Source organism: Miscanthus floridulus, chromosome 7, assembly GCF_019320115.1.
Source record: "Miscanthus floridulus cultivar M001 chromosome 7, ASM1932011v1, whole genome shotgun sequence".
NCBI lineage: Eukaryota > Viridiplantae > Streptophyta > Magnoliopsida > Poales > Poaceae > Miscanthus > Miscanthus floridulus.
The window spans coordinates 3393575-3509632 of NC_089586.1; the positions used below are offsets into that span (position 1 = coordinate 3393575).

The 116058-nt window shown below is 46.9% G+C and overlaps 5 protein-coding genes and 3 pseudogenes across 5 annotated transcripts; 3 read left to right on the forward strand and 5 right to left on the reverse strand.

The window, feature by feature from the left end:
* Positions 1–11832: 11832 nt before the first annotated feature.
* LOC136466402 (large ribosomal subunit protein uL3c-like) lies at positions 11833–13238 on the forward strand. The gene is made up of 2 exons (XM_066464787.1): positions 11833–12448; positions 12818–13238. The coding sequence occupies exons 1-2, from the start codon at positions 11932–11934 to the stop codon at positions 13105–13107; spliced, it is 807 nt and encodes a 268-aa protein (XP_066320884.1). The 5' UTR covers positions 11833–11931; the 3' UTR covers positions 13108–13238.
* A 195-nt stretch (positions 13239–13433) lies between these two features.
* LOC136466401 (uncharacterized) lies at positions 13434–20057 on the reverse strand. The gene is made up of 8 exons (XM_066464786.1): positions 19824–20057; positions 19558–19660; positions 15829–15934; positions 14916–15104; positions 14320–14790; positions 14121–14204; positions 13943–14035; positions 13434–13768 (listed from the first exon to the last, which is right to left on the reverse strand). Exons 2-7 carry the CDS (start codon positions 19606–19608, stop codon positions 13968–13970), a joined length of 969 nt encoding a protein of 322 aa, XP_066320883.1. The 5' UTR covers positions 19609–19660; positions 19824–20057; the 3' UTR covers positions 13434–13768; positions 13943–13967.
* A 4852-nt stretch (positions 20058–24909) lies between these two features.
* LOC136466403 (uncharacterized) lies at positions 24910–36509 on the reverse strand. The gene is made up of 21 exons (XM_066464788.1): positions 35309–36509; positions 34453–34751; positions 34285–34352; positions 33806–33893; positions 33534–33715; positions 33128–33264; positions 32980–33046; positions 32501–32615; positions 32229–32340; positions 31397–31472; positions 31096–31278; positions 30579–30739; positions 29756–29858; positions 29197–29401; positions 28837–29123; positions 28606–28727; positions 28371–28515; positions 27585–27677; positions 26454–26527; positions 25978–26031; positions 24910–25886 (listed from the first exon to the last, which is right to left on the reverse strand). Exons 1-21 carry the CDS (start codon positions 36319–36321, stop codon positions 25577–25579), a joined length of 3894 nt encoding a protein of 1297 aa, XP_066320885.1. The 5' UTR covers positions 36322–36509; the 3' UTR covers positions 24910–25576.
* A 307-nt stretch (positions 36510–36816) lies between these two features.
* Positions 36817–68587, reverse strand: LOC136462787 (uncharacterized). The gene is made up of 2 exons (XM_066461840.1): positions 68463–68587; positions 36817–37408 (listed from the first exon to the last, which is right to left on the reverse strand). Exons 1-2 carry the CDS (start codon positions 68585–68587, stop codon positions 36817–36819), a joined length of 717 nt encoding a protein of 238 aa, XP_066317937.1.
* An 18357-nt stretch (positions 68588–86944) lies between these two features.
* On the forward strand, positions 86945–92343 carry LOC136462796 (DEMETER-like protein 3; annotated as a pseudogene).
* A 1170-nt stretch (positions 92344–93513) lies between these two features.
* LOC136462805 (protein STRUBBELIG-RECEPTOR FAMILY 1-like) lies at positions 93514–97447 on the reverse strand (annotated as a pseudogene).
* A 5637-nt stretch (positions 97448–103084) lies between these two features.
* On the forward strand, positions 103085–106564 carry LOC136466404 (protein NLP3-like; annotated as a pseudogene).
* Positions 106565–106663: 99 nt separating this feature from the next.
* LOC136466405 (protein PTST, chloroplastic-like) lies at positions 106664–111044 on the reverse strand. Its single transcript, XM_066464789.1, has 9 exons — positions 110740–111044; positions 110097–110131; positions 109587–109911; positions 108908–108997; positions 108011–108079; positions 107425–107530; positions 107251–107339; positions 106979–107091; positions 106664–106899 (listed from the first exon to the last, which is right to left on the reverse strand). Exons 2-9 carry the CDS (start codon positions 110123–110125, stop codon positions 106797–106799), a joined length of 924 nt encoding a protein of 307 aa, XP_066320886.1. The 5' UTR covers positions 110126–110131; positions 110740–111044; the 3' UTR covers positions 106664–106796.
* Between the last annotated feature and the right edge of the window lie 5014 nt (positions 111045–116058).

Below are 116058 nucleotides of genomic sequence, written 5' to 3' on the forward strand. Positions count from 1 at the left end.
ACATGGTCGACCTAGGAGAGCCGTTGGGCTCCCCTTTATAGAGGCCCTATCGTCGGATCGTTCCGTGGTCCTACATGGGGAGGCGAAGGGTTGTCTACCCATGTGGGCGCCTTAATTGCCGTGCCCGGAGCGGGTCAGTGGTGGGCCCCACCCAGGCAGTGTCCAGTTTGACCGAGGGGGGACGCCTCGTCGACCGAGGCACGTCCCGTCAGTTCCGGCGCGTCCCCTTAGGTGTCTATCAGCATTGATTCCGTATTTAAGGAGGGGAAGGGAGAGGGTTTTTCGTCCAACCTTTCGCCTTTCCTTAGCTGCAGTGTCTCCTCTTTAAATAGGGAGGGGGAGGGGAGTTCTCATCCCACCTCTTCTTCTGCCTCTGAGCCGCTACCTCTCCTTCTCCCTTTCCACCGAATGCATCCGTGCGTCGCGACGGTTCCTGAGTGAGGAAGAGTAATGCCAGAGAGATAAAAAACTCACAAATCCGCTCGTGAATCTGGAGCCTGATGTTGAGCCGGAGGTCATCCAATGTAGATGAGATGGTGCGTGCTGCCCTTGCTGAGGAGTCGCTGCTACCGAAAAAGGAGCGCTGGCGGGCGCCGTACGTTGTCGACTTTGCCATCGTTTGCTGTGTTCCTCCCTTGGTGGGAGGCAGTTTTTGCTCTGACGTCGTTGTCAGGGTTGTGGCTGGAGATGATGGCATAGTCCCCGGACGCCCTGGCGGAGGCATCGCTGTCGGGGTTGTGGCTGACGACGATGGCATAGTCCCCGGATGCCCCGGCGGAGGCATTGCAGATGACAACGCCTTCGAGGATCCCGCGAAGCGGCGGGATGTCGCCGATGGAAAGTGTGGTGCGGTGGCCACAGTAGACGAGCTGGCCTGTGTACACGCCCCGGGCATCGCCGATGGAGAGCGTGGCGCGGCGGCCGCAGTAGACGAGCTGGCCCATGTACATGCCCTGGGCGTCATCGATGGAGAGCGTGGCGCGGCAGCCACGGTAGATGAGCTAGCCTGTGTACACGCCCTGGGCGTCGCCGATGGAGAGCGTGGCACGGCAACCGCAGCAGCACTTTAGTAAAGCTAAGCAGAGACTGTAATTGAATAATTTTGTGGGGAAGCCCTCGAGTAAAGTCCTCTGAATTTATAAGTATATTAGTCCTTTTTGTAATGAAATCACTTTGTAAGTGGCAAATTTGTGCAAAAAATGAGCAAATTTTTATCTTTTGCTTATGGCAAGCAATCTTTTTATCTTTCTCTTTTTTGTAGAAATAGTTTTAGTGCCCTCCGACCCTTCTCACGGTCTAAGTTGTAAGAAACTAGGAACGTGGGTGAACTAATTCTGATTGAGCTAGTGAGCAAAGAGGTTGCAGCCACTAGGGCATGGGTCTCCCGTAGTCCTACCAGTTGTATTCAGAATTTGTTCCCAAAATCTTAACCCTTAGGACTTGTTTATGAGAAGAATGGAAAAATTAGAGAATGTTTGCAAATATATAACACAGGAGGTTTTTGCAAGCATAATATTTGTATTACTCATTTCAGCCCCCGAGTGAGGTCTGACCCCTCGCAATTTGCTGGGGTCGGAAGTCACTAAGGATCGAGGTTTTGTAATGACAAAAACTGATAAGGAAGAGTATATGCTTATTTTAAGGGTAAAAGCGACGTAGCTGCTCAATGTTCCAGACATTGGTGAAGACCTCACCGTTGATGGTTTTCAACCTGTAGGTGCCCGGGCGAAGTACTTCTGTGACGACGTAGGGCCCTTCCCAGGGCGGGGAGAGTTTGTGGCGGTCCTTATTGCTCTGCACAAGGCGGAGGACGAGGTCCCCGACGTTGAAGGCTCGACCCCATACCCGTCGGCTGTGGTACCATCGCAACACCTATTGGTACTTAGCTAAATGGAGGAGGGCGATGTCGCGGGTTTCGTCTAGCTGGTCCATGGCATCTTGGTGAGATGCTTTGGCCCCCTGTTCATCGTATGCTCGGATTCTTGGTGCTCCATAGTCGAGGTCTGTCGGGAGAACGGCCTCGGAACCGTAGACCATGAAGAAAGGTGTGTAGCCAGTGGCCCGGCTAGGAGTTGTCCTTAGGCTCCAGAGCACAGCCGGGAGCTCAGCGAGCCAGCGTGTGCCGAACTTGTTCAACCGGTTGAAAATTCTAGGTTTGAGGCCTTGAAGGAGCATGTCGTTTGCACACTCGACCTGCCCGTTCATCCGGGGGTGTGCGACGGCTGCGCAATCGATCTGGATGTGTTGTTCATCACAAAATCGAACGAATTTCCTACCGGTGAACTGAGTGTCGTTGTCTGTGATGATGGAGTTTGGTACTCTAAAGCGATGGATGATGTCGAGGAAGAATAGCACAGCCTGCTCGGATTTGATCGTGGATATTGGTCGAGCTTCAATCCATTTTGTAAACTTGTCTATGGTGACAAGTAGGTGGGGTGAAGCCCCTGGGTGCCTTTTTGAGTGGCCCAACCAGGTCGAGCCCCCAGACCATGAAGGGCCACGTGATGGAGATCATCTGGAGTGCCTGGACCGGGAGGTGTGTTTACCGAGCATAGTACTGACACCCTTCGCAGGTGCGTACAATTTGCTCGGCATCGGCTACTGCGGTGGGCCAGTAAAAGCCTTGTCGGAATGCATTTCCAACCAAGGTTCTTGGTGCAGCATGATGACCGCAGATTCCACCATGGATGACGCCCAGCAGGAGCCTCCCCTGTTCGCCAGGGATACAGAGTTGCAGAATACCGATGTGACTCCGTTTGTAGAGTTCACCCTCTACATGAATGAAGGACTTGGCGCATCGCGTGAGCTATCGAGCTTCCGTCTTGTCTGCCGGTAGTATGTCGTGGAGGAGGTAGTCGAGGTAAAGCGTTCTCCAGTCATCGGGAGAGTCGGACTCCGCTGCTGGGTCCTCTTCAAGCTCCATAACCTCGGGGTCGAGTAGAGCAGTTGGCGGATCGGCCCCTGGGGTCGGACTAGATAGGCCATCGTTGGCTTGTTCTGACCCCATGTAGCGTACCGAGGGTTTGTGTTGATCGCTGGCAAAGACGCCTGTCGGGACTGGCTCTCGGCCAGACGCTGCTTTCGCGAGTGTGTCGGCTGCTTCGTTGAGGCGCCTTGGGATGTGATTGAGTTTGAGGCCATCGAATCTATCCTCCAACCGCTAGACTTCTTGATAGTACGCCTCCATCTTGGCGTCATGGCAGCATGACTCCTTCATGACCTGGTTGACGACCAGCTGAGAGTCGCCCCTAACATCGAGGCGTCGAATGCCCAGCTCGATGGCGATTCATAGGCCGTTGATGAGTGCTTCATATTCTGCAGTATTGTTTGATGAGGGGAAATGAAGCCAAACCATGTACCTCATGTGGACCCTGAGGGGGGATACAAAAACTAGTTCTACTCCGGCGCCCTTCTTCATTAGCGATCCATCGAAGTACATTGTCTAGTACTCTTGATCGACAACTGCTGGTGGCATCTGGACCTCGGTCCACTCCGCGATGAAGTCAGCCAGCACTTGAGATTTGATCACTGTTCGGGGGGCATAAGAAATGCCCTAATCCATCAGCTCGAGCGCCCACTTTGCGGTTCTTCCCATAGCGTCATGGCTACGGACGACCTCGCTGAGGGGGAATGATGTCACTACTGTTATAGGGTGTGATTCGAAGTAGTGGCGTAGCTTCCTCTTGGTGATGAGGACGGTGTAGAGGAGTTTCTGGATTTGGGAGTAGCGGGCTTTGGAGTCGGATAACACCTCGCTAATGAAATACACAGGGCGCTGCACCTTGAAGGCGTGCCCCTCTTCCTCTCGCTCTACCACCAAGGCGGAGCTAACCACTTGGGTGGTGGCCGATATATACAGTAGGAGGGATTCTCCGTTGCATGGAGGAACTAGGACCGAAGGTTTAGTTAAAAATCGCTTAACCATGTCAAGCGCCTCCTAAGCCTTGGCTGTCCACTCGAAGCGGTCAGATTTCTTCAGGAGTCGATAAAGGGGGAGTCCTCGTTCACCGAGGCACGAAATGAATCGGCTAAGGGCGGCCAGGCACCCTGTGATCCGCTGAACCCCTTTATGCTTTGGATCGGGCCCATCCTTGTGATGGCTGATATCTTCTCTGGGTTGGCTTCGATGCCATGCTCGGAGACGATGAAACCGAGCAGCATGCCCCTCGGGACCCCAAAAACGCATTTTTTGGGATTGAGTTTGATGTCGTTTGCCTAGAGTTTCACAAAGGTTTGTTCAAGGTCGGTGACAAGGTGGTCAGTTCGCTTGGATTTGACTACGATGTCATCGACATAGGCCTCAACGGTTCGCCCGATGAGGTCTCCGAAGCAATTGAGCATACAGCGCTGGTAAGTTGCCCCAGCATTCTTCAGACTGAATGGCATTGAAATGTAGCAAAACGATCCGAAGGGGGTGATAAAAGATGTCGTGAGCTGGTCGGACTCTTTCATCGCGATTTGGTGGTAGCCGGAGTATGCGTCAAGGAAGCAGAGGGTTTCACACCCTGAGGTGGAATCGACTATTTGGTCTATTCGTGGCAAAGGAAACAGATCCTTTGGACACGCTTTGTTGAGGCCGGTGTAATTGACACACATTCTCCATTTCCTGCTCTTTTTTCGCACAAGAACAGGATTTACTAACCACTCTGGGTGGTATACTTCCTTAATGAATCCTGCGGCCAGTAGTTTGGCTATCTCCTCGCCGATGGCCCTGTGTTTCTCCTCGTCGAAGCGGCGCAGGCGTTGCTTCACCGGCTTGGAGCTCGGGTGAATTTTTAAGGCATGCTTGGCGACCTCCCTCGGGATGCCCGGCATATCCGAGGGTTTCCACATAAAGATGTCTTTGTTATCGCGGAGGAAGTAGACGAGCGTGCTTTCCTATTCAGAGGAGAGCGCGGTCCCGATACGGACTTTTTTGCCCTCGGAGTTGCTGGGGTCCAAGAGGACCTCCTTGGGTCCTTCCACTGATTCGAACGACCCAGACGACCTCTTCGCGTCGGGTGCCCCTTCAACAACCTCCTCCCTAAGGGTGGCGAGCTCTTCAGAGGCGATGACTATGGATGCGTGTCCGCAGCATTCGACTTCGCACTCGTAAGCGCACTGGAAGGAGGTGCCGATGGTGATGACCCCGTAGGGGCCTGGCATCTTCAGCTTAAGGTACGTATAATTGGGAACGGCCATGAACTTCGTGTAGCATGGTCGTCCCAGGATGGCGTGGAAAAGTCCCCGGGAACCCCACTACGTCGAAGGTGAGGGTCTCAGTCCGGTAATTGGACCGATCCCCGAAAGTGACGGGCAGATCGATCTGCCCTAGTGGCACGGCTTGCCTACTAGGCACAACACCATGGAAAGGTGCTCGGATGGGATGGAGGTTCGTTCGGTCGATGCCCATCTCATCGAGCGTCTTGGCATACATGATGTTGAGGCCGCTGCCTCTGTCCATCAGTACTTTGGTGAGCCGCTTTGGACCGACGATCGGATCGACGACAAGCGGGTACCTTCTCGGGTGTGGGACGGCATCCGGATGGTCGGTCCGGTCGAAGGTTATGGCGGATTCCGACCACCGGAGGAAGGCTGGCGTGGCCGGTCCGGCTATATAGACCTCGTGACGCGCGACCTTCTGGCGGCGCTTGGAGTCGTAGGCCGCTGATCCTCCGAAGATCATGAGGGCACCGGTCGGCGTTGGGAAGGCATTGTCCTTCTCCTCTGCGTTGTCTATGGCGGGAATAGGCTCCTTCCCCTGCTCCCCTTTGTTAAGGCCCCCGAACAAGTATTTACGCATGTGGCCGCAATCCTTGTATAGATGCTTGGCCGGGAAGGCGTGGTTTGGGCATGGCCCCTCGAGCATTTTCTCGAAGTGGTTCGGAGTGCCCTCCATGGGCTTCTGGCCACCTTTGCGGTCAGCAGCGGCCACAAGCGAGTTGTTGCGCTGTTGCTTCTTATTTTTCCTTTTGGCGGGACGGTTGGAGGCGCCTTCGCCGGTGTCCTCGTCCCACCTCGTCTTCCCGTCGGAGCGATCAAAGATGGCTCCGACCGCCTCCTCTCCAGAGGCGTGACTGGTGGCGATGTCCAGGAGTTCCTTGGTAGTCCGCGGGCCCCTGCGTCCTAGCTTGTGGACCAGGGATTCGCAGGTTGTCCCGGATAGGAAGGCTCCTATCACGTCAGTGTCGGCGATGTTAGGGAGCTCGTTGCACTGCCGAGAGAAGCGCCGAATGTACCCGCGGAGGGTTTTATTAGCCTTCTAGCGGCAGTTCTTGAGGTCCCATGGGTTTCTAGGGGTTTTGTACGTGCCCTAGAAGTTGCCCACGAAGATCTCCATTAGATCCGCCCAACTCTGAACGGCATTAGACGGTAGGTGCTCCGGCCATGCTCGCGTCGAATTAGCCAAGAACAGCGAGAGATTGCGAATAATGAAATCGTCATCACTCGCACCACCGGCCTGACATGTAAGCCGATAGTCTTCGAGCCAAAGCCCGGGATTTGTTTCGCCAAAATATTTAGGGATGTTGGTAGGCGGTCGATACCTTAGGGGGAACGCAGCGTTGAGGATGTGTCGACCGAAGGCCTGAGGACCTGGTAGGCCGAGGCTCGGGCTTCGGTCCTCGTTGCTGTCGTAGCGTCCGCCACGTCGAGGATGGTAGCCGCGGTGTGCTGCTTCTCCATCGTCGCCGTGGGCGCGTTTCCAAGCGTCAATGATGCTGCGTACATCGCGGCCATGGCCGAGGCATTGATGCACTGGGACGGCAGAGGGCTACCTGCCGCCTGGCGGTGTTTGGTGAACGGACGCATCCCTGGTGGGATGCACTGAGGGCGTGCACTGGCTGGTGTCGGGTTCGCATCGTCGAGACAACGAACTTTCCGCCTACTACGCCGCCGCACGCTTAAGCAACGTGCGAATCTCCTTGTGGGCCCAGCGATCTTCAGACGTCGCGGCCTTTGAGAGGCCATGAAGCAAGGCCATTGCGGCGGCGATGTTCTGGCTTGCCCGAGCGAAGTGAGGGAGAGTCCCATCATCGGTGAGGATCCTCCGATGCACATCACGGGCCAAGGCGCGTGCATGCCCACCGTCTCCGCGACGGTTGATCTCCTCCTCGATGTTTCGGTACTCCTAGACAAGCTGTTGTCCGGTGTCATCGATCTCCAGCTTTCGTGCTCTTAGTTGCTCCATCCTTACGTGAGATGGAGCCACCGTCTCCGCCTCGATCCTGTCGTCGGGGTTGCCAGTTGGGGTTGTCTCCTCTCTAGAGACGCTTTGGACGTGCCCCTCGGGGGTTTGCGTTATGAAGCATTCTCGGGAAGGGTGATGGCTCCCCTTGCTAGAGTCAGAGCTGGAGGACGACTCTGGTTCCTCCGTGAGGAGCCCGTAGAGTGTCTCCGGATCATGTTCGATTACCCCCACGAACTCGCTGTCCGTAGGCGGCTGAACCATGCGTAGAGCCAGAAGGTGGCCAGCGGTCGCCGCGGCGTTGTGGAGACCGAATGGAAACGCTGTCGGGGCGCTTCGTACAGGGCCTTCCGGAAAAAGGGGGATGCTGCGTGGGGGCTCCCTGGATAACTGGGGTCCAAGGGAGTCGCCCCACGGGCCCTCAAGCCTCAGATGGCTGAGGTTGATGGAAGGGAGAGACTGTGCGGCCATGTGGGTCAGCGCCAGTTCTCCTCCTAGTGTGACGATAAAATCTAGGTCGCCGAAATGCAGGTGTGTGCCTGGGGCCCAGCTGATTGCGTGGGTGGCCATCCGAGGCCTGATTTGGAACGTGCAAGTCTCCTACCTGGCGCGCCAACTGTCGGTGTTTCGTACAAGCACCGGCAAGTAAATTTATAGTAATGCGCGTTAGGCTCGGATGGTGCGCTAAAGGACACAAGATTTATACTGGTTCGGGCCGAATGTCCCTACGTCCAGTTTATTGCTGCTCATGTTATTAGCACTGAAAACGGTTCGTGGTAGGGGGAACAAACGATCGAGAGAGGGACTGGTCCCAAGTCTCTGATGGAAGGGTTGAAAGGAGGCCAAGAGCTTTGTAGCAGCTTGACTGTGTGTGTGAGTGTCTTGTGTTGTTCCGTCAAAGATCCGTCCCCTTGGTGGAGGAAGCGCATCCCCTTTTATAGATGAAGGGGCTGGCTTTACAAAGGTGAGGGCTTTCGGATGTGTATTCTACCTAGTCTTGTGGCTCACGTCTACCCGGCCTGGTTCTTCATTCTGATGAGTGCGAAGGAAGATAAGCGCATACAATACTGTCGATGCCTCTATAGAATGTCAGGTTGGTTACAGAATGTTGCCCTGCGTAGGGTATGGGCTGCAGTACAGTGGTTTTGACTTATGAGTCTCCCTCAGCCTTGCTCCGCATGCCCTCTGGTTCCTATGAGTCTTCGTTGGAGGGACGAGGGGTCGGGGTCCGGAGTAGCGCCGTGGCCAAGGTCTTCTGACTTGGTGGACCTGAGGGGTCAAAAAGCGGGCACAGCTCCCTTAGGTCCATAGCGTGGTGACGGAATATCCGTCGTTCGTGGAGATAGCAAATCATTTTCTGGAGCATAGCGGTTGTCGTATATCTTCGTCGGGTTCCATGTCCCAGAGCTGAAGGCGGCGCCTACAACTCTACAGGGCGAGGGGCACGCACCTGAAATACCTTTCGGGCTCTGCGGTGCCCGGAAGGGTCTAAAGCACCTGTTCCGTCGTTCCCTGGCAGTACTTTTCCTGCCAGGGCGTAGGGTATGGTCCTTGGAGCCATGGTTGACCCGAACGTCTTGTCTTGCCCTGTACCCATCACCATGAGGGAACGGGGAGAAGTTGTTATGTAAGATGAAATCAGTCTTTAGATACCGAGCAGGGCGAGGCTCGTTCCTGGCCGTCGGGTGAAGCGGAGGCCAGTCCTTATCTCTTGGTTGAGACCGAGCCCGCCCCTCCAGGGTCGGGCGAGGCGTAGTCTATCCCTCAGCCCTCAGGCGAAACCGAGCCCGCCCCAAAGGCGTCGGGCGAGACGGAGACTAGCCCTGAGCCCTCGGGCGAGACAGAGCTATCTCAAAGGCGTCGGGCAAGGCGGAGTCTATCCCTCAGCCCTCGGGCGAGACCGAGCTTGCCCCAAAGGCGTCAGGCGAGGCGGAACCAAACTCCTGTCATTCGAGTAAGAGACGTTACGGCGCCCTTATCCGTCCAGAAGTTTTTAACGCTCGGTGGTTATTGGTTCCACCTTCTGGGGTACCCCGGTATTAGGTCCCCGACAATAATAGAGAGGGCACTGAGTAATTTAACAGGTCTACATAGAACCTAAATTGAGTTGGTAACACATCCAAATGCTAAACTATTAGTAGTAATCAAACACGATGCGTGCACGAACAGTAAAGAGGAAGAACACATAGTGTCAGCCGCCGCCGGTATAATCTAGCTGATGACCACAGGGACAGATACGTGGGAGTACAGCATGGAATAAAGCCTGAATCAAAACGCAAGATGAGAAGCGTGGGGAAATTACCAGGGGTCGGCAATGAGGAACACGAGGCAGGGGCGATGCTGGATCAGAGAACCTTCGAAGATGGACCAGCAGACCAAAACGGAGCAAACGCAGGTCCTGGCCCCGGCGCGTGGAGCTGGCAAAGGATCCCACCTTCGGCACGAACTCAGGAAGGCCACAGGTGAGGGGACCCTGAGCATGGCGGCCGCGATACCTAGGGTTTTGGCGGATTGTGCGCTGGGTCCTGCACGGGGACAGCGAGGCCCCGGGTGGCGCCTCGCGCCGCCGGTGATGCTGCGAGGCGAGGAGGAAAACAGAGAGGGAGGAAGGGGCAGCGGCGTTCGTCGCGTCGGAGACGGCGCGACGCGAGACGCGAAGGAGAGAGCGATGGGGAGAGAGGATTCAGGAAACAGAAGCGGAAGCTGAGTACTCCACGGGTCCTGCACGGGGAGTATATATTTGCTTTTGTGGATTCGGTGGAGAAGCCGGAGAATCCGAGAAGAAATGATGAAAAAGCCGGATAAGGTAAGGAGAAGCACGAGGAGCCGCTTCAGACGAAATCTGATTCAAGAGATCTGGATCGTAGGACCCAAGATCGAACGGACGAGGAAATTCGGGGCGACGTGGACATCCTAAGAGACGGCCAAAGTAACTTGCTTTGATATATTAGATTTGGTATGGTTTTTGAGTTTCAAGAAGTGCATCCGTCTTATGCTTATGTAAAAAAGTTGGATCGGGAAAACTTTTGTTAAGTAGTAGAACTGTAGAAGATCAGTGCTGGATAGAGAGGTAAGCCTTTTACATTTAGACTAGCAAGTGTTCAAGACAAGGAGCGTTAGGTGTAGGGTGAGTGTGCTTCCTTTTCATCTAACCCTTAACCCTTGTTAGCTAAGAGTAGACGTAGACCAACTTTTTCTGATATATAAATTTTCTACCAACTCATATTTAAATGTGATGTTCGCTTGGTTGATAGGCCATGGCTGAAAGTACTGTTGGTTGATTTATTGTGAGAGAAAAATATTGTTCGTTGGCTGAAAAGTATGACTTATAAGCCAAGTGAACAGGGCGAAACTCTTTCTAATCCTAATGATAACACTTTTAACTGTCTTTGTGATCTACCAAAGTGACAGTGCAACAAGGGATCATAATTCTTCAGACTATATACGGAAATACTGTGGGTAGGGCGTCCGTTTCTTCCAGCCGTGCGTTTTTGGCCTCGACACCTGCCCGAACGGCCAACACTGCCATCCGCATGGACGCACCCATCTCGTGTTGCTCAAAATAAAAATCTCCGTCACTTTCCTCTCGAATCGTCGTCGCGTCCGCATCCATTTACTCGAACCCACTCTCGAATCGCTGTCATGCCCGCACCGCCACGGCGTGCTCCACCGCGACACACGCTGCCGGCAGCTAAAACACGGCGACGTGCTGCACCGCGCCCAAGCGCCGTCGCCTGCCTTCCTATCTCCTGATCGCCACTCACCACTCGCCGCCGAGTTCTTCGAGCGACGCAGTGTAGTCCACGACAACTGCTCCGCGTGCGGCGTTCTTCACCATGCCCAGCCGCTTGCCTACCACCATCCTCCCTCTCCACTGCACCCGAGCGCCGCTTGCTAGCTACCGCAGTTCCCCACCAGGTAGGCTGTGGCCGCCATCGATGTCGTGTTTCAAGTGTTTTCAGGTGTTTTATAAGTATGTTTTCAAGTGTTTCATCTAGATATTGTCTATGTTGCAATGGCTATGTACACATATTGCAAGTATATGTTTCAAGTGTTTTCAGTTGTTTTAGACGTATGTTTCAAGTGTTTTATTTGGACATTGCAGAAGTATATGTGGATGAAGCATAACATGCATGCTTCAAAGCGTATGTTTCAAGAGTCTCAGGTGTTTCATAGGTATGTTGCAAGTGTTTTATCTGTATATTACAAAAGTAGATCTGGATGTTGCATGCGTTTGCAATGTCTTTCAAGTGTTTTCGAGTGTTCTGCAATTAGACGTATGTTGCAAGTGTTTCAACTGTTTCGGACGTATGTTGCAAGTGTTTTATTTGGATATTGTAAAAATAGATATGTTGCGATGGAACCAACTGCCGTAGCCGGCTACTGCACTTGCTGCGCCGCCGCCGAGTGGGTGCAGAATGTCCCTGCCTACATGCACGTGTTGTACGGGTGGACGGTGCGAGCCCCACGTGGGCGCACCAGGGTGCAAGCGCTGGAAACAGGGTGACAGACGCATCCGGACGTCCGGGCGCTGGCAATTTTCAACTGTATATGCCCGCTGGAGGTCTAGCCGTACAATTTCTAAGCAAATACATATACGCTTTCTTTGTATGATGGCGTATTGGTGAAGTCGCCTCCGAGGAGACGACGTCATTAGGATAAGGGGACCTAGCCGCAAGCGAGAGCGCCCTATCCGCATCCGCATAAATCCCAGTCAAATTGAACAAGAGCGCCACTCCCCTCTGCTAATCCCTCCCGAAGCAAGCATGGCCATGGCGGCCGTGGGCGTCGGCGGCGCAGTGGCCTCCCTCCTCCCGCAGCGCCGCCGCGGTGGCACTGTCACCTGGAGCGGCGCGGCGGCCTGCAGCGGGCGGCGGCGGGCATCCGTGGCGGTGCGCGCGTCGTACGAGGCCGGGGTGGGCGTGATGGCGACCAAGGTGGGGATGATGACCTACTTCGAGCCGGAGACGGGGAAGCCGGTGCCGGTGACCGTCGTCGGGTTCCGGGAGGGCGGCAACGTGGTGACGCAGGTGAAGACGGCCGCCACGGACGGGTACGACGCCGTCCAGGTCGGGTACCACGGCGTGCGTGAGGACAAGCTCACCCGCCCGGAGCTGGGACACCTGGGCAAGGCCGGCGCCACGCCGCTGAAGCACCTGCAGGAATTCAGGCTCACCGCCGTCGACAGCTTCGAGCCCGGCCAGCCGCTCGACTTCGCCGACCTCTTCAAAGAGGGCGACCTCATCGACGTCTCCGGCAACACCATCGGCAAGGGCTTCCAAGGTACACCAATTCTCGCACCATCCGTTACTGCATTTGCAATGCCAGCAACAGCAATTGTCCACATTTCTGCTAATTGTATCCACAATCCTCCGGCTTTATGTATCATTCCGTTTCTTGGAGAAAGAAGTTAGCAGCATTTGCAATTCCATTTGCAGCCCTTGGCTTCGCTGCGCCGATTCCATTGATCTGTCTTGCTCGCCAGCACTGTAATGAGCTGAGAACTGTTTGCCTGGCAGTTCTTGTCAAACCTTGGCTGTAGGTGTAGTTTCAAGGGTTTGCATTTGCAATTGCAATGCCACTTGTGCAATCCCCTGTCCTACAATGTTCTTGATCCGTTCCCGGGCGGTTGCTTGGGACATTGATCGGCAGGTGGCATCAAGAGGCACAACTTCAAGCGCGGGCTGATGACGCACGGTTCTAAGAGCCACAGGCAGCTGGGTTCCATCGGAGCCGGGACGACGCCAGGGCGCGTGTACAAGGGGAAGAAGATGCCCGGGAGGATGGGAGGGACCAAGACCAAGATCAGGAAACTCAAGATCGTCAAGATCGACAACGACCTCCGGGTGCTCATGATCAAGGGCGCCGTACCAGGGAAGCCCGGGAACCTCCTCCGCATCACGCCGGCCAAGATCGTCGGCAAGAACATCCCCAAGAACTAGACTTCTTTTTTTGAGGGGGTGAACGTTGAGTGTTTCCTACCCTGCTGCAAACTGGATGTAATTCTTTTCCAATCGCCAGTCTTTGTACACATGCAACTTCAGATTAGTAAAACTGATCTTCAGATGACTGTCATTCTTTTGCAAACTTCAGTTTTAGTACGGGCCACCATGATGCTTGGGTGGGCGATAAACTTGCAAGCGGATTAGAGTATGACCGTAGATCATTCAAATAGTTAATTAATGTGATAGTAGATCATGCAAATATGTAATGATCTGAAGCAGGAAATGCAACCAAAACGGAACCATGAAATGCGAGAAACAAGAAATACTGCAGATATAACCTTGTGCAACAGGAGCAAAAAGGAGAACTTTGACGTAATCGTAAAGCTTCCACCATAGCTAATCATAACTCAACTGAACAAATGCATTTGCTACCACATTACCCTCAGAGAAGATACAAAGATGGATTTTTTGGGGCATCCTTCAATACGGATTATTTGATCTAATAAGCTTTCGAAGAAGCCATCCATGCTTCTACTCTAAGAGCACAAAACCTAACACAGAAGCAGCAGCAGTTGCCACCAAATCAGCTAGTTCCACGATCACAATTGTAGATATTTTTCTGCCCAAAATAGTATGTACAAATGGATCACCGCTCAACCTGCACATAAAGAACAAACGACCAAACAAGTTAGGAACAGTAGGGAAACTGCTATGACCTGCCACAACCTCAACCAAATCGAAGCCAAGCTCAGGAAAATAAACAAGCAAATTGAAGCAAACAACATCTACTTCCTTGTAATTGCAAAAACTATGAAGTTGTTTACGAAATTACCATGTGCAGTGCCATCAAAGGTTTATTAATCACTTCCAAAATCTTCAAAATGAACACCCTCAGATATTGTATCTAGCCGCCTATTTCCTATTTCTGTTGATAACAAGGAAACCATTAGATAAATTGAGCATTTCAGTACTGCATCAAGAGCAATGTCGAGGGAAGGGCAATGGTTAACCTGTATGTTCTCCAGTGGTAGACTCGGGGAAGTTATTTGCATCGGAAGGGATGAAAGGGGATCGACCATAGTTCTCTAATATTTCTGCACATGAAAGACAGAAGATGCTTTATGTATGCAATATAAATATATAAAGTAGCAGCAATGTTGAAAGGAAAAAACCAAAAATATATAGATCAGCAATATTGCATAGAAGTACCTGCGCTGTGGCTGAAATCCTCTGTCAAATCCGAAAAGCTGAAATTACGAGGAATCTGGCTCAAGAAACCATACGAAGATGAATCCATGTCCAAAATTGGATCGCCTAGCGGTTGTCCATTCAACTCAGAGCTGCTAAAGGATCCACCTGATACATCTCCAACTGACTGCTCTAGGAACACGTTCTCATTGCCGAATCCAAAATCTGAGTTGCTCGAGTAGCCAGACTCTGTCTTTATTGTTGTTCCATTGTGTCCATTAAACTGCCCAACAGTCGAATTATGTGCTGCTAGAAGGCTTGATGAAGCATCCATGCCACCAGGAAGGCCATGAACAACTTTACCAGCATAGATAAATTGGTCATTGGATGGAGCACCATTTACTATACTACTAGAACCTCGATTATGCAACAAGTTATCTTGCATTGCAGTACTGGGGATAGTGTCTGGCAGAAAGGGCACGTTTTGGTTCACTGAGACAGGCAACAATGGACAATATTAGAACTTATTCCTTCCATGGTTACATTTTAGCTGAAAGAGATTATTGTAACTATGTCAGTTAGTACAGATGTATAGCTGCTGAAGAAAAGAAGCTTACATGTGTTAGAGTTTGAGCCATTAGGAGCAGTAGGAGGCATAGAAGGCATCCCAGAAGGATGATCTTTAGTCATAATCTGATACTGCTGCTCAAGGAGCTTATTGAAGGCCACTATTTGATTCATAAGCATCAGCCTCACATAGTATGCCTTAAAAAAATCACGATTCTCTTCCTCGAGTTTCTGCCAGACTGGAGAAAAAGAATGACAGTCAAGTAAATAAACCCAAACGGCCAAACCAAAGAGACCATCTAGTTATTATCTTATAATGACGGGACGAAATTCATGTCTTTGAAAAGTTCCACCAATCAGAAAGGCATTCACACCATCCCATTTCCAAACAAAAAAAGTTAGAGCACAGTGCAAAGCCACACGTTGATGAATTGATTATAGATCAGAAATTGGCTGAGTGGTGGTCTCAATTTTGCTGATGCTGAGTCATTGATTCTAAGGTCCATGACAGAGGACATACAAAATCATCGTTTTGTTTCTGGTTTATAGATCATGCATAATTGCCCAAGAAAGACTGGGGGTGATAAATAGATGGTCTAATAAAAATGGGAAAACAATGCATTCTGAGATTTCATCAACAAAAAATAAAAATATATGAACTAAGCAAGTTAAGTTTTTGTCCCAATAAACAGTATTATTTAGGACAAAAAAGGGTTTCCTGTGTGACATCATCATGGCAATCAAGATTTAACAAAAAAACATATACACCACTCTAATGCAATAAACCATTGTTCCTCCAATTTCAAGGGAAGTTTATGCTAAGTGAATTTACAATAGCAGAGCTCACAGTGTTGTGATCATGATGTGTTATCATTTAAAAAATCGAAATCTTGTATCAACTTGTGAAATAAGCTAAGTGCTGATTGAACAGGGAAGTCACTTATGGTAATAGAAGAGAATTACCAAGCTCAGTGAAACTAGGTTCTATTTTTGCCTGGAAGGATAGGGTGTCCACCACTTCTTTCTGGTTCATATATAGCTGAAGGCAACGTTCAATGAGATTCTGGACCTGTAAAACAGTTTTTCCATGAGGCCTTATTGCTTTAAGTACACACTGCAAAAGAAAACTAGCACAAAATCCTACCATAACGAACAAACAATTCAATCAAAGATGAGAGAACAAAAAACATATACAGTGGGCTTTGTTGATTGTGCACAGAATGTGATAAACGGATGCAGGCACATTTCAGGAACCATAAGCCAGATATCTGTATGTGATAATGCCAGAGGCAAAATGAGAGTGAAAGCAGAAGTTAGACATAGGACACTGACAACGAGTCAATTTGGTCAACAGGATTGTGCAGTCACAGCTACATGTTCCCCACCAGGAATTAATTTCTTACTCCCTCTGTCCTATTATATAGTGCATTCTAGGAATTTTAAAACAAATTAAGAAAGAACATAAAAGACACATGTACCCTCATTTTATTTTCTAATCAGACGCTATCATCAACATAATTAATGGTGATTGGTTGATAAATAGAAAGTATTTAACATACAACAACAACAACAACAAAGCCTTTAAGTCCCAAACAAGTTGGGGTAGGTTAGAGTTAAAACCCAATAGAAGCAATCAAGATTCAGGCACGTGAATAGCTGTTTTTCAAGCACTCCTATCTAAGGCTAAGTCTTTGGGTATATTCCATCCTTTCAAGTCTCCTTTTATTGCCTCTACCCAAGTCAACTTTGGTCTTCCTCGGCCTCTCTTCACGTTACTATCCTGGCTTAGGATTCCACTACGCACCGGTGCCTCTGGAGGTCTCTGTTGTACATGTCCAAACCATGTCAACCGGTGTTGGACAAGCTTTTCTTCAATTGGTGCTACCCCTAATCTATCACGTATATCATCGTCCCGAACTCGATTTCTTCTTGTATGACCACAAATCCAACGCAACATACGCATTTCCGCGACATTTATCTGTTGAACATGTCGTCTTTTCGTAGGCCAATATTCTGTACCATACAACATAGCAGGTCTCATCGCCGTCCTATAAAACTTGCCTTTTAGCTTCTGTGGTACCCTTTTATCACATAGGACACCGGATGCTTGGCGCCACTTTATCCACCCTGCTTTGATTCTATGGCTAACATCTTCATCAATATCCCCGTCTCTCTGTAGCATTGATCCTAAATATCGAAAGGTATCTTTTCTAGGCACTATTTGACCTTCCAAACTAATATCTTCCTCCTTCCGAGTAGTAGTGCTGAAGTCACATCTCATATACTCAGTTTTAGTTCTACTTTGTCTAAAACCTTTGGACTCCAAAGTCTCCCGCCATAACTCCAGTTTCTGATTCACTACCGTCCGACTTTCATCAACTAGCACTACATCGTCCGCGAAAAGCATACACAAGGGATGTCCCCTTGTACGTCGATTGTGACCTCATCCATCACTAAGGCAAACAGATAAGGGCTCAAAGCTGACCCTTAATGTAGTCCTATCCTAATCGGGAAGTCATCCGTGTCTCCATCACTTGTTCGAACACTAGTCACAACATTGTTGTACATGTCCTTAATGAGCCCGACGTACTTCGTTGGGACTTTATGTTTGTCCAAAGCCCACCACATAATATTCCTTGGTATTTTATCATAAGCCTTCTCCAAGTCAATAAAAACCATGTGTAGGTCCTTCTTCTTTTCCCTATACCACTCCATAACTTGTCTTATTAAGAAAATGGCTTCCAAGGTTGACCTTCCGGACATGAAACCAAATTGGTTCATAGAGACCCACGTTATTGCTCTCAAGCGATGCTCGATAACTCTCTCCCATAGCTTCATAGTATGGCTCATCAACTTAATTTCTCGGTAATTAGTACAACTTTGAATATCCCCTTTATTCTTCTTGATCGGTACCAATATACTTCTCCTTCACTCGTCAGGCATTTTGTTCGATCGAAAAATATGGTTACACAGCTTGGTTAGCCATACTATAGCTATGTCCCCAAGGCATCTCCACACCTCGATTGGGATACCATCCGGTCCCATCGCCTTACCTTCTTTCATCCTTTTCAACGCCTCTCTGATCTTAGATTCTTGGATTCTCCGCACAAAGCGCCTATTGGTGTCATTAAAAGAGTCATCCAACTGGAAGGTTGTGTCCGTATTCTCACCATTGAACAATTTGTCAAAATACTCTTGCCATCGATGTCGGATCTCATCCTTCTTCACCAAGAGATGCTCCCTTTCATCCTTAATGCACTTAACTTGGTTGAAGTCCCTTGTTTTTCTCTCACGAACCCTAGCCATCCTATAAATATCCTTCTCTCCTTCCTTCGTACTCAAATGTTGGTAAAGATCGTCGTACGCTTTACTCTTTGCCACACTTACAGCTCGTTTTGCAGTCTTCTTTGCCACCTTGTACTTCTCTATGTTGTCCACACTCTTGTCATGGTACAAGCGTCTATAGCATTCCTTCTTCTCCTTAATAGCCCTTTGGACTTTCACGTTCCACCACCAAGTATCTTTAGCCTCGCCTCCACTTCTTTTGGTTACTCCACACACCTCTGAGGTCACCTTCCGAATGTTTGTTGCCATCTTCTCCCACATGTTGTTTATGTCATCTTCTTTCTTCCAAGAGCCCTCTTTGATAACCATTTCCCTAAATACCCCTTTCAGCTTCCACCACTTTGTTCTTTCAATCTTAGCTTGTTTATCTCTACGGGCACACACCTGAAAACAAAAGTTTGCCACCAAAAGCTTATGTTGAGAAACAACACACTCCCCTGGTATCACCTTGCAACCCAAGCATGCTTGTTTGTCCTTTCTTCTTGCGAGAACAAAGTCAATCTGGCTAGAATGTTGTCCGCTACCGAAGGTCACTAGATGAGATTCTCTCTTTCTAAAGAAAGTGTTGGCTATCATCAGGTCAAAAGCTACCCCGAAGTCCAGAACTTCCTCCCCCTCCTGATTCCTACTTCCATACCCAAAACCTTCATGAACTGCCTCGAAAGTTTTTGTCTTATAGAATGAATTATATTTGAGGACAAACTTTTAAATGCTAGAATGTACTGTATTACAGGACAGAGAGAGTAGGTGAAAACTGAAAGTTCAACTGAAAGATCCGACATCCAAAAAAGGCAAACGGGCATGTGAAAACAGGACAACTACAGTGAAAATTCAGTAGATGACATAACTCAACTTCATCGAACTTCCAGGTAGACATTCTGCTTTTGCATAAGACAACACAGAAGCGCACAGTTTCTCCTTTAACACACATCATTATTACAGATACCAAACAGTAGCAGCATCCATAAATTCCCCACTCATTTCTTACCCATGCAAGCCCCTTTCCCCTTCATCCACCTTTGCCTCTTCCTCCCCCTGTTTCTGTCCCATACAAATACACCCCCCCTGCTCATGCTCTGATGCTCCTCCCCTCCGGCTCCGTGTTTATGAATCATGACCAGACAGGACTGGGACAGCACTAGCACATGACCTAGTATGCAAGCAGAGCCCAAACGAGGGCATGCACTGTTGCAACAACACAACCATCTGTAACCCTAATCGAGCCCATTTACTTCTCATCAAGCCTATCAGGTAACCAAATATACATATAGCAAAAAAACCCCGGAAAGCAAGTACTAAAAAACAAGATGGAAGAGGAGGGCGGGAGGGATCACGGGGGGCGCTCACAAGCTGTATGTCCTGGCGCGAGACCTTGCGGACGTCCTCCCCTCCCGGCATGCCTGACGCCCGTCTCCTTCGTGCTCTGCCCGGCTGCTCTAACCAAATCTCCCTGCGAGCGACGCCAAGCCAAGGTTATCAACAGAACAAAGTAAAAAAAACAAAACGGCACAGCCGCGGACGGCGATTGACCCCAACGGGATAACCAACGACGAAACGGAGCAGCAGGAATCGTTCGATCCAGCTGGCACGGGCGGGCGCGGGGAATCTCTCACCTTGAGGCTTGAGCCGAGGGAAAGGGGAAGCGGAAGCGGAAGCGGAGCGGAACACGAGAGAGAGGAAGGGGCCGCGCGTTGCGCGCGCGAGTTTGACGGGGTCTCTCTGATGAGGGCTGAGGCGGCGGGGAGGAGGAAGGCGACGGCTCCGGCGATCAGGTGGGGGCGCCGCGCAGTGTGGCGAAGCAAGGGCCAAAAGGGGAAGGAAGCAAACGGGGGAAACAGCCAAGTTGTCGTTGGTGGGATGCTAATCCGTCGGCTTATCTAGGTGTTATCCGGTTTAACAAAACGGGGAAGTGGAGTCCTAGTGGGACGGGACGGACACCAGATTCCGTGCTCCTCTCCTCTCCTCTCCTCTCCGTGTCTATCTCTTCACCTCAGTTGACAGCTGGGACATCCGATCTTTTCCCCCTCTGTTTTCAGTGTACTCTCCCCATTCTAAAATATGATGTTTAATTATGAATCTTTCTCTTATCCAGAAACAACTTTGACCAAATATAAAAATTATTAATATTTATGATACAAAATTATCGGTGTTTTTGATCATCGACAAGTAAATTTGTATTTGCACGTCTAGCTTGGATGATGTGCTCGGAGTACACAAGGATTTATACTGGTTCGGACGAAACGTCCCTACGTCCAGTTCGCTGCTGCTTGTGTTACCGGCACTTGGTTTGCATTAGGGTTACAAACAGGCGACAGAGGGAAATGATCCCAAGTCTTTGGTGGAAGGAGTGAACGGGTGCTGAGAGCTCGATTGCCGCTCAGCTGTGTGCTCGTATCGTGCTCTTGTGTTCCGATTCGTTCGTTGTTCGGTCCCCCGGTAGGGGCGTCCTGCTTTTTTATAGGCGAAGGAAAAAGCGCGGGTTACAGTGGAGGAAAAAGGAGAAGAACGAGAGAGAAAAAGACTTCTAGGATCGTTGGGTCCTTCTCCTTCATGCGGATCCCGCAGAACCTATAGATGTCAATAGGGACGGCTCCACGTCGTGACCCTGTTCGTCACTGGCGCCATGTGCAGGCGTCATCTGCTGGTCATGGCGTTCCATTCCGTTCAGACGAACGTCGTGGTGAACTGACGTGCCTGTCAACGTTCGTACAAGGGTTAGGCAGAACAGCACCGGCACGTCTGAAAGCTCTAGCTTGATTTTGGTAAATTGATAAAACCCTAAGTGCTAACCTAGTTTATCAAAAGTGATTATGAGATAGGTAGCACTACTCCAAGTGGTGGAGCAAATGAAGATCATGACATGATGATGGTGATGCCATAGTAATGATAAAGTGCTTGGACTTGAAAAGGAGAAAGAGAAAAATAAAAGGCTCAAGGCAAATGTATAAATGATAGAAGCCATTTTATTTTGTTAATCGAGACACTTAGTGAGTGTGATCACATTTAGGATCGATAGCCGTACTATTAAGAGGGGTGAAACTCGTATCGAAATGCGGTTATCAAAGTGTCACTAGATGCTCTAACTCATTGCATATGCATTTATGATCCAGTGGAGTGCTAACACCCTTGAAAATACTTGTGAAAATATGCTAACATATGTGCACTAGGTGATACACTTGGTGGTTGACACATTTAAGCAAGGGTTAGAAACTTCACCGGCGGAGTGTCCGCTCGTAGAGTGCGGACAATCCGACGGTGCCACCGACGCCCTATACAAAAAAGACAAGGGTTCACAGAGTGACCGGGCGCTAGTGCTGCAGTGATCGGACGCTGGGTTCAGAGTCCGATCAGTGACAGCAGTAAGCACACGGTCTCGGTCTTGTGACTGGACGCTGGCGTGTAAACTGACCGGATGCTCATGGTCTGAGTCCGGTCAGTGCTGACGTACGCTGACGTGAGGCGCACAGAGGAAACGTTGAGTGATCGGACGCCAGGTAAGTCCGATCGAGCATGACCGAACGCGTCCGGTCGTGAAATTTCACGTTTGGAACCTTACTGGAAATGACCGGACGCTGGGATCCTACGTCCAGTCACTTTCTAACTGACGCGTCCGGTCATCACTTGACCGTTGAGATCGGACGATCGGCGTTTGAAGCCGATGACACGTGGCAAGCATCGGACGACTGGACGCTGGGGTCCTGCGTCCGGTCAAACTGTTTGGACCGTCCGGTCACCCCGAGTTGTGTCCAGTGAAGGGGTACAACGGCTCTATTTCGTGGGGGCTTCTATTTAAACTCCATGGCTGGCTCAAGCTCACTCTCTCGGGCATTTACATTGATATAGCAACCTTATGAGCTTAGCCAAAGCCCTTCCACTCATCTCCATCATTGTTTCATCATCATTGTGAGATTGGGAGAGAATCCAAGTGCATTGCTTGAGTGATTGCATCTAGAGGCACTTGGTGTTCATGTTTTGCTGCGGGATTCACTTGTTGCTCTTGGTGGTTGCCACCACCTAGACGGCTTGGTGCAGCGAAGGAGGATTGGCACGAGTCGGTGATTGTTCGTGGCCATCTCCGGTGATTGTGAGGAGATTTATACCTTCCCCAGCGGAGCGCCGAAAGGTAACTCTAGTGAATTGCTCGTGTCATTGAGTTACCTCACTTGTGGGTAGATTCTTACGGTGTCCAAATTGTGTGGACGAGATTTGTGCAACACCTCTTAGCCCCCGAACCACCAAGTGTTGGTCGACACAACGGGAACGTAGCGTGTTGGCAAGCACGTGAACCTCGGGAGAAAATTGGTTGTCTTTTGCCATTTGGTATTATCCCGGTGATTGATTTAATATTCACCTTGTGATTAGTTCACTCCTCTATACGGTAGTATAATCACCCTACTCACTCATTTATATTCTTGCAAACTAGTTGTGACAAGCTCTTTAGTGTAATTAGAATTGGGAGCTTGCTTTGTTATTTTAAGTTCATCTAGTGGAGCTCTTTAGAGTAGCAAGATTGAGAGCTCTTAGTGAGTAGTAACATTGCAAGTTGTGTGCCTAGTAATCATTGCAACTAGAATTATTGGATAGGTGGCTTGCAACCCTTGTAGAGCTAGATCAAGTTTGTATTTCGCTATTTGTCGTACTAATCAAATTGCTCTAATTGATTTGTAGATTTTTAAATAGGCTATTCACCCCCTCTAGCCATATTAGGACCTTTCAACGTCCGACACTGTTCTTGATGTGAATCATCATGTATGGCCCGTCATGGCCACGGGTTACATCGAGGTGTGCCAGTCTCTTTTCTAGTGTTAGAGTTTTGACCCAGTCCCATACGCTTAGACCTGGAGTGGTTGACGGCGGTATGAGTCCCCGTCAGACAAGACGAAAACCATGTCCTCGGGGTCGGGCGAGACGGAGCCCGCACCCACGGGGTCGGGTGAGACGGAGTCCACACCCAAGGGGTCTGGCGAGACGGAGCCCGCGGCCTTAGGATCGGGCGAGACGGAGCCCGCACCCAAGGGGTCGGGTAAGATGGAGCCCGCGGCCTCGAGGTCGGGCGAGACGGAGTCTACGGCCTTGGGTCGGGCGAGACGGAGACCGTGACCTTAGGGTCGGGTGAGACGGAGCCCGCACCCAAGGGATCGGGCGAGACGGAGCCCGCACCCAAAGGGTCAGACGAGACGGAGCCCGCGACCTTGAGGTCGGGCGAGACGAAGCCCGCGGCCTTGGGGTCGGGCAAGACCTTTTAATATGTCTTACTCCATCCGGGGAAGTCAGCGTGGGCACTAACCTCATTGCTTTGGGTATCCCTAATATCGATACCTGACAAAAATTAATATCATTAAATAGATCGTTGAATCTATTTTCATAATAAGTTTATTTGAAGATACAAATGTTGCACGTATTTTCTACAAATCCAGTCAAAGTTACAGCACGAAAACAAAAAGCGACAGTTATTTAGGAACAGAGGGAATAGACTAGATATGCATGTCCAAATTCATAACTAGAGGATCAGGCCTATTTAGAACACAGGAATATAGAATAGAGGAAAAGAAAGAAACACATGAATAGGGTTGGGGTGTTGTAGTAAATCAGAGGAATGGGAAAACATATGAAAAGTATAAGATGTGTTTGGAACAAAGGAAGATGTAACCCAGGAAAACTTAAAACATTGAAATAAATTAAAAGCTAATTGTATTTAATTATAGGCTAAATAACATAGATATGTGCCCAAACGTGGGGCATTAGTATTTATGTTATTTTTACTTTGATCAGGACCCAATGATACTCAAAGACCATCTTTCTTAAATCTAACTCCACGGTTCCTACTGTATAGGCTACAAATAACTAATCTACTCCACTCAGATGAGTTGAATGGCATGGCTGCCTCGGGCTTCAGCTCAGGAAACAAAAACCACAGGTGGGAGCATATGTTTATTTTCATGTGAAATATTGTTGCCGCTACAGTTTCAGAGGAAAGGGTCTGTCCCATTCCTTTGTTCCAAACACCCTGCTCATCTTCCTTTCCTATGTTTTTATTTCCTTCATTTTTCATATGGAAAACCTTTATTCCAAACAAAGCCTCACTAATTTTGAAACGGAGAGAGTATTATAAAATACATGCACAATGTTTGTTTCAGCTTGTTTAGCTTATAAACCGTACTTTTTTAGCTAACGAATAATATTTTTCTCTCACACCAAATCAGCCAACAGTACTTTCAGCCATGGCTTATCAGCCAAACAAACTCAAGTGAACAGGACGATGATCCTTTGGCTATGAATTTGGACTGGACATGCTTGTCTAGATTCATACCTAGAACTAGAAGGTCATCAATTTAGGAATAGAGAGAGTATAGTATCAAATCGGTACGACAATGCCCGTTTTTCTACCTACTAGTCTACTTTTACTTTCACGAGTTAATTACATTATCCAAAACAGTATCATCACCCATAATGGTTAATGGCCAGCTGTGCTTTTGGTCATTGGACGATTGGGGCCTATCAGCCTGTTTGTTTATTGGTTTCAGCCAGTCAACAATGTTTTTCTCTCACAACAAACCAGCATCAACCGAGCTTATCAGCTCAGAAACCAACCAACGAACAGACCATATATTGATAGGGATTTCACGTTTTTAAAGAAAATCAAATTATCCATCATCTATAATCATTATCCATCATCCATCAGCATGTTCGTTTCGGCTAGATTGACTTATAAGCTGTTGACTAAAAGTACTGTTGACTGGTTTGGTATGAGAGGAAAACACTGTTGACTGATTGATAAACCAAACTAGATACAGACAGTTACATGCTGCTGCTGCATAATCATGGAGGGCTTGTATAGGACAAGAACGTAGCTTTCAAACCTCCAAAACAATTGATCCAATGACAGCGATGGCTCCAAGGCCTGAAGCAACGCATTTGCAGATAAGCATTTAACCATCTTTAGATAAAACTGATATGGGTGTACAGGTGTAAGTGTATCATCTGCGGTTGTCTCGATAGCATCTATTCTCATCTCAGCCACAAGACAAGTTTCGCTGCACACTCTTCGCACAACAAAATCTACATATTTTTGTACCAAATACAAATGCTTATATAAACAGTAGCAACCATTGCCACCTACAATACAGCACTTGCATGCCTATTCCTGCCTCCTGTCATCAGATTCTGCCACATCAGCAGTCCTAATCTCTTGTCTGGTACCAACAGACAAAACAAAAAACTTCGCAGAAACTTGGAAGCAACTTGCAACCTGTTGATAATAAGCTTAAAAAACGGAGAATCCAAAGGCAGACGCTGAGGATTACAATTACTCGAGCACATCAGACCACAGGGCATGTGACATGGCGGGCGTGCAACTGTGCAAGGTTCAATCAGCTGTTGGCTCGGCGTCCATGCAGAGATGAACCAATTTCTGCTGGTACTGCCCAAAGACCTCACTGACTGCAATCAGGTCCTCGTCGGCCACATTCTTGGAAGGGAACCGGAGCTTCTCGGTCTGCTCCGGCGTCAGTGCTAACCTGGAAGTGTCATCCTCGGCCTCTGATTCTGATAAGATTTGTGAGTAGGTCTCATGGCAGGCTAGCAAGAACATTGCTGCGATATCTGGGCGCTGGTTCTTGCGGAGTGTATCCAAAGCCTCTGGCAGTGCTCCAGCAGCAACGTATAGTATAAGAGCTCTATAGAAAATGCAACCACTGTGTTAGTACCACCAAGAGAGAAAAACAATCGAATCTTGCTACTTGTTAGCTGTTCAGGGTCATTTTTTACCTCCACATATTATGCTCGCCACGAAGAACATAATCAGCCCACCTCTGCAGTACCCTGCACAAATCAAGCACCTTTAGTACAAATTACAAAACAAAAGGTTCTTTACTGGCCGGCTTCAGAAATAGCAAAGCTACATTTGGGCTTCACCCAGTTCTGCAAAAAAGATGTGGGCCCATTGGTCTGTGGTTCCAGTTTGGCCCAAGCAAAAATTATATCAACCAAATATCAGGTTGTTAACTACACCGATGACTAGATCATAAATTTGATGCCACCAGCTTTTTAATTTACTTTCATATTCCATTCAGCTTAGTTGTAAAATTCACAAAATCACAACCATGGGTCGTGGATAGGCCAAGCAATATATTGATTAAATAAGTTGAAACTTGAAAGACAAAACCAAGGCGGTTTTTGTAAGTACTTAGGGAGCACAATATTCATCCTTTCAGATATAATAAATTGGCATAGTTGAATTATACCTTGCATAGTCAGATCCTTGCAAATGGCTTGCGGCCAAAGTAGCTGCATCATTCCAGCACCCAGCATCTTGAAGCTGAAACAGAACCAAAAGGTTATGTGGTTGGACCCATATTCAGTTCGATTCACATTACGCTCAATAAAATTTAGGAAAACAAATATTGCAATAATAAAAAACGATCCTTTGAAATGCTGCAACTTTGAAGGGCATATTAATTGGAAAAAGGAAGCATTCTGTAAATGTGGATTGATTATTATTGTCTCTAAATCCCAGCTATCACTGAAAAAGTGAAAAACAATGCCTCATTATTTAACAAATATTTCGTCAGCCAAACTAAGAGGAAGGAATTTGGTCATATTTGATCTTTCAAAGCTAAAAGCCATCATCTTTTTCAGGTCTAGCTCATCATTTACGCTACATCTAGAGATGACAATGGCACTACTAGAGGTCTTCTCAATAATTATTAAAATTGTAATTATCCACCACAGTTTTACATATAGAGATGGCAGTGATTTAGTGGAGTTCCTGCACCAGAGTGTCATAGTCAAATAAATTAAACATAGCTTCTATCTGCACCATGTGACTTACAAAACTTAATAAATACTCTGGCTGTTCCAAATTGTAAGTTGTTTTAGCTTTTCTAGATATATAGTTTTAGAATGCATATCTAGGTGCATAGCAAAAAACTATGTATCTAGAAAAGCCAAAACGGCTTAAAATTTGGAACGGAGTACAACTTTGCTGTTCTATGATATGCCATATTGCCATTACATAAATAATCAAATAACTAGCTTATAACCCACATATTATGCTGATCGTCCATTGCATACATCAATTGAAAGAGGAAGTCGACAGTGACATAAAGAGCCTTAACCAGAGCTACTTACAAAACTAATTGACTGCAAGAACATGCTCATATAAGGTAAGAAATTTAATACTGAGAAGGCAAAGGTAATTTGTATTTGTCAACATTCTATATTTATTAGAACAGCAGCATGGTACATTATTTCATATCTGGTAAGTAAATGGAGAATGGACAGAGAAAAGAGCTTGACTCTCTTGCGTGTTCAAGGAAAGAAAAGAAAAGAAAAGAAAAGAGCATGATTGATTAAGCCAAACGTAAGAATAGTACCTGTGAACATGCTTCCTGATATCTTCCAACAGCACAGAGAAGATGCGTGCCAGACAGCGATTTGTCCGTTCTAACCATATTGGCTGCAACAACCTACATAAGATCATTACTTAGAAAAGACCACCCTCTGCACAAAAATATCTATCACCATGGCATTTATCAAAAAATGAGATCCTAACAGACTAAGTGTTAATATAACACAAAAAGCATTTAAAGGATTAACCGACTAAGAGTTAACGAGGATCAAGGATGCGGTGTGGTGTAAAGTACTTATGTTTAATTTATGTTGATGGATACGCTGTAGAGAACACTTAGTGTTTGCATTTTGCCATTGAGAACACAACTGGCACTGCAATGTTTGCACCCTACAATTGGGAAATGAATAATGCATTCTACTATTCCCTTTGAGCTTTGAGATCTATTCCAGTTTATAATTCTGAGCGTTTGAGAAATATATCTAACTTAAACTGATATCTGTTTTTTTAGGGGAATACAATAGGGGAAACCCCTAATGTGGTAGTAAATATATTAATATGTAAAAGAGTTAGCAATCATTCCTATGCTATTAGCTCGTCACAAATATCAATAAATTTAAATAGACCCGTATCAAAATTCAAAAGATTTGATTGCCATGCATACAAACTGCCCTTCTTTTCTAACAAAGATAAATAAGCATGCAAAATGTCTTGACCTTTAACGAGCGTTAACCCCTAATAGTGATCAGAGTTATACACTGTGTAGTAAAAAAAAAATGTACTAGAGAATGTTTATTTTAAAGATGCTCACCTTCACTGCAAGTTCATGCAAAGATTGTGAGACTGCAGATGACAGCACAACTGCTCTTAATGCATTTGGGTAAAAATTTGATCCTTCAGGGGGCGTTGAAAGTAACAGTGAGACCGCAGCTTCTAAGTTCCCAAGAGAGACAAGCCTGTGTTCGTAGAATATGATAAACATGTGGCACAGGTAATTACCAAGATATATATTACTGATGAACAAGTTTGAAATAATTGATTCTTACTCATGAACACGTTTTTGCAAAGCCTCTTCACCATCGAGCTTATCATGCCAAGGTATCCTTTCATTTGCATTGAACCATAGTTGCTCTTGCTTAAATGCCATTGAGCTTAATTGCCCACAATTCTGCACAAAGATTAAACTTCTAAATTCAAGAGAATAGACATATTTATACATAGTTAAAACCATGCACTCGTGCAGTGTTGAAGTACAGCGCATCAGATTCAACGATTACCGCAGCATTTTTTGTGAACTTTCCAGAAACAGATCTCTCTCTTGAAGTTATCCGATTAAATGTAGAGCCTTGTTCAGAATCAGGATGTAAACTTGATTGTGAGATCTTCTCTCTTGATCTACTTGTTGATTTATCCAGGAAGTGGCGAAGAGCTTGAGGCAGCTGTAGCCAGAAAAGTGCTTCTTGGAAATCACCGAAAATTGCAGCAGCAAATGCAAACCTTGCACAAGCTCCCTTGTTCACTATAGCTGAATATAATCTGGCTCTTCCATCATCAAGAATGCAACCTTCCCAAAAAAAAGTAGTGTCAATATGCCAAATCATCTACTGGGGGAAAAAATTAAGTTGTTGCTGACATACCCTCCTTTCTGTACGGTTCCAACACTTTAAGGAGCAATTCTGCCACAACAACATCACCAATAGGAGGGAGTGTTGTCTCAATCATGTAACTACGAAGATCTCCAAATGCTGGTGCTACCTTAAAGCTGTCCCCAGCTAATTTATCATTATTATTGCATTCAAACCAAGAAGGCTTCACCCCAAGTTGCAGAATCATACGCAGAGCCTAGGATCACAAAAAAAGCACAAGTTGCTGAGTGTTTGTGGTTCAGAATTTGATCTTTTGTAAGGACAAAATGCCATGCCCATGACCCGAGGAAACTAATCATAATAATGATTCATGAAAAACCTGCAGCTACCTTCCCTCTTAATGAAATATGTACATGAGAACGATCACTAAGAGGAAAACCCTGCATCGACTGACTTTACATTTTAGGAAGGTGATTGATAACTGGTAGAATTACTTATAAAATGACTCTTTGTGAAGAGAAGAATATAAACAAATATATCCATGCGCCAGAGTTCATGCATAATAATAATATATAAAAATACAAATCTTTAAATATTATATGCACCTTACCAAAGCATGGGCCGTTGGAAATAATACTGGCAAACAAAATGGCATTGGCCTAAACCTCTCTTTCATAGCTACTGGCTTTGAAATGGAACTGCCCTTGGTATCACTGGTGAAATAAAAAGGAAAATAAAAACATTCCACACGTAAATTTTCTGAAAAGGGAAAATAGAGCATCAGAAATAAGGTCATCAGCCACATCAAACAAACTAAATAAGGTCTAAAGCATCAAAGAACAGTGTCAAACCGTTTTTAAAGTTAGAGTACTTTATGGTTACAGAAGATAGAAAAAGGGACGGAAAGGATTAACAGGTGGGAGAATTAGGTGGAAAAGAAATAACTTTCCTACCATAGTGACCTATCATGTTGACACTTGACAATAATATTTGTGAATTGTGAGGAGATATAATGACCAGAAATTTTCTTCGAATCAATTTCTTAATTTGTTTCAGTTTAGGGCTCAAAGCCTTTTCCCATTATTCTTACATTTATGTAGTTCTTTTTTTAGTGTTACATGTTGGAAAGCTCTTTAGAATAACAAATAGGAAATATTATATTCAGCATACAGCTCAACGAACTCAGTGTAATACAACTAGAGCGAGTTAAAGAAGCAAGCTCATATTCTTCCTTCTCTGAGCTCATAAGCATGCTGCAGGAGATGATTGCCTTATAGATGCAGTAATAAATAATAACACACCTTAACAGGTCAAGTTTCATTTATAGATATCAAATAGAGTTCCAGTACAGAAACATATTTAAATCTAAACAATAAACAGAGTAACTCTACACTGGAATTAGAACTATTACATGCATGATTAAAATGACATACATGTTAACCTCAATCAGTCGGAAGCTACTATCAGCTCCGGCAATGCATAACATAAGTGGCTCATCCTTCCTTGTTCGGGTTGACAACCAATCAAGCTCCAAGACAAGGGTACCAGGAGATTGCGGTTGAAGAAGGGCATTCGCCAAGGGGTCTGGACTATCCTAAAACATAGTTCATGAAATCAGTACCATATGAGACAGTTGCATATTCCTGCTGAAACATAAAAGGACAGCAATATTGGAAACAAACAATAAATCATGCATGAATTACATTGAGGAATAAAGATGTAAGCAGAATGCAACCAAGCATCATCCGATAAAACAATACTAGGGCAGTCCTACACAATCATTTTTTTTAATCAAATGACAAGTGGTTGCTATATATCAATATCGAAAATATATGCAACAGGGTGATCGATATACCATCATTTAGAATCAAACATTGAAATCCAATAGCGCAAAACCATATTCCACGGGTATTATACACGAGATCTAGAAGAACTGAAGATAATACTTACCAAGTCAAATATCGAAAATGTATTATCATAGAAAAGCACAGCGATGCGCCCTCTGCTTCGATCACCATGAACAACAGGAGAAAACTTTATCCTCCTGATGCCTTCCCTGTGAGTGCTAAAAGAAGAAGAAAGGCCTGTTGTAACATCCCACCATCTAATGTTGCCTGATCGATCCCCCATTACCTATAAGATAATAGCATCTCATCAGAGTGTCCCAAGATAACCTGCCTTGCAGATAAAAAAATATTGTAAATGGAAGTATGGACCTTATAAAAGAAACACAATGCTAAAATATACATACAACATGGGGAAGGCGATAAGCCATAGCAGTAACCAAACCATCTGAAGATGCAAATGATGATGAGGGCCACTTTGGCCTGCAAAACAGAAATGAAGGCCATGTGCATCACAATGGTGATGATAATGTTTAACTTAAAATAAACTGCAGAATGCATAAAGCAGAAAGTCCAAATGCTTCATTTCTAGTCTTGCTACGTTAAATTTCATAGTTACACTCAGTCTCATTCGAAATCACAAAGTGTATATAATCATTAGCTTTTTAGATACTGTCATTCCTCAAATACCAAAGTTAATCATGTTTTCATACGCCTCATTCTAAATGCGCCAAACATCTCCCACCTGGCTTAATGAAGCCAAGGGAATAGGCATCATTTGGGCAAGTACCAGCAGATTGCATGATTTTATCACTTGTAAATTGTAATCAATATACACACAAAAAAACAAATGCCACGTTTCTGTTTCCTGCATTAAAAGTGGAAAAAACAGAAAAGAAAAAAAGAACATCATTTTATGGTTGCTAAATTAAACAGCTAGAGGTAGCCGCAGGCATATCATTTTTTTCCAAATACATAAGAGCTGTGTACTATTCTGAGCCTGGTAATACATACTATGTTTACTGTTCTGAGCCTGATAATACATATCACATTTTTTTGGTCTATCGAAAAGAGTGATGTACCGATGCTAATGCTCTAGTGGAACAAAGTTGATGACTATATAAATCAGATGGTGCATATCTAATGACACATGCTAGAGAAAATGGATATTGTATGTCTTCTGATGAAAGCTGCATTTACTTTAATTGCTGAAAGGTACAAGGACAGAAACTGGAGTACCTAAAATCTCGTATTCGCCGCCCGTGCACTTCAAACACACCAAGAGCACCATTGACTAATGCAAAAGCAAAACTTTCACATGTTTCATCAGAATTTTCTGCACCAGAAGCCTCTGCAGACAAAAATAGATCATGTCATCTAACAGTATAGTCGGTGAATGTTTGGTCAAAAAAGGTCCTGATAAGAGTTGAAGAATTTTTCCTTAATAATAAACTGATTAAGAAGGCAATCTATCCAGTCTATATAGTTTTGCTAGTGAATGAAAATTACACCTGCTGATCGCTCCTTGGAGGTTGAAGACTGCTTAGATGATGCATTTTGACCTGGCCGAGGTGCAGCTGGCAGTGTCCACTCTAATACTGTAAAAGGAAGCGCCAAGGACCTAAGCTACAAGTGCAGAACAATTATGAATACCATGCTTCTTTCGCCAACTGAAAGAACTGATTTGAATGTATAATATAAAACAACAAAAGGGAGGCCATTTTAAGAAGAGTAACTAATAACTGTAACTCCAGCCTTCTTTCTGGCAGACAGTAGCTGAACTTACATTTCAGGCTAAACTAACTTTTGATTCCCATTGTCACCTTGAAGAACAACGTTTAGCACAAACCAATTGCTCATTGCAACAGTCAATGTGGTAACATAAGGCTTTGCTTTTTCTTAGAAGAACAAGTTCATAAAATTTTTCATCTCAACTGTCAACAGTCATTTCTTTCCATAATTGCATAAATACAGGCAAAGGAAGTAGTACCATCATGGGGTTCTTTGTCATGGCCCACACTTCAACAGGAGCATCGCGAAACAGAATCAGAAGGTACCTGAGAAAGAATATTATGCTTGAGAAATCAGAACAAACGTAGTACTGGTACACATGCATAGTTTAGAAACATATAGCTGACCGTCCAGAGGAAGAAGCCCTCAATGCTCTAATTGGTGCACGTTCAGGCTTTTGGAGCACACGGAATGAGCGATTTAGCCCACTTCTTAAGCATGTAATAACAAGCTTATTATTGTATCCACCAGTTTTATCATTAACCTGCAGTAGTCAAAGTGTCAAACCAATGAGAGAAGTAACATGCCGGCACACTGAAAACCATCAAGTTATACAAGAACGCATAAAGTTACAATGATGAAACATAAGCGCAAACTGAATGAAGCCAACAAGTACCTAAATTAAGGAAAACATCATAATAGTTTTGATTGCCAAAAGTAACCTAGCAGTCTCATTGACAAATTACAGAAACACTTTAGTGCAATCACAATTCACAATATACAAGAGTTAAAACTATCAGAACATGGAGGCACCTGATTATATGAGAATGAAACAAGACGTGAGTTTCCAAGCCATCTCAATCCCCTCACTGTGCTGCTATGAACGGAAAAGCTGACTGAAACTGCATTGGCCACAACATCTACAACTTCAATAGTTCCATTCTGAGTCCCCAGAGCAACAAGTGGCACTGCTGGAGCAGGATTGTTTCCACCACCTTCAGATAGGAAACATTTGGATGTGTGAAATTTGATGGCTAGAAATAATTCAGAACATAAAGCAAGGGGTATTGTGGCTATGGACATACGAGCTACTGTGGCAAGCAATGAAGGGGACGGCACTGCTAGTGTAGTGACAGTAGATGACAAAAGATGAAGCTGGCCCATCAAATTAATCTGCAGGGCATAATGAATATGAGCGAAGTAGAGTAGTAGGACATAACACAGGAGGGTATAGACACTAGAATTACACAAGGCCAAAATTTAGGCCCTATTTGGCACGGCTCCAAACGGCTCTGGCTCCTTGCCACAGTGCCGAAAGAGCCAGAGCCGATGAAGCCAAAAAATAGTGGCTTCACCGGCTCCTAACAACGGCGCAGAGGAGCCAGAGCCAGCCGAAGATCCACCAAACGAGGCCTTAAATAACTAAACAGATACATCAAAACCCTGGCATAAGGGTATGCATTAATCATTACCCTTGTGATACCCACTGGACTATTGATCCTACTTCTTAATCATGGCAATTATCTATTATTGACAACAAAGAGAAATAGTTTCATGCTGTAACCTTTATTGTAAAATCAGGTCTATTGGAGGATGTGTTGGCAGTTGCAGCATTGCTATGGCTCGGTCTACCTGGTTCCTTCCCAATATTAGTGACAGAAACGGAAACATTAGCACGTTTTGATTGAATAGATAATTACATTTGCACTGGAATGACCACGTAGATTCGCACCTCGATTAGCTTTGTTAGGAAGTGAAGACTTGTCAAATTTCAAAAGCCACGACCAGATCTTGCCATCTTCTGATATCGACGTTAGATATGTCATAGTTCCATGACAAGCATTCTGGTCTGAATTTGTATCAGTCATGAAAGAATATGTTTGTGCCAAATCCTGACATTGTTTGTCAATGTTTCGGAAAATAGACTCCGACTGCCATATTGTAGCTGCAAGAACAGCCGGAGAAGGAACAACAGTACCAATTGAAGGCATTAGCTCTTCCACAGCACATAATAAATGCACTTGTTCACCCCTGCAACCAAACATTAAAGGAGAAAATCAAAATATTTGAAAACGGCAATGCTAGCATGTAATACATGTATGGATATACTGAAACTATACATATGTTGGTGCATAGAATTGTTAAAACACGAATGTCAATATACAGATGGTATTGCTCAGTTTCAAGCAAACATACATAGAGTAATGGCCACGACACATAAAATGCATGGTTCCTAGAACCATATGTCTTTCCATTTAATGGGGTTCATTTTGATGGGAAAGGAAAAGCTTTCCTTACTGAGTAGTGTGCACACACAAACTGACTGTAAATTCATTTATAAATGTTCCAATTTTTGTCAGCACACTCCTGAGGTTTATCGTGTAGTGTTTACTAATTGTTGCATTGAATCCTGTTTTCTTTTCTCTCTGCATCCAGACTAGGGCACTGATAGCGTTTTTATACAGCTCAAATGCAAACCAGAAATGTCTATCATCACATTTTGGGCACTCAGTAAGCTCTAATTTATATGCGTGTGTTTTGTCGAACATCCAACACTACCCACATAAACAGTAGGACTGCAAACTCACTCCTTACGCCTCCAGATGCTCAGCTTGCCGTCGATATGAGTGCAATAGAGCATGTCGAGATCAGGATCGGCCATAACACCCGAGAACTTGCCGAACCCCCTGGGCAATGGGGTAACAGAAAGCGCAGTGCTGTAGCTGAGGTCAAAGACGATGAGCTCCCGCGGGAAGGTGACGAAGAGGATATGCCTCCACAGCGGGGAGAAGCACATTCTCGAGACAAAGAGCGGGAACGCCGCCAGCGCCGGGGCCGGTGCAGGTGCCGATATCTCCTTCTCCAGCCTCTGCAGGTCGGCGACATCCCCTGCACCGCAGTTCACCCGGTGCTCCTGCAGCGAAATGTCGGAGTCCTGCCTGGGAAAGGCAGAGAGGAGGAAGCCGCGGAGGCCGATCGCGCAGAGGTGCCTGGCGTCGAAGGGGTCGCGTCGGAGGCAGGAGAGGTACTCGGGCGCCGCGTCGAACATCCAGAGGACGCGCGGGGTGTTGGACGTCTCCCAGATGCAGAGCAGCGAGGGCCCGTGGATGGAGGCGAGGAGCCAGCCGGAGCCGTGGTGGACCCAGCAGAGGTCCTGCACCCCGCCGCCGGAGCCCGGCGCGACGCTGCGCGCCTCGTCGAGGTTGAGCCAGTGGAGCACGGTCCGCGCGCGGGCGTCCCAGACGGCGATGCGGCCGTGGCGGTCCCCCGCGGCGAGGCGGAGCGGGCGGCGGTCGTCGTCGTCGTCGTCGAGGGAGGGCGTGGCGGGGGGCGCCCAGCGGACGGCGGTGACGAAGGAGGCGAGGGAGGAGGAGGGCATGGGGAGCACGCAGAGGAGCTGCATGGAGCGCGGGTCCGACACGACGACGCTGCTCCCGGCGCCGTGCGCCAGGAGGCCCGTGGGGCTGAGGTCGATGCAACCGCCGTTGCCGCGCCCCGGCGGGCCCGGGAGCATCATCGCCGTGGCGCTGCTGCCGGCGCCCGCCGCATTGCCGTGCGATCGCGACGACGGGGAGGCCGGCGGCGCCACGGAGGACGCCATCGCGTGGAAGGCTGCCGTGAGGAGAGGGGGAAGGGGACGACGGGCCTCTGGCGAGGCGCTCTCTCTCTCTCAGATCTCGTCGCGGATCACCATTTCAGTTTGGGAATTGAACAGGGGTCTCGTGTCCTCGCTCGGTCGCTCCTCTTCACCCGTGGAAGGAGGGAGCCGGAAAGGATGACTCGTACGGCCTGTCGGTCCGCGGAGATCCGAGATCTGATCTCGCCCGTCGCAATTGAACCGCCAGATGCTTTGAGAGTCGGGCCGTCCTGATGGGACGCGGATCCTATGTGGCAGCAGCACGCGCGTGGGATATGCGATGCCCCCGGTGAAGTCCTGGTACTTTTTCCTAAAAAAAAGTCCGTGTACTTTTTTTTTTGGATCGGCTGAGGAGCGAAGTAGTTTTGAGTGAGAGCTTAGACTAACTCCAGCAGACCAACGCAAACGCATAATCCAGTTTGCCTCGCGTACAGTAGAAAGGTCCCGTGACCCATATTCTCACTTCTCCAGCAGCGGACGCAGCAGAGCGTCGTCTTCCCTTCCTCCGCCGGCGTGCGCGGCACGGCATCCGGCGCCGCCAGCGGCGGGTTCCTCCGACGGCGTGCCCCTGGCACTGGGAGCGGGCTCTGCTGCCGCGGGCTCCCTGCAGCAGCGCGTGAGTACCGGATCTGGGGCCCCGCAGCCGCCTACACCACAGCCACGCACGGATGCCGGAGTTGGGGAAGGTGTGGCTCCGCCGCCGCCGCAGGCGCCCTCCCCTCCCCCACCCTCCTCCTCCTCCCCTCCCCTCCCCTCCTCAATCGCGCTCGGATGAGCACGTGAGCGCGGCACGGCCTCCAGCGCCGCCTCCGCGGGGGCCTTGCGCAGGCGGCCCAGGCGTGGGAGTCCCTCGGCGCCCTCTCCCCCGAGCTCACGCCCGGCGGCGGACCCCGGCTTCTTCTCCCCCGAGCTCACGCCCGGCGGCGGACCCTGCCTCGAGCCACGCCGGCCGCGCTCCGCCGCGGATTCGCCTCGCCGAGTCGAGCCGGCCGCGCCCTGCCCCGAGTCGAGCCCACCTTTGCGTCGTCTCACTTCCGAGACGCAGTTTTGCCTTCCGAATCGCCCAGTACCCAGAATGGGTATCTGGTTTGGGTGTTCCGTTGGAGGAGTGTTTTGGTACATAAAAGCACTATGCGTAACGCATTTTTGAGTTTGGGTGACGCCGTTGGAGACAGTCTTACAAACTTTCAATGCCAGTGATACATCTTGCAACTTTGCCTATAATTTATTTATTATGACTTTGTTCGGTTTGATAGGAAATGGAAGGAAATTGGAGAGGGTTCGAGATTACTAGAACATGAGTAATTGTTTTTTTTCTTCGTGCTTTTGCAGTCCAGATATCAATTTATATCAAAACTCGCATACTCTATTTTATTAGGCTAAAGTTTTTTTTGGAAATTAGGTCAGTTATTTATAGGTTTGGCCAATGGTTTCACTAAATTCTCTATGAACTTGTCTATATTTTTTTGGAAATTAGGTCAAATATTTTATTAGGCTGAAGTGCACTATATACATTAATCTCCCTGTATAAGTAACTTGTCTATATTTTTATTAACTGTCTAACAGAAAGAACACTTTGAGTTGATTACTTTATTTGCATTTGTACCATTTTATCTATTGATTGAAATGGGAGGTTTTGATAATAACTAGGTTAATGCTCTGTTTGTTAGAATTCTGATGGCATCGCTATTCTCTTTATGATAAGCAGGACTTTTGACACCTGACATATTACCTTTCGTAGGGCCTGTTTGGATCCATGTTAAAATAAGCTGAGGTTCTGTTTGGACCCTCAACTAATGTTTTACTGACAATTTCTCCCTACATTCAAAATAATAAGATGTTTTGTTTTTTTTTTAGGCATGTAGTTTTTGTTATGAACTTAGATATAAACAATGTCTAGAAGCGTAGCAAAATAATGTATGTAGAAAAACAATCCAAACAGACCTTAGTCTTAATCATCTACTTTTGACACCCGACGAGAGCGAGCGTGTCGTAGTGTTTACGTGCGTATATAGTTTAGACAGAACAGTTATCAACTATATCAGGGGATCCATTGCCCCTATAAGCGATTTTTTTATTTTGGTATATTCCTTAGCACCTTGGTCTCTGTCAGATGGTCCCGTGTCCGGCTGACGCCAGTCTGTCCGGGTTTTCCATTGGTACGCACTCTTTGTAATCATCTTCATGAGGCTTCGCTCGTCCTGGAAGGTCTCCGCATGAAGCTCCCGGCCAAGTGAAAAGTTGGTACTTTCCTTCTTCAAAACTTTTGTTTATTAGTTTTAAAAAACTATTGTTTATTTACCAAGAGTCGACTCGTGATCTAGCATCGGTTCATTCTCTCTCTCATCCACGAGTTGCCGTGTGCAGTGGTCCAGTCAATTCATGGGTACGCCACATCAAATGATGAGTCGGTTTGCCATGCCCACCGGAGACTGGGCATTCGGTTTAAACCGAAAATTCGGTTTGGTTTGTTCGGTTTCAGTAAACTTCGGTTTCCAGCAATGAACACCCGATTGGTTATTCTAAAAATGCAAAACCGACGAGTTCGGTTTCAGTTTCCTAATTCGGCTTTTCGGTTTAAACCGAGATGATCGAAGTCTTCCTGTTGACCTGCTCCGCTCCTTGTTGATCTCACTCGAAGTCGCTCCTGCCGCCGCGGCCACGGCCATGCAGCTCCTCTCCCTGCTCGCCTGCTCGCCGCGCCACTCGCTAGCTCCGGCGCTCGCAGCCACCACTCGCTCGCTCCGGCACAGGGCGCTCGTAGCCGCTGCACGCCCACTTTGGCACTGAGCGCTCGCAGCCGCTGTAGCACCCGCGTAGCTCGGTGCTCCACTCGGGTGCTCGCAGCTTGTCGGCGAGTCACACCCAGCCGCCCATGTCGCTCCCCGCTCGCGTGGCCGTTGCGTCGCCGCCGCTCTCTCCCGATAGGGTTTGGGGCAAGTTCGCTCCTGGCCGCTCGCCCGCTCGGGTGTCTGTCTCGTCGTGTCATCTCGCGTGGGGGCGGGGCCGAAGCGGTGGTCTGGTGGAGTGGCCGAGTGGGCCTGCTAATTGGGCCGAGACGGGCTGTTGAGAGGACGGGGAGAGGGACACGGGCTGCTGAGAGGCAAGAGTTGACGAATGTTTGGTGTTCTCGGTTTACGGTTCGGTTTTACATAGGAACCGAACACCGAGCCGATGACCGATGTTTCTAAAACCAAAAACCAAAGCCGAACCGAAAAAACGAACTACTGACTATTCGGTTCGGTTCAGTGCTCAGTTTTTGGTGAAAAACGCCCAGGGTGACTGGAGAAGCCCTTAAGAACCATTTGTGAAAATTATTCTCACCTCTGCTTCCATTACAAATTGACGGCGATATATTATATCATATGGCGTTTGCCCTTAGATCGGCTCCAGTAACATGCTCGCTCACGAGACAATGGCCACTACAATAAAATGGCGTTTGCACAGTAAAGTCTCCAAATCGAACTCCTGACATTCGCCATGCCAAAGAAACGTGCTGCGCGTGGGCCCACAGCACATACAACAAAGAGATTGACATGGGTATAGAAAAGAGAGCGTGAGCACAATCGAGTCAAACCTGACTTTCTGAGACCGTTTTCATCCTCACGGGATACCGCAGAACCCATGCCCTACCTACGGACGCCGCGTTGCCACGAACCATCAACCTGCAACTTTAGGGCACCCGTAATGGTTAGAGCTAGAAGCCACTTTCTTCAATAGTGCTAACTTTTAGCGTATACCTTTTAACACGGATAGCTCCACATGACACTCTCACATAAACTTAAAATATGATCAAGAGCTAGTTTTTCTCTCTCTTCTATTAAGATATGGAAAAAATATTTAGAGCTAGTTTAAGAGTCAACCATTGCGGGTGCCCTTAGATTGATTCTATTCGCCTGGTACCTGGCCGGTAGGCTCCTGTGTTGCATCTGCTACGTGTTCAACCCCTCCAAACATGGCAGCAACGTCCATGGAAACTGCTATGCCTTCAACCCCTCGCACCATGGCAGCGGAGGTCTTCCCAAAATTCACATGGAGGAAGAAGCCTTCCCAAAAGGGCAAGTCCAAAATCTGCCCCACGGAAGGTTAGAACGCCAAAGCCGCTGCTAACCCGCTAGGAAAGCGGCGATCCACAAGGCGAGGAAGAAGAAGATGAAGGTCAGTGGTAGCATCGTCGTCAAAACCCCCATGCGTCATAGGTCGAGGCGTCGTTGTCAAAACCCCCATGCGTCATAGGCTCGACCTAGAGGAGAAAGCCAGTGACGGCGGCGCTGGCGGAAACCCCGTGCTGGTGCTCGTAGGCTCGACCAGGACGATGCCAAGATCGACAGTGGCACACCACTCTGCTGCTTCAACAGGGCCACGCTCAAATACAACATGAGATCCTTTGCTAAACTCACCTTTACTACTACTGATTTACTTTTCACTGTCGCCACTTTCACTGCCATAGCGATAAAAACGTCGGTGTGATACTTCCACCGTCGGTTAGACCGATAGGGATGCCTGGTAAGAAATGAAACCGATAGTTGAAAACCATCAATGCGGCGGTGGTAGTGGGGTTGAATTCCACCGTCGTTTGGAACACCGAGCCGATTGGGATAGGCGTTATGGCCACCGGCCCTACACGGCCATTTGGTGTATCGGCGGTAGTAAATTCAGCGCGAGTTATTTCCCCATTTTCCAACTACCCATAACACAGTTGCATCACCATTACTTTCCTATGGAGTATGCCTCGTCTTCCCTGATGCTTATATTAACTGCTTCTCTATCTTCAAGGTTAGCCTATTTAAGCCGGGTCTAGATGCGCTTCTTGGCAATCCACACACTCCTCCTTAGATACAAATAGATACAGACAAAGCTCTTGAGCCAACCATCTATATTTTCTTCATCGCCATGGCGCTCCATCTCCAACTCCTCTAGCAGCAGCAGCGGCGTTGGGAGAAGGCCTTCGAGATTGGGTACTACCAGCATCTAGGCGTAGCGGGGGCTGCTCGATCTAGGTGCTAATGGAAGTTTTGTGATTAAGGGGGTTCGCTTATTTGGACAAGCCAAGGGGTGCTCAATGCACTTTGGTATGCCTAGTTTGCCCTATGCATTTCTTGTGCCGATTCACCATTCTAGTGCACTGGCGATCCTCCTTCCTCTGGAGCAGCAGCAACGACAACGACGCTTCTCTTCCACGCCCTCCTCGCGACCATGAGACGTGAGCACCACCATATCCTAATCAACAAGGAAGTTACTACACAAGAAAGGTGGACAAAATTTGGTTTCCTTCATTTTTTCCTACTGCTAAACTTACATGTTGATAATTAGTCATCCTATGTAGGAATACACATGCCCGCGACTATGAGAGGTGGAGATGTTCCTCTTGCTCTCTCTCCCCTCTCTCTCAACCGTGAGAGGTGCAGCAGGGAAGGTAAAGCACCTCACTAAGATGCTCCTCTTCTTGCTCTCTCTCTCTCTCTCTCGACCATGAGAGGTGCAGATGCTAGTGGAAGTTTTGTGAGGTGCTTCCTCATCCTTAGCTTGCATTGTCTATCTTCAGACTCGACTATGGGATGTACTAGTACCCGACAGGTCTTTGTTATTGTACACCCAATAGTCTTTGATAGGTCTTTGTTATTGTACAACTGTGGAATATAACTGAAATTATGAATGAAGTTGTTGTGATGATTGTTACTGTGTCGTTTATATATAGTTTTTCCTTTAAAACACTTAATAACTGAATGGTGATGCTTGTTACTCTATTTTTTAAGTGTCGTAGTATTTGCCTTGGCTACACAGACGTGAGCTAAAGCACCTCACTGTGATGGTGCGGGGGTGGAAGTATTTGCCTTGGTTAATTTGCAAATCGGTTTGTTGTGTTTGCAAATTGTCATTATTGCAGCTCCCATCGCTGTTTCATACGGTGATTAAGCGTTAGTGTTAGATCACAAAGTGTAGGGAATCAAATGGTCTGCATCATCTCTTGCCTGCTCCATCACCCTCGACTCGCGTGGGTGGCCATGGATGTCACGGACCTTGACTGTTGCCTTCCCTGCTCGTGTTTATTAGTGGAGATGACTTGAATAACTTGTATTAAGAAATTCGAAACATGTGCAAGGGAATCTGAACCGCATCATACGAGAAGGAAGGTAATTGTAATGAGTTTAGAAAGGAATCGTACTTGCGTATCATTGAATTAAGAAGAATGAAGAGTTTATCATACAAATCCCCGTCATCTAGATATGTACATATCAACATTGATCTACATAGAATCTACCACATTAATCTGAAGAACCTATCACACTCATTGTAGATCCTACACTCCTAGCTACAGAACATAGCCCACTCCTCCCAACCTTCCCATCCTGCATGGACGCCATAGCCTCCGCCTCCGCAGTGATGTCCGTCCTGGCGACGCACCAGCATGGATAGAGGAGGCAGAGAACTAGACTCACCCAACGCCGATTGCCCAGCCAAGTCCTACAACACGAACATGGCCTATTGGAGGCGTCATGTACATATCTCGTTCTTCCACATCACATTCACCGCCAGACCTGCTTCATCACCTTCAACCTTCCTCAACCACCGCCAGGCAATGTTGTCATTGTTGGCACCGCTGTTGGACCTGTGGAGCACAAGGGAGAGAACAAATATAGCAACATCATGGCCTACTATGGTGGAGCACTCAAGCATGTCGAGCCATGGCATGAGCGCACTGTGGTCTTCCATGAAGATGACACGTATCCTAGCATAGAAGTAGGCCTCTAGGTTGCCAACGCTAGCAAGCCCGGTGATGAGCTTGATGCGATACTCATGGTCGTAGAACCGGTTCCAGGTCCCAAGGTGTATCCCACGCAGCAGCACCCGCCGTAGTGGTATGCTCCGTCCCACTACGACGTCGTTGCACACCCTACGCATCTACGAATAGGTTGTCCATAGGCTGCCACAATCTTCCATGGGATCCGCTGTAGCCATAGCGACGCAACTAGCAATCTCAACAGCCACATCCGTTGAGAGCTTCTCCATGGAACGAGGACACATGCAGCACCTACAAAAGATGGATTCTTGGGTCGGGAAGCGACGTCACGGCAGCATGGAGCACTAGGGAGGGAGATCGGAGCGGAGCAAGGTGAGTTCCAAAAAACCCTCTTTGGATTTTATGATCGCTCCATTCTTGAAGGTTTCGTGGTGCGGTGATGTCGAACGTCTCAGGGAAGTCAATCGTCATCCTCCGTGTGAATCATGTAAACCATGTATGAAACTACAAAAAAAATTCAGAATGAAAGAATCTTTTATCTTACGATTACTAATTGGAGGCCCTAATGGTGTAAACCATGTGAACCGCATAAACCATGTGAACCCCCTATTTTTGCATGTAAATTACCCACCTCAGCCATTACAAAAGATAATACAAAGCAGTCGATAAGAATAAAATAGGCTAGCAGTTCGTCACTTCGTCTCCCCTAAGATCATGGATAGCGCTAGAGGGGTCGAGCCACGTGGTCGAGTCAATTTTCTTCATCCAACTTCCAACACCGTTCGATCACCATTACTTCTGCTGGGAGAAGCATGCTCCACTAAGATTGTGCGAGACATGGCCTCACCTTAACTCCTGCTCTCACTCAGTGCAATCGAAGAGAACTCCAACGGGCGCCTATCTCGTCCATCCTTCTATAAAAGCAGAGGCTAAGGCAAGGAAGCAAGTACACGATTCTTTTTCTCTCAAACTCGTTATACTTACCTATCTTCTCATTCTATCTTCATCCGACGCTCTGCCTCGACACTCCATCTTTCACATCTCATCCAATGGTGGATCAGGCAATGAAGCGCCCAATGAAAGAGTCGCTGGAGGTTGTCCCTGCTCGTCCTGCTTTCGTGCAATGCTACGATGGGATGGGGAGGGTAGCTCGGCGGCACCACCACCGGAGAGCCAATCCCCGCTTCCAGTTATCTCCGATAATGATGATGGGGGGGCGGATGATGTCCTCATGTTGGTGGAGCAGCTAGACGTGGCCACCTCCACCCTCCACGAGGAGAGCCAGGAGGTGAACTGGTTGTGCCTCTCAGTTACCGCCGCGAAGTAGGAAACGGCAGTGATGGAGCTTACCGCCGTCGAGGCCTAGGCATGCCTCACTGGTAAGGCATTTGGCATGATATTATCTTACTCTTTCACTATGTGCAATGTCATGTCTTAAGTTGTAGCATTTTCTTATCTCCTTTTCTGCCGTCCAGGAGTAACTGATCATCGCGTAGGGCGAGGCGGCAGAGGCAATCCGTCTTTGCTAGGTCATCGAGGACAACACCCATGTCTCCTCCTGGATGGTGGTCAAGAGCAACAGGCGCTACTAGGACCTCCACATGGCAACAGGCAAAGCCGTCCGCGTGCTTTTGCCTCCTACGCCTATGGGGACAACCCTGCCAAACCACCTCCGCACCATGCCACTATGGGTCATGGAGGTGGCCATGTACTACATTTGCCTAGGGGCTAGTTCGGCCATGGCCATCACCCAGCTTTGGCTGGGTGAGGACCTAACCGTGGCAGAGCCATGGTTCTCGGGAGAGATGAGCTATCGGCAGCGCCAGAACCTGGTCGGCGAGTTCTCTGTCATGGGCGATGGTGTCTTGGTCATGATGGATGTAGAGGACATCATTCGTAATGCTCCCCGTGAGTAGTTTGATTGTAACATGCCTCTGCATTCTGAATAAAAATGTTCATAATATTTAGTAGTTATTACTTTGAGTTCATCTTTGTTTGTTGTGACTTGAATGTTCCATTTGTGTACCTTAAAGTTCGTAGACCGTATGACACGTCCATCGTTAGTAGGTGCCAACATCTCTCGATCATCACCGCCGGTAGCCTTCATTGCCGCTTTCGTCAATTTCTAAGCCCGCACATGAGTCCTACGCTTCACTCCCGCGTGTATTTACAAAGTTTGGCAGAAATTTGTAGTCCCACGCTTGATATAGTTGCTTACAAAGAATGCTCCCCACTGTATCTTTCTCCTCCTTAGTGCTGTTGTTCCTCATCTCCGCCCCTGCTCCCTAGTGCCGAACTACGCGACCGCCCCTACTCAGCGGCGTGCAAGCCGCCACTCACCGCTGACAAGCTAGTGCTCCATGCTGGTATGCCTCATCGAAAGGTAGACAACATAGATCCACCGGTGACCAGGCTGGTACTCATCACCTCCGTTGTCGCTTGAGCTCAATGCCGCAAGATCCAAAGGCAATGGTAATGCTTTCACACTTCCCTTATGCATTGTTCTTGGATTTTTATTCCCTTCTTCACTCATCTAAGTATCAATGAAGCTTCTATATGATTATTAACGAGCTCACAAACATATCTCAACAGTCGTTCCTTCTCTAATTTAGGCGATGGCGCCACCGCTTCCATCACCGTCCTCGCTCCACCAAATCCTCGTCAAGATGGAGGAAGAGGCCCCAACAAGAGGAATGAAGTGGCCCTCCTCATAGACCATGTCTTGGTCCTCATCCTTAGCCGCCTCACCACACACTCCTTATGCAACTGCAAGTGTGCCTGTCACTCCTAAAATAGCCTCATCTCGGGATTCAAGTACCATAAAGAGCTGCCCCAGATTCTCGCTGAATTCTTCTACCGTAGCTGGAAATGCAAACGCAACTTCACCAGCGTCAATAGTGAATACCCCTCCTTGTCCTTCTTGCCCTTCCTAATTTAGGATGTTGTGATCTCAGATTGCTCTCGGGGCCTCATCCTCTTCTGGTATTCTAGGTTTCGCTATGTTGTCTACAATCTGGTGACTAAGAAATGGTTGCTACTACTAGGTAGCAACCATTCTTGTGGTTCAGCTCGCTTGGGGTTTGATCCGACAATCTCCTCACACTTCCATGTGTTTGAATATGGGATCAATGATGATGACTCCTTAGGTGTCAACATCTACTCATCTAAAACTAGAGCATAGATCTTTAAAGAATCTGAATGGGGCGAGGGTATTGCAGTATCCACATATGGGAAAGGTGTGTTTGTTAATGGTTTTATGCATATGCTAGAGTTCACCTAGATAGTTGCCATTGATAAGGATGGCAACGGGGTGGATTTGGATCGGGTGGAGTGTTTGGACACCCAAAACTGAAACCCGAACCCGTCCCAAACACCAATTTGGGTGAAAATCTATCCCCAAAATCGAAACCCGTGGATTCCTGAAACCCAACGGGTTATCCAAAACCCAAAAACAATACAGAACATTCAAAGTGGCACATGACAAGTTGAGATCCACTGGCACATCGTGCCGCTGCTATGGCCTACCCCTACCCTATGGTTGGGGCCTAGAGGCTAAGGGACTCCACACCGCTGGGGCCTGAGGGGCTATTTGCGGCTAGACTATGGCCTGGGGCGTCATGTCATCGCCTGCGGCCTACCCGCCTTAGCTCCCAGCAGTCGACCCTTGCTAGAGTGCTAGGCGCGCACCGCACGCTCTGTGGCACCGGCTGCTCCTAGACACACTGGCCTTGCTCCTCTATGCCTGGGTTGAAGCTGCTGGGTGGGGTGGTGTTGGCGCTCGACACCTGCTCCTTTGCTAGTGCTGAACGGGTGGATCCGGTGGGGTGGCGCACTAGCACTGGGCCCTACTCCTCCACTGGTGATGGGGTCAGGTAGGGTACTAGGGTGGGGTAGGGTGGGGTGATGGGAGAGCGAGAGAGGCCGTGAGGTGGTCAGACTTCAGAAGGGATGGATGGAGAGTTTTAGACTATCTTATATATCCCTAGGGTTTTTAGATGGGCTGCTAGTGGGCTTTTTTGGGGCTCCGATGTGATCTGCGGGTGAAGATGGTGATTCACCCCGAACCCGTAACCGTTCGGGCATCCGAACCTAAAAATCCGTGGGTGCAAATCTAGACCCAAAACTAAAATTGTTGGACCCAAAATCCACTGATATTCGACCTAAACCTGCCCCGTTGCCATCCTTAGCTGTTGATATGGAGGGAAAGATATGGAGGAAAATTCATAGGCCAACTAGTGATGCAATCTTCATCCATGAAGCTCAGGGTCAGTTGTGTTTATGTACTGCTGATACTTTGAATAGGTATGACCTTTCAATCTGGATCCTTGAAGACTATGGTACTAGTAAATGGACATTGAAGCATAAGGTTACCACACTGGTACTATTTAGAATGAAGAATATTGAAATTGGTACCGAGATTTATGATGTGGCCTATAGAGTGATTGCAGTTCATCCAGAATAGAATTTGATTTTTCTTTTTGGGGAGGGCAAATCACTGCATGCATATAAGGTTGAAAACGGACAGAAAAAATCCTGTTCCAACCTATTCTGTTTTCTACTTTCTTCCGACCATTTTCGTATTTGTGGGATCCCATTTTCGTATTTACGGAAACAGGAAAGGGGTTTTTCCGTCCATTTTTGTGAGATCCTATTTTTATCTAGAATTGACCTGTATTTATTTCGTTTTTCATCCTGTTTTCAATCTATGTGAGATATGTCTAGAATTTGATATGTTCATAAACCTACTAATCACAAATTATGTATGTTAACATGTTAACACATGGTATACTAGTGAATATTGGACCGATAATTTCGTACGTGTATATTATTTTGTGACTTTGTTCATGTATACTCAAGAATATTTGATCATGTTATTCTAACTTATTTTTTTGGCTCTCCATCTGTATTTGTCTGTTTCCGTATTTCCGTATATCCCCATCCATTTTCTGCTAAAAATATAGAAACAAAAATGGGAGACGAGTTTTTCGCCCGTTTTCGTCCGTTTTCATCCCTACTTGCATATGACATGAACCACAGTAAAGTTCATGTCCTCCCTGCCTGGGCCATCGGCTATCTTAGAAGTACCTAAAAACTATTATGTATGAGCGGTGAACCTCACTATCTTCCTTATGTTCCCTTGTTCATAGAGTCATTAGCAGAGCACTAAAGGTGCATATGTTGTATTTTATTGTAATTATGTCATACCTTTGTTCAGGTAAGTGGTTGTTTTGATTGTATATATATGACTATTTGGGCTTTGTAACTAAAGGAATGGTGTGTTAAATATTATTAATTATACACAGTGGCGGTGAGCTGTGCGTCCGGTCATAGGGTGAAGGCTTGGGCACGCGCGCGGGCTAAAGTGAGCACCGGTGCATCCGCTCTTGGACTGTGTGAAAGCTCTAGTTTGGTTTTGGTGAATTTGATAAAACACTATGTGCTAACCTAGTCTATCAAAGTGATTATGAGATAGGTGTCACATTCCAAGTGGTGAAGCAAATGAAGATCATGACATGATGATGGTGATGGCATGGTGATGATCAAATGCTTGGACATGGAAAAGAAGAAAGAAAAACAAAAAGCTCAAGGCAAAGGTGAAACTTGATAGGAGCTTTTTTGTTTTGGTGATCAAGACACTTAGTGAGTGTGATCACATTTAGGATCAATAGCCATACTATTAAGAGGGGTGAAACTCGTATCGAAATGCGGTTATCAAAGTGCCACTAGATGCTCTAACTCATTGCATATGTATTTAGGATCTAGTGGAGTGCTAACACCCATGAAAACATTTGTGAAAATATGCTAACACATGTGCACAAGGTGATACACTTGGTTGTTAGCACATTTGATCAAGGGTGATGAAGTTTAGGGTCAAAAGGGGAAGTTTCGTATTGACCGGACTCTGCCTTGGGCAGTGATCGAACTCTGACATTGCATCCAGTCAGTGGCGTGTAGTGAAGGCCGCCCTCGATCCCTTGACCGGACGCTGAAGTGAAAAAGGGACCAGACGCACAGGGGGTGCATCCGATCACCTAGTGACATACATTGACGCAAGCAACAGAGACAGACTGTGTTGACCGAACGCTGGCCTAAGTCCGATCATTGGCCACCGGACGTGTCTAGTCGTGAAAAACTGGCTCTGGAACCTCTATGGAAACTACCGGACTCTGGCTGGTCTACGTTTGGTCATGCAGGAGCAAACGCATCCAGTCGCAATATAGGGGCTCGGGTAGCTCACTGTAAACGGTCAAACTCAGGCGGTGGCGCGTCCGATCTTGGCGTAGAGGTGCGTTCGGTCACAACTTAAGTGCACTGATGACCGTTGAGATTGGGCGATCAGCATTTGAAGCAGGGGACACGTAGCAAAAATCTAAGGACTGGACACTAGGGTCCTATGTTCGGTCAATCCGACCGGCACGTCCGGTCAATCCGACCGGCACGTCCGGTCGCCCTGATTTTTTAGTGAACAGAGAGCCAACGGCTCTATTCATGGGGACTCTCTATTTAAGCCCCATTGCTGGCTCTAGCTCACCCTCTTGGCCATTTGTATTGACATAGCAACCTTATGAGCTTAGCCAAAGCCCTCCCACTTATCTCCATCATTGATTCATCATCTTTGTGAGATTGGCAGTGAATCCAAGTACATTGCTTGAGTGTTTGCATCTAGAGGAACTTGGTGTTTGTGTTTCACTACAGGGTTTGCTTGTTACTCTTGGTTGTTGCCACCACCTACATGGCTTGGAGCAGTGAGGATCATCGAGCGGAGGTTGGTGATTGTCTCTGGCTCCGATCGTGGTGATTATGAGGAGTTCTTGACCTTTCCTCAGTGGAGAGCCAAAAGGTACTTTAATAAATTGCTCATGGCTTGTGTGATCCTCATCTTGTGTTGGTTGTGTGGCACCCTATTGAGGGTTTGGCGTGTGATGCCAATTAGCGCGTGAACCTCCAAGTGAGTGAATCGCCACAACGAGGACTAGCTTGCCGACAAGCAAGTGAACCTCGGTAAAAAATCATTATGTCATCATTTAATTTCGAGGTGATTGGTCTTCATTGGTATTCATTCTTGTGATTGATTGGTTCATTCCTCGACTCATCAGTATAACCATCTTGCTCTCTTTACATTACCGCAAACTAGTTGTCAAGCTCTTTAGCATAGCTAGTCATGAGAGCTTGTTAGTTTAGTTAGTGTGGCTCTTTAGTTAGCCTCTGAGAGCACGCTAACTTAGTGTAGTGATATAGCCATTGTGTGGAGAGAGACTATAGAAACTAGAATTGTGGTAGGTGGCTTGCATTTTTAGTAGGCTAGCGCAACACTCACTTTGCCTCATATTTGTCTAACCGGTTTGCTAAGTGTTGTTGTAGAAATTTTAATAGGCTATTCACCCCCCTCTAGCCATTAGGAGCTTTCACTATGGCGCGTTCGATCATTAATTAACTATGCGGGAACTTGACTGTTCGAGATCAATGGCAGAGGTTTGAAGATGGGGACATGTGGCGTTGATCGCTGACCAGACGCTGGGCTGGCTATGTCTGGTCGGTCAGACCTGCGCGTCCGATCGCCCCAAATTTCAGTGGACAGTGGTGCCAGTGACTCTATTTCATGGAGAGCTTCTATTTAAGCACCCCATAGCCGACTCAAGCTCACTCTCTTGGCCATTTGCATTGACATAGCAACCTTGTGAGCTTAGTCAAAGCCCTCCCACTTATCTCCATCATTGATTCATCATCTTTGTAAGATTGGGAGTGAATCCAAGTGTATTGCTTGAGTGATTGCATCTAGAGGCACTTGGTGTTCGTGTTTTGCTATAGGATTCGCTTGTTACTCTTGGTGGTTGCCACCACCTAGATGGCTTGGTGCAGCGAGGATCGTCGAGTAGAGGAATGTGCTTGTCTTCGGCTCTGATCGGGGTGATTGTGAGGGGTTCTTGACCTTTCCCCTGTGGAGAGCCAAAAGGTACTCTAGTGGATTGCTCATGGCTTGTGTGATCCTCATCTTGTGTTGGTTGTGCGACACCTTATTGGGGGTTTGGTGTGTGATGCCAATTAGCACGTGAACCTCTAAGTGAGTGAATTGCCACAATGAGGACTAGCTTGTCGGTAAGCAAGTGAACCTCGGTAAAAATCTTGTGTCATCTTGTTCTAAGGATTTCTTGATTGATTGTGATTGATTGGCTCTATCATATTGTGATTGGCTCTATCCTCGACATGATGGTATAATAATCACATCCCATCTCTTGTATTTACATTTTTATTGTTGCTTCGGTCTTTAGTGTAATTAGTTTTGAGAGCAAGCTTGTGTCGAGTCTAGTAGTTAGTGTGGCTCTTTAGTTAGTCTTTGAGAGCACTCTAACTTAGTGTGGTGACATAGCCTTTGTGTGCTTAGAGATCATAGTCACTAGAATTGTGGTAGGTGGCTTGCATTTTTAGTAGGCTAGCGTAATTTTTGCTTCGCCCCATATTTGTCTAACCGGTTTGTTAAGTGTTGTTGTAGAAATTTTTAATAGGCTATTCACCCCCTCTCTAGCCATTATGACCTTTCAAGTGGTATCAGAGCCATGGTCACCTTGATTTGAAGCTTAACAACCTTCAGTATCAAAATGACTCAAATCAACAATACGAAGAAGCCACCCCAATTTGATAGCTCCAACTATCCCTATTGGAAAGCTAAGATGACAACATATATCAAGTCAATCAATAGGAAGGTTTGGAAGGTGGTGTAGACCAAGATTGAGATTGCCAATGAGGAGGCTCCCACCACCGCTGAAGAAGTATTGCTCCAAAACAATGACATTGCTCTTAGTGTCATTCATGATGCCTTGGATGAGAGAACATTTGAGCAAATCAAGAATATTGGGATAGATCATTAGGCATGGAAGAAGTTGGAGGAATCATTTGAGGGCACTCAAGCCATGAAGGGTGCCAAGGCATACATCCTCAAGGAGAAGTTTACTAGTTTCAAGATGAAGGATGATGAGAGTGTGCCAGAGATGTTCCATAGGCTTCAAGTGCTTGTCAATGATCTCAAAACACTTGGAGAAGAAGTGAAAGACAAGGACTTCTCCCACAAGTTCTTGAGATGCTTACCTTCGAGATTTAGTATATTGATCACTATTCTAGTGAGCAGTGGTTTGGACACCATGACACCAAACTAAGTGTTGGGAGATGTGATGACCGATGACACATATAGAGATGATGATAAGGAAGAAAAGAAGGAGAAGAAAGATAAGAAGAAGGATGAGAAGAAGAAGAGTGTGGCATTCAAGGCCACATCATCTAAGGGCAAGGCAAAGCAAGAATCATCAAGTGAAGATAAAGACTTGAGCTTTGATGAGATGGATGATGAGAAGATGGCTCTCTTTGTTAAGAGATTTGGCAAGTTTATGGTGAAAAAGGGCTACCGTGCTAGAAGAAAGAAGTCTTCATCATAGAAGAAGAAAGAGTCAAGAAGGTGCTTTAATTGTGAAAGCAAGGATCATCTTGTTGCTCAATACCCATACAATAGCGACAATGATGATGACAACAAGAAGAGCAAGAAGAAGGACAACAAGGAAAAGAAAGAAAAGGACAAGATGACCTTCAAGAAGAAGAAGAAGAAGGGTGGTTCATATGTGGTCACTTGAGATAGTGATGCTTCCTCAAGTGATGATGATGATAGTGATGATGACAAGACCACAAAAAAGAAGGCTCTTGCAAATATTGCTATCAATGAGATGCCTTCTCTCTTTGACACTCCATCATGTTTCATGGCTAAGGCCACTAAGGTATAAACTTGTGATGATGAAAGTGATGAAAAACATGATAATGAAAGTGAAAGTGACAATGATGATGAACCAACTAAAGATGAACTAATTGACATGTTAGAAGATGCTAAAGAACATTTTGACATTAAGAGAAAGGAATGCAAAGACTTATGAAATGAACTAAAAGCCCTTAAGCAAGCCTTTGATGAGCTCAATGCATCTCATGAGAGGCTAGAGGAAGCCCATGAGAAGCTTGGCAAGGCTCACAAGAAGCTTGAGAAAGCTCATTCCTCTCTACTTAATGAGCAAAATGAGAAGGAGCATGTTTTAACATGTGACCAAGTTTTAACTTGTGATATAATTGATGAATCATTATATAAGCCTATCATTGTTGCTCCCACTAACCTTTCTTGTAGCACATCTACTTCTACCTTATCTAGTAGTGATGGTTTCACTCATGATGCCTCACTAATGGTTGAGAATAAGACCCTCAAGAAGGAGGTCAATGAGCTCACTCGTGCCTTAGGCAAAGCCTATGGTGGTGAGGACCACTTGCTTATGTGCTTAGGTAGCCAAAGAGCTTCTCTCTATAAAGAGAGATTGGGCAATACCCCTAAGAAAGGCAAGACGACCTTTGCTTCTCACAAGACTAGTTTTGTGAAGAACAATGGTCGTTTTTGCACTAGTTGCAAACAAGTTGGTCATAAAGAGCACGAGTGCAAGAACAAGAGCAAAAATGCTAATGTATCCTCAGTTCAAATTAATTCTTTCTATGTGCTTACTAAAGGTACAAATGGTGTAAAAGCTAAGTTCATTGGTACACCATGGATGTGCTCAAAGAAGAAAGCCATTTGGGTGCCAAAGAGCTTGGTCACTAACCTTCAAGGACACAAGCAAGTTTGGGTACCTAAAAAGAATTGATCTTTTTTTGTAGGTCAATTACAAAGCTGGAGGAAGGCATTGGATTCTTGATAGTGGATGCACTCAACACATGACCAGTATGCAAGAATGTCCAACTAAATCAATACTAATGGCAATGATTGTTATGATAGTATCACATTTGGTGACAATGGCAAAGGCAAGGTCAAAGGGCTTAGTAAGATTGCAATATCCAATGACATGAGCATTTCTAATGTGTTGCTTATTGAGAGCTTGAACTACAATTTGCTATCCGTAGCTTAATTGTGTGATCTTGGATTCAAATACATATTTGGGGTAGATGATATAGAAATCATAAGTGTAGATGGCTCTAACTTGATCTTCAAAGGCTTTAGATATGAGAGTCTATACTTGGTTGATTTTAATGCTAATGAAGCTCAATTATCTACATGTTTGTTCACTAAGTCTAGCATGGGTTGATTATGGCATAGAAGGCTTGGTCATGTTGGAATGAAACAATTGAATAGATTGGTTAAGCATGACTTGGTTAGAGGCTTGAAAGATGTTGTGTTTGAAAAGGATAAGCTTTGTAGCTCTTGTCAAGCCAGCAAACAAGTTGGAAACATCCATCCTAGGAAAAAGCATGATGAGCACTAGTAAAGCATTTGAGTTATTGCACATGGATTTGTTTGGATCAACACAATACACTAGCATCGGTGGAAACAAATATGACTTTGTGATAGTGGATGATTATACTAGATACACTTGGGTATTCTTCCTAGTGGACAAAAGTGATGTGTTTACAACATTCAAATCATTTGTTAAGGGCATTCACAATGAGTTTGAAACAACCAGAAAGAAAGTTAGAAGTGATAATGGTAGTGAGTTTAAGAACACTAGAATTGATGAGTTATGTGATGAATTTGGAATTAGACATCAATTCTCGACTAAGTACGTCCAAAATCAAATGTCCTTATTGAGAGGAAGAATAGAATACTCATTGATATGACAAGGTCTATGCTTAGTGAGTACAATGTGAGTCAATCTTTTTGGGCTGAAGCTATCAATACGACTTGCTATTGTAGCAACCGCTTCTATTGTTACCCATTGAAGGAGAAGACACCATATGAGCTCTTGAATGGTAGAAAGCCCAACATCGCATATTTTTGGGTCTTTAGTTGCAAATGCTATATCTTGAAGAAAGGCACTAGATTAGGCAAATTTGCCAAGAAATATCATGAAGGATTCCTACTTGGATACTCAACTACTAGCAAATCATATAGAGTTTGAAATTTGGATAGTGGTACTCTTGAGGAAGTTCATGATGTTGAGTTTGATGAAACCATGGGTTCACAAGAAGAGAATGAGAACTTGGAAGATGTTAGAGGCATTCAACTTTCAAATGCCATGATGAACATGTACCCTGTTTGCTTGGCTTATAAGCCGTACTTTTTTAGCCAATGAACATTATTTTTTCTCTCACAATAAATTAGCCAATAGTACTTTCAGCCATAGCTTATTAGCCAAGCAAACAAGGCAATGGATGTTGGTGAATTGAGGCCTAGGCAAGTGAATAATGATGAAGATGATCAAGTGCAAGTGCAAGTGCTCTCTAACACAAATTTGTAAGATGATACAAATCAAGCTAGTACAAATGGCTCTCATGACAATAAACAAAATGAAGTGGTTAGTACATCATCTCAACCTAATGATCAAGCAAGTGCAAGTAATCAAGTTTCAATACTCCAACCAACCAATATTGCAAGGGATCAACCATTAGACACTATCATTGGTGATATTTCAAGAGGTGTGCAAACTAGATCAAGATTGGCTTCATTTTGTAAGCATTTCTTATTTGTGTCATCCATTGAATTAAAGAAGATAGATAAAGCATTGAAGGATGTTGATTGGGTAAATGCTATGCATGAAGAATTGAATAACTTTATAAGAAATCAAATATGGAAATTAGTAGAGAGACCAAAGGGACACAATGTGATTGGAACTAAATGGGTCTTTAGAAACAAGCAAGATCAAGATGGGATAGTAGTAAGGAACAAAGCAAGATTGGTAGCACAAGGATATACACAAGTTGAAGGTCTTGACTTTAGAGAAACATATGTCCCGGTTGCTAGATTGAAAGCAATTAGAATCTTATTAGCCTATGCTTGTGCCCATAACATCAAGTTCTATCAAATGGATGTCAAGAGTGCATTTCTCAATGGTTAAATCAATGAAGAAGTATTTGTTGAGCAATGTTGGTGTTTTGAACAAACACCAACTAGTAAATTTATATTGTTGTGCATTAGACTTGGATGGTGTACTAAAGGACAGAAGGTTTATACTGATTTGGGCAGAATATCCCTACGTCTAGTTTGCTACTGCTCATGTTATTAGTACCGAAAAAGGTTTGTAGTAGGGGGTACAAACAGCCGAAAGAGGGACAAGTCCCAAGTCTCTGATGAAAAGGTCAAAAGGACGCCAAGAGCTTGGTTGCTGCTTGGCTGTGTGTTGTGTGTGGATTGATCCGTCCCACTAGTGGGGTGCGCTGCCCTCCCTTTTATAGACCAAGGGGGGAGTAGGGGTTACAGATGGGAGAAAGAGGAAAAAAACCAAAGGTAGAGAAGGTCCTTCAAAGGTGCTGGATCTTCCTTTTCCCTTGAGCCTGTCCTACTGTCATGGCAGACCATGCCAGGGATAGTATGTTTTGCTGATCCTGATAGAGCCAGGCTCTAGCTTTGTTTCAGCGAGTGGTCATGTCCCATCCTACCTTGGCGGATAGTGCAGTGTGCTAGAGCACCGAGCCATGACTCTGCGGGGAGTAGACGGGGAAATGACTATACGCCTATTACTATAGATGATGTAAGTTCTTCCTTGGATTGTAGAGGTTGTCGTATGCCTATGTTAGTATCCACGCTCGAGGGCTGATGGCGGCGCCTACAACACTGTAGGATAAAAGTTGGTGCCTACAACACTATCAGGGCTCTCTTAGGTCAGAAAGGGCTTAAAGCGCCTATCCTGTCATATCCTGATGGTACATTCCTACATGCATGCAGGGCATGGTCCTCGGTACTGCGGTTGACCTGAGTGTCCTATCTTACCTCTTGCTCACCATCATGAAGGAGCAGGGTGCAGCCGTCAGGCGAGGCGAAGCCCGCCCTCAGTCGTCGGGCGAGGCGAAGCCAGCCCTCTGTCATCAAGTGAGGCAGAGCCTGCCCTTAGTCATCGGTCAGGGTGGAGCCAGCCCTCAGACATCGAGCAAGACAGAGCCAGCCCTTAGCCATCGAGCGAGGTGGAGCCAGCCCTTAGGGGTCGGGCGAGGTAGAACCAATCTTCCATCATTTGAGCAAGAAGCGTAGTAGTGTTCTTGTCTGACCAAAAGCATCAACATTCGATGGTTATTAGTTCCACCTCATTAGGTACCCTAGTATTAGGTCCCCGACGGTAGCACCAAGCCCTTGGGTGATTTGGATAGAATCACTCAGGGGGTTATTTGACTTGCCAGAGGGTGCGCATGAGCGCACCCGATGTTTGTAGCCCCTGAGCCCCCGAGTGATTTGGGCAGAATCGCCTGAGGGTATTTCGATTCGCCAGAGGGTGCTCGCGAGCGCACTCATCGGGTGTAGTCCCCGAGCCCCTAGGTGATTCGGATAGAATCGCCCGGGGGGTATTTCGGACCCTTCATGGGTATGGCCATGAGATTTGGTATTTTTGACAACTAGATAGTTCAAAGGGAGCCCTAGTATCCTGTTTGTGGGGATTCATCTAGGGTCAGCCCAGTTGAGACATGTTTGCGGATCGAGACTCCCTTGAAGTTTGTGTGCCTGAGTTCTGGCTGCTCGTGGGCCCATCCCTCATTGGGACGGCCGTTGAGACTATTGGGCTAGCCTTTGAACTCCTAGGCCTAGGCAGGCTGGAGGAAAGCTTTTTGACCTATATTCCCTCTGTGGGAAAAGAGTCATGGTCTGCTCGGGAAGGCAAAACATCCAGTGTGATTTTGGTGGGAAAGGATAGGGATCATGGGCACATATCCCGCAACATGACGTGGTGGTGTATCGTGGCAGGCTCAGAGTCCTAGGTAGGCAGTTGTTCTTCTCACATCCATCACCCCTATAAAACAAAGGGGTTTGCCCCTAGGGTTTCATACTTTGCCTCCTCGTCTTTGCATCTACAACCTCCACCGCCAATCGCCTGAGCCTCCCGCACCCACATTGCAGCTATCGTCAAGCTCGCGTTTGCACTGCAGCCACCGTTAAGCTCGCATCCACCCCCCTTTCAATTATTCAATGGAGCCATGGTGTAGATCTGACATCACCCCTCAACGCCTGGAGGGCCTCGTTCATCGTGGCCTTCTTTGCCCGCTGACCATCATCGAGGAGTGGTGGCTGCCCGGTGATGAGGATGAGCCGTCACCGCCCGAGGGGTATGTCGTGTCCTTTGCCCACTTCCATGAGCAGGGATTCACCATACCTGCCCACAAGTTCCTTCATGGGTTGTTGGACTACTACAAGGTGGAGTTGCAGCACCTCACCCCCAATGGGGTCTAGCACATTGCGGCATTCGTCACCCTATGTGAGGGGTTCCTAGATATTAGACCCCACTTCGACCTATGGCGGTTTCTCTTTGCCGTCAACCTTTTGAAGAAGTGGGTTAGGAAGCAAGATCTGAGCGTGCCAATGGGATGTGTCGGCATTCATCTCTGCAACAACCAGGTGAACAAATACCCATCGATGCGTCTGTCGACCTCCAACGAGGGGTGGCATTCGCAATGGTTTTATGTCAAGGACGATGTTGCCGCTCGCTTGCTAGTGTTCTCTAGGCGCATCATCGAAGAGGTCTTGGGGTCATGGAAGTGGGGTGTCCTGGACAAAGACAAAACAAGGATCAAGGACCATCTCACCGCCCTCCAAATTCTAAAGGAGAGGGGCATGAAGGGATCGGGGATCATTGGCGCCTACCATACGTGGAGGGTGGTGCCACTGATGAGCCATGCGCTTCCCCTATACCTGATGGGGCCTGGAGTGTCGCTCAAAGTGATGGCGCTTATCGATGAAGTGCTCCCCCTTCTGAGGTGGCACAGCGCATCATGGAGGCAATGGAGTCTTCGAAGGACAATGCCGGTGTTGTCCTTGATTTCATGTATCCAGTGCCGGGGCATCCCCTAATGTGGCCAGAACCATGGTTCATCGATTTCATAAGTTCTCTTTCCCCATGCCTCCTTTTTACTTAAATTCTTAGCCCCTTGATGCTGACCTTGGGATAGCAGGATCAGCCAAAGAGACTCATCTTTGGGGATAGCCCGACTCCGCTACCGAAGGACCAGATCGTGGTGATGGCGAATCGCACCATGACCGAGTGGGATAGAAAGATGAGGGAGCTTAAGAGGAAGAAGATGCTATAGAAGCAGCAAGCATGGGAGTGAGGAGAGGAGACAGGCAATGACAATGATGATGATGAGTTTGATGAGGTAGTTGCCGATGTGGAGTGGCATGTCCTGGAGGGTGAGGATACGCTGACAGGTACCCACTCATCCACGTAGGGACCCTTCCCGTTCCATGTGGGGGGAAGTGAGCCCATGAGGCCCATCCTCAGGACTGGTGGGAGTAGGAGGATCAGCCACCGTGCCTAGGGTGTCGATGGAGGGGGTAGCTCCACCGCCGTGCTCCACGAGCTGATAGGGGCGGGCAGATCTGCCACCGTGCCTGAGGTGCCAACAAAGAGGGGTGGCTCTGCTGCTATGCCCTCAGAGATGAGGGAGATGAGCCCCCCTGCTTAGGAGCAGGGGGTAGGCTCAAAATGGTCCCGCCTAGATAAGTTGGAGCAGGAATATGGGGGTTCGTCCCCAAAACATTCTTACCACCCAATAGCGCCAGCGTAAGTCTCTGGTTCCTCTATTTTTCTTGGTTTTTGCCTTTCTATTTTTCAGTGTGACCTATGCCTTTTAACTTTAGCATAATCTTGTGACGGGGCCATTCTTTGGCGCTGGCACCCAAGAAGTGTGTTGCTCTTCAGGCAGAATAGGTGCCGTCACCCGACATCGCTCCTATTTCAAGTAGGAGTGGAGCTGATGTTTCGGTCTTGTTAACCGGTCAGGCACCGCCAGTGGTGGTGCTATGCCCTCGGTGGGTCAGGTAGGCACCGGGGCTGAAGAAGCGTACTTGGGGTCATCGAGCAGGCAACATCGGAGGTGACTCCGCCGCCTATGTTGGAGCGGATGGAGTTTTCACCCACGCTTGTGGTGCCCTCTATGGTGGGCACAGCGCCACAAGCCGAGGCCCTGGTGTCACAAGCGAAGGTGGCCATGACTGTGACAAGCCAGGCATAGCCGAACGTAGCCATGGTGGTGTCCAAGGGAGCGGCGCAATCCGTGCCACCGGCGACCTAGGCAGCGGTGCCCGAGGTGGGTTGGACAGAGGGGGACATAGCTAGAGGGTCCTCGGGCATAGTGGTGGTGGCGGAGAGGATCAACGAGGGGTCACCCACATGGGGTGAGCCGCCGCACCGTTGGATGGCTCCTTAGGTCCCAACATCGACTCTCTTCTCGCTCGACAATGCTACCAAGAGCATAGAGCGAGAGAGTCTCAACGTTGGGTTCTTGGTTATGATGGATGCCTTGAGCCAGGCCAGGGGCATTCTACATGATGTCATCATTCCCACTGGCTGGGTATCCACTTGATCTTCCCTCTCACTTTCTTCTTTCTTCATGTATTCTTGTATTTTCGTATTTTTGATACTGGTCTTCTTTTCAGTCCCTCATTGCTCATAGCCGGGAGAAGTCTCAATTCTTCCGTGAGCAGAAGGTGGAATGGGACCGCCTCACCAAGGAGGCTTGGCTGCATGGAGATGTGAGTGCCTAGCTTGCTACTGCCCAATAGTGGGAAGCTGAGGCATGTCGGGACGGGGAGGATATCCATGGGATGTTCTAAGATCTATTGGCGAGGGTGTGCCAGGACAAGGAGGTGACTGCCAGGGTTTGAAAGGAGCAGGATGAGCTACTCTAGAAGGATGCCGAGGCTGGCCAGTGGGCCGTTGAGCTCCTAGAAGAGCTGGAGAGGGAGCGAGATCTCAAGCAGGAAGCTGAGGATAGGTCCGCAGCCCTACAGCAGAGGGCGAATCAGGATGCCGAGGTGACCGGCTAGCTACGTAGGGAGTGAGACAAGCTACGCTAGACTATAGAAAGACTTTGCTCGAAGCACGGCATGGCTCATGAGGAGTGCGACCAGGCCATCCGAGAGCGCGATGAGGCATGTCAGGGGGTCAGCTCCCTTCGGGTGGATCTTAGAGTCGCGGTGGACCAAAGGCTAGAGGCCGAGAGCATCTCTACTGGCTAGGCACAGAGCTTGCTGAGGTGCGAGGGATTCTTCAGGCCGAGAGCGATGAGCATGATCTCCTGCGTGCCGCCGTTGGGGTGGTTTTTGATGACCTAGGGGTGGCCCGGCTGGAGGAAACCAGCTCACTTGCGGCCTGTGCCATAGATATCTTGATGCGGGTACGCCAGCTTGAGGAGAATGCCTTCCATGCTAGGATCACCCAAGCCTTTGCCGTTGCCCGCTCTCATTATGATTAGGAAGTTAACTTGGAGGCAATGAGCCTCGGCTTCGCGCCTGGCTATGAAAACTCCAAGCTGGATGAGATTGAGAAAGCAATGACTCCCATTGTGCGAGACCTAGCAAACAAGCTGAAAGACATAGTTTTCCCTCTGAGGAAGTAGTTAGTTGAATAAGTTTGATAAACATTTATCTATAATATATGGACAAGTGTTGGTGCTTTTGTGTTCGAAAATAGATTCATAATTTCGTTTCGCAATTTTGTTTCATTCGTTTGAGCTTACTTTCTTCCCTTTTGCAATCAAGAAAAAAGGTTTATGCGATCTGACCCTTCCATTTGTTAAGACCATAGGGCCTGAGGTGTATAATGGGGAAATTTTGATTATGCTGGTGAGCAAGGTTACCATAGCCATCGGGGCATGAGCTTTTTGCAGTCTTACCAAGCATGCTCATTTATCTGCTCCCACAAACCTTGCCACTAACCTTAACACAAGGAAGAGGTCTGATGCAACGACTGTTTCAAAAAAGGAGGTATTTATACCTTTATCAGCCCTCAAGTGAGATCCGACCCCTTATGGTCGCTAGGACCGGAAGTTATTGGAGACCGAAGCGAGGGTAGCAAACTTACTCTTGTATTCGCATGTATCCCTTACTTAGGATTTTGGCAATCATTCTGTGACCATGTGTTTGGTCTCATTGCTGGCCCGGCCTTCCCCGAGCCCCCGCATGTGGCAAGGATTCGGTCAAGGGTCAGCTCATTTTGTGATTGTCGCCCTGTCCGTGGTTTCCGCAACTGGGATTGAGGCAACATCACTTGCCTCGACGGCTCGAGTGATGTGCTTGATGAGCTCGCTAACATAGATGTTCAGATGAAATCCGATCCCATTGCTTTGCGATAGGGTCGACAAAGCCCCCAGGTGGCATTTTGTTGCTCCTTGACCCTCCTTCCAATAGATTCCCCCTCAATGGGGATTCTATGGGCTCAGCTAGAGGCTGGATTGAACTAGAAGGTTGAGATGACCCTATCCGGCTCAATGCGGGTTGGGCAAAGGCCACTGAGGCTCATCTACATTTTCTCCCATGGCTCTTGTTTAACGTGAGGTGGCCTCGGACCCTTCGTGGGCTAGCCTTCGAACCTTGGTCTCTCGATCTTGGATTGAGCTGTTCGAGCCCTCGAGCCCCTTAGGGTCTGATAGGGGTCAGCTTTGTTTTGCGCATCACCCTGTGCTCGATTTTCACAACCAGAGGGGCTAGGCTGGTGACACTTGCCTTGACAGCTTGAATGTCGCGCTCAATGAGCTCGCTAACGGGTATATTTGTGTAGAATCTGGGTCCATCATTAGCTGATAGGGTCAGAAGAGCCCTCATGTGGCATTTCACTACTTCTTAACCCACCTCCTGCTTGATGCCTGAGCTGTTCGATAGGCTTAGGTGGCCCGTTGGCCTCTCCTCGATGGAGATTCTGTGGGTTTGGCTTGAGGTTAGAATCGAACGAGAAAGGTGGAGATGTCCCTGTCTGCTTTTGAGCGGGGTCGGGCAAGGCCGCTGGGGCTCCTCTCGGTTTTTCTCCCTTGGCTCTGTTTGACACAAGGTGGCCTCGAGCCCTTTGTGGGCCAGCCTTTGAACCTCGATCAGTTGCCGCTCATATCGAATGAGGCAGGTGCCGCTTCATGGTGCGACACGAAGTGTTGAGATGCAGCGATTGCATATGCAACATTTGGATGTATAGGATTAATGTACGATTTAATCAAAATGAAAGTGATTGCATACCTTGGTGGCATGAGCGACAAGAAGCTCTTACCAGACATGTACGTGCCGGGTTTAGGTCTGACGTTTGTGATGGGGCCGGCATGACCTGCACGAGCATTGCAATTTTTCATTTCTATCTCTCGGCTCTCGATGGCGATCCGAGCCGTTCGATTGACTTTAAGCGACCTGACAGCTTCTCCTTGAAGGAGATTCTACAGGCGGACCCCTTCGAACCCTTCTCGAGAAGGCGGATGCTAAAGCTTGGGGTACGGGGAACTATGAATTCGATTATGCTGGTGAACAAAAACACCATAGCCGCCGAGGCATAGGGTCTAGTGGTTCGTCTAGTTTTACTCAAAGTTTTACACCCACACACCGTGTCTCCAATTTTTAATGTAAGGAGGGGTCGGGCGAAGAGGATGTCTAAACAAGTAGACACTCTCGGCAGCCCCCGAGCGATGTCCGTGCCCCTACCGTTGCTGGGGTCAGAAGCTCGGTAATGAAATTAACACACAAAGTAAGTAAACAGAGGTGCTTATCTTTCAGCGGTCATTCGTTCGTCATTTTACCTGGGCTATCCGATCGACCCAAGAGGCCTGTTGGGCCCCCTGGATAGGGGTTATGTCATCGGGTCATTCCATGGTCCTGCCTAGGGAAGAGGAGAATCGCCTACATGCGGGTGTGCCCTAATTCTTGTGCTCGGCGTGTGGTAGTGGTGGGCCATGCCTAGGCAACATCCTATTTGACTAGGTGATGTCTCATCAACTAGAGCGCATCCCGTTGGTCCAGGCGCATCCCCTCGGATTCCCATCAGCATCCATTTCCCATCTACATTGAATATGGGAAGGGAGAGAGTTTTTTGTCCTAACCTTTCACCTTTCCTTAGCTGCTACGCCTCTTCCTTAAATAGGGAGGGGGAGGGGAGTTCTCATCCCATTCCTGTGCCTTGTCCTGAGCTGCTACCTCTCCTCCTTTCTCCTTCTCACCGAGCGTGTTCGCATGTCGTGGCGATTCCTAAGTGAGGGAGGGTAATGTGAGGAAGAGGGGAACTCATAGATCCATTCATGAATCCAGAGTGTGATGTTAAGCTAAAGGTCATCCAACATATTTGAGATGGTGCTGGCCACCTTTGTCAAGAAGGGGCTACTATTGCCGAAGGAGGAGGCGCACTAGAGGGTGTTGAGCATCATCGACTTTGTCATTGTCCATGAGGCCTTCATCGGAAAGGAGTCATACAGGGACTTCTTTCGATGAACCTTCACTAGGCGAGCCTTGTTGGTGGGGAAGCCACCCAGGACTATGTCGATAAGGGGTTGCACCCTCGCTGCTGCTCAGATCAGCCAGCTCATGAAGCTTGATGAGATGTCAGAGACATCCATTAGCCATGGCGGCCTTTCTACGGTGGGAGTGCCCCCTGTCCCGGTGCTGTTGTCAGGGTTATGGCTGATCATGATGGTGTAGTCCCTAGACGCCCTAGTGAAGGCACCATAGTCGTCGGTGTGGTGCTTGTCATTGTAGATGACAACGCCCTCGAGGATCCCATGGAGCGGTAGGACGTCATCGATGAAGAGCGTGGTGCGGCGACCATAGTAGTGCTTGTAATAGAACTAGTCAGAACTATAATTGAATAAGTTATAGGGGAGCCCCCGAGTGAAACACTCTTTTATATTTATGAATACATCAGTCCTTTTCATTATGAAATCACTTTGTAAGCGATGAATTTGTGCGAAAAATGAATAAGTTTTCGACTTTCATTATGGCAAACAACTTTTCAGCTCTTCTCCCCCTTTTTGTAAAAGAGGTTATAGTGCCTTCCGACCCTTCCCATAGTTAAGGTCGCAAAAAACTTGGAGTGCGGGCGAATCAATTCTAATCATGCTGGTGAGCAAAGAGGCCATAGCCACTAGGGCGTGGGTTTCCCACAGTCCTACCAGTTATACTCAGATTTTGGGCCTAAAATTCTAGCCTTTAGGACTTACCATGAGAAAATAGAGAAAACATATAGAATGTTTGCAAGATAACACAGAGAGTGTATGTAAGATAAACGTACTTATATCAGCCCCCAAGTGAGGTTCGACCCCTTGCACTTTGAAGGGGTCGGATGTCACTAAAGATCAGGGATTTTTGAAGACAAAAACTGATAAGAAAAGGTATGTGTTTATTTAAGGGTAAAAACAACGTAGCTGCTCAATGTTCTAGGCATTGGTGAAGACCTCGTCGTCGATGGTTTTCAACTTATAGGCACCAAGCCGGAGTACTTCTGCGACGACGTATGGTCCCTCCCAGGGTGGGGAGAGCTTGTGATAGTCCTTGTTGCTCTGCACGAGGTGGACAACCAAGTCCTCGATGTTGAAGGCTCGGTCCCGCACCCATCGGCTGTGGTACCAACGTAGCACCTGCTGGCACTTGGACGAACAGAGGAGGGAGATGTCACAAGCTTTGTCTAGCTGGTCCATGGCGTCTTTGTGGGATGCCTCGGCTCCCTGTTTGTCGTATGCTCTAATTCTTGGCACTCCATAGTCGAGGTTAGTTGGGAGGATGGCCTCAAAACTATAGACCATGAAGAAAGGTGTGTAGCCGGTGGCTTGGCTGGGAGTTGTCCTCAGGCTCTAGAGCACCGCAGGGAGCTAGGTGACCCAGCGTGCACCGAACTTGTTCAACCGGTTGAAGATCCTAGGCTTGAGACCCTATAGGAGCATGTCGTTTATGTGCTCAACCTGCCCGTTCATTCGGGTGTGCGCGATAATGGCCCAATCGACCCGGATGTGTTGTTCGTCGTAGAATCAAAGGAATTTCTTGCCGGTGAACTGTGTGCCGTTATGTGGCAGAACCGCCTAATTTAATGCCTCATAGAAGTGCTTGTCTTCCATTGGACACTAAGCACTCGAGGGAGAACACTAGATTACTCGGTTCCGTCGGACACACCCCAGAGGAGAACCCGAAAATCCACATTTTTGCCATCAGGATCACAAATGAGAGAATAAAGCTTACATCCTTCATAACCATTTCTTACATCACTTTTAATACAACATCAGAGTATAATATTTGTTAATATAATAGTGGAATGGAATCATGTTATCAGAGTTATAAATAATTTAATTGAACAGCGGAATAGAAACATGTGAATAGAGTTACAGCAGAAATAAACATCTATTAATGACATGATGAAGTATTGATATCTAGACTATGACAACAGATTATGAAACTTTCGTTTATAAAAATATTTGGTGAGAGTTATAAATAACATCTACGATCGCAGTGTAAAGGAAATCCTCTCTGAGCCCACCAGGAGGAATCCACACACAAAGGTCAGCTCAAGCCTCCACCAGTTACCTGCAACAGGGGGAATAAAACCCTGAGTACTCAATTGTACTCAGCAAGACTTACCCGATAGGAGAAAAGAACAGACTCTAAGGATATGCAAGGCTATCTGGTTGTGGGTTGCATTTGCAGAAAGCATTACTAAGCGTGCATCCTTATTTTTGATTTTAATAATAGCCGCATTGGTTCATTAACTAACCATTCTATGTAAGCACATGTACTACTTTCAAGCAAGTGGTAAGCAATCAGATTTCTTTTTCCATCTTCCATCTTTCATCTTTAGTTCTTACTATGATGCTAAACCGTAGACAAGCCGTACCGGATCTCCCGGTGATTCTCGAATCAATGCCCCCAGCTGGGTACCCGAAAACACACACCCCGCTTGTACCCCAGAAACAAGCAGGACCAACCCATCACTCTCCTGTCCTGAGTGTCTAGGTCCCTGTCCAAACTGGGACTCCAAGCCCCCAACCCTGAGTCCCAGACTCAGTGCGGTGCAAGGACCTCCTCCACCAAAACAAACCCTAATAGTCAGTCCGGAAAGAGCCGGATCCACGACAAGAGAGCAACAAGTCTTCCAAGCACCCATACACAAGTATGTGCTTGGGATAATAAGTCTATGACCTACCTAGAGTCATATGCAATGATCGGTCCTTAACCGACCAGACAGGGAAAAATAGTGTAACCAAGCTATGCCCCGTGTCCACGGCGACACAACTCCTTACACTCACCAATACCCAAACCATATCCCTGCTCGGTCACCATTTTCCTTTCCACCATTTTATATATTCCAAGTGATAATCATATAGTAACATATTTCCTATATCTCGCGAGTGATAGGCAATCACTCGACTTCTACTAGAGTCCTGTAGCATAGCAGTCTACACGATCCTGTCATACTAGTAAGACTCATAGGATAAAGATATATATATGCAAGTGGGTTTCATTCAACTCCTTAAAACTTAATGCACAACTATAATTTAAACTGCAAGAAAGTAGGGGTTATGCACCGGGGCTTGCCTGGGTAAGATATATATTAAAAAGTTAGTATCTGCATCTTCAGATCATCCACAATCATTTGGATAGAAAGCCCAACGCATCATCTCCTGGAGAGAATACCATTACACCATCTTCGAATTCCCAATCATCCTTCGATCGATCCATTGATCCATCATCGTACCTATATGATATGCATGCGATACAATGCAAAGATGTAATTAATCAACTGCAATCGTGACTCGTAAAATACGACGTACACCTCTCGAGTTAATGGGCTATTTCTAACGATGACCGTACTTAGGTTATATATACACGTTGTCGAATAAGGCGTTATTTCTCACAATTCTTTTAGTTATATAAACCAACGGTGTTTCTTTATCCCATTCTAACGATTTAATCATTATTCGCAATAGGCCATCATTATCTATTTAGCAAACTAATTATTCCGGAGCTACAAAAATTACCATGAGTACCTAATATTGCCAAGAGCCTACTATACGAATTTCAAATCCAACACTATTACCAATGTATCATACCGATCCCTACAAGTTTACCTTTTTCGTAATATTAATTATCTCTAATTAATTATATAGCTTCCTAAGAATATTATCCAACAAATTATACCAGCAGGTAGAGCAGGATTTTAGGAACTCAACAAAACTGGTTCCACCATTTTTGGATTCCTATACTATTTTATTTGGATTTTACAAATTTATCTTATAAGCTAAATGAGAAGTCGCCCTAGAAATCAAAGAGGTCGATGGCCCGACCTCGGCCCAACGGCGTGCGGGCGGCGGATGGCCCAGTGAGTCACGTGGGTGAGCAACCGGCCAGCCCAACGGGGCAGCGGCCCAGCAGCGCGTCAGGTGCGGCCCAGCGCAAGCCGGTGGGACCAAACCCGGACCAAGCATGCGACGAGCGTGGTCCAGGCACGAGTGGCACCAACGGCCTAGTAGGCTGGCAGCGGTAGTACCGACCCAGCTCGGGCGAGCCCAGGGCGCGTCCTTTTTGTAGGAAAAGCCCCCGGTTTTTAGCTAATCCAACTACGATCTAGTGCACTATTCAACGAGTCAAGTATTTCACAAAAGGGACCCCGTATAACATTTTGTCTTGGACTTATATCCTCCTTACCTCGCTCTCTCCTTCTCTGCTCGCAACAGAACGATGAACGGCGGCGGCAGGACGGTCAGCTCCAGCGTGGGGCGCTGCGGCGAGACATTGTGGGCCCCGGTGGGCAGCAGGTGCCACGGCGGCATGGGCACGCTGCACGTGCAAGGGCAGCGTGGTCACGGCCTTGGCGCGCTGCGGCGATGCTAGACGTGGCGCGCTCGGTGATGCAGGACGTGGCGTGCTCGGTGTTGGCAGCCAAGGCGCACTAGGGCTCAGCGAGATGCACCCGGTAATGGTGTGTGGTCACGGCCGTGGCGTGCTGCAGCCATCCATGGAGCAAGGGAGCGGACGCCAGTGTCTGTGCGCAGGAAAGGACTGGGACAATGGCGACCACGGCTAGGGCTACGCCGGTGGGAGAGCATGGCGGGGCTCCAGCCAAGGCAGATGCTGTGGCTCAGAAAGGCACGCGGGAAAAAGACCGATGAGCTTGGGAGGGCGAAGCTCACAGCAGACCGCGAAACACGAGAAGCTGCGACGGCGGCCGCGGATGATGGTGACTGGCCATGGCGGGCACGCCCGCGGGGCCAGAAGAGGAGGAGAGGCGAAGCTTCGGCCTTGAGCAAGGGGGAAAACGGGGAAGGAAGAGCGGGGTAGCTTGGGGAAGCTGCGGTACGTGGCGTGGGGCAGCGCAGAAACGCTCGACGCGGGGAGACGCGTAGACGTCGGTGCAGCGGGCCACGGCATGGCAGCCAGCATGCGGGCGCTGTGACATGGTCGAGCATGGGCGGCCGGACCAGGGTGCGCGTGGGGAGGAAATGAGAAGGAGCAGCGCTCACGGCCCGGTTCATCGCGGCGTGGCTATCGGCGAACGCTGCGGGGAGCGGTGGAAAATAACTTCCTTTAATAATGCGGACTAGTCACGGCAGCACGGGCAGGGGCCGCAGAGCCGTACGCGACATGGACGGCGTTGTTTTGCAGTGATGGTGCAGGCGAGCCATAATGCGGTGGTCGGTCATCAGCGAGGCAGCGAGCATAGAACAAGCATGGATGGGATGAGTCAGGCAGTGATGGAGCTTGCCTCCAAAGCAAGCAGGGGCCAGGGGTCACTTCACAAGTTAGTGACAAAGAAATAGCGAGCGCTTGAGAGATGAATCAAAAAGTAATAGAAGACTAGCTACCAGCTATGAGCACCTCGAAAGGCACAAACATGTGTGGCAGTGAAGACAATAGGGAGTGCAAATTTTTCCAAAAATTAAAGTTGTGCCTTCATATACATAACGTGCTCGAGTTATATTTTATTTTGCTTATAGAAATTGTTTCCCGTGCCAAATGGTTAAAACTACTTATTCTACTTTTCTTGCTAGAATTGTCATTAGCACATTTACGCATTAAGTAAACTAACTTACAATACCTATTTTGATTTTCTCAGCCACAAAGGTGGAATCACATACGATTCGTTTATCATCTCATGTGCATTTAAAATTCCAAAACTTGAGAACTTGGTGTGTTAATTTCTTTTAAGCCTTAATCTAGGTGCTAAGTGAGCTCGTAACACCGGGGCTGTTACAACCAACCCCCCATAAAAAGAATCTCGTCCCGAGATTCGAAGCTAGAACCAGAAAAAGGGGAAACACGATTACATTTGTAGATCAGGGGTTACACGAGAGATTACACGACTTCGAATACTACACCACATGGGGATCTAGGGATACATGATTAAGAGCAACTTGGTACAACCGAGACTTAATCCAGAAGTCGAGATAGACAAGGACAATGGAGAAACAACAAGATAATGACTATCCAAAACATGGCGTAGCACCAACAGATCCAGAAACAGTCGATAAAGAAGTAAAACATCATGCACCCTAAGATTGACTACCCAAAAAGGGAACTTGAACTTCTTCGACGAATCGGATCCTTCCTTCTTCTTAGATCACACTATCACCTTCGACTACCGAACCTAGCTTCACAACGATAACTGAATTTCGTAGCTCTGCTGGGAATGCGAGAAGAATGGGGATGAAGAAGAAGAGCAAGGACCAAGGGTATTTATAGAGGCAAACAGAGAGGGGAAAGCAACACACTGGAGGCGGTTGCGGCAGGGATGGGATACACAAATGGTGCATGCTATGGAGATAAGGTCGGAGACATGGTGCGCTTCCTGTGCGAGCGGCGGAGGGGGAAATAAAGGAGAAGAGAGGGAGTCCGCTCGACGAGGTAGGCATGCGGGCGGTCGTGTCACCAAAGAAGAAAGAAAGGGAAAGGAAAAATGGGGGGGGGGGGTCCGGTATGGGGAACAACGGTGCGGGGTAGAGAGCCGACCGAACGCCAGGAAAAGGAAAAGCGCACAGTGCACAAGGACACCGAGTGCGGCACAATGCTGTGGCCACGCGAGAACGGGAAGCTAAAGGGCCCAACACAGATGGCGTTTGTAGGGCACGTAGCGAAATGACCCAACATGCGTAGCGGTCAACTACGCATAGGGCTTTGGACAAGACATCCACTCAGACTTTTACGACTATCCCCGGCTAACCCTCCGTTACTACTCTTCTTTTGCTTTCCTTCCTTGACCACATCCGTCTTTCATGTAGACTGAGACCATGTTATACTTTCTTTCTCCAAACCATCACTTGTGTACCTTGAGAGAACCCTTCTACATCACCCATTGTGGATTTCCCATTTGAACCCCTAAACATTTTCAAGGAGAATATTTTAAAATAAAATGGTACAACGGTGTAGCTTGGTAAAGGTACTTGGTTAACAACCTCGATACCAGCACGTGTTGAGCAGCGTCACATATGGCAGCTGTTCCACAGGGAGCCCTCGGTTTCGTCGCGGCACCAAGCTTTTAACTAGGCAACTACTACCAACTTACATGCCATGAAGGCGGTGGGGTCATAGACCACCGAGTAAGGGGAGTATTGCAAGAGAAAATTCAAACAACAAAAGTTCCCTTCACAACAAGGGACAAGGAATTCAAATCCAATGACAGATTTGTTTTAAAGAAATTCAAGTGTTCTATTGAGACATCCAGAATTAGTCAATACAGTGTCCAATATTATCCAATCATGGCTGATCTGCTGGTATCTGAATGGCAACTTCTCTTGTAACTCACTTAACATCACCCTTGAAAACTTAGAGCACGTCTAACGAGACTTTAAAGTAAATGAACATAATAAACACAGCAAAATAATTAAAATGCATGTTCCAACGACCTTATATGGTACAATGTACAGACACTCAGGCTCCATTCACGACACAGCATTCACCTACGGTCAGATGATCTCAACACTACGGACGAACAACAACGACAAGAATACAATACCAGAGGACAGCGACGAAAATCACTACTACTATGGGTACAACATCCTAAGGCAACTAATCTACATCCCCTCATGGCAACGGAGGAGCAAGAGGAATCAAGGGTTCTTCTTCTGACACTTCTGAGGGTGGAGGTACGGGCGGTGCTGCAACACTTGTTCTTCTTCTTTCTGGCGGGTGGATAGGGATCCCTTCCAAAATTAGGGCATCCTACCTTTCAGCAGCTAGCGTCCTCCATTCGGCCCTGGTGACAAGATAGGCCACCTGCAGCTGATGAACATGCCGATCTTTGGCTTCCTTCAGGGCTTCTGACATGGCAGTCTCCCAGCTCTCCATAGCTGCAGCACTGGCATGCGCTTCGGCAAGTTGCACCCGGAGCATCCGGTTGAAGATCTCGGCTTCCTCGGCACGCCGAAGGCACGCCCTCAGCTCCAAGGCTTAACGGTCGTACTGCTCATCTAGAGCGAGTAGGTACATGGTCAAGTGCACCATGGTGGGACTGTCCTCTTGCACATCTCATCCTTGCAAAGCCTCCATGCGGGCCCTCCATGCCCGCTGATTCTTGTCCAAAGGAGGAAAGAACCGCATGGGAGTACGAGCAATGGGCTCCTCATAGATCTGGCAGAGGTACCGCAAGGCTTTACGGGCCACAACCTGGTAGGTGTCGACAAAATGAAACCCGGTTGCGGTCACACTCCAGGCTTCAGTGAGGTCGGGGAACTCCTCACTCTTCCCGATGTAGACGGTAACCTCACACCGCTCGGTGCCATGCTCCTCATACTCATGGCCCTCATACTCGGGGCGATCATTGACTCTGAGCCTTTATAGGGTGGCATGTAGGATTCTGGGAAAACCCTCAACGTTCAGGCAGTAGGTACTAACCCAGGCTCCTGCCATCTTTGGCGGTGGTTGCAAGGAAGGCTGAGCGAAAAGCTGGCTCAAAGGAAAAGCTAAGCGAGCTAAAGTGCGCTAAGTGGTGGTACCAATGGCTAAGCCAGACTCTGCTTATAAAGGCAGAGCATTCAGTTGTCCTAGCGCGGTTCACCAGGGCTCCCGCGTGAGATCGCTACAGCGGATCGACCAAATTCCACGCGTTCGAGGCGGACGACGTGCGATGCCATTACTGACTAGTATGACTACAGGGCAAGGGTCCGACAAGAGCACAGAAAGGGGTATGGGGAGACATGGGTCATGACCAGCGTGAACCACGGTGAACGCAAAACACGAAGCCATAGTGCAGACCTCCTCTAGAACAGGAACAAGTTCATCGTGCACAATATGACATGCGTGACACCTATGGATGGCGTATCTACCAGCAATACGAGTGCTACAATGCACAAATAGGATATGCATGAATGCATGTCTTATACGTCCTTGCACTGTTGCCAACATATAGGGCAACCGTTCTCAGATTTTTGGCACATCGCTCTCTCCCTGTAACTAGTCGATACTATTGAACTATACTCGAGTTAGTGTACCTGCAGAAACTTGATTAAGCCTATCTAAGTTAGCAGAGTGCCATCTATCCTGGATACATAACCATAGTAATAGGGCTACTTATATAACTTCGCATATAAACGTCCTAACTTTTTGCAACAATGGGTTGTCAAATTTTAGTTTAGAAAAGGTTTTCGAAGCTTTATTTTCTCATTTATGCTCTGATACCACCTGTGGCAGAACCGCCTAATTTAATGCCTCACAAAAGTGCTTGTCTTCCATTGGACACTAAGCACTCGAGGGAGAACACTAGATTACTCGGTTCCGTCGGATACACCCCAGGGGAGAACCCGAAAATCCACATTTTTGCCATCAGGATCACAAATGAGAGAATAAAGCTTACATCCTTCGTAACCATTTCTTACATCACTTTTAATACAACATCAAAGTATAATATTTGTTAATATAACAGCGGAATGGAATCATGTTATCAGAGTTATAAACAATTTAATTGAACAGTGGAATAGAAACATGTGAACAGAGTTATAGCAGAAATAAACATCTATTAATGACATGATGAAGTATTGATATCTAGACTACGACAACAGATTATGAAACTTTCATTTATAAAAATATTTGGTGAGAGTTATAAATAACATCTACGATCACAGCGTAAAGAAAATCCTCTCTGAGCCCACCAGGAGGAATCCACACACAAAGGTCAGCTCAAGCCTCCACCGGTTACCTACAACAGGGGGAATAAAATCCTGAGTACTCAATTGTACTCAGCAAGACTTACCCGACAGGAGAAAAGAACAGACTCCAAGAATATGCAAGGCTATCTGGTTGTGGGTTGCATTTGCAGAAAGCATTACTAAGCGTGCGTCCTTATTTTTGATTTTTAATAATAGCCGCATTGGTTCATTAACTAACCATTCTATATAAGCACCTGTACTACTTTTAAGCAAGTGGTAAGCAATCAGATTTCCTTTTCCATCTTCCATCTTTCATCTTCAGTTCTTACTACGATGCTAAACCGTAGACAAGCCGTACTAGATCTCCCGGCGATTTGCGAATCAATGCCCCCAGCTGGGTATCCCGAAAACACATGCCCTGCTTGTACCCTAGGAACAAGCAGGACCAACCCATCACTCTCCTGTCCTGGGTGTCCAGGTCCCCATCCAAACTGGGACTCCAAGCCCCCGACCTTGAGTCCCGGACTCAGTACGGTGCAAGGACCTCCTCCACCAAAACAAACCCTAACAGTCGGTCCGGAAAGAGCCAGATCCGCGACAAGAGAGCAACAAGTCTTCCAAGTGCCCATACACAAGTATGTGCTCGGGATAATAAGTCTGTAACCTGCCTAGAGTCATATGCAACGATCGGTCCTTAACCGACCAGACAGGGAAAGATAGTGTAACCAAGCTATGCCCTGTGTCCACGGCGACACAACTCCTTACACTCACCAATTCCCAAACCATATCCCTACCCGGTCACCATTTTCCTTTCCACCATTTTATATATTCCAAGTGATAATCATATAGTAACATATTTCCTATATCTCGCGAGTGATAGGCAATCACTCGACTTCTACCGGAGTCCTGTAACATAGCAGTCTACACGATCCTATCATACTAGTAAGACTCATAGGATAAAGATATATATATGCAAGTGGGTTTCATTCAACTCCTTAAAACTTAATGCACAACTATAATTTAAACTGCAGGAAAGTAGGGGTTATGCACCGGGGCTTGCCTGGGTAAGATATATATTAAAAAGTTAGTATCTGCATCTTCAGATCATCCACAATCATCTGGATAGAAAGCCCAACGCATCATCTCCTGGAGAGAATACCATTACGCCATCTTTGAATTCCCAATCATCCTTCGATCGATTCATTGATCCATCATCGTACCTATATGATATGCATGCGATGCAATGCAAAGATGTAATTAATCAACTGCAATCGTGACTCGTAAAATACGACGTACACCTCTCGAGTTAACGGGCTAGTTCTAACGATGACCATACTTAGGTTATATATACACGTTATCGAATAAGGCGTTATTTCTCACAATTCTTTTAGTTATATAAACCAACAGTGTTTCTTTATCCCATTCTAACGATTTAATCATTATTCGCAATAGGCCATCATTATCTATTTAGCAAAGTAATTATTTTGGAGCTACAAAAATTACCATGAGTACCTAATATTGCCAAGAGCCTACTGTACAAATTTTAGATCCAACACTATTACCAATGTATCATACCGATCCCTACAAGTTTACCTTTTTCGTAATATTAATTATCTCTAATTAATTATATAGCTTCCTAAGAATATTATCCAACAAATTATACCAGCAGGTAGAGCAGGATTTTAGGAACTCAACAAAACTGGTTCCACCATTTTTGGATTCATATACTATTTTATTTGGATTTTACAAATTTATCTTATAAGCTAAATGAGAAGTCGCCCTAGAAATCAAAGAGTCCGACGGCCCGACCTCGGCCCAACAGCGTGCGGGCGGCGGACGGCCCAGCGAGTCGCGCGGGTGAGCAACCGGCTAGCCCAGCGGGGCAGCGGCCCAGCAGCACATCAGGCGCGGCCTAGCGCAAGCCAACGGGACCAAACCCGGACCAAGCATGCGACGAGCATGGCCCAGGCGCGAGTGGCACCTACGGCCTAGTAGGCCGGCGGCGGTACTACCGACCTTGCTCGGGTGAGCCCAGGGCGCGTGCTTTTTGCAGGAAAAGCCCCCAGTTTTTAGCTAATCCAACTACGATCTAGTGCACTATTCAACGAGTCAAGTATTTCACAAAAGGGACCCCATATAACATTTCGTCTTGGACTTATATCCTCTTTACCTCGCTCTCTCCTTCTCTGCTCGCAACAGAATGACGAACGGCGGTGGCGGGACGGTCGGCTCTAGTGCGGGGCGCTGCGGCGGGACGGCGTGGGCCTCGGCGGGCAGCAGGTGCCACGGTGGCATGGGCACGCTGCACGTGCAAGGGCAGCGAAGTCGTGGCCTTGGCGCGCTGCGGCGATATGAGATGTGGCGCGCTCGGCGATGCGAGACATGGCGCGCTCGGTGTTGGCAGCCAAGGCGCACCAGGGCTTAGCGAGACGCACCCGATAATGGCATGTGGTCATGGCCGTGGCATGCTGCGGCCATCCATGGAGCAAGGGAGCGGACGCCAGGGTCCGTGCACGGGAAAGGACCAAGACAGCGGCGACCACGGCCAGGGCTACGTCGGCGGGAGAGCATGGCGGGGCTCCGGCCATGGCAGATGCTGCGGCTCGGAAAGGCACGCGGGAAAAAGACCGGTGAGCTTGGGAGGGCAAAGCTCATAGCAGACCACAGGACACGAGAAGCTGCAACGGCGGCTACGGACGATGGTGACTAGCCATGGCGGGCGCGCTCGCGGGGCCAGAAGAGGAGGAGAGGCGAAGCTTTGGCCTTGAGCAAGGGGAAAAATGAGGAAGGAAGAGCGGGGCAGCTCGGGGAAGCTGCGGTATGTGGCATGGGGCAGCGTGGAAACACTCAATGTGGGGAGACGCGCGGACGTCGGTGCAGCGGGCCATGGCATGGCAGCCGGCATGAGGGCGCTACGGCATGGCCGAGCGCGAGCAGCCGGACCAGGGCGCGCGTGGGGAGGAAATGAGAAGGAGCAGCGCTCACGGCCTGGTTCAGCGTGGAGTGGCTACCGGCGGACGCTGCGGGGAGCGGTGGAAAATAACTTCCTTTAACAATGCGGACTGGTCACGGCAGCACGGGTAGGGGCCGCAGAGCCATATGCGACGTGGACGGCGTCGTTTTGCAGTGATGGTGCAGGCGAGCCATAATGCGGTGGTCGGTCATCAGCGAGGCAGCGAGCACAGAACAAGCATGGATGGGACGAGTCAGGCAGTGACGGAGCTTGCCTCCAAAGCAAGCAGGGGCTAGGGGTCACTTCACAAGTCAGTGACAAAGAAACAACGAGCGTTTGAGAGATGAATCAAAAAGTAATAGAAGACTAGCTACCAGCTATGAGCACCTCGAAAGGCACAAACATGTGTGGTAGTGAAGACAATAGGGAGTGCAAATTTTTCCAAAAATTAAAGTTGTGCCTTCATATACATAACATGCTCGAGTTATATTTTATTTTGCTTATAGAAATTGTTTCCCGTGCCAAACGGCTAAAACTACTTATTCTACTTTTCTTGCTAGAATTGTCATTAGCACATTTATGCATTAAGTAAACTAACTTACAATACCTATTTTGATTTTCTCAGCCACAAAGGTGGAATCACATACAATTCATTTATCATCTCATGTGCATTTAAAATTCCAAAACTTGAGAACTTGGTGTGTTAATTTCTTTTAAGCCTTAATCTAGGTGCTAAGCGAGCTCGTAACACTGGGGGTGTTACACGTTTTCTGTGATGATGGAGTTCGGTACTCCAAAATGATGGATGATGTCGAGGAAGAATAGCATGGCTTGCTCAGACTTGATCATGGAGATCGGCTAAGCTTTGATCCATTTTGTGAACTTGTCTATGGTGACAAGCAAGTGGGTGTAACCCCCGGGCGCCTTCTTGAGAGGCCCAACCAGATCGAGCCCCTAGACCGTGAAGGGCCACGTGATAGGGATCATCTGGAATGCCTGGACTGGGAGGTGAGTTTGTCGAGCATAGTACTGGCACCTTTCGTAGGTGCATACAATCTGCTCAGCCTTAGCTTCTGTAGTGGGCCAGTAGAAGCCCTATCGGAATGTGTTCCCAACTAAGGTTCTAGGTGCAGCATGGTGACTGTAGACCCCTCCATGGATATCACTCAGCAGAAGCTTCCCCTGTTCGACGGGGATATAGAGCTGCAGGATCCTGGTGTGGCTTCATTTGTAGAGTTCGTCCTCTACAAGAACAAAGGACTTGGCGCAACATGTGAGCCATCGAGTTTCTGTCTTGTCTGTCGGCAGCATGTCATGGAGGAGGTAGTCGAAGTAGAGTGTTCTCTAGTCATCTAGAGGATCAACCTCTGTCGCTGGATCCTCTTCAAGCTCCTTGACCTCAGGGCCAGACAGAGCCGTTGGTTGGTTAGCCCCCAAGGCTGGATCAGACGGTTCGTGGTCGGCCTATTCCAACCCTTTGTAGCATACCGAGGGCTTATGTTGGTCACTAGCGAAGACACCCATTGGCACTGGCTCTCGACCGAACGCCGCTTTTGCAAGCGCATCGGCTACCTCATTAAAGTGCCTTGGGATGTGATTGAGTTTGAGGCCGTAGAATTTGTCCTCCACCCGTTGGACTTCTTGGTAGTATGTAGCCATCTTGGTATCATGGTAGCTCGACTCCTTCATGACTTAGTTGATGACCAGCTGAGAGTCACCCGAATGTCAAGGCATCGAATACCCAACTCGATGGTGATTCATAGGCCGTTGATGAGCGCTTCATACTCAGCCACATTATCTGATGAGGGGAAATGGAGCTAAACCATGTACCGCATGCGGACCCCGAGGGGTGATACGAAGACCAGCCCCACGCCAACGCCCTTCTTCATCAGCAACTTGTCGAAGTACATCATCCAGTACTCTTGATCGATGATCGCCGGTGGTGTTTGGACCTTGGTCCATTCCGCGATGAAGTCAGCCAACACCTGGGACTTGATCACCATTCGGGAGGCATACATGATGCCTTGATCCATCAACTCAAGTGCCCACTTTGTGGTTCTTCCCGTGGCATCCTAGCTCTAGATGACCTCGCCGAGGGGGAATGACGGCACAACCATCATGGTGTGTGATTTGAAGTAGTGGCGTAGCTTCCTCTTGGTGATGAGGACGTCATACAGGAGCTTCTAGATTTGGGAGTAGCAGGTTTTGGAGTTGGATAGTACATCACTGATGAAGTACACCAGGTGCTGCACCTTAAGGGCATGCCCCTCTTCCTCCCGCTCTACTACTAGGGTGGTGCTGACCACTTGCGTGGTGGCCACTATGTGTAGCAGGAGGGATTCTCCGTCGCTTGGAGGAACTAGGATCGGGGGCCTTATCAGAAGTAGTTTGACCATATCAAGTGCCTTCTGGGCCTCGGACGTCCACTCGAAGAGGTTGGCTTTCTTCAAGAGTTGATAAAGGGGGAGACCTCATTCACCGAGGCGTGAGATGAATCAGCTAAGGGCGACGAGGCACCCTGTGATTCCCTAAACCCCCTTTATCTTCTAGATTGGGTCCATCCTTGTGATGGCTAAAATTTTCTTTGGGTTGGCTTCGATGCCACGCTCGGAGATGATGAAGCCGAGCAGCATGCCCCTCGGGACCTCGAAAACACACTTTTTGGGATTGAGTTTGATGCCATTCGCCCGGAGTTTCACAAAGGTTTGCTCAAGATCGGTAATAAGGTAGTCAACCCATTTGGACTTAACTACGATGTCATCAATGTAGGCCTCAATGGTCCACCCGATGAGGTCCCCGAAGCATCTAAGCATACAACGCTGGTACATAGCCCCAGCATTCTTTAGTTCGAACGACATTGAAACGTAGCAGAACGATCCAAAGGGGGTGTCGAAAGACATCGCGATCTGGTTGGACTCTTTCATCATGATTTGATGGTAGTCAGAGTACGTATCAAGGAAGTAGAGGGTTTCGCACCCCAAGGTACAGTCGACTATTTGGTCTATGCGTGGCAAAGGAAATAGATCCTTTGGGCATGCTTTGTTAAGACCCATATAGTCAACACACATCCTCCATTTCCCGCTCTTCTTTCATACAAGAACAGGATTAGCTAACCACTCTAGGTGGTATACTTCCTTGATGAACCCGGCCACCGAAAGTTTGGCTATCTCCTCGCCGATGGCCCTACATTTTTCCTTGTCGAAGCGACGCAGGAGTTGCTTCGCCGGCCTAGAGCCTAGATGTATTTTCAAGGTATGCTCGGTGACCTCCCTTGGAATGCCTGGCATATCCGAGTGTTTCCACGCAAATATGTCTTTGTTGTCGTAGAGGAAGTCGACGAGCGTGCTTTCCTATTCAAAGGAAAGTGTGGTACCAATGCGTACCATTTTACCCTCAGAGCTACTGGGATCTATGAGGACTTTGTTGGAGCCCTTTGCTGATTCAAATGACCCGATCGACTTCTTGGCATCGGGCGCTTCTTTGGCTACCTCCTCCTTAAGGACGGTGAGTTCCCTAGAGGCAATGCATGTTGTGGCATGGCCACAACACTCGACCTCGCACTCGTAGGTGCGCTAGAAGGAGGTGCTGATGGTGATGACCCTATGGGGCCTGGCATCTTTAGCTTGAGGTATGTGTAGTTGGGGATGGCCATGAACTTCGCGTAGCATGGTCATCCAAGGATGGGGTGGAAGGTTCTAGGGAACCCAACCACCTCAAAGGTGAGGGTCTCAGTCCTATAATTGAACTGATCCCCAAATGTAACAAGTAGATTGATCTGCCTGAGTGGCATGGCCTGCTTCCTAGGCACGATGCCATGGAAAGGTGCTCAGGTTGGGCGGAGGCACGTCCGGTCGATGCGCATCTTGCCGAGCGCCTTGGTGTACATGATGTTGAGGCTGCTGCCCCCGTCCATCAGCACTTTCGTGAAAATGGAATGTCAATTTTCTATTGCGCCGGATGCAAATTCTGGTGGTTAGCACATTGGTGCAAGGGTGAAGAAGTTAGAAGTGAAAACGAGTTGGTCGCGAAGATGCCGGCGTCGGTCAACTGACCGGACACTGGATCTGAATGCACCGGACGCTGGAAGGCTGCGTCCAGTCAGGCTGACGTATGGTGACGCAGTAACTGGAGTGTGACCGGACGCTGGCTGTGTCTGATCGCGTTCGACCGGACGCGTCTGGTCATGCTCGGGAGCTTACTGGAAATGACCAGACGCTGGGGGTTCAGCGTCCGGTTAGTTGAGTGCTACTACGTCCGGTCAAGTCAAATGACCGTTGGAATCGGGACACGTGGTCGTCTGCGAGCGACCGGACGCTGAGGTCCAGCGTCCGGTCAACATGACCGGAGCGTCCGGTCGGCCCGACCGTTGCCCAGTGAAGGGGTAACGGCTAGTTTAGCCCTTGGGGCTATAAATAGAAGTGGCCTTCGGCCATGGCTGGTGTTGAGCACCTCAAGGGACTTAGTGTCCATGCTTGTGAGTGCTTGGAAGCCCTCCATCACACACATACTTGATAGTGATCATTCGATTGTGTGAGTGAGTGATTCTAGTGCGATTGCATCGTGAGGTTGCATCGAGTGGCACTAGGTGATCGAGTTGCAAGCCAGTGGTGCTTGTTACTCTTGGAGGTTGCCACCTCCTAGATGGCTTGGTGGTGGTCTCCGTCGAAGCGCGCAAGAAGCTTGTGCGGTGCTCCGGAGAAGTGCTTGTGAGGGGCATTGTGCTCGCCCCATGGGAGCCACGAAGAGCAACTCTAGTAAAGCGTGTCATTGAGCTACCCTCACTCAAGGGGTAGGTTCTTGCGGCGCCCGACGTGCGGGCTTAGCGGGTGATGTTAATTAGCCGCCGAACCACCAAGTGAGCGGTCGACACAACGGGGACTAGCGTGTTGGCAAACACGTGAACCTCGGGAGAAAAATCATCGTGTCAACCTTATTCTTCCCGTTGGTTTGCATCCCCGTTACACAAGCTTGCAATTACTTTTATACATATTAAGCTTGTGTAGTTGCTCTTGTAATTAGATAGCTTGTGTAGCTTGCTAATTACCTTCTTGCTTGTGTAGCATAGAAGTAGCTCCCTTGCGTGGCTAATTTGGTTTTAGTAACCTTGTTAGTCACATTGCTTAGTTTGTGTAGCTAAGTATTTGCACTCTCTAATTAGGCATTGGTTGCCTTGTTATTGAGCATTGCTAGTGAGCATCGTTAGCTTTGTGCTTTTGCTTACTAGCATGTGTAGGAGCTCCCTTGTCGCTTAAAGTACTAGTGGCCTAGGTTTGTGTAACCTTGCTCCTAGAATTGTTTAGGAGAGCTCTAGCTAGCCCGGCACCTTTGTTGCATAATTGTTATCTTTGCAAGGTGCTAGTGAACATGTATAGTGGGGTATAGTCTTGGCTAGACCGATAGTTTTAATTCCGCATTTGTATCGGTTAGCTGACGCAATTAAGTTTTAGAAAAGACTATTCACCCCCCCTCTAGTCACCATCTCGACCCTTCAACGTGTAGGATGAACAAAGCATCGCTAAGGAGCCGCTGCCGACCACCCATAACGCAAAGGGCAGACGCTCGTGCACGTATAGGGAGGAGCCGGAGACAGGGCATTTTCTAGAGACATCGAGCGTCAACATGATTGGTCGAGGATTTGCATTAAGTATAGCTGTATGTTATATTTAAGATTGTATACATAGACAAACATTATTTGAAGAATAATCATGACAAGGACGTTGTGGAGGAACGTCGTAATGAAAATTATATTAAATATAAATATTAGAAGTGTACTTATCTTTGGATAGAAATCTGGTCGGCGGTGATGAAGTTGTCCGGTCCTCGAGCTTTCCGACCTGTCGTGACGGTGGTCGCGGTTGTCATAGCGCCGTTCTTCATAGCGATCATCATTGCGACGTGGTCTGGTGGTCGGAGCTCGGTGGAGCCGCTTGGGACATGGTCTGGTGGTCTAGTGGTCAGAGCTTGGCGGAGCCGCTTGGGATGTGGTCTGGTGGTCCGGTGGTCAAAGCTTGGCGGAGCCGCTCGAGACGTGGTCTGGTGGTCCGGTGGTCGGAGCTCGGTGGAGCCGCTCGGGACATGGTCTGGTGGTCCAGTGGTTGGAGCTCGGTGGAGCCGCTCGGGACATGGTCTGGTGGTCTGGTGGTCGGAGTTCGATGGAGCCGCTCGGGACATGGTCTGGTGGTCTGGTGGTCGGAGTTCGGCAGAGCCACTCGGGATGTGGTCCGGTGGTCTGGTGGTCGGAGCTCGGTGGAGCCGCTCGAGACATGGTCTGGTGGTCGGAGTTCGGCGGAGCCGCTCGAGACGTGGTCTGGTGGTCTGGTGGTCGGAGTTCGGCGGAGCCACTCGGGACGTGGTCTGGTGGTCGAAGCTCGGCGGAGGCTGAACATCGGGATCAATCTTGACTGGGACAGATCACTACGGCAGCTAAAGTCACCACAGGTGGTGTTGATAAAGAGGATCCCATCTGATTCGTCGGAAGATTAGCATGCACAACCCCTAAAAGGGGACCCCTACCTGGCACGCCACTGTCGACGAAATATGGTCGGCAGTCCACTGAGGGGGTGCCCGTGGTGATAGATTATCGGTAGACGGTGCATGTAATCAGGAACCAGATGGTTACAGAGGTACAAGACATAAGATTTATACAGGTTCAGGCCGCTAGTGTGGTGTAAAACCCTACGTCATGTGCTCTGTTATTTGTATTGATCTGGGGTGAGATCTGTTGTCCTCCCTGAGGGGGACCCCTGCCTCTCCTTATATAGTCTGGAGGAGGAGGGTTACAAGTAAAGTATCATATTTGGTACTATTACAATATCTAGTACAACTTGTAATCTTGCTATGCACGTCTTGATCTTATGGGTCGGGCCACCTCGGATGGTGTGGCCCATGTACCATCTTGTGGTACCCGGGGTATATCCCCCACAACTGTCGTCATTAGGTTTTGGGTTTTGCTTAGATTAATCTATCAAGAACAGTTTCGTTGTTCATCGGTTTGTGAGACCCCAACTTCGTAAGATTAATCATTCATCTGTAATTTGATTATTTTCTTTCTTGTTCTTGCTTGTGTTCTTCATTGCACAGGTAGGGATTAGCCTTCTTGGCAAGGTCAACCAGATCCGTGTCACAGTTGATAACCAGAGGAGTTATGGTGCTAAGATTGTAGGGTTCGATCTTTCGATCTGAAGCCAGATTGGTGTGTCATTCTCTGCCACAACGATAGTTATCACTACCTGACGGAAGATTGGGATCCCCGTTCCCATTAGTTGGGGTCCTGCGTCCGGTCAATCCGACCGGCGCATCCGGTCGCCCTGATTTTTAGTGGATAGTGAGCCCAACGGTTCTATTTATGGGGGCTCTCTATTTAAGCCCCATGAAAGGCTCTAGCTCACTCTCTTGGCTATTTGCATTGACATAGCAATCTAGTGAGCTTAGCCAAAGCTCTTCCACTCATCTCCATCATTGATTCATCATCTTTGTGGGATTGGGAGTGAATCCAAGTGCATTGCTTGAGTGTTTGCATCTAGAAGCACTTGGTGTTCGTGTTTTGTTGCAGGATTCGCTTGTTACTCTTGGTGGTTGCCGCCACCTAGATGGCTTGGAGCAGCGAGGATTGTCGAGCAGAGGTTGATGATTGTCTCCGGCTCCGATCGTGGTGATTGTGAGGGGTTCTTGACCTTTCTCTGTCGGAGTGCCAAAATGTACTCTAGTGGATTGCTCGTGGCTTGTGTGATCCTCATCTTATGTTGGATGTGCGGCACCCTATTGAGGGTTTGGCGTGTGATGCCAATTAGCGCATGAATCTCCAAGTGAGTGAATCATCACAACGAGGACTAGCTTGCCAGCAAGCAAGTGAACCTCAGTAAAAAATCATTGTGTCATCATTGATTCCGAGGTGATTGGTCTTCATTGGTATTCATTCTTATGATTGATTGGTTCATTCCTCGACTCGGTAGTATAAACATCTTGCTCTCTCTCTTTATATTACCATAAACTAGTTGTCAAGCTCTTTAGTGTAGCTAGTCATGAGAGCTTGTTAGTTTGATTAGTGTGGCTCTTTAGTTAGCCTTTGAGAGCACACTAACTTAGTATAGTGACATAGCTATTGTGTGGATAGAGAATATAGAAACTAGAATTGTGGTTGGTGGCTTGTATTTTTTGTAGGCTAGCGCAACACTCACTTTGCCTCATATTTGTCTAACCAGTTTGCTAAGTGTTGTTGTAGAAATTTTTAATAGGCTATTCACCCCTCTAGCCATTAGGACCTTTCAGCTGGCTGCGTCTGGTCGGTCGGACCTGTGCGTTCGGTCACCCTGAATTTCAGTGGACAGTGGTGCCAACGGCTCTATTTTGTGGAGGGCTTCTATTTAAGTTCTATGGCCGGTTCAAGCTCACTTTCTTTTCCATTTATATTGACATAGCTACATTGTGAGCTTAGCCAAAGTCCTCCCACTCATCTCCATCATTGATTCATCATCTTTATAAGATTGAGAGTGAATCCAAGTGCATTGCTTGAGTGATTGCATCTAGAGGCACTTAGTGTTCGTGTTTTGCCGCGGGATTCGCTTGTTACTCTTGGTGGTTGCCACCACCTAGATGGCTTGGTGCAGCGAAGATCGTCGAGCGGAGGAAGGTGTTTGTCTCTGGCTCCGATCGTAGTGATTGTGAGGGGTTCTTAACCTTTCTCCAGCGGAGAGCCAAAAGGTACTCGTGGCTTGTGTGATCCTCATCTTGTGTTGGTTGTGCGGCACCCTATTGAGGATTTGGCGTGTGATGTCAATTAGCGTATGAACCTCTAAGTGAGTGAATCGCCACAACGAGGACTAGCTTGTCGGCAAACAAGTGAACCTCAATAAAAAATCTTGTGTCATCTTGCTCCGAGGATTTCTTGATTGATTGTGATTGATTGGCTCCATCATATTATGATTGGCTCTATCCTCGACACGGCCGTATAATCATGACATCCCTTCACTTGTAATTATATTTCTAGTGTTGCTTTGCTCTTTAGTGTAATTAGTTTTGAGAGCAAGCTTGTGTCGAGTCTAGTAGTTAGTGTGGCTCTTTAGTTAGTCTTTGAGAGTACTCTAACTTAGTGTAGTGACATAGCCTTCGTGTGCTTAGAGATCATAGTCACTAGAATTATGGTAGATGGCTTGTATTTTTAGTAGGCTAGCGTAATTTTTGTTTTGTCTCATATTTGTCTAACCGGTTTGTTAAGTGTTGTTGTAGAAATTTTTAATAGGCTATTCATCATCCTCTATTCATTAGGACCTTTCATCAATTTATGTACCGCTTGTGTTAGGACATCAGTTGGGAAAGATATTATAGTAAGCGTCCATTGTTATTGTAAGAATGTGGTCTTTGGATACAATGATTATAACTGAATGATTTGTGTTCACTATGCTATTAAGGGCCGTTTATTGTTTTGTTATCACCATCGTCGTTGGTGGTGCAAACGTCCAACACCGTCGCTATACATATTATGCGGCAGGGATAAAAGTGTATCACCGCCGAATAGTTAATAACCCGGCATCGACTAAACGATCATCAAAGGCGGATCGTGGTACAAGGTGACGGTGACCATGACCTTTGTACTGACGGATCATACGCTGAAGCGATGGTGGTGTTAACCTCTACACAGGCGTCTCAGCCGTCAAACCAACAGTAAACCCGCACCGCTGACAGTCGGATCGAAGTATAAGGCGACGGTGCTGGTGACCACTACACAGACGGTTGATGTGCCCACACGATGGTTTTGATAGCCTCGACACAGTCAGATCATTTGCCAATGCGACGGTGTTAGTGTACCTCCATAGTCGGGTCGTGCTCCAATACGACTGAAGTAAGGACCTAATCACGGATGGATCAGCCAATCGACGGTGTTAGTGTACACCGCAGTCGGTCCCAGATGCCGACGGTGAAAGCTATGACCATCACTGTCGACAGCTTACTGCCGAGGCCGAAATTGGACTGCGATATGGGTTACGACGTGACTATAAAATATGCGAATATAGCAGTGCTTGGGCGATAACATCAAGAAGCCACCCCGCACGTTAGCATCATCGAAGATCAATCTGCGTTCCTATAACCGAGCACAGCTGATGGAGAACCTGAGGTCCCTCGCCAAGCAAAACACCCTGATGCTACCATTCGCCGTCGTCGACACCTCCACCACCTCGATGGCAAATGGGCAGGGCACCACCAATGGCAAGAAGAAGAAGGCGATGCTAACAAGACAGGTGGCCAAACTTGTCCTGAAGCCTTACAAGAGCAAGCAGCGGGCCGCTGCCGCTACTGATGAAGATGAAGACGCCATCGTTGCCGATGACGATGACCCCTTCGCCATGGTGCTCGTCGTTCGCAACGAGTCCGCAGGAACGGAGCTGATGTACGTGCCGCACTGGGAGTCCGAGTCCGTGCGCATCACCCCACACGATAGAGGCGGCGTACAACGAGCAGGTGCGATCGGACGAGACGTGATTGGGCGACGACCTGGACGGCGTCCCGGAGGACCCTGAGCTGGAAGAGGAGTGCCATTGTTTGCAGGTCTTGGTATAAGTTCATGGGCCTGCGCGCAATCATCGGTAACATTCATGTATCATTAATTTCTGTGTTCATAACATGTATTATTTGTGTTTTTGAGTTTTTAACATGAAGGAAGCCCTAACATATATTTTCATGTATAGAGTTTGAGTTAATTAACACAAGGAAATCGATCCTGAGATATATATTTTTGTGTACAAACACAGGTAAAAGGGAGTTTTTGAATTGGAAAGGATCCGTACTTACTTTCGTGGTCGGCATGTTCCTAACACAAAATGTAACTAACGTTACATCAAGGTAGGCTAAACTCAGATCTATTGGATCATTTTTTTATACAATTAATTAGTTTTCAAATTAATTGCTTGGACAGTCCTAATTAACTACCATTCTGGATTTTTCAGCAATGTTTTCATGAACATTGTTGCGAAATTCTCCTTTGCGAAGAATGGAAGCAATGCCGGCCAAAGTACAAATGTAACGTTGATAACAGATGGATGTGATTCAGGAGTGTTTGAACGACGTGATAATAAGCACATAAACCAGCTCATTGCATCAGGAGAAATATCAAATTGGGACAGGGGCAGAGAGCATATAAAGGAGGTGTTGAAGGAAAGGTTCGAAGATTCGACGGTTACGAAAATTTTACAGGATATTAAATCTTTCCTGCTTGAGGAAGCCTACAAAAATGGGTATCGGAAGGAGGAAACAGATGAAACAATTGATTGGGACGCTCTACTGCACGCATCGTTTGGTGAAATTGAAGAATGCATCAAGGACCGTGGAACTCACTGCCAGATGGCATTCAGAATACTAGTACATAGTCACAAACTGTACCATATAAAATTTCAATGCATGTCTTCTTCTCTTTTTATGACACCTAATTTTTATCTAGCACCTTTTGTTTTGAATGCCAGCTAGTATTTCTAACATGTATACCAAGATTTCTAACTAGATAATAATTTTACAGAACAAACTATATTAAGGCACATCCAGACATTTCAATCTAGACTAGAGATTTTTATATTTGATTTTGTTTTACGAGCATAACATTTATTAGTTAAAATGTCAATTTCTTGATTCTTTTTCATTAATTTCACAACTTTGTTGCATTGTCCTTATGAAAGCATAAACTTTGTACAAAGTAGTACTCCTTCTTTATATTTCACTTTCTTTGTTGTAATGAGGTTGAAACTAATTCTCTAGTCGATTAAATGAACAAAAAGTATATTATCTGATATTGTATACTTTCTACAGTTTTTACTCATTCAGATCAAGAGAGATCAAGGAAGCATTGACCTCGAGTGGCTTAGATACATCCCCCGTGCAAAGGCAAAGTAAGATACATATATTTATATACTCGTATTAGTGCTTTGTAAGCTTACAAAAAATATGTGACTCTTTAAGGGACTTTAGCAAAGTAAGACAAATACATTTATATACTAGCATTAGTGCTTGTAAGATTACACAAAATGTGTCTCTTTAAGGGACTTTAAAGAGTAGCGACACTAAAATATTCATTTTAGTGAATTGATAGTGTAGGTTTATATTTTTGCAAATAAAAAAAGTTAGGCACATAATAATGAATAAGTATTCGTATTTTTTTGTCCATTCATTTAAGAAGTACCTACAAAGTATAATAGGGATTGGATATAAAAGTGTTGACTGCATCCGTCTCCTATCGCTGAGGGACAGAGGATTTCCTGCAAGCTACCACTTCCAATTTGAAATACTTATTGTCATAGGAGAGTGCATTTGGAACTAACAAAATTATAACAAATTCTTCTTATTATTTTAGGTTGATGTAAATGTAGCTCGCATAGTGACAAGGCTAGGATGGGTCCCACTTCAACCTTTAGGTGATTCTATAGAGTTCCATATGGTGGAAAGTAAGATCATCTTTTAGTTTTTGCCGTGCACAATTACATGCTCGAACTTCAATATTCCTCATCACCATCTTTTGTTCTTTTAAAGAGAACCTGTCATGGCTAAAATTAAGGAGTATCTTTAGCCCTTATTCAGCAATATCCCTTCACACAAACGGTAAGTTCTCTAGTTTGAACTGTTAATTTAGTTGCTTTCCTAGAATTCTATCCATGAAATACTATAATATATATAATCTAATATATGATGACAAATATAGGTATGAATTGCATTGTCAACAAATAACATTTGGAAAGGTATGCAAATTGATTTGTTTTTTCTGGAAAGGTATGTAAATGGATTTTTTTTTGTTTTCTCAGTACTGATGATGTGGTTTATTTGCTATGATAGTTAATATGCGCCAAAAATCGACCGAATTGTGGCGCCTACCCATTTACTGAAGATTGCAAATACTACAAAAGTCTCTTTGAAATGTTAGTTTCAATATCCACAGTCTATATAATACATCACTGGTAATATATTGTTGCATTTATGATTTTTCTTTTTCTTGAGAAGCTAAACATATAAAGGTTTCAACTAGTGAAACTAAATGTAAAGTTTTCTGTTCTTGCTACTTATTCATAAAGGTACAACATTTTAATTTGTCTTTTCATAAATATTCATTATTAAGTACACTTTGTTCTAATAAAGAAAATAATGCAATGTGGTGTTTCATAATAGAGCCAAGCACGATGCCCTTCTGAAGTATAGTCAGCAGGACGAAGGAGGGCAAATAGACATGGTTGAAAGAATACATGATGCTGCAATGGTCAAACCAAGTCGTGGACACATGTATCAGTGCCAAATTGAAATGGGAAAAAGTACAGAAAGGCATAGCACCGATCCTATTATTGAGATACCACCAACTCCACCACATGAATACCCAGAATCATCAAGTGAGGAGCAGTATGAACAAGAGTATCACAATATTATTGATATAGAAGATATTGTTCCATATTATGATGTAGAATTGGATCTTCGGGGAATAAAATCTATTGAAAATGCAAAGGGCTATCACATGGAACATATATGGTTTTGATCCATCCACATGACAACCCAATCCTAATTCAAAGAAGATACTGTCTACGAACAGGGTACCTTTGCGTATGGCAAGATTTCTCCTTTAATTAAGACAATAAAAAATATGTTATAAAATACCTCAAAGTATGCATATCTATTTTCTGATACGCCACTTTTGCATTGTATAGGTACATAATCCCATATAGGCATGAAATCTTGGACAAGGTTAGTAGTTGTTAGCATCATTCTTCCATTTTTTATAAGTTGTTTTGAACTATGCATTACTCTTTATGGAAGTAAAAAACTCATAATGATGAATTGCTTGTATTACTAGTTTGAACCAAGGGTTCATGGTGATCGCAACCCTTACCTCTTTATAATTCATGATTACGATGACCATAGTGTGGATGTTACAATTCTAGTGAGTTGGTGTGCTTTAATCTCATTTACCACTTATTATAACTATACGCTTTTGAAAATATTACAAGAACAATGCAAGCTTTCTCTTGGAAAACTCCAATTTAAGATCCATGAATAATTCGAAACTACTTTATTTCATAACAGATACCTTGTCGGACCGCAAACAGAGAAATATTCCCATTGAATGGCGTACATACTTTCAAATAAATGAGGTACACTATTTTCCATCCTTGTTCTTCTCATAAAGTCACTACTCTATATATATATTCTTACATACACAAAACTAAATTGTTTGATGTTGACTAACTGAATATATGTTGGGTAAAACAATCACACAAGCATCAAAGTTGAACACAAGTTTAGGTTGTATTCATTTCTTGATCGTACTGTACATGTCAGAGGGGGTATTTATAGAGGTCCTAGCATTCACAATCTATATACAATGACCATTCTACCCCCATCTCAAATCTATACACCTCCTTTAAACTACAAGGGCGAAGTGGTCTTTTTTACTATCCTAGTCTTCATTCTTCGACTTCATTGTCAATCTTTCTGAAGACTTTGTCTTCAGACTTAGCCAATTCTTGTCTTGTTTTCTCTTGACTTTGCTTGCCTGGCGAAGTCAAATTCTTGTCTTCGCTCCCGACTTGTTCCAATCTTCATCTTATTCGTAGCGAAGACAAATCCTTCCAGGCGAAGTCAAAATACCATCTTCGCTCTTTCCTTTTCTATAGACAAACTATGTTACAGAAATTGTAAATCCAACTCCAAAGTTCAGGGGCTACGGTTTATGACGAAGTCAAATCCCCAACAATATAGCATTCACTTTTCTAGGTTTTTGCGGATCATTCATCTACCCGTTCACCTATACAAATAAAAAGGGATATTTTTTGGAACTTCATAAGGTGTAGGGTGTAATTTGGCATATCATTAACTAATATCGCCAGAGGTATATTATCACTTTAAAAAAAATGTGATGAACAGTTGTTCAATAAAAGCACTAATTGCATTGCATCATTTACTCAGTTCAAACACAAGAAGGAATTCAACATTTATATCATTTAGGTATATATGGTTATGTTCTATTTCTTCTATGTGAACAAAATAATTAAAAAGATGATACAAAGTTATTGCTCCTATAGAAACAGAGAAGCTTCAATGGAGTGTAAATACATAATGCAGTATGGAACTCCTCACTATTAATTTAGTTATAAAGATAAAAATTTTAAAAATGTTAACAATAAATGCTATTAGTTAGCATCTTTTTCTACCCATTCTCTTAGGGTTCATTAACCATATATGAACTCACAGAGTCACAGGCACTTATGTTCATTTGGTGTTTCTCATAAGATAAGATTATGACTTTTTAGATGGAGAGATGTCATTTTGTTTTTCTTCACAATCATTTATCTTCATATTTGTGTAGGGTACATATGTTGTAGAGAATTTGAGCGCAGTTCTAGGCGTGCAACAATATTATCCGTGCACTGCATACCAATATCACTGATAGAGTACAACAAAAATTGGGAAGAAAAGGCACGATTCAAGCCTGAATCCAGTGGAAGGCAATGACAAAGATAGAGCCCAACTCAGTTAGATGTCACTAGTGATGAAGGAGCAATTGCAGAGCTATGGATGGATGCATGATTAGAGGGAAAATTGTGCACATTAAGGAGTTGGAATCGGGTCTAGGAGTAACAAATTCCATATAAAGTTAAATTTCTCCCTATTCTCTTCTGTCTTCTTGAGTAAGAGGACTAATTGAACGTGTCTTTAAGGTTTGGCAATTAAAATTGTGTGATAGTTTTATTGATTTCTTTTTATTAGTCATGTTATTCTAATAATTAGTATGCATAACATGTCTAATGAATATTCTTCAGAACCTCTAGTGCAAAGTAAGTCTTTTTATTCCCAGAATTTAACAAAAAAAGGCATGTGTTAACTGTTAAGTCACTGTTTTTTAGCTAACTGAGTTTAGCCTAGTTTATTAGGGTATCCACCTCGACTTGATATGGGTACTCGTATCGAGTGAGACGTCTATAGTGATTTCGTCAATCTCGGTATTCGTCGGTCTAGCATTCGGTCTTTTGGAGATGCTCATAGGGATAGTTTGTGTATGTGTGTGCATCCACAAGGATAAGTGTCTACTCAGGTATGTGAGTGTCTACACTTATACTGGATTTCAGAAAAATAATATACATATTTTTAAGTTTAACTAGTTTTTGTGAAAAGTAACGTAACATTTATATTTTCAATTAGGTTGTATCATATATATATTGGCTAAATTTGAGATTAATTGACTCATCAATTACAAGGACGAATAGCAAAAGAGTGAACAAGAGAAAGTAAAGTGCTTAGTGATAAGCCTTCTCTTCTTCCTCTCCCCCTCCCCCTCTCCTCCTTTTATAGGGGAGGTGGGAGAAGATGTTCTTTTTATGTCTCTCGGTGAGGCTTCTAATTATAAAAACACCACTAGGAGCTATAAATGGACCCTTGGGAGAGTTTGTATTTACAAAAATCCCACTAAAAGCTACAAACAGCCACTAAATATTACTATGTGAGCCCTACTCTACGTAATTTGGCCCAGAATAAGACGGTGGGGTCCCCAACATTATGACACATCCCCAACAATTAGTTTTATTAGGAAAGTAGACTAAAATGCAATGATTGTGAGGCTCCAATACAAAAAAAACAATGTTTTCAAAGAGAAACCTAAAAACATGTGATGTGAAGTTTTGGCACTAGGCCCCTAAAATTAAGTATAGAAATGATCCTGTGGTACAACGCTTGCTCGGCAAACTCAGGACGATCAATTTTGGCTGCTGTACCTGTTCTATATAGTTACATCATTCTTTTGTACACGAAAGAAAAAGAACAATACAATCAAATTTACATGTTCTATATAATTTCATCGTTCTTTTTGTACAAGAAAGAAAAAGAACAATTCAATCAAATTTACATGGTAGCACGTATAGTCGCATCGCGTCAGTTAACCGCTGGACTTTGATGCGTACGGCACGATCTGTTCTGAGCACATCACACAGTGCAGCTCCGTTCCATGCGTGAGGTGACAGAGCAAGTCCATCGGCGAGCCAAGCATGAGCACCCCGTCCCCGTGCCCGCGCGCCGCAGGTCCTGCGCCACCTGCGACATGGCAGGCCGGAACTCTGCCTCTTGCTGCCAACGCCACGCCAATCAGAGGAATCAAGCTTATCGATCGATCGATCGGCCAACGGCCGCGCGCGTCGTTGAGGTGCGGGACGACGACTCACCTGTATGCAACGGTTGATGATGTCGGCGAAGCGCGACAGCGACCTGACCAGCGGCGGCGGCGCGGCGAGGCGCGGCGAGGCCATCTTCCCCAGCGCGGCGAGGTCGTACAGCCGCGCGCTCGCCCACGGCACCAGGTGCCTCTCGCCCCTCGCCCGCGAGCTGTCGTACGGTTTGCGCCCGGTGACGAGCTGCAGCATCACGACGCCGAAGCTGTAGACGTCGCCCTTGGGCGTCCACGCCGCGCCGCCGCCGCCGTCCTGCCGCTTCCGGCGGCTCGTAGCTCAGCGTCACGCCGCAGTAATCCGACAGCTGAATCGAAGCCGAGCAGACAAACAGTACACACTTGCACACACGATTGGATTCAAGGAGCTCGGAAGTTCCGAAATGTTCTTCGGATCAGAGTATTATTACCTGAGGCACGAACGGAGCAAGGCCGCATCCGGAGACCGACACTCTGAGCTCGCCGTAGATCAGGACGTGCTCAGGCCTGAAATGCCGGTGCACCACCTGCTTCCCGGCGCCCTCATGAAGATACCTTGCAAAGCACACCAGGCACAGACACAGGCTCATCAGCAAAAACACTAGCTTGGATTCATTCACGCATTCAGTAACAGCTACACTAGCTTGGATTCAAATTCAACAACGCAAGCAGCAGAGTGTGTCCATGGTGGCGTACTCCAGTGCTTTCGCGGCTTCGAGGGCCACAGCAATCCGAGCATCCCAGCGAAGGGTGTCGCCAGCTTCAGACGCCCCGTGCTCGAAACGCAGCATGTCATCCAGAGTGCGGTCGCTGAAGTGCTTGTAGACGAGCAGCCTTTGGCCGTGCTCCACGCAGCAGCCCACGAGTTCCTCCACGTTGGGGTGCCGGAGCCCGGCGACGCCATGGACGATCTTCAGGAACTCAGCCACCGGCGTTCTCGCCGCGTCGCCGTCGAGCTTCAGCACTGAAAGCTAGAGAAGAACACAGAGGGATGCATGGTTGAGGCGAGAATGCCAGCCCTGAAGAAACTGGCTGTATGTACGCGTCAGAGTCGGCGTTCTTGCAAGGTTACTCTACCTTGCTTCCCGTTGGTCGATCTGCTGGATAGACCTTGCCGAAGTAGGTCTCCCTCATCAGATCCTGGTCGCTGAAACCGTTGGTGTATTGCTGCAGCGATGCAACGGTGAAGAGCATGAAAGGGAGTTGCAGGTGCACTGGCGGGCCTTCTGAACTGCGCGGAACATTCTTCTTATCTGACACGATGCTCCCGTTGCTGCTGCTCTTGAAAGATGATCCTGCTGCCTTGACATAATCTCTCGGAGTCCGTTCGATCTTCTCCTTAGCAGCTTCAGTGATAACAAATCAACCAAAAAGCAAAAAACATGAACTCAGAATGCACAAATGTTTTTTTGAGTGAAACAGGAGGGGTGCGCCCCCTACTGGACTTTTATTAAAATTACTCAGAAGTCAGAATGCACAAATGTTAGTGAAATGACAGCTGTACTCTTCCGTGTACCTGAATGAGGGTCTCTGTCTTTCTCCGGTTTGGCAATGGCAACTGCACGTAGTCTAGGAGGCTCCCTCACCGAGCTCGGCGTGCTCATCTCAGCTCCTCTCAGGTACCCTACACGAAGGGACCTCTCCCTGCTCCGTTTCGACGCCGTGAACAGGATCGCAACGACGGCGACTCTCAGCGAACCGGCGGCGAGGATGCTGAACCCGGCGGCCTTCGCCGGTGACACTCTGTCCTTGTGTCTGCTCGGAGGGGCGTCCTGTGGCGGAGCTGGAATTACATATATAGGTGGGTGTGAGCCAGAGAGGACTGGAGGCTCTTCTGGTGCAGCTGGTGGTGGTGGCACATGGCTTGGAGGAACCGGAGGCGGCGGCGGAGTCGCCGGAGTTGGGGAGGACTCGGGGGTCGGTGGTTCGGTGAAATGGTTGCCACTTCGTCTACAAAGAATCAAGCAGCAACGTTTAGTCAGACAGGCAACGAACTACTAGTATAGTGTAGTTGTGTGCTTGAGAAGAGAAGAGGTAAAGTGAATGATGGCTCGTCAAGTCGTCAGTCTTACAGGAATTTGGAGACTGAGAGCAGCTTGTCTGGGATTGGTCCGGAGAACTGATTGTTCTCCACGTTCCTGCAAATGTTCAAAAAAATCGGTGAGAGTGAAGATTAGGTGAGAAAAAAATGCAGTAAGAATTGTTAAGATAGCTTAACAGTGTCAGAGAGTAGTATTTGTTTGACAGCAAGGAAGTAGAAAGGTCGTTTCAGTGTGAGTTTGACAAAGAAATTACAGATCTGTCAGGGGAAGATCTTGAAGCACGTCGAGTGTCCCAGTTAGCTGATTGTTCTGCACATGCCTGCAATGTGCACATACACGACAAATTCAGTAAAAAAAAATCACTTTAGGCACAAGAAAACCATCCAAAAATGAAAAGCTCTGTATAAGGGTGGCACTTACAGTGTTGACAGTGAGCTTAGCTTTGCCATCGAATCCGGAAGTTCTCCACTGAGACTATTTGAAGAAAGATCTCCGCAAAGCAGGATCAAGGAGCAAACATCATTGAGATTGAGCTACACACAGGGTGTGCTTCTGACACTGAAGGATAAATTCAGAGTTGGTTCTCTCTCACAGCCGTGCCAGCGCCGGTGGTAAGCTCTGTGGCAGCGCGCCGCCGATTTGGTTGTTGCTCAGGTCCCTGTGCCGGTGGCGATCGAGTCACAAGATGATCGAAGAAAAGAAAAGATGAACTAGCACGCTCCTTGAATTTTGAATGCTCACAGTTTTGTGATGGCAGTGAAATCTCCAAGTGTCTGGCTCAGCTTCCCTCCCAGGCCTGCATCTGGGAGGTCTCTGTCAGCCAGGTCGACACACATGACAGATGACACATCAGTGAACTACTGAACTGCATGCGCGGAATCTCGTCTGCTGAAGAGCAGAGCGGCAGTGCCAATGGAGATGAACAGAGCTGCAGGCGTGCAGCCTTACATTGCGGTCACGTTGGCGCCGTCGCACTGCACCCCCTGCCATGCCTCCCTGCAGGGGTCTCCTCCCGACCCCGTCCAGCCGTCGAGGTCCGGCGAGCCCAGTGCCGCGTACAGGTCGTTGATGGCATCAACTGCATGCATTACCAAACCAAAAAAAATGACAGAACTTAAATTAGCCTCTGCAATGCAGTCTGCAAAATGCAAGATATATATACTGGGCAGAGCAGAGAAAGGTCGGGTCAGCAGAGATGGAGGCGGCGATCGAGCATGGAGGCTGCCCTCACCGTCCTTCTGGCTCGTGTAGGGTTCGAGCAAGGGGATGGGGAAGGGGAACGCGTGCGAGCAGGAGGCGAGCCATGCGAACACGGCGGCGGCTACTCCGAGCAAGCGTGTTCCGCTTCGCGTTGGGTGTATGGGTTCAGAGAAGACGCAACACACTGCAACAGCAATGGCGGCCGATCACGTTCACGTAGCCCAGCAGCTAGCGGATATATGTGAGCATCTCGTCTTCTTCCTTTGGTTGCCGAGATGGAGGGAGGTATGAGCTGGCTGCCCAGGAGTTGTAAGCTTGTGGAGCAAATAAAATAAGCATCAATGTCGTCACTGGTCGACCACACTTCACTCTACCTAGCTAGCAAGATTTTCCTTCCTCCAGCAGCATGGAGTAAACCATGAAATAATGTGGTCTAATGGTCATGATCAGCGGATAATTGAGCAGGGCGATGAAGTGTGACACAATCCGAGATCAAAGCGGTGGAGTTCCGGCTGGTGACCTACCAGGTTGACTGCTCGGTGTTGCAATTGCAAGTGAAGTGAACCTTTGGAGACGAAATCAGATATGCGCGGTTGCGTTTGCGTATGAGCTTGGGACCTTATGTCTCCTCACACATCACACTTGGCCTAGCTTTTTTTTTTGTTTATTTTCCTTTTATTTTTGTTAAAAAAAACTACATTCTTTTGGCCTTAGGGCCAGTTTAGTTCCAAAATTTTTGGCAAAATGGACACTGTAGCATTTTCGTTGTTATTTGGCAAATAGTGTCCAATCATAGTCTAATTAGGCTTAAAAGATTCGTCTCGTGGATTTCGTCTAAACTGTGTAATTAGTTTTATTTTTTATTTATATTTAATACTTCATGCATGCATCTAAAGGTTCGATGTGACGGGGAATGTGAAAAATTTTGCAAAATTTTTGGGGAACTAAAGTGGGCCTTATTATTGCAGCCTACTAACAGTAAACAGTCCACAACACATAGATGCAAGCTATTGTTTTTAGTATTCTATATAATTTTGCACATTTATTTTTTGTTAGGATCAGTTTTGCACATTTGTAAAGCAGCACAAAACTAAAACACTGGCATAAACCCAGATCTTACAAAAGGAGGATTCTGTATGGGCTTCATGCCAAACCTAGCCCATTTAGTTGTAACTATTCAGTTCGGCGGGCTGGGCTAGAAAAAAAAAAGCCACACGTTTCGCTCGGGGCCCAGTTATTCAGCCACCTCGCATATCGACCAGGTTCAGCGTATCTAGATTCCAGGGAGTGATTTCGGGCTTGTTTGGTTGCCGGCCACACTTTGTCACGTCTAAAGTTAGGTACAAGTCCTAGCCATATTCTATGGCAAATTAGTAGTATTTGGTTAATAACATAGATGTGACAAAAATAGTATGGTTGTTGTTTGGTTTATTGCTATAAATGTTAGACAAAAAGTTGTGGTACCTGATTGCGGCCTTTAAAATGCCCCAATTCCATTCGCGAGGATAAGTATCACAAATATATTGACAATGGTGTAGGTAATTAATCATAGTGTTAAGCATGTGCTTAGCTCTCAAGAAATTATAGAAAACAAATCATCCCATAAAATAAACAAATATTTTGTTGGAATGAATATTTGGATTAGCGTAGAAAAAGTACAGAAAAGAAATCTCACTTAGGAACCATCGATGGAGAAAATAAAAAAATGACACCCACCAAGGCTCCCATCCACACAATCAATCCCCACCCACCAAGGCACTGAGCCTCCCGTCCACAGCTGAGCGCACGCCTCTCTCATCTCTATCCCCTTCCTTCTCAAAGCTTCCCTTTGCTTCCCTGCCCACTGCCCTTCGCACACCTCGCGCTATACAGGCATGCAGCAGTCGAGCCATGGCCCTCCGCCATGGACTGGCCTCCGCTCAACTCAAATCATGAGTCCGACCTCCTCCGACGACCACCACGCTCGTCGGTCCCGTGCTCGGCCACCACCAGGCCCGTCGTCTTCAACTCTGCCGACCATGGCTGGGCGCGGTAGCGTGGCGGCGCTAGGGCGCGTGTCCAAAGGGATACGGACGAGCAGCGGGCACGCCAGGACCAAGCAGCAGCCGTGCCCCGCAGTCATCTTCAACTCCGAGCATAGCATAGCTGGGCGCGGTGCCATGGTGTGCCGGGCCCCGTGCAGCCGGTGGTCGCCGCGGACGGGCTTGTGGTGAAGGGACGAGCGGTGATGGCAGGGTGCCGCATAGCAGGAGGAGGGGTGGCGCTGTGGCAGAGTTTGTGGCGAGGCGGAGGCGGAGGAAAAGCTCGCCGCACATTCGACGTAGAAAACTGTGGCGAGTACCGTGGCTGGAGTGTGGAGAGCCTTACTTCGGTTACAAATCAAACACCCGCCTAAGGCACCGTGGCGAGCCTAACTTTAACTTTAAGCGTGGCAAATCCGTGGCGGGCATCCAAACAGCCCAGATCTTCCTTTCCTCTTTCACATAGCGAACCAGGTTCTGTGCATTTGGATTCAAGAGAGTGATTTCACTGATGTCCGCTGCTACCAACGTCCTACAAAAAATGTTTGTGTAACCCTCGCTTTCACAGAAATCACAGATTCTTAATTTTGACAAAATACAAATAAGATATTATTGTTTATGATGTGTAATAAGTATATTGGACTAGTTATGAAAAATAGTTTGAGAATAAATCTAATTGGGGATTCAAATGCAGATAACATCCTCTGCAAACTTAGTCAAATTTAAAGATTTTTTTCTTGACTTGTCTGGAAACGAGATTTACATTTTTTTTCTGAGAAGACGGAGGGAATACCTACTTGTAGGAAATCAACAAAAAAACATCTCACCATCTGAGTAGTTGCAGTCCGGTAGATGCATCAGGATTTGTCCAGCAAAAACAGATCTAGCGCACTGGCTCAAGCTCGTCTTCCTCGTACTCCCTTGGTCTCTTTATCAGAGTCGTTTAGCTTCTGACACGATACCATCAGAGATTAAAGGATGTGGACAGGGGAGGGTCTAGAGAGTGTTCGCTCTTAGCGCGGTGTGGTTTGCCCACATTACTGTTATGTTTGTCAGAATGTGTTTTTTCACCAACATCAGTCAGACAGTATTTTCGGCCTGCCGAACAGGCTAGGTACAGCTGGACACTAGGACAAAGCGCACAGGACCCACAGACAAAGGAGTATGAGTGAAAAGCAGTAAAAAGTATTAAATTTACTACTTTAATAATTTACCTCTAGCACAATACTTAAAAAAACAGCCTAAAAAGGCTTTTACTGTTCATGCATGGAATTTTGTGAAAGGAAACACTGCTCCGGCTGAAAAAAAAAGGTCAACCAGTCAAACTTGCTCAGCCGAACACAGCCTTATATAAACTATTTCGATTTGTTTTTAGCACAGTAACTTATAAACTATACCACACGGTCCACAGTCACTGTACTGTTTCACCACTCTCTCTTCCATCTAAGGCCCCGTTTAGATACGAAAATTTTTAGCTTTTGGCTACGGTAGTACTTTCGTTTGTATTTGGAAAAATTGTCCAATTATGGACTATTTAGGCTTAAAAGATTCGTCTCGCCAATTACAGACAAACTGTGCAATTAGTTATTCTTTTTATCTATATTTAATGCTCTATACATGTGCCACAAGATTTGATGTGACAGAGAATCTTGAAAAATTTTAGTTTTTAGGTGGGATCTAAACAGGGCCTAACTAAAATTTGGTGGGAAGATGTTTTATGGTCTAGTTGCCTCATAATTGGAGGTATGGGTACCGCGAGGGGGAGGATCGTGGTATAGGAAACACGGGATGTAGTTCGTTTTCACGACTTATTTGTTGTGTGCGATTGAAACAATCATCACGGCTGCAGGGCGTTTGAAGCGATTGTTGGATTCTTTTTGCGGTCACCGCAGAATACGCGGTCCCAAACACACTCCTAATCTTCTCGAAATATCCTTTAATAATAGCCGGAGTCAGAAGGTGTTTCCAGGACGTTGCCATATATAAAAACATACACTGTAAAAAATAAATAGATCACTCGTTAAGCGCATTAGAATTTTAGATTAGAGGTCGTGTTACACAGCCTGGCTGTCTTCTGCTTCTGGAGAGGCAACGCGAGAACCGGCAAAGGCGGTTGCAAAAGGGAACCGAATCACGTGCTTGACCGCCTGCTATGCATGTTTCTTTGAGCATGAATTCAGTCGTCTGACGTGGACACGTACCCTAACCCATTCCAACAAGGCCAAACTTGGTCGTTAAACGCTAATCACACGGCTTGGGCGCATGGTGCCTAATATAATCACGTAAGTAACCTGGGCAAACTTGGCGGGCTAATCACACGACCTAGGCGTTCAAACACGCCCCCCCGTCTCAATTGCCTCCAAATCGAGAAAAGAGAGATGCTTTCAATTTGATGAAAGAAAAAGATCAGTCGAACATCAGTTGCCCATGTATCGTGAAATATAAGATCTGTACACATTTCAAAAGTAAACTTTATTGTCTTTAACCAATAAATAATCTAACTATGTGAAAATTTTGTAGTATAAAAACGATTTTATTTGGATTTGTATTTCAAAACCCTTTCTAATGGTCAAACTTTTGTTAACTTGAAATATTCTCCCTATGCGCTCCGAAATGATAACCGTATTTTGATCAGTAAAAACTAAAAAGTTGTACACAGTATATTCTAATAACTTTTTTATAATATTTTGTTATTGCTACAGAATCAAATATCATTTCAGAAGCGCTTGGAATACAAAATCCATTGGTGCAAGTTTTATATCCTAAACTTGTATGTAATTTGAATACCTGTTGATCAAAGTTTATAAAACTTGCCTTTTTTCTGTGAGAAATATCATAATGTAAGAGTATAAGAAAAATTAGCGGTGAAAGTGTGATTTTGAGGACCACGCAAGTCAAAATCATGCCTTCTACTCCCTACAAGGCATTTCGTGTTTAGTCAAACTTTATAAGCATTGACTGATAATTTAGCTAACAATTTTAACTATTGTAATACAAAATTAATGCTATTAGATTTATTATCAGATGTACTATTCAATAATTGTAAGTTTATAATCATAAACAATACTCCCTATGTCCTGCTTTGACTGACGTTTTAGCTTTTCACCGGTGCAAGGAAGATTCCTTAAGTGTGGACGTTCGTGTGTCCAGGTGCATCCAATCCATTGTGAATGTAGACAATCTGCTCCACTCAGCCGGACGGAGGAGTATAATGTAACACAAATGAATGGTTAAAAGTGTAGTTTAGGAGACCGTACCATACTCTAAAACGCCTTATAAAATACTATATCAGAGGGAGTAGTTTAAAACGGAGATAGGCAAGGGCAACTATTCTTGGTGCTCCTTTCCAATAACAAAAACTCTAGGTTCTATCTTGGTCCATATTTACAATATAACAAAAAAGAACATAAGAGGTATGATAGGAGGAGTATAATGTAACACAAATGAATGGTTAAAAGTGTAGTTTAGGAGACCGTACCATATAAAAAACGCCTTATAAAATACTATATCAGAGGGAGTAGTTTAAAACAGAGATAGGCAAGGGCAACTATTCTTGGTGCTCCTTTCCAATAACAAAAACTCTAGGTTCTATCTTGGTCCATATTTAGGGCCTGTTTGGTTGGCAAATTTTTTGGCGAAATGCTACTGTAGCATTTTCGTTGTTATTTGGTAATTAGTGTCCAATCATAGTCTAATTAGGCTTAAAAGATTCGTCTCGTGAATTTCGTCTAAACTGTGTAATTAGTTTTACAATATAACAAAAAAGAACATAAGAGTTATGATACTCATACTCTAGAGCTAACTTTCTTTGTTTATATATATAAGATTGGCAGGAGCACTGCTTATTCATTTAGTACTAGCTTTCCTCTAAGGCTTGATTAATCGAAGGTACAAATTAGAAGTACACAGCTCATGAAGATAAACTTCTTTAATCGCCCACGGATTAGTTAAACCCAAGTCCGATCCAAACCCAATCCCTCCAGCGGCACACCCCCCCACGCAGCCAAAATATTCCATGGATCCCAGCGCGGCCCACCAATCGCTGTCCGCCACCTGGCGCCACTTGCCAATAAACAAGCGGCCGCCGACCGCTGACCTGCCGCCGCGGAGTAGTAGTTGGTTGAAGAGGAGTGGTGAGATTTGGGAAGCTGCGGCTCGACATTGCTCCTGTGCTTGCTTGCCGCGTCGTGGATCGTTGTCGTTGCATGCGGAGCTAGCCAGCTAAGCTGGACATGGCGATGGAGATGGAGACCGACATGGACGGGGTGCTCCAGCGCTTCGACGTCGACGCCCGGGGGAGCAGCGACAGCCCATGTGAGGAGCGGTGCTCTATAGCTCCAGCGACTGACTAGCGCTGGCCGCTGTTCCGTCCGGATCGCCTGCTGCTCACACGGCTGTTTCGGTGGGTGGATCCGTGCGTGCAGGTGCAGGTGGGAGCGCGAGCGCCGGCCCGCCGCAGGACAACAAGGAGGCCGCCGTCGGTGGCGCGGTGAAGGAGCGGATCGCGCGGGCTCTGAGGATCTACAAGGACGCGGCGGCGGGGCAAGGCGGCGGAGGCGGTGCGCTGGTGCAGGTGTGGGCCCCGGCGCGGGACGGGGACCGGCGGGTGCTGGCCACCCGGGGCCAGCCGTTCGTGCTGCCGCCGCCGCGGTGCCACCGCCTGTTCCAGTACCGGACGGTGTCGCTCACGCACGCCTTCCCCGTCGGCGGCGCCGCCGTGCCCGGGGAGCGGGGCCTGCCGGGGCGGGTGTTCGACGCCGGGGAGCCCGAGTGGACGCCCAACGTGCAGTACTATGGCACCGGCGAGTACGCGCGCATCAGCTACGCGCTCATCTACGATATCCAGGCCGCGCTCGCACTGCCCATCCTTGACCCCGCCACGGGGTCCTGCCTCGCCGTGCTCGAGCTCGTCACCACCTCGCCCAGGCTCCACTTCGCCGCCGAGGTCGACAGCCTCTCCAAGGCGCTCCAGGTACCTCCTCTGCTCCAACTCTTCATCTGCCCATTGATCGCCCAGTCTTGCTGCAGATGCAACAACACATACACTATTTCATGAAAAGTTCGTTCAACCACCAAATAAAGCGATCGAAATGGCACAATTTCATCCATTCGGCATTTGAAGCTTCTGATCATACCACCTGCTTTCCAACTCGTGTTCACTGTCCATGGCAATGCAATGCAGGCAGTGGCGTTGAGAGGCTCCGAGATCTGCCGCCGCCCCACGCCCGAGGTGTGAATTCGAATGCCATCACATGTAATTTAAGCAAAATTGAAACATTCGATGCCACGATCACGGCCAATCATGTTCATTTACATCCTATCCAATGCGTTTAATTTCTCATGAGCCAGGTCTGCAACGACGATGAGGCGGCGTCTCAGGTGGCCATGTCCGAGGTCGCAGACATCTTGAACAAAGTGGGGGAGGCTCACAAGCTGCCACTAGCGCAGGCCTGGGCCAGGTGCAGGCGCTGCAGCACGGGCACGAAGCACGCCTCCCTGACGGCGGCCGGCACGCCGTTCTACCTCGCCGGCGCAGACCCAACCATCCTCGGCTTCCACGAGGCCTGCGTCGAGCACCATCTGCGGTCCGGCCGGGGCGGGCTCGTCGAGGAGGTGGCCGCGGCGCGCCGGCCCCGCTTCTGCGCCGACGTCACCAAGTACTCCATGGACGCGTACCCGCTCGCGCACCACGCGCGGTTCTGCGGCCTGGCCGGCTGCCTCGCCGTGTGCGCGCAGCTGCGCCGCGGCGTCGACGACGCGTCCATGGACATGGACGGCGGCGGCGGCTGGGATGAGTGCGTGCTGGAGTTCTTCCTCCCGCCGGACTGCAGGGACGGCGCGGCGCAGAAGGCGGCAGCGGACGCCGTCGCGGCCACCATCATGGAGCGCTATGGCAGTGGCGATCTGAAGGCTGATCGTGATAAGCGGGTTGCAGGATTTGGCTTTTGAGATCTTTGCAGATGGCGAGTGCGTGCTTCGGCCTGATCGTGTGACCATGGCTGATGCCCCCGAGCTTGAGCTGAACTATCATGAAGGAGATGAGCGGGATTCAGATGAGGAGGGTCTACATCTGGTGGCAGTTATGGGTACTGCAGACACTGAAGCACTCAAGATGCACCATGACGAACACCATGGTGGCGAGGATCCAAGATCACAAGTTGGTAAGAAGACGACGAAAAGGAAAGGTGAAAAAACTGTCAGTTTGGAAGAACTGCAGCACTACTTCTCTGGAAGCCTGAAAGATGCAGCCAAGAGTCTTGGGGGTAAGTGAAAAAGGTCATGTCAAGAGTAGCTATGAATTCCTTGTCCATCTATATTTATCCGAAAATGCGAATTGCTCCTGAACATTTTGACATAAAGCCATGTTCATGACTGAATGCTGGATCATGAGTCAGATAACTATAACATGCCTGTCTTCTTGTGCAGTTTGTCCAACAACGATGAAGCGCATCTGCAGACAGCACGGCATCGCCAGGTGGCCATTCCGCAAGCTCGCCAAGGCGAACCGCTCCCTAGACAAGATCAAGCGCGTCTTTGAGTCGGTGCAAGGCTCATCACAGACCATGGCCGCTTCTGCTCCTGCTGTGGCTGCTGCGTCTCAGCAAGCTCCAGCTGTGGCTGCTGCTGCTCGCCGTGCTCCTGCCTTATCATGCCTATCAAGTGCTCTGAGAGTGGAGTCCTCCCAAGGCTCATGTCAAGCGCCGCCGCCTCCTCTGAAGGAGGCCACATGGCGCAAGCCTTTGCCCGGTGGAGACGCCAGCGTGGTGACTGTCAAAGCGAGCTATAGAGGGGACATCATCAGGTTCAGGGTGCCGAGCTCCGCAGGCGTCGCGACGGTGAAGGGGGAGGTGGCCAAGCGGCTGGGGCTGGAGGCTGGCGAGTTCGACGTCAAGTACCTGGACGATGACAACGAGTGGGTGCTCTTGTCCTGCGACGCCGACTTCCAGGAGTGCCTCGATGTCGTCCCGGCGTTGTCAGGCGCGTCAACATCGTCTGGCTCCGGGACGGCTCAGCCGGTGGTCAGGCTGATGGTGCAGGAGGTAGCTGAGGTCCATGGGAGCTCCTGTGGCAGCTCAGATTAGTCACAGGAAATAGAGCTGCAGGGCTCAACCAATGTTTGGTCCACGCATCTGTAGGAAGCTTTCACTACTGGCACGTGTCTGTCTCTACATCCATGTCCAAAAGTTTCAAGTAATAAATACTAAAATAGGAGCATCTCACACTTTTGGTTGTCTCAGACAGTACAGGTGTAGTCTAGGGCATATAAAAGAACAAATCACTGTGATCTAGCACTAGTTTTTTTCTTCATTTTTTAAATATATGACGTTCAGGATAGGCTAATTTATTCGTCATATATTTAAATAAATACGAAGGGAGCATATGTCACGATAAAGAACACACTGATGCAAACTGGAGCTTTGCATTTCAACAAACACTGATTTCTGTCAGGCAACCACATGGTAGCATAATATTACAGATGGAAGAAAGCATGAAGGTACACTTCCACATTGTAATGCTAGATGAGAAAGTTCTGTTACTCCACAATAAGAATATTGTTCTGCGTCATTCCATCTCCAGCAGTGGGATATTCAGGCGACAATCTCCATTCCCCATCAACCAAAAACTTGATCTCATACCTTCCAGGGGGCACACAGCGAGTTTATTTACGTGAAGAAAAACAAGCTGATCAGCATGGAACAAACTGATAAAACTAACCTTCCAGGTCTTAGCTTCAGAGTCGCAGAGAATCTTCCGTAGTCTCCCGAATACTCCATGGACATTGCCTCACCCTGGGACCATCCGTCGAATGAACCCATAATTTGCACATTCTGATGTGGAAACATAATCAACATAGATGTAAGAACTAAAGAAAGCGGCCATGGGGACAATAGCAGACACATGACAATGTAATGTGAAGCTGAAAATAATTTATATATTGCTGCAAAAAGAACTTTTGTTCCTCATATAACGAGTCAACAAATGTTTACCTCAGCCATGCCAACCCAGTAGACAGAAATTTCTTGGGTCTTTAAAGATTCAACATCCTTTATCTGTTCCATAATCTTATCATGAACAGCTGCAGGAGAGCAAACATAATTTCACTGAATCTTTCAAAATATTGATTCAACCTGAAGCATTGCATGCTCATTGCTGCCACTTACCTTCTAATCTGGAGAGAAGATGAGATTGAATATATTTTCCGTTCATCCTCCTAGACCCTAACGGAACATCAAAATTAGCAATCTCTTCAGCTAGGCCAACCAGAGCCTGTTGACATCAACAAAAGAGTACATGTACAAAACATAAACACTTGCTTGAGTAAAAAAACCATCAATACTGATCCAAAATATAATCACCAAACAAGATTTGAAAAAAACTAGGAAAGGAACTATAGCTTTAGACCCAGTTCTAAAGATGACAAACACAGGAGATTACAATATTATCCTCTCCCCAGTGGCAACCAGCAAATATTATTCAAGTTTGATATCCTTATGAGAAATACTTCTATCCCACAAACTATCATATGGAATCTAAAGAAATGAAGGAAGCTGACTGACCAGCCCAAAAAAGTAGGTTTTCTCTTGGATGAGCAGGGACATGGCAGTTTTGCTAACATTCAAACATATGTAGGACACAAAACAGGGCCCAAAAAATTATATGTACAAATATATATCTTGATGCACACAGAGTTAAACACAAAGTGTAGTCACCAAAAGTTTAAAACAAGAAAATGCTGTACGAGCTAACCTGCAGTTCTAGTTCCAAAACAGCAAGTTCACCTTTGAACTTTACAACTGCATCATCCTTTATTTGCAACTGGAGAACATAAAATTAAGTTAGCATTGTGCAAATTCTGACATATAGCATCTACTCTATATCCTTCCGAGTTCCGATACAGAAAAAACATCTCAAATGTATGATAAGCCTCAGTTTACCAAACAATTGTGTCGCAGCTAATGTACTTTCAATTATAATGTTTTTTTTTCATCTGGCAAAACTGACAATTGTTTGAGGTATAGGTAGCATAAAATGAGCTGCAGAATTTTCCAAGATAAACCCTTGCTCTTGCAACAAGCTGCTTCCAGAATCGTGTAGACATGTACATCAATCAAAAAGAAAAGGCGTTCTAAAGTTACTTGTCTCAGTTATTTCTCACTTTTGTCACCAACAGCTACAGCCAGGCCTTCCTGTTCACCACTATATTTTGTGAGCAACTGCTGTGAGTTGCATTTCAAGTCCAGGACTCAGAGTCCTGGACAGTGTTCTCCCTAGCTTTGCCACAGCCCTATTTTGTTAAGTTATGCTTTTCTCAATCTATTTTTGCTAAGCAGACATCCTTTGATTTTGCTAAAAAAGTGAATTAAACTGAACTTAAAAGTTGCTGGTGAGTTCTACATGCTTTGGTTTCTGATAAAAGCAAATTCACTGTATGTCGCTGACCACCTCATGACTGCAAACACAATGACTGGACAGAACAGTTGATTTTCCTTTTATTAAATGTCTAGATGCTTTTTTCAATAGATTAAGAAGTTGAGCCGCCGTTGATTATTCCTTCAGGTAGCTTAGTATTTGGGAGAAGTAGAAAATAGTTCACTATGGACAAATATGTGATGATGTGTTATTTGAAAGAGCACAAAAAATAACCTGTCTCTTGAGGAACCGGTTATATTGATTTGCTTCGCTAAGTCTTCTCAAAAGCTTACTTCGTTCCGAATCAGCCAAAAGAGCCTTTAACTGCAAAATTACAGAAAGAATAAGGGATGCAGGAAAATTAGGATCCATGACTTTCTAAGTAAAAAAAAATGAATTGTTCTTTATTCAACCGAAGCTACAAATCTCAAATCCAATCAACAAACAAATCAGTGCTGCAAGCAAACTTTTTTTTTTTCTTACCTTCTCAGTAATTTAGAAAGGACTGCATTAGTTCATAAGATTGTAAAGAGATTAGCTTAATCTAGATGGTTCCTCATTAACTGAACAGGTACCTGACCCAGGTCTAATGACTTGATTTTTTTATTAGTAGTTTAGCAATCTTAACGACTTTTAAGTTAAATGTATCAACAGGAAACAGAGGCACATGGCCATAGGCATTATAGAGATGTATCTTTCTCTTATGTTAAACGCTGCATATAAAGCCTCCAATTAACCAATTCCACAAATAGAAAATGAATAGAAGACGTCCATCCGGACAATACAGAAATAAAAGCAAAAAAAGAAGAAAGTATACTTGTATCTTAGAAGTAGAAAAAACATCAAGTATAGGATAGTCATCTGAAGAGGTACTGCATAGGCTAAATAATATAGTGCTGAGTTCAACAGATACCTCATCAGAGCTCAGCTTTCGAGAAAGCAGATTTTCAGATACAACACCATTGGTAGTTCCATCAGCATCAGTAGTCTGCTCTGATGAAGATGACGTTGAGTCAGAGGGTGCAGGGCCATCTTCTAAGTTTAAGCTTGCAGCAAAGGATCTCCAGCGTGACCTTTTTCGAATAATTGGGCTCATGGGGTATGCCATATTAGTGAACTTGCGGCATCGACTGGAGTTTGTTGAGCTAGAGACATAGCAGCAAATCCTTTTGGGAATCCATTGGTTTTCAGACACCAACTTACTTGAACATACGAAGCTGTACTCTTTTCCCACATTTCTTGAGAACAAAAAAAAAATGACATGTTAAAATTACTGGTGGAAGAAAATGGAACTATATTACCAGGTTCAATGCACATGTTATCCAACAAGGTGTGAAAATACTAAGATCAGGTAGAGGAAACCCCAAAAAGTCAAAATCAGGTAAAGAACCATTTAAACAACATGACTAACATAATAGCCTACCTTGCAAAACTTGTTGTTAAGCATTCCATAATGCCCTGAGAAAGAAAAAAGAAATAAAGGTAACTTCTTCAGTTCTTATGAATTGAATATAGAATATAATTCTAGGCAAATCTGTATGGGACAAGCAACTATTGAAAACATTCGGTTACATCTTCATCTGAAATATGAGCTGATAGGGCTTAGACAGTATCTGACCACACATCCAACAAGCAGGCACTAGCTTACCTCCTTGTACTTGCATAATCCATGGGGTCCTCATGTACTGCACCAGAGTCACAATTCTGATGGTTGGAAATGCTAATGATGCATGCTTGACATGAATACATAATCTCAACGACTAAACAAGCATATTGCCACCGACATAATAGCAACAGGATTATTGTATCCTAAAAAAGTTAAAAAAAAAACTAGGATTTGGCAGCAGTTGTAGAAGGTGCTGTAATCAGCCTAAATAATTCTGTGGGTGTAAACAGCCACTGAATGTAACAGGTTAGTTGCCTTCTTTTATTATTTTAGGGGCATTACAGGTTGGCTGCCTTAACCACATCAATCATGCATCGACTGGAGAGCAATCCAATACAACATCAATCAGGCAGCTAGAGCTAGAACAGTAGCTTGGGAGGGGATTGGAACGAGGCCGTACCTGAAACCACCTCCCGCGAATGCGCGACGCAAGGGGGCGGCGGGCTGGAGCGGGAGCCCTGACTGAGCACCGGACGCGGACAGGAGCGGAGGAGCGTCTGGCTAGGGGCGGAGGAAGAGGCCGCGCCGAGGGGCTGGGGTGGGGGCAGGGGGACGAGGAAGAGCTCGTGGCTGTCGGCGCGGTCGTCTCTGTTCGCGGCCACGGTTTTCTGCCCGTGGCTTTCGCCTCTTGCGGACTCGTGCGACGAGGGGATCAGGCGAAGCACACAGCCAGTGGCCAGTGAGTTGGATCTCACTGTCCTCGCATCCCCCCCCCCTCACCTCGTTCATAACTCGCACGCGCACCCTGTCCGACGCTGTGCCCTGCTTCTTCCTCGGGACCCACTCCTCTCTCCCTCCGCGTGGGTGGCACTCTGGCGCCGGCCCCCAGCTCGCTGCGCTCCCATCCATTGCCCCCCATCTGGGCCGTGCGCTCATAACTCAGTGTGCCCCCGTAAAACACTTGATATGTAAAGGTACGTTTGATATAGATAAAATATTTAAAATATACTGTTATAACATATGTGCGAAATAAATACAACATCTAAATAAAATACTTATAACATGTATGTGAAACATATGCAACATCTATATAAAACACTTGCAACACCCAGATAAAACACTTGCTGGATAAAATATTTTGAACAAACGCTTATAGCATACCTTCAAAAACTTATAAAATATGCAATATCCCGATCTACTTTTGCAACATCCATATATAACAATTACAACATACCTCTAAAACATATGAAACACTTAAAACATACATTTGCAACATAGGAGAGGGGGGTTGGGTCGGTCGATTCCGGTCGTCGGGTGGGATCCAGTGGTGAGCGGCAGCGCACAAGCATCACTACCACCAGTACTAGCAGCACCGGCCTTGGCTCGGTTGGTGGGGGACGCGCGCTACGAGAGGGAGCGGGTGGCATGGCGCACGACCGAAGCGAGGAGCGAGGGCGGGTGGGGTACGCGACGGGCGAGAAGAGGACCGAGCGGCACAGATGGAGGACGCCACAACCGGGAGCGAGGATCAAGCGAGTGACCGGCGGACGCCCCAGTTGGTGGACCCCAGCGTCCATAAGGCTATCCTATCCGCTCCCCTCACGTCATCGCAGTTTTATAAAAAAATCATGCATCGCCGCAACTGGGCTCCGTCGCGCCTCCCGTCGGCCTTCCTTTCCACACCACCGCACCCGCACCACCGTGGCGTGCTCCCCCACGACCGCACAGTCGCTGCCGCCTTGCTACGCAAGGCCGCATCCACCCGTATGCTGCGGTCGCCTCCACCGCGGGCGTCGCTCGCCGAGGGCACCACACATGCCCTATCGTCGGGGGCAGCGCAATCGCCTGCCCACTGCCATCCTCCTTCTCCATCGCGACTACATAGCTGGATTCCGCTGTGCCGTGCTCCACCCACTCGTCTGACAGGTTTTTGCTGAAAGCGCATGTCGCAATTATAAGTTTTCAAGTATTTCATATGTTTTAGAGGTACGTTGCAAGTGTTTTAGATGGATGTTGTAAAAGTAGATCGAGATATTGTATAGTATGTTGCAAAGGTCTGTTACCAATGTTTCATCTGTGCTTTCGGACGTACGTTGCAAGTGTGTTTATCTAGATATTGTATATGTTTCACACATATATTGCAATTGCTTTATCTGGATGGTGTGTATGTTTGCAATTGTTTTTCAGGTGTTTTTATAAGTGTTTCAGAAGCATGTTTTCAACTGTTTCATCTGTCTTTTTTTATATTGCAAGTATTGCATCTGAATGTTTCAAAAAGTAGATCGAGCGAGTGCAGCGAATCTCCATTTGGTCAATGTAGATCATATTTTCCGGCGGTGTTTCTCGACTCCACGACGATTAGTTGGGGCGGGCAGACCGCGCCCTGTAGCAGTGGTCAGCGGCAACTAAAGGCAGCTCTCGGACGGGTGCCTTCGGACGACGCAGTCCCTGCACGGGCGCGTAAAATGGCATGGGAAGCGGATTGTAGACATGGGCATCTGGATGTCCGGGCGATATCAATGTCGTATACCTTTTGAGAGTTTAGGCCCCGTTCGCTTGGAGGAATTTTAGAGGAATCTGAAAGAATTTGTAAGAGAAAAATACTGTTTCAGATGAAAAAAAAAACAGATCAAATCGGATTTAAGGACACGCCAACGGGGCCTTAGCCCTTCGACTCAAATTCACTGCCTTCCACTTCCGGTCTTCGTATGATGTGACGATGGGACCGTAAACAGTGTAACCATAAATCCTTGCTGCTGATCCGGATTTGTGGCTTTGTTGATAACAGTTCCCTGGATTTTCGTCCAAATTAAAGGCCACATATACACTAGCACCAATTCGAAGGACCTGAATTCGGTGCAGTAGTAACTACTACAGCAACATAAGCAGTAGCAGCATCTCAGCCATCCAAGGATCACCGATGGCTAAGATCAGAGCCCCTTTTCTTTCTCATTTTTTCTCCAACATGTGCTATCGGTTTCTCTTTTTTGAGGGAAAGAACGGTGAGCGTGGAAGAGTTGACGCTATTTTTCCTAGGAAGATTGCTCATAACGTGTGAATCACCAACAGTGCCAGACTCAAGTATGAAAACTACAAAATTATACTATTACGGAGCATGTATGTTGAAAATTACGAAAATATATCTGGAACCACTAAATCTCAAAAACATATATCTAATATTAAAGAGCCAAAATCCCACATCCATTTTTTCCATTCAATCTGACCGAACCGTTCAACCCAAAAAAGTTTGTGAATTTCAGAAAACGCCTATTCACCCCATCTAGCCATTTCGATCATTTCAAATAATTTCTCAACATATATGCTTAAATGAAAATAAAATTATTTTTTCCCATGTGATTTTACCGAAAGTTGTTTTCTGGTGGAACAATTTTTAAAAATCATTTTAATGACTTTGTATTACTAGCAAACACGCCAGTGCACCGGAAGAACACGGTGGCGTCAGCTTCTCAAAAGAATGCAGCAATAGGACCTGGGAGGAGGTGGCGCAGACTGCTCCATCTGAGCGCTGGCGCTGCACGCGGGATTGGAGCAGCGACAACGCTGCACGTGAGATGGAAAAGGCAGTGGCGCTGCGCGCGGGACAAGAGCAGCGGCGGTGCAGCGTGTGGGACGGCGGCGCAAGATAGAAGCAACGGCGGCGTAGGACGCGATGCAACAGCGCCGGAAGATGGACACTTTTTTTTATTAGAGCAACGTGAGGTGGAGAGATGTGAGCCCAAGTTGAACGCGACTGAGTGGGCCGAATGGTTCGGTCAGATTGAACGGAGAAAAAATGGAGGCAGGATTTTGGCTCTTTAATACTCACTCCGTTCTTTAATATAAGCCATATAGTTTTTAGCACTGCTTAGGAAAGGATGTGAGACCGAGAAAAAAAAGGAAAATCAGACCATCTTCTCTTTTCCAATCAAATTACTTCCTAAATCTAAGAGATTGGTTGGGCCATGTGCTATGTACGGTGGGAAGGTTTCCAAACTAATCGGCGTGGGAGCTGATACGTACCTATATTTTGGAATTTTTTTTAGAAATCTATATGGCTTATATTAAGGAACGGAGGGAGTATTAGTTATATGTTTTTGAAATTTAGTGGTTCCACATATATTTTCGTAATTTTCAACATATATGCTCCGTAATAGTATATTTTTGTAATTTCCGTACTTGAGTCTGGCGCTGTTGATGACTCACACGTCATGCGCAATGCTAAAAAAAATAGCGTCAACTCTTCTGTGCTCAGTTCTTTCCTAAAAAAAGAGAGACCGGTAGTACACGGTGGAGAAAACAATAAGAAAAAAGAGGCTTTGATCCTAGCCATCGGTGGTCCCTGGATGGCTGAGATGCTGCTACTGCTTATCTTGCGGTAGTAATTACTACTGTACTGGATCTAGGTCCCAATTCGAATAAGACTCTAGGTATAATCCAATAAGTTTATTCTTTCCATTCCACTTTGTTTATAAATCATAACAATGACATGTTTATGTGCTTCCTTAACAGCTAAATACAACCATTTTTTATGTCGACGGTATAAGTTCAAAACAATTGAACTCACGGGAAATCAGATTATCCATCCACCCTCCTCTGATAATCTCAATCCCTGATTTGACAATTGAATTGTCTATCCTTGTCCCTAATCTGTTTTTAACTTAGCAAACAGATCAACTCAGAATAAACAGTTCATTGAAACATCTTCTAAAGCCCACAGAGCAATACCAGTTCTCTGGGAACATTACCTATACCTAGTTCATCACGCGCTGCCCTCGCGCGCTCCGGCAAGGTAGGAAATGAGATAAAGGGGATTTTTTTGGCATCCTGATCCACTGCATAGATTGAATAGGGAGCGGACAAATCCAACCATGCAGCCGACGGATCCGGCCATCCGTCACCGAAGCCGGCAAGGGAAGGGGAGGGAAGCAAGAGAGAGAGAGCGCACCTTTACGTGTACAGCACCCGGGCAGCAGTCTTTCCGCGGCCACCTCTCCCGTGCCCCCCGCCCATAGCATGCAGCGGCGGCGGCGGCCAGCGGGCCTGCTCGCAGCGGCGCGCTCGCACCCACCCCTGGCCAGGGGCATGGCCGTCGAGCACAGGCAGCTAGGGTTTGGTCGAGCACACGCGGAGCGGCGGGAAGGGGCAGCACGGGGGAAGCAACGGCGGCGCAGGTAGCTAGGGTTTGGTGAAGCACACGTGGAGCGACGGGAAGGGGCAGCGCGGGTGAAGCAGCGGCGACGGCTATCGGCATGGGCCTGTCGTGCCGCTCCGTGGCCGAGGACGTCCACCGCCGTCGGGGCCCACGCGCGGCGCTGCGCAATAGGCCGGGTGCGTCGTCGCCCCGCTATAGGGTCGAGATGGCGGACTAGAGGGGGGTGAATAGTCCTTTCTAAAATTAATTGCGTCGGCTAACCGAAACAAGTGCGGAATTAGAACTATCGGTCTAGCCAAGACTACACCCCTCTATCTATGTTCTCTAGCACCTTCCAAAGATACTAATTAAGCAACAAAGGTGCCGGGCTAGCTAGAGCTCACCTAACCAATTCTAGAAGCAAGGTCACATAAACCTATGCCACTAGTACTTTAAGCAACAAGGAAGCTCCTACACATGCTAGTAAGCAAAAGCACAGAGCCACCTAATGCTCACTAACAATGCTCAATAACAAGGCAACCAATGCCAAATTAAAGAGCGCAATTACTTAGCTACACAAACTAAGCAATGCGACTAACAAGGTTACACAAACCAAATTAGCAACGCAAGGGAGCTACTTCTATGCTA

Excerpts from the sequence above, each read along its gene's own strand:
- LOC136466402 (XM_066464787.1), top strand. The coding sequence starts at position 11,932 with ATGGCCATGGCGGCCGTGGGCGTCGGCGGCGCAGTGGCCTCCCTCCTC. Across the intron at positions 12,449-12,817 it reads CATCGGCAAGGGCTTCCAAG|GTGGCATCAAGAGGCACAAC; the intron begins GTACACCAATTC and ends ATTGATCGGCAG.
- LOC136466401 (XM_066464786.1), bottom strand. The coding sequence starts at position 19,608 with ATGCCGGGAGGGGAGGACGTCCGCAAGGTCTCGCGCCAGGACATACAG. Across the intron at positions 15,105-15,828 it reads ACCTAGTTTCACTGAGCTTG|TCTGGCAGAAACTCGAGGAA; the intron begins GTAATTCTCTTC and ends CTTTTTCTCCAG. Across the intron at positions 14,791-14,915 it reads TGGCTCAAACTCTAACACAT|TGAACCAAAACGTGCCCTTT; the intron begins GTAAGCTTCTTT and ends TGCCTGTCTCAG.
- LOC136466403 (XM_066464788.1), bottom strand. The coding sequence starts at position 36,321 with ATGGCGTCCTCCGTGGCGCCGCCGGCCTCCCCGTCGTCGCGATCGCAC. Across the intron at positions 33,716-33,805 it reads ATTGCTTGCCACAGTAGCTC|GTGGTGGAAACAATCCTGCT; the intron begins GTATGTCCATAG and ends TCCTATCTGAAG. Across the intron at positions 26,032-26,453 it reads CAAGGATCTGACTATGCAAG|GGTACTGCAGAGGTGGGCTG; the intron begins GTATAATTCAAC and ends TGATTTGTGCAG.
- LOC136462787 (XM_066461840.1), bottom strand. The coding sequence starts at position 68,587 with ATGCCGCCGTGGCACCTGCTGCCCACCGGGGCCCACAATGTCTCGCCG. Across the intron at positions 37,409-68,462 it reads GCAGAGAAGGAGAGAGCGAG|GCAAAACTGCGTCTCGGAAG; the intron begins GTAAGGAGGATA and ends GCGATTCGGAAG.
- LOC136466405 (XM_066464789.1), bottom strand. The coding sequence starts at position 110,125 with ATGGAATGCTTAACAACAAGTTTTGCAAG. Across the intron at positions 108,080-108,907 it reads ACCGGTTCCTCAAGAGACAG|TTGCAAATAAAGGATGATGC; the intron begins GTTATTTTTTGT and ends TATGTTCTCCAG. Across the intron at positions 107,092-107,250 it reads ACTGGGTTGGCATGGCTGAG|AATGTGCAAATTATGGGTTC; the intron begins GTAAACATTTGT and ends TTTCCACATCAG.